Source organism: Coturnix japonica, unplaced genomic scaffold (assembly GCF_054131305.1).
Source record: "Coturnix japonica strain WE unplaced genomic scaffold, WE-NBRP24 Scf062, whole genome shotgun sequence".
Classification (NCBI taxonomy): Eukaryota; Metazoa; Chordata; class Aves; order Galliformes; family Phasianidae; genus Coturnix; species Coturnix japonica.
The window spans coordinates 1-139,134 of record NW_028188965.1 but is presented as its reverse complement, the minus strand read 5'-3'; the positions used below and the strand labels follow the sequence as shown (position 1 = coordinate 139,134).

At 53.0% G+C, this 139,134-nt stretch overlaps 6 protein-coding genes and 2 long non-coding RNA genes across 49 annotated transcripts; 4 read left to right on the top strand and 4 right to left on the bottom strand.

Moving 5' to 3' along the window:
- Positions 1–7,461: 7,461 nt before the first annotated feature.
- On the bottom strand, positions 7,462–55,448 carry MEF2D (myocyte enhancer factor 2D). 27 transcript variants are annotated; one of them, XM_085533716.1, is made up of 14 exons: positions 54,559–55,448; positions 46,162–46,235; positions 40,913–40,958; positions 32,391–32,651; positions 29,203–29,406; positions 24,672–24,809; positions 24,398–24,532; positions 21,574–21,784; positions 18,989–19,045; positions 16,591–16,781; positions 16,376–16,396; positions 13,827–13,956; positions 11,588–11,828; positions 7,462–11,096 (listed from the first exon to the last, which is right to left on the bottom strand). In XM_085533716.1, exons 4-14 carry the CDS (start codon positions 32,442–32,444, stop codon positions 10,766–10,768), a joined length of 1,713 nt encoding a protein of 570 aa, XP_085389842.1. In that variant the 5' UTR covers positions 32,445–32,651; positions 40,913–40,958; positions 46,162–46,235; positions 54,559–55,448; the 3' UTR covers positions 7,462–10,765. The 27 variants fall into 27 exon arrangements, with proteins under 27 accessions (XP_085389842.1, XP_015739877.2, XP_015739887.2 ...); XM_015884391.3 differs by lacking the exon at positions 24,398–24,532; XM_015884401.3 differs by lacking the exon at positions 24,398–24,532 and having other exon boundaries at positions 13,827–13,953.
- Positions 55,449–67,360: 11,912 nt separating this feature from the next.
- On the bottom strand, positions 67,361–70,869 carry LOC107324357 (uncharacterized). 3 transcript variants are annotated; one of them, XR_001559478.3, is made up of 3 exons: positions 70,772–70,869; positions 68,972–69,025; positions 67,361–68,604 (listed from the first exon to the last, which is right to left on the bottom strand). It is a non-coding gene; the product is annotated as an uncharacterized LOC107324357 (long non-coding RNA). The 3 variants fall into 3 exon arrangements; XR_014941249.1 differs by having other exon boundaries at positions 67,361–68,519; XR_014941248.1 differs by lacking the exon at positions 70,772–70,869 and adding an exon at positions 70,691–70,758.
- On the top strand, positions 70,798–98,904 carry OTUD7B (OTU deubiquitinase 7B). Of its 5 annotated transcripts, none has more exons than XM_015884314.3 (13): positions 70,798–70,955; positions 79,097–79,228; positions 82,042–82,186; positions 84,585–84,755; positions 85,597–85,812; positions 90,569–90,670; positions 91,480–91,607; positions 92,003–92,115; positions 92,488–92,615; positions 93,690–93,839; positions 94,097–94,211; positions 94,701–94,785; positions 95,666–98,904. In XM_015884314.3, the coding sequence occupies exons 3-13, from the start codon at positions 82,114–82,116 to the stop codon at positions 96,962–96,964; spliced, it is 2,580 nt and encodes an 859-aa protein (XP_015739800.2). In that variant the 5' UTR covers positions 70,798–70,955; positions 79,097–79,228; positions 82,042–82,113; the 3' UTR covers positions 96,965–98,904. The 5 variants fall into 5 exon arrangements, with proteins under 5 accessions (XP_015739800.2, XP_015739799.2, XP_015739801.2 ...); XM_015884315.3 differs by lacking the exon at positions 70,798–70,955 and adding an exon at positions 71,196–78,431; XM_015884313.3 differs by lacking the exon at positions 79,097–79,228.
- A 364-nt stretch (positions 98,905–99,268) lies between these two features.
- On the bottom strand, positions 99,269–107,587 carry LOC146751711 (uncharacterized). Of its 4 annotated transcripts, none has more exons than XR_014941242.1 (5): positions 107,448–107,587; positions 106,187–106,333; positions 104,645–104,717; positions 102,834–103,001; positions 99,269–99,769 (listed from the first exon to the last, which is right to left on the bottom strand). It is a non-coding gene; the product is annotated as an uncharacterized LOC146751711 (long non-coding RNA). The 4 variants fall into 4 exon arrangements; XR_014941241.1 differs by lacking the exon at positions 99,269–99,769 and adding an exon at positions 99,776–99,922; XR_014941240.1 differs by lacking the exon at positions 99,269–99,769 and adding an exon at positions 101,229–101,367.
- On the top strand, positions 101,072–109,390 carry MTMR11 (myotubularin related protein 11). Of its 6 annotated transcripts, none has more exons than XM_085533693.1 (15): positions 101,072–101,189; positions 101,295–101,407; positions 102,591–102,663; positions 102,785–102,927; positions 104,325–104,551; positions 104,632–104,719; positions 104,822–104,910; positions 105,008–105,129; positions 105,221–105,284; positions 105,544–105,614; positions 105,915–106,087; positions 106,194–106,364; positions 107,032–107,223; positions 107,437–107,697; positions 108,468–109,390. In XM_085533693.1, the coding sequence occupies exons 1-15, from the start codon at positions 101,144–101,146 to the stop codon at positions 108,597–108,599; spliced, it is 1,965 nt and encodes a 654-aa protein (XP_085389819.1). In that variant the 5' UTR covers positions 101,072–101,143; the 3' UTR covers positions 108,600–109,390. The 6 variants fall into 6 exon arrangements, with proteins under 6 accessions (XP_085389819.1, XP_085389818.1, XP_085389822.1 ...); XM_085533692.1 differs by having other exon boundaries at positions 107,029–107,223; XM_085533696.1 differs by having other exon boundaries at positions 101,163–101,189; positions 102,789–102,862; positions 107,029–107,223.
- A 219-nt stretch (positions 109,391–109,609) lies between these two features.
- Positions 109,610–114,277, top strand: SF3B4 (splicing factor 3b subunit 4). Of its 2 annotated transcripts, none has more exons than XM_085533699.1 (6): positions 109,610–109,668; positions 109,971–110,099; positions 110,833–111,375; positions 111,803–111,997; positions 112,950–113,120; positions 113,776–114,277. In XM_085533699.1, exons 1-6 carry the CDS (start codon positions 109,635–109,637, stop codon positions 113,958–113,960), a joined length of 1,257 nt encoding a protein of 418 aa, XP_085389825.1. In that variant the 5' UTR covers positions 109,610–109,634; the 3' UTR covers positions 113,961–114,277. The 2 variants fall into 2 exon arrangements, with proteins under 2 accessions (XP_085389825.1, XP_085389824.1); XM_085533698.1 differs by having other exon boundaries at positions 110,833–111,387.
- A 2,761-nt stretch (positions 114,278–117,038) lies between these two features.
- On the top strand, positions 117,039–136,382 carry SV2A (synaptic vesicle glycoprotein 2A). Its single transcript, XM_085533691.1, has 13 exons — positions 117,039–117,515; positions 121,209–121,941; positions 124,963–125,143; positions 125,248–125,399; positions 126,349–126,482; positions 126,934–127,023; positions 127,304–127,414; positions 127,820–127,908; positions 128,894–129,058; positions 130,691–130,824; positions 131,580–131,783; positions 132,833–132,992; positions 134,901–136,382. Exons 2-13 carry the CDS (start codon positions 121,362–121,364, stop codon positions 135,082–135,084), a joined length of 2,184 nt encoding a protein of 727 aa, XP_085389817.1. The 5' UTR covers positions 117,039–117,515; positions 121,209–121,361; the 3' UTR covers positions 135,085–136,382.
- A 946-nt stretch (positions 136,383–137,328) lies between these two features.
- Positions 137,329–139,098, bottom strand: BOLA1 (bolA family member 1; the record flags this gene model as incomplete). The annotated part of the gene is given in 4 exon segments (XM_085533750.1): positions 137,329–137,661; positions 137,664–137,819; positions 137,822–137,924; positions 138,940–139,098. Coding segments are annotated over 4 exon segments (603 nt in total), but the record flags the coding sequence as incomplete, so codon positions are not given.
- Positions 139,099–139,134: the final 36 nt, after the last annotated feature.

Here is a 139,134-nt window from a genome sequence, read left to right as displayed (position 1 = left end):
GGGGGGTCGGAGAGGGTGTGTGTTGGGGGGGGGGGGAGTGAAATCAACTCATGGCATTGCTCGGATTTCCCTTTGCCATCACGGGGTCCCCGCAGCCCGAAGAGTTTCGCACCCGTTTGGGTTCATAAATGGTTTTTAAGCGCCTTCCATCCGCTGTCCTCACACTTCAAGGGGGTGAACGGGCAGCGAGGAGGGGTAGGGGGGGCAGGAGTGGGGGTTATCTCAGATAATCGAAGAGGATTTCACCCCTGAAAGCAGCAATTTTTCCGTGTCCCGTAATGGGGAGAGCCCCATGCAATGCGGGTTCTATGGGCACCAACACCGGCAGAGCCCGCACTGCTCGGACACAGAGCAGAGCCCACAACGCATCTCTCTCTATTGGCTTCAAAGCACTTTTGGAGACCTCACAAAATAGAGATGCGTATTTTAACAAAGAAGGAAAGGAAGGAAGAGAGTAAAACACAAAGCGACGCCTCCATTCTGTCCCGAAGCTCACCCAGCGCCAGGCTCTATCGCGTTGTGGAGCCTATGGGTGTCATTATATTTGCTTTTCTATGGGGGTTTTGCAATGCACCGAGATCACCCTCGGGTCCTCATAGGGCAGAGTGATGCGATGAAGGGGCTGCGTGCTTCAGCAGGGGGTGAATGCATGGATGCATGCAAGGTGAGTGCACAGGGATCAGTTCTAATCCAGCTGAATGCGTGCAGGGCCATGGCATGGAGCAGCAAATGATTTTTAAGGCAAAATCCTGCATTTTTTTGCCTGCCAGCTCAAAGAGGCTCCATTTGGGAGACGTCTGAGCTCTGTAAGAAATGCCACAGATGCTTCTAATAGGATTTTTTTGGGGTTTTTTTAAGTGTTTGTACCGAGGCGTGCACAAACACATGTAACTCCGTGTGTGCTTCCTTTCCATGCACCCACTGCTGCCTCCAGCAGCTCCCATTGCTGATGCTGTGGCAGCAACACGCAGGTTTTGTTTGAAATCCCATCAGAATTCGGGGCACGGGGTGTGTGAGCAGCTCAGTGGGTTTGGGGGAGAGGGAGAAGGGTCTGGAGATGGGTGAGTTATAGAGCATTAAACACCCACCTCATGCATTGCCCTATTTTTGTAAGCAGGGGGGGATTCTGCAGGCGTTTTTGCTCCACCCGGGCCAAGCAGTGCCATCCTTTCAGCATCACAGCAGGTAAAAATACAACCCAATAAAGTGTTTTCAAGCAAGCACTGAAGGACAGAGCAGTGATGCTCCAAAGCCATCCCCAAGCTTGCAGGGCTGTGCTCTGCACAGCAGCCTCCATCACTGCATCCCACTGCTCCATCTCAGCCAAGAATGGAAGGGCACGGACACATCCTCACCCTTATGCTCCACTCCTGCTTGTCACCAGCAAGGCTTTCCCAGCTGCAATGGAGATTATAGTTCAACCAATAGGCCAAACTGCAGCTAAAATTCATTCCAAGCACCCGCATTGAGCTTCGCAGGGGAAGGGGCTGGAGCCTGGAAACCAATTCATTTCTACTACCCCAGCACAGCCCAGAATGCAGCGTTATCCTCATTCCCATTTCATCCCCCAAACGCAGAGTGACACAAATAAAATGAAGCTCCTTCTCTAGATTGAAAGGAGCTCTGATCTCATCAAACAGGGTCCACAGCACCTCCCAGCTCATCCCAGTGCTATCCGGAGGGAAGGTGCCTATTCTTCAGCCTTAAAAAGGGCGTTGAATGGGACCTGGAAACTGGACAGTCCTTTTGGAGAACACCATTTGTTTATAAGGGATGCCTGGCACGAATGTGGCTTGATTTCAGCCCCACTCGTTAAATTTAATGTTCCCTAGGTATTGGAGGGGATAACAAGGGTATTTAAACATCCCCAGCGTGCACCTTTAAGCAGCTGAAAATAAGGGAAATTGCCATCATTTCATTCAGCATCTCTCCTTTTGAACTCCCACCGGTTCCTCTGCAACTGTTTGCTTCTCCTGAGCCAGCACCTCCCTTACCAGCCATAGAGGCTGGCACAGAGGGGATACAGCCTAAAACCCTCCCCTTAGCTCTATAGTTATATATTATATATAGAGCTATATAGTTATATATTATAACTCTAAAAGTTCCCCTCCATAGCCCAAAGCAGGCATTGGTTTGGGGTCAGGGCCTCACTTTGGGGTCCCTCTTATATTTCATGCATGAAGGAGGGGGTTGAGCAGCACTCAATCTCTGCCCCCTGCATTGACAATGGGCATTGACATGGGACACCATGGGGCTCAGTGCCCCCCAGCATCTCTGCTCCAGCCCTTTGTGCATCCCTTCTAACACCCCCTTATTTTCTGCACTCTCACAGCCTGATCCAAATGAAAACACCCAAATCAACACCCAAATAGTGCAGCTTGGGCTGGTGGCACCCTATGAAGCAACAGCAAGGCAGTGTGAGCTGCATCTCCTGCCCTCACCCATCCTAAGGGGACAGTGGGGTCTCAGCTTATTGGCCTCTTATAAAGGCCTGCCCCGTTCCAGCACGTAACCTTTATGTTCAGGACCAGCAAAGTTTGCTTTCTCCCTCCAGGGTTGGGGCACAGCAGGAGTGAAAGAGAAAGCAGCCACTGGTAGGAGGTTCCCTCGGCATAATGACCTCAGAGGAGTTCAGGTCTAAAGACTAAAAGGCTCTATTTACTTTCACTGACAAGGAACAATCTAAGCAGATGTCCTTTGATGGGATTAGTTATTAATCCTTGAATCGTGGGTAAATGGGAAAATGATCCATTATTTTCCTCAAAATCCTTCACTGGCTTTCGATTTCGAAGGATGGAGTGGAGGGTTGTTAACAGAAAGGTCCCGACCTGAATGATTTTAGCAGTTTAAGATGGGTTTTTTTTTTCCCAGCTTGCACAAGATGAAATTGAAGGGAAAGAGGAAAAGAGAGAAGAAAAAAAAGAAGATGAAGAAAAAGGGGGGAAAAGTAGAAGGAAAAAGGGGGGAAAGAAGAGGAAAGTGAGGGGAAAAAAAGAGAAAAGTGAGGGGGGAAAAAGAGGAAAAGGGGAGGAAAAAGAGGGGAAAAAGTAAAAAAGGAAAAAGAGGAGAAAGAGAAAAACGAGGGGAAAATCAGAGGAAAAGAAAGGGGGGAAAATGAGAAAAATAAAGACCCAAAAGCCCTTGGAAATGGTTTGTGCTTCCACTGCAGAGTGAGAACAATGAGGATGGCACCCATTTATCAGCCCATAGGCCCCGAGTGCTGCTCAAATAATCACGCTGATGACAACAATAATAACACTCCTCCCCCCCCCCCCCTACAACCCACCCCCTCTTCCCAACCCACCCCCCTCCTGGAGCCGCTTTGCCAACTGTGCTGCAATGTTTGCAGCTGCTGCCGCCCCTGTGCCATATTAGCAGCAAAACAAGTGTGTGTTTGAGTGGGGGGGATGTTAATAGGGGAGGGGGATGCAGTGTTGGAAATGGGGTGGGGGGTGCACAACCAATGGGGGGGCAAAGAGCAGAGGGTCTTGATGAATGAAGTCTTTACTTATATGGATTTGATGGCTCCGGAATGATGCTACGATGAAAGATTTATATGGGAGGGGGTGGGCAGGGGAGGGTTTTTGGTCTGGGGTCTGGGGTAAGGTGGGTTGCAAAGGAAGCTGAGGAGCAGACCCTGTGTAAAGATGCATCATAACCAGGAATGCAAAACTTTGCATGGAACTGTTGGATGGAGCAAAGCACGCAGGTGGAAGTTCAGATGCTCTTTTATTAGGGTGCTGTTTGCTGTGTTATCTCCCCCCATATGCAAGGAATAGGGGGGATACAAGCACCTGGATCCAAGCAACCATCACCTTGCAATGAGAAACTACAACCTGGAGTTAGAGGATGCTTCACCCCATGGTCCCCAGTGTGCAGGGAGGGACCGACCCCCTCATTTACCAAAACTTAGGGGTACATTTGAGACCCCCCCCCCCACCCCCTCCATTCCTTTCCAGGCCACCAGATGAATGAATGAGGGCCAAAGGATTCTCCCTTTAACCCCCCCCCACCCCAAAAGCAGCAAGAAAAGGGCAGAGCCTTTCGGGGTCCCCTTGATTGACAGCTGTCAATCATCTCTGCCCCTCCGCTCGCTGCGCTTTGCTGCCACCCAGCGACCGCGCTGCGAAAAGAGTGGATTTAGGGGGAAAAAGAGCGGATTTAGGGGAAAAAAGAGCGGATTTAGGGGAAAAGGACCAAAAAAACCTCGAGTTGAGGACGGGTACTTTGCTTTCCCATTGGGATTTGGGGTTAAAATCAGCTCCAGCTCCGCGTAAGGAAAAGCATTGAGCCCCCTTGAGGCTCCCAGTTCAGGGTTGGGATTGATACTGGTCTCTGTGATCAGCAATAGGGAGCAAAGCATCTAATTGAGAACCAAGGTATCTACGTAGAGAAGGGGATTCGTGGTATTGAGGGTGGTTGAGTGCTAATTGACTTCCTAAATACACAGATAGGTAAAGGCTGTTGGAGGAGGTGGTCCCTGAAGGACTTGAATGGACCATTATGATGCTGGAAGGATGCTAGAAGACACCAAAGGCCAGCAAATAAGGTTATATCCATTGGGCAACCATTGGGAGTGGATCAGATGATGTTTTTGGGGACGTAATGAATATTTAGTGTGCTAATATCCCATTGGGAATGCTCAGTGGTACCAAGGATGGTTGAGTGGCCACCATCATTGAGATCTTTGCTCACATTCAGCCTCTATTCCCCCATTTGGAAGATGCTTCTCAAGCCACTTATCAAACAATTTATATGGAATTTAGGAAGATGCCTTTGAACCTCTTGGGTACAAAGCTATTCTATGACATCCCCAATACAAAGTGATTGAGGAAAGCCATTGAATTCACCCATTAAAGCTGAGATGGAGCGTTTTGGAAGCTTCCTTTTGCTAAGTGGATATATTGGTTCTCAAAGCATTATTCCCTATTGCCCAACACACAACCTTATATCTCAGTTTGCTGCCATACCTTCCATAGAACCCCAATGAATATCAGTGCCAAAGGGGATGCACTAAAGGGGACAGCAGCATCACCCACATCCCCCCAAGTTTAATCAACACGGAGGGGGGAAATGAAAGAGGAGGAGGGAGAAATAAAGAGGCAGAAGCACAGAAAGTTATATCAGAAACGTGTATTTTTAATATCTTCTCTTTTTTTTTTGGTTGTTTTCTCCTTTTTTTAATAGTAAACCTCTTTACAACAAATATAGCGAAAGAGTTTTCCAAACAAAATCCATAAGAATTCGTAACGCTCATTTATTATTATTCATTAGCATTTATTTTTTAATTATTATTATTATTATTATTTTTATTTTTTTTTCCTCGTGGTGGAATATATCGTAACGCCTCACCATACAGCACAAAAAAAAAGAAAAAAAAAGAAAAAAAAAAGAAAAAAAAAAGAAAAAAAAATAATTAATTAAAATAATAATAATTAATAAGAAAAAAAAAAAAAAAAAGGAATATTGAGAAAACAAAATGGGACGTTTCAACCACGTGCTGCAGTTCCTGGGAAGGAGCCACTGATTGTCAGGAGTGCAGGTTGAATTGGGGGGGGGGAGAGAGGGGAAGGTGATAAGGGGGGAAGGGGGAAGGTGGGAGGGGGCTTGGGGAAGGTGGGGGGGGGGGGCTTGGGGAAGGTGATGGGGGGGGTCCCCAGGGCTTGGGGTGTCCTCAGCCAGACCAAACTCTTGGATAAAGATGGAGGTTAGCAGAGATTCCAGCACATAAAGGGTCACCCCCCCCCCCCCCCCACCTTCCCTCCCCACCCCCCCTTCTCTTTTGCTGCACTCCCACCCCCACCTCCCCCCTTGTCACCCTCCCTTATAGCCACATGTAGGGGTGGGAGTGGGACATCCATTCCCTCTGTGTCCCCATCCTATGTCCCCCTCTGCCACCTGCAGTGCAGACCCCCCCCCTTCATCCCCCCCCCACTTAGGACTCACACATACACACACACATACACAGAGGTGGAGGAGCACTGGAAAAAGAGGGGGGGATAAGGAAAAAGGGGGGAAAAAAAACCCCAAAAAAGAGGTTAAAAATATAGATATATATATATATTTATAGATACACAGTTTATCTTTTTTTTTTCCTTTTCTTTCTTTTTTTTGTTGTTTTTTTTTTAAATTTTTTTTTTAATTGCTTCTCAGAACAATAAATAAAACTGCAAAGGGAGAAAAGGGGGAAAGGGGGGGGGGGGAAGCTTACGCCCTGCTCTGCTCCCACCATGCAGCACCCTGGGGAGGCAGCAGCAGGGATGGATGCCCCTCTGAGTGCTGCCTATCTCTGGGGTGGGGGGTAGGGGGTGGGAGGGAAAGGTGGGGAGGGGGTTGTTTTTATTCCTTAGTGCATCATATAAAGGGTTTGTTCTAGCTTACAAAGTTGTTGCAGGCACCCCCCCCCCCCCCCACAGTACAATACTGCCTACCTGCAATGGTGGGGATGTGGGTTGGGGGTGAGGGTTACGGGTTTGGGGTTAGGGTTATAGGGTTAGGGTAAAGGTAAGGGTTATAGGGTGAGGGTGGGGGTTAAGGTTATAGGGTTAGGGTAAAGGTAAGGGTTATAGGGTGAGGGTGGGGGTTAAGGTTATAGGGTTAGGGTAAGGGTTATAGGGTTAGGGTTATAGGCTCAGGGTAAAGGTAAGGGTTATAGGGTGAGGGCGGGGGTTAAGGTTATAGGGTTAGGGTAAGGGTTATAGGGTTAGGGTTATAGGGTCAGGGTAAAGGTAAGGGTTATAGGGTGAGGGCGGGGGTTAAGGTTATAGGGTTAGGGTAAAGGTAAGGGTTATAGGGTTAGGCTTAGGGTAAGGGTTATAAGGCGAAAGTTATAGGGTTAAGGTAAGGATAAGCATTATAGGGTTAGGGTTGTAGGGTTAGGGCTATAGGGTTAGGTAAAGGTGTTATAGAGTTAGGGTGAGGGTAAGGGTTATAGGGTAAGGGTTAGGCTAAGGATTACAGAGTAAGGATAAGGGTTATAGGGTCAGGGTGAGGGTCAAGGTTAGGCTTAGGGCAAGGTTTAGGGTTAGGGCTGGGATAAGAGCTATTGGGGGGAGCAAAGGGGATGGGGAAGAATGTGCACACGATGCTAAAAGCACCCAGGGGTGACTGCAGGGAAACTGCTGCGGCACAGCCGCTGTATCCCCCCCTCCCACCCTCCCCCTCAACCCCCCTCGCCCCTCTTATTTCAGGTCCTATTTGCCTGCAAACTGCCTGCAAGGAGCCAAACTGCCAGGTCCAGCTGGGGATGCTGTGAAATTTCACCCTCGATCCAAACCCAAAATCTCCTCTCTCCGCCGCCCCGCACGGATCTCAGAGAATGGGGCCAACAAGTTCCCATGGGTTTCTGCTCCCAATTGGCATCTCTGGACATTTCCCCCCCCCCCCCCCCAATAGCAGAACCCAAAACCTTTACGGGGTATGGGGAGAACTAGGGGTGGAACAAAGCAGCTGCACAGCTCGGCCATGCCCAAGGTCAGTATTATTACAATATACTCTGACAAAAATAGAATCTCATTTCATATCAATACAACAACAAAAACAAGAAACCCCCCCCCCCCCAAAATAAAACCCAGTTTTCTGTACTGTTAGCATTGCTGACATAGTGAAGCTCGCTATTTACAGTTACAGTAGCCAGGGATCAAATACTACAAGGGAGATCAGAGAGGGGAAGGGGAAAGGAAAGCACAGCAGGAGAGGGACCTCCTGATCCAGCATGGCTTTAGGTTGCGGGATGGGGACGGAGGTAGTGAGAACGCAATGCTTGTGTTTGGGTCTGTGTCATGAAGTGAAACAGGGAGGTGAAGAGAAGGGAGGAAAAGAGGGTGTGAAGGTAAGAAAAGGAGCCTGCAGAGCCCCAGTATGGAGAGGTGGATGGGGATGGGGGGTTGGAGAGCCCTGGGCCACATCCATGCTTGGCAGAGAGCTTTAAGAGAAGGAGAGGAGCAAAAAGGGGGAGAAAGCATTTCCCCTCCCCATTCCTCACCTCCATCCTCTTGCACTCTAGAGCTGGAGGTCCCAGGGGGGGGCACATGGACACACATCCCCTCCCCTCCAACCCCAGCAATATGGGGCTGAGAGCAGAGCAGCGCCGCTTCTCACTGCACACATTGCCCAACCAAGGGGGCAGCCCCCCACCCATATCCCACTGTGTCATGGGAGCACACAGGGGGAGTAGGGCGAGGGGTGGGGGGGGGTCAGTGGGGTGGGTAGGTGGGGGTATGGAGGGATATAGGGGGTACAGATCAGAACCAGGCTTTGGTGAAGCAACCAACGCTTTCAGTAAAGCAACGATAGCATTTCCCAAACATATCAGTGCGTACTTCTCATAGGAAAAAAAATATACACAACTGTATTTCATTCTCCCCCATCCCACCCCCCGAATAAAAAGAAACCATTAAAAACAAAAGCAAACTATAGCCCAAACACAATATATGAGCTGGATTGGGGGGCAAAGGGGGGGGGTCTCCAATTCATAACGTTACGGTTCGCTCCGGGTTCCACCTTTCCTCTCTTGTCTCTCTTGTTTTTAATGTAAAAGGTCGGGTTTTGGTTCTTTTTAGTCTTCATGCATTTTACAGCCTTTGGAGAATAAATAAGCTCCGTTTCGACTTCCACGTCTCTTAAAAACTGCAGCATTTTAAGTGTTGTCTTTTCAACCGTGCGATATTCGTTTGTATGTGTATGTGTGTGTGTGGTTTTCGTTTGGTTTTTTGCAACACCCCTTTAAAAAATAATAATAATGGGAAAAAAAATATATATATATATTCAAACTAAACCCCATACGCCAAAAAAAAATCCAAATAATAATAATAATAAAAAAAAAACCCCAACAATTATACACAATTGTAACCGTCAACAGTACAGATGAGCACGAGAAAGAAAACAGCAAAGATCCGATAGAAGCACGAAGGAGGGTGTTGGTTTCTTTAAGATTGTCGTTTCTCGTTGTGTCTTTTGAAAATTAGGAGGAGTTTCCTGGACTCTTTTAATAGGGAATTAATGACCTGGGCATCATGATGATACACACCCCGAGCTTGTAATGGGATGGAGGGGATCCCAATGTGCCAACCCGATGCGTCAATGTAGAGTCCCGACGTTGCGCTGCTTGCGGATGCGCTTGGGTTTGGCATGCGTTGGCGCACACCAAGCGGCCCAAACTCCGCGTGGCTGAAAAGCAGTGATGCTTTATGGGTTTTGTTCGTTCGTTTATTGTATTTTATTGTATTTTTTTTCCGGCTCTCTTGAGATGTGAAGTCAGGGCGTGAAGTCAATGAGCACAAATGTCCCGTCGCCCTCCAAGTGCCGCATTGCTGCCCCTTCCTGCTCCTTTGAAGGGCTGGAAAACGTTTGGTTGCGGCGTTTTTTTCTTGCAGGACGGTCAGGAAAAAAAGAAAAGGAAATGAGAGCGACGAGACATCGTCAATCCCACCTAATTTCCAAAGCGAGGCCGTGCAAAGAGCTGCCGTGTGGGTCCGATGCACGCAGGGCCGCCGGGTGCTGGCGGTGTGGATGCTTCTTGGATGGACACGATGGGGATAGAGCTGGGACAGAGGGATGGAGCTGGGACGTGGGGACAGATCCACGTCAACTCGGTGTGGATGAGAAGCCCGGATCACACCATGCAGGGTTTGAGGCGGAGAGAGAAGGATTGGGGTACACGGCACAGAATCTGCCCATATGGGAAAGGAACGCCAGCGTTTCGTATTCAGAACTAAACCAGCCTATGGAGAAATGGTGGCAAATGGGACTTTTCAAAGGTTTTCAAGCAGGAGATTGCTGCCTGCACATCTCTGCAGCACCGTGCAGGGATGTGGGGCTGCGTTGGCTCCGTGCTGCCTCTCTACAGCCATCACCATTCACTCCAACCCAAATTAGAGTCCTCCCCAGAGGACTTCCCCTGACTGCTCGCTTTAAGTTGCCTACCTTCATTTCATTACAGTCCAACCCACTGCAACAGGTTGGGCTGGAACCCCCCCCCACCCCAGCTCTACTGGGGTCTATGCAGAGATCCTGCACAGTTCAGCCCACAACTCCCAAGGCAAAATCCCTAAGGACGTTATTTCAGTGGCAATCCTTAAATAACAACGATTTACCCCTAACTTCTAACTTAAAGCTTTGACCCATACAGAACAGGGAATGCCTTTCAAACACACTTGCACATCTTGTTTGGTACAATCCAGCCTTGACACAGCCAAGCACCCTGCAGGGTTCAATGGGACCTCAGCAGAGGTGGCTGCAAGCTTTGGATGACCATGGCCAGAAGCAGCATTGCTCCCTTCTCTATAGGGAAGGATAATGATGTCCACAACCACCTCTCACCCAAACAGAGCCTTAAACCTGTCTCACATTCCCCCCACACCTCCAAGCGATGCTGCAGCACACAGCCTCATTCCATGGGGCTGAAACCATCCCCCCCCTGCCCAGGTTGTTGGGCAGCCCTTGGGGATGCTCAGCACCTTCATTGCTGCACCAACGCAACCCCACAGCCCCCAGCTCCAATCCGTCTCCCTTTGATTCCTGTGCCACCCACCCTGAAACTCGCAGCTCCCCAGCTGGACGAACTGCGTGCGTCGCCCATTGTGCTAGAATGAATGCCTACAAAAATCCTAAAGCTATTTTCTCAGGCAGTTTATGATAAATCTCCCCACCCCAACCCCTAAAACCCGTTTTGTCCCCCACAATTCCTCCCCTCCCACACCCCCCTTTTTTCTTTCCCCTCCCCGCTGCAAACCAGCGGCGCTCCAGGGGATGACGGGGGACCCCGTTATGTGACCCAAGTATCCAACCTCATGCGTTTCACCGAAGGGCTTTCCCCCTCGGGCTCACCACCAGGGCGCAGCAGCCCCAAGGAGGAGCTGAAGTCGGTGCGAGAGGGATCATCTCGTTCACTGCTGCCCTCGTAGGAGCTGGTGTTGCTGCTGAGGCTGTCGACGGGCGAGCGGCCGGTGGGCTCGTGGCGGGGTTGGTGGGGGAAGGTGCTGAGTGGGGTGGCAGTGTTTCGTTCCCTGTTGGGTGAGACGGGCTCCGACTTGATGCTGATGTTGGGGTTGGTGTTGACAGTCAAAGTGGTGGTGTGGGACAAGTGGCTCCCTTGTCTGAGCATCCACAGGAGGAGGGGAGGGAGGTGAGGAGGAGACAATGGGAAGCCTCTCATTACTCATCTTTCCAGCAGCCTTTTGCCCATCCATACAATTAACCACCCACACTTTACCATGACCACGACATCCCTGCCAGGTCAGGACATGATCCTGCCAACCTCCTCCCCATTGGTGCTGGGGTAACAGCTCAGGGAGGAGCCCAGAGCAGCACCCCAAAGGCAAAGAACATTCAGCAGTGCTCAGACTCACCAATGGTTGTACAGAACCATCAGAGCGTGGGGATACCTGGGCATAGCAAAGCTCCTGAGCTCCTTAGCACAGGCTGGAGCACACCCTGGAGCTCCTGCTGGGCAGTGCTCAGAAAGCAGCACCCAACCCTGACCTTACCTGGGGACTCCCAGTCACTGCTGGGACAACAGTTCCCTCTGCATTATTTCATTACCATTTCTAACATCAACTGAGTGGCCCCTGGGGCTCATTTCACTTACATTAAATTTCCTAGTGATACAGGAACCAGGTGCTGCTGCTGCTGCTGCTGCTGTTGCTGCTGCTGCTGTTGCTGTTGTTGTTGCTGCTGCTGCTGCTGTTGCTGTTGTTGCTGCTGCTGCTGCTGCTGTTGCTGCTGCTGTTGCTGCTGCTGCTGCCAGGCAGAGATGTTGCCAAGGGACAACCCACCAGGTGAGCTGAATGCTGGCAGCGAAGATAACTCAGCACTTGTCAGCTGATAATCTGCAAGGGAAGGAGCCCTTCAGTCATTTCAATGTCAAGGCTGCTCTAACCCAGCCCTGAGCACTGCAGGAAGACAGAGACCCATCCGAGAGGTACAACACAGTTGTGAGTTTCTATGGACAGGGATTCAATAGTTCTCAATAGTTTCAGAGTGGTGCTGGCCATGGGAGGTGACTCTTCCAGCTTCAAGGCTCTTTACCATCCAAACCATGAACACTGCAGTGCCCTCCAGTAGCACACAACCACTGACATACAAGTGTAAATGCACACACATAGAAGTGAAGGGGACAGATACAACGCCTTCCCATCTGCACATCCACCCTACAGCCAGTCTAAGCAGCTGGCAGAGAGGATGCAGTGCCAAATCCCCCCCTGTACCCCCACCCTGCCCATAGGGCCATAAGGAGCAGGAGGGCAGGAGAAGGACCCGCTCTATGCATCCCATTCCCATTTCTGCACAGCCACAACTGGCTTCTGAGCATCAGCAGATGGCGCTCCTTAACCATAGGAACCCAAGGGATGCAGGAGGCCAAGCAGCAAGGAGCCTGCTTCAAAGCAGGACCCATTGCAAGGAGCTGCACAGCCCAGCACGAGGACCCAGCCCAACACTCTACGAGTTGCCAAGGTGGCAATTCCTCAACCACGAAGCAACTGGGAAGGAAGCTGCTCTTCCAAGAGATGGCCAAAGCTTTGATCGGCCCTTTCCTCAAAGCCACGTCTGCATCTGATAGGGATGCAAGCAGATGCTCGATGCTGATCTGCCCTCACCCTGCTCCTCCCCATTGCCTCTGTCATTTTGGGCGCCTGTGGTTTCAGCTTCCCCACCCCTGCAGCAGCAGCAGCAGCAGCAGCAGCACATAAAGGAGGCTGCAAAGCAGTGAGCAATGCTGGAGGGCTGATGGCAGGCACTCCCTGCACAGCAGCAGCCCCATTCTCACCCCATACAGTGATTCCCACCAGCACTGGTCCTTCCTGCAAACACCCCCATAAGAAACACAAGAGAGGGCACAGAGCTCCTGTAACCTCAGCAGCCCCATGGGGTGATATCCCTAGGTTAGAAATAGGAGGAACAAGGGGCAGCACCCAGGGCTTGGCTTTGGTGCAGGCATCTGCACCCTGTAGCCATGCAAGCCCTGCCAGCCTTGTGGCATTCAGACATCCCAAGCCACAGGCGCCCGGGTGGGAATGGTTTTTGTGCCTGCGGCTAAAGCTGCAGGAGGAAAATAAATACCAAAAAGATAACATCCAGTTCTAACCCCCCCCCCACACACAACCTCCCAACAAGACTCAGGGCCCAATTAAAACCTATTTTAAGGGACTTCAGCAACACCCAGACTCGTTGGTGGCCCGCACCGACTTCCACACCAGGAGAGAGGAGTCAAACAAGCATCTCCTGGGCTACACCTACTAATTAAGTAGAGGGAGTTCCCAACACGCCTAAACTGGGTTCTTCCAGACGAGCAGCTTTCTGCATTTTTTTTCCCATTTTTGTTCTGAGCGAAACACCACAGTGAGTGATGCAGGAAAATATCCCCTCATTGCTCCTCCCCATTGCCCCCCCCTGGGGGGTTTGGGCAGGTTGCAGGTGGAACAGCCCCTTTTGCTGGTGTTGCCTTGGGCCAGCACACACCTCAGCAGCCCTACAAGCAGGACGGGCTGCATTCCTTCTAAACTTCTGGGTCCCCCAAAGCTCATTTTCATTAAGCTCCTATTACGACATTGCAGCTTTCGAGAGCCTTGAGATGGGCGTAGCTGCAATCAGCATCCACTTAAAAGCATCTTCACGCTGCCAACACCGTGTAATGGGCTACAGAATGAGAACCGTGCCCTCAAAGCCTTTATGGATACAACTGAATTCCCATTCTTAATATAATGAGTTCCCCTTTTGTTTCCATCTCATGAAACTCCACCACATCTGGTAGAGGTGAGCTGCAACCAGATGCCCCATAGCTATTCAGGAAGGGCACGTGAAGGAGGTGGCACCATCTCATTTCTCACCTGTGTTGTATGCGGTCGGCATGGCAGAGAAGGGCAGGCCCTGTGTCAGCAGGCTCGGGGTGGCCACAGAAACAACCGGCGTGGTTAGAGAGTGAGTCGCTTGGGAGACACCTAACCGCTGGGTGTTCTGCTGGGGAAGCAAATGGAGGCTGTTATAGGGTGGCAAGCTGTACCCCGAGCACCAAACCCCATTGGGTTACCATCACCCAGGACCTCTGTGAAGTTCATAGGGAGCCCTTGGATCAGTTTTGTGCTCAGGGATGTTTGCATGGAGGGCATCTCTATGCTGCAGCAGTGGGGTGCATGTCTGTAAGGCACAAACCCTTACAGCCCCCTGCTTGTCCTAAAACAAAAGCAACTACTATTTCCCTATGCTTGTGATGCCTCCTCCTGCAGCACTGGTGAGCCCCTGGCTTCCAATACAAGCTGCAGATGTGAGGCACAGCTCTGAGGGTTGTAAAGGAGCTGTGGCATATTGAAACCCGTTCTCAGCAGCCCCTGGGGTCGGTGCCCTCACGAGGTTGGGGTGACTCAAGCATTAGCAGGGTCCCTGGTGGAAATGCACTCATCTGGTTGCACGCCAGCCTCTCCCCGTGGCTCTTCAAGGCAGTTACGTGGGCAGATCTATGGGTCAGCCTCAGCCCTGTTTACAAGGCAGATAATCTGGGCTGCCTCTGCTGATCTGATTTAAATCAGACTCAAGAGGCTTGACTCTAATCTGCAGCACCCCGGCACACGTCACCCTGTGAAGCCTGGTGCAGTGCCCAGCTCCCATCATACCCAGCATGAAGTTGTTGCATCCCCATGGGGTAAGACCTGCACCAGTATGGGAGCACCCAGAGCACTGCCATGGGGTTTTAGGACAACACATGGGTGTCTGCACCGACACAGGACCTTCCTGGGGTGCACCCTACACCTCAATCCAACCCTAGAAGGGTCTGCAGCACCCACATGCTGCCCAGCACCCAGGGAAGGCGATTAGCTGGGTGCTAATTGCTAAAGAGATAAGGCTGTCAGAGGTTTTCCTGGCTTGAATCCTGCTGGCAGTCACCCTAAGGGGGTGCCCACTGCCCCATAGGGCAGGGATGCTGTAGGAAAATGGGGGTGTGTAGCCCTGCCATGCTGCAAGGCAGCACCGAGCTTTAATCCCAAACCATGCAGGCAAGAAGTGCTGACACGTGCAAGATGCTACAACACACGGGTTGCAAAATACCCCGAGTCACAAGCTGCCACTTGGGCTCGTTACAAAACCATGCAGGCATGCTCCCAGGTGAGATGGTCGTGCACTGGTGAAACACATTCTGCCCTGTGTTTCCAATGGGAAGCAACCCACGGCATGCAGAAACACATAGGGGGGGGGTCAGCTCCTTGGTCCCACTAGAAGCAGCACCACAGCTTCTATTATATGGGGTGTCTGGGAGCACCCTGGAGGGTGACAGCAGGTGGGTGAGAGACAGGATGAGAGCTGGAAGCAACATGCAGGGAGAGGAAATAGGGAGGTGGGCGACTGCAGCACTGAGCCTGCAGAGCTGTGCCAAGCTCCCTATCCCCCCCCATGGATTTTATCACCTCGCTGCCAGCTGGGGTTGGGCGAGGACCATGTTTTGCTGCCGGCAGAGTCAGCCTGGCAGCTCCAATTAAAACTATTCATGCTAACCTGGCTGTTTCTTTTGCCTAAAGCGAGCTGATTCCTTCAGGCAATGCCCTGCAGCAGAGGGGAGGGTAAAGCGGAGGTGTTGGTTGTTTTGGAGGCTGTAGGTGGGGAAACCGAGGCACAACACTACCAGGGATTCAAAGTAGGGAAGGGAGGTTTGTAGGGCATGGAGAGGAGCAGAATTCAAGTCTCAGCCAGCCCTGGCCCTGGCCAAGTGTCTCCTTGTAGGCTGTGCGAGGTCCTGCTTCTCTCTTGTGCTTTTGGAAAGCTTTTTTCCCTGGCTGTGTTTGCTGAATCCTACAGCGGCTCTCGTCCTTTCCTCACTGTGCTGACCTGTCGCCCATATGCCCTGCACCAGAATAGCAACAGCACAGAGGGTGAATCATTGCCACAAACAAGGTGGTGCTCACTTTGCTGGCAGAAAGAAAGAAAAGGGAAAAAAAAAAAGAAAAAAAGCCATAAAAATAACACAGAAAATTGCACAAACAAGGGCTGGTGAATGCGTGAGCCAGGCAATGGATTCACACAGGCTGTAAATAATATCCTCATAAGAGAATAGGAAAGAGCTTGTGCTACTCCCCATCCCTGCTGGGGGCCAGGTTTCCCTATGCCCCCCTCTATGGGGATTGTGGTGCCCAGGTTGGTTGTATGGCACACAGGCACAGCCTTAGGGAGGATGAAACACCTGACAGCTCATATGACATCCTACAGCTCAACTCTTCCTTTTAATTTGTCTAAAAACAAGAGCTTTGGGGGTTTTTTAGCTCCTAGGATGAGGGCAGTGATGCTGCGCTCCCAGCACAGGGGCTGGGATGGGATGGGTCCGACCAAGGATGGGATACAGGGACAAACAGGACAAGCAACCCCACTACAATGCACACTCAATGTCACTCACCAGAGCCAAGTGATCCTCCGTCTGCCCACATAGAACAGGGAAGAAAACCAAGAAGCACCATTAACCCACTGCCCTCACCCACCGCAGCACTCGATGCTCATAGGGACATTGCACATTGGGGACAGGCTTGGTGCAAAGGGGAAATGCAAAGGGAAATCCTCCCAGCTCCCATTGGCACAGCATGGAAGCGATGCCTGAACTAAACCCAAGCTCACCAGGTGGTGCATTAAGCCTTTGCCGCTCTGAGAGGTGATAACACGCAGGTCCGGCTTGCGGCTGTTGGAGGCGAGTTGGGTGCTGTGGGGTGGAGGTGGAGGGGATTTGGCTGGGATGATCTTGCCCAAAGTGCTGCCATTAGAGACGGGAAGGAGACCAGGGGAGGCACGAGCACTCACGTAGCCGTTACCTGCAAGAGAATGGCCACAAGGTGAAGGTTTAGTGGTGAACAAAGCAAAGATGCTCTGGGTGTGCAGGGATGCAAGCAGCACTGAGCACAATGCAACACAGCATGACCACTGCATGCTGCTTATAGCAGGGTACCAGGGCCCTGTCAAGGCAGCTAATTACCCTCACGTTCACTTTGGAAGCTGCTTTTTGGCTGCAGAAAGGGTTGTGGGCAGAGCGGTGGTGCACTGATCCCACTGTCCCTTTGAAGATCTGAGAGTCCCTCCCTCCTCCTGCTGCCCCACTTAAGGATTTTATGTGCAAAGAAGAGAAGGCATTAAAAAAAAAGGAAGAAAAAAAAAACTGTAAAAAGGAAAAGATTTGATGAACATCAGGAAAGGAATAAATTGGATCAGATTACGGTTCTGATGAGGGTTTTTTGTTGTGTTTTTTTTTGCCTTCTCATTTTTATGAATAGGCCCCAAAGATAGAAAGGCGTTTAGCAATCAACCAGGATTCAGCCCTCATATTCACTGCACGTTAGACCGGGAAAAATAGGTCGCTGATTGCATTATTAATCACATCTACCATTGCTCTACATCTGCATTTCAGCTGGCGGCTGCGATGCTGCAGCCATGGCAGGTGCCCACATTGGGCCAGGCATGTTGTTAGGGATGATGCTGGTGAAGGAACAGCCTCGTCCCCAGCTCTGAGATAGGGACAGAGCCCAAAGGAAAGTGTGAACTCGATGCTCTCGTTGCTAAGGTGGCATTAACACCAATGTGGAAGCACGCAGCTCCTATGGTAACCATTAATTTCAAGGTATGCTATTTGGGTGGGATGGGGGGGGAAGGCACTGGTGCTATGGGGTTGGCATGGATGTGTTTAATGAAGGAAAACACCAGCCCCATTCCTTCCAGAACAACTCAAAGCTGCTCCACGTGGGATAAAACCCACAACTGCAAAAGCTTAAGAGCATAAAGATGCTCAAATGCATGGAGGTCAATGGCTGCAGAGAGCAGAGGGGTGGGCAACGTGCCTCCCCTGGCTGCAAGGTGTTGCATGTCACACTGTGCAAGCAGCAGCCAGGCACGTTGTCTGCATCACTGCAGAATCCAGGCCACAATGATGACTCAGTAGCTGCAGGTGACCTTGATGCTGCAGAGCAGACGAGGAAGAGGAGGAAAGGAGGATGAAATGCTCTACAAGCCCCTTAGGCTCCAAGTGCTGGGGGCAGGGAGCCCCATGGTTGGGGGGCAGGATGGGTTGGCTGTCCCCACTCCTCACACCCGTTTCCTGGAGCAGCTGCAGGAACGTGGGGAATGCTGCGGTGCTGCGGTGACGTCAATGCTGACATTCAGCAGCTCTGCCAAGCTCTGAGCTGCCACGGCTGCTCACAACAGCTGACGTGGGGGCGGCGGGTGGCTTTGGGGGGCAGCAGGGTGGGGAGGTGAAGCACCCACCAACCCCCCCCCACCCTCCCTCCTTTAGGAGCCACCCACAACCCCACACATGGGCTGGCAGTGGGGCTGAAGAATTGCTTAAGGACCTGTTTGGGTTTTATTGGGGGTAATACTAAATGCTATGCTCCTCTAGAGTGAGGCTATGTCAAAGCCATCACCAATAGGGACAAATAGAGCACAGGGCTCTGCTGGCTTGGGACAGCAGGTGCCAAGGGCTGCATGTTGGCTGACCAAAGCTGCAGGCTGGAGGCATTATTAGTTCATTTTATAGCCAGGGAGCTAAGCCACACGGTCTGAGTTGAGTTAGCGCTGGGGCTCTCGCAGTGGAAAGGGGCCTTAATGAGCTTTTTTCCTTGCTGTAAAGTTCCTTTATAGGGCCCGAGTGCATGGGAGGAACCAGGTGTTAAGTGACTCAGCCGAGGTCAGAGGAGAAGTGGGTTTTCAGCTCGAGGTGCTGCCCAAATCAGGTCCTCTTTTGCCTGCCAAAAGCCAAAGCTCCTTGGTCTGTATGTCTCCCAAAGAGCAATAATGGACCTCAGCCCCCCAAAACACATCACCTCCCTGTATGGAACATTACAGAGACTGGCCTGGAGCATCTCCGACAAAGCTTCTCACTGCCAAACCCTCTTTAGCACTTCTCCATCCACCAAATGTGTTGGGTTGAAAGGAAAACACACATTCCTGTGTGATTTATGGGAAATGGAGGCATAGAAGAGAGAAAAGAGCCCAGCCTTTGAGTGCCAGCCCCACACCACCCCTCACTTACCCACAGGGCTTGGGCAGGCTCCGTTGGTGTTGTTCAGGTCACCCCCAAGCATCGCCCCTATAAAGCAACCAGAAACATGGGATCAGGGCCACGTTGAGCATCACTGCTGGGAGATGGGAGGAAAGCAAAGGAAAATCAGCAGCGTTGCATTCCCAGTGAGAAAATCCTGGGCAAAATGAGCAGCATTCCTAGTGATCAGGTTTGGAAACAATATCCAGGCAGATCCGTTTCCTTTGGGTAGCAGCCAGGCGGCACAAGGGGCCTGATCCAAAGCACACGGGGCTTGGAAAACACTGTGGTTATTTTGTTCCAAAGCCTTCTGGAGGTACACAGGGACCGTGCTGCAGGGAAATGAGCCCCAACAGCGCAGTGTGAAACACTATCTGCCCTGTAACGTTTGCATCGAATGGAAACCAAGCCTCTTCATGCTGCCAGAGCTGCTGCAACGCTGCCTCCCTCCCAGGGCTCTATTGCACAAAGGTGAATGCTTGGATAGCATAGGGAAAAGCACAACAGGGGCCTCAGGCTGCACAATAACAGACCCAACTCCATCACCTCTGTCTAAGTGGGGCTCAGGGTGGCAGCAAGCCCTTGAAAGCAGAAGTGCTGCTATGCAAGAAAGGCATTTGTTCCCCACGTGAAAAGCATAATCGTGGGTGCTGAGGTCCCAAAAATACTTTAGAGCTTGGCAAAAGGGTCCAGAGTCCCTAGAGGATGGGATGGGGATGCAAAGCAAGGTCCTGGTTGCATTGAAGCCCTTAAGCAGACAGTACCAGTGAGCTCTGAGCAAGCTCTGTGCCAGCACTGCCTTTGCTTTGGAAACAATAACGCAGCTCTTTGCTCTCCTCTTGACTGCATTGTTAAAAAAGTATATGTATATATATATATAAAAATATATAAAAGAAATAGCTTGTCTCACATGCAAGGGGCCTGGCTCCTATAAACAGGATTTCTTCCGTGTCCCAGGCAGTGAGTGAATGAAACGCAGATGGTTGGACTTGGAACACACCTCAGCACTCGAAACCACAAAATTATTCCCCCCCCCCCCCTTGAAACAAATGTTTCATGAGCTGGATGGAAATGGCAAGCGCCGAGCGGGCTCTGATTTACAGCAAAACCTCTTTTCTTTTTGCAGAGGCCAGCAAGAGGGCAGGGGTGATGCCTACAAACAGAGCCACGGTGCAAGAGGGAGATGCTGCTCTTTGGCACCAGCATAAAGAACCTTTTTTCCTCTGAATTTTGGGGCTCTGCTCCTCCTTTCAGAGAACCTGTGCAGCCACACCACCATCTCCTCTGCCATTTGCAGCCCAAATGACTTTTACAGACCATCTGCAAAGACCAAAATAGCAGGCAGGGGCTTTCTGAGTGCTATTATTACTTATGATGGCACCGCAGGAGAGAGCCGGGCTGCGGTCACATGTGTCCCCCCCCCCCTCCTCCTTCACTGCAGGGAATGAGGGTGACGAGAGCCCAACCTGCTCTTACCACCCCACTCCAGTCCTTGCTGGAAAGGACCACTCCTCGGATCTGTCAGCAGATCTGGGTGAGTAATCACTCAGCGACCAACTGCAGCCACCAACAGGCTGAGGCCAATAAAAATATAAGCCCTTTTTAGGCAGCTGTCCCACGTCCCTCCTGGCTGTGTTGGGACACAAGAAGCCAGCCCTGGGATGGGAACAGCAGCGGGTGACTCAGCCCTTTGCATTGCTTGATGTGAAATAACATGATATGGAAAAGCAAGGGTGCAACCTGAGCAGGGAGAGGTCACTGGCTTTATTGCATAGGGGGATGTAGGAGCTGAAGATGGGATGTAGGAGCTGAAGATGGGATGTAGGAGCTGAAGATGGGATGTAGGAGCTGAAGATGGGATGTAGGAGCTGAAGATGGGATGTAGGAGCTGAAGATGGGATGTAGGACCTGAAGATGGGATGTAGGAGCTGAAGATGGGATGTGGGAGCTGAAGATGGGATGTGGGAGCTGAAGATGGGATGTAGGAGCTGAAGATGGGATGTAGGAGCTGAAGATGGGATGTAGGGCCTGAAGATGGGATGTAGGAGCTGAAGATGGGATGTAGGGCCTGAAGATGGGATGTAGGAGCTGAAGATGGGATGTAGGGCCTGAAGATGGGACGTAGGAGCTGAAGATGGGACGTGGGAGCTGAAGATGGGACGTGGGAGCTGAAGATGGGACGTGGGAGCTGAAGATGGGACGTAGGAGCTGAAGATGGGACGTAGGAGCTGAAGATGGGACGTGGGAGCTGAAGATGGGACGTGGGAGCTGAAGATGGGACGTGGGAGCTGAAGATGGGATGTAGGAGCTGAAGATGGGATGTAGGAGCTGAAGATGGGATGTAGGAGCTGAAGATGGGATGTAGGAGCTGAAGATGGGATGTAGGGCCTGAAGATGGGATGTAGGGCCTGAAGATGGGATGTAGGGCCTGAAGATGGGACGTAGGAGCTGAAGATGGGACGTAGGAGCTGAAGATGGGACGTAGGAGCTGAAGATGGGATGTAGGAGCTGAAGATGGGATGTAGGAGCTGAAGATGGGATGTAGGGCCTGAAGATGGGATATAGGACCAACTCACCTGCACTGGCTGGTCGTTGTGGCAGCCCTGGGGATACGGTGTTCCTCTGCAGTGTTGGCTGCTGTGGTGAGAGGAGCCGGGGGTCTGTGAGCGATGAAGTCACCAGGGATTGGGTCACCAAAGAGCTGCCTGGGCTGCTGAACTGCAGCGTGTTCTGGTTGGTCACAGGAACCGTCACTGGCATGGCAAAGTTTGGCGTGGGCACTGCAGACTGAAGAGAGAGAGAACAGGAGGTGAAGGGGAGAGAGCAAATGGAGATGCCTTCCTTTGTAGGTTCCTAGCAAGGGGATTGGCAGCACCGTCCTGTGGCTGCAGTGGAGTCAGTGTGGTCACCCCAAGTCCCCACATTGCTGTGCTCCCATCTGTATGGGGTATGATGTATTCATCCATCTGAGCATCTTGGGGCAGCACTGGCACAGAAACCCAGACAGACCCCCTATCTGGAGCAGGGCAGATTCTGCCTGGATACATCACAGCTGCTTTTTTCTTCCTTTTAGGCCTTATTTATTTACCCGTCATCTTTTAAGAGCTCAAAGCATCAAAGAAGGGAGAAGTGCTGCACGGTGCCTCTCAATGCACTGCCCTCTGCCCCTCTGCAAAGCAGCACTGAGCCCTAGGGACAGGCTCTCACCACCCCATGCCCTCCAGGTGACACTGAGGTCTGTCCTTCCACCACCAGGAGTTATGGGGCAGGAGGAGGAGGTGACCTGGTGTGAGCAGGACGAAGGCTCAAGCCCTATCCTTGCCTGCAGGTCGAGGACCAGCTTCACCTACCAACGTCCCCACAGGAACCAGACTCACCGTGATTATCCCATCAGCCTTTCTTATGTCACTGATTTGCTCTTCATTAACAGGAACAGGCACCTGCTTAGAGGCTTTAGCAGGGGCTTTGTTCAAATCCCACTCTAATTTGCCAAGGGCTGGGAAAGCAGAGCACCCAGTGCACCAAGCAACACCCAGTGTCCCCACCAAACACACCAGCAGGGGTGGAGGGAGCCAAGTACCCAACACTATGGTGTTATTAGGGTGCTGCTCAGTGGCTGAATTCCTTTAAGGGGAGAGGAATGAAGAAGGGATGGTGCTGGAAACCCTCCCATCTGCTCAAGGGCATCCTGTCCTTCAGAGATCCCATGGCCCCAAGCTGGTGTTGCAGCTTCAAGGGCTCAGGGGACTGGCATGTCCCCTCCCAGGGTTGTACAAGCCTTAACACAGCCCTGGGTCCTGCTCAACTGCAAACGACAGGTAAAAAATAAAAGGTGGGGGGGCCATGGGGAGCCTGGCAGGTTTTGTCAGGTGTGTGAATGGTGTGGCAGGGTTGTGCAATACATCACTGTAAGCACACGTGTGTGTGTGTGTGTGTGTGTGTGCATTGAGGGAATGAAGAGCAAACCTGGTGCATCCTCAATGAGGATGACCAGAGAGCAGCATCCAGCCCCTGCATCTCCATGCTGCTGCCAGGCCAGCATGCAACTGGAACCCAGCACCAATGCATGGGGGCAGCTGGGGCATAGGGGGCTCATAACTCAGTCCAAAATCTGGATAGAAGATGCACACATCAGCCAAGCCCTAATGAGGTCTGATTTTGTCTTAAGCCATTGCAAACACGCTCTGAGCACAGAGGACTCTCCATAGCGAACGCGGCTGCTGTTAGCTAACGAGCCCAGTTAGTTCTCATCACACACACACATATAAAAACACTCCAGCTGGTTAAAAATGAGAAGCAACACTATCAACAGCACACGCTCAGCTGGAACTGCTCCATCCTCACTGCATAAGGGGTTTAGTAAGGGAGCCAGATGCTCTGCCTTTAAACCCCCAGCACCCAAATGCCCCCTGCCCCAAAAACCACAGGGCTTGTATAGGGGCTGCGAGTGGGTAGAGCTGTGCCTTCAAACCCTGGTAGGGCCAAAACCTCTTCCCTAAGTGCCACAGCTGAGTCAGCAAAACCAAAGGGGGATGGATTTCAAGACCCAATTTTCTTGAAAAGCCTGAATTTTTTTAACCTGTGTGGGCTCGCAAAGCACAGAAGGGCAGATAACTTATATTTTCCTTTAAGGGGTTGGAGGGAGGGGGCTGTGTAATTTCCTATCGCCGCGTCCAGCCCTTGAATATTAGCCTCTCTGCTCCCAGTTAATGATGGCCGCGGTGACACAGGGCTAATCCCACTGAAGGAGGTTTGCTTGCACCAACAGCCCTGGCTCCCATTGCTAACAAACTAATTTGACACACGTCCCCCCCCTTCCATTCCCTCCTGTCTTCTGACACAAATCCCTTCCAGCATTGTCCTGATGCCACCCCACTGACGGACAGGCTCGGGATCACGGGCTAAAACCTCACTGGATCTCTGCCATGGCCACCAGCTGCCCTAAGGGCTTGATGGATTTGGGTGGAATTAAGGCAGAATGGCCCAAAGCGGGTTGACCCAGTGCTCCTCCCTGCTGGCTCATAGGGGCCTGGGGTTCCTAACCAAAGGAAAACCCCCTTTTGGGGGTAAAAGGGTGGCCAAGGAGGCTCAATCTATTACTTATGGCCAAGGGGCAGAGGCAGAAATGATTTGGAGCCCAGGGATGCTGGAGCTGGCTGAGTCATGAAGGGCAGCTCCCACTTGTCCAAGTGGGAAACCAGAGGGTTCCCAACAGCTCCTTGTACTGCTGACCCCACAGCCACCTTCCCCTCTTATCTCCCCTAGTTTCCTGCCCCCACTTGGGTGCATTCGGGGCCCTGGTTCCCATGGCACATCACGGCTCCAAAGCAAAGCCATGCAAGACCCCCGTCACCCAGAGGCAGCCGGGGTGGGATGGGTTGCAGGTCACCAGCTACTCACTGCGAGCCGGTAACTCTGCATCATTTTATCAAACTCCTCATCAATCTTTTTATATTTCTCTTCCGTCTGCGGGGTCAATGCAAACACTTCATCCCCTTCTGGGCTTTCGCACTCCCTGTGCTTCTTGTTCAGCGCCTGTGTGATGTGTTGGGGGGGGGGGGTTGGGGATGGGGCAAGGGGGGTCAGGAATGGGGACGAGGTTGGGGGGGGAAATCGAACAGAAGAAAAACAGAACAAATAATGAAGGTTTACTGGCCATAGAGCAGCTACTTACACCGTATCGCTTGAACAGGATATCCAGATCCTCGCTGCCTTTACGGTATTTATCCTCCATCAAGGGGCTCTGGTCTATCGAGTCATCTCCGTCTGGCTCCGGGCTGTCACAGCCATTAAAACCTTTCTTTCTTAAGGTCTGAAAACACAATCAGGACAGTTTAAGAGCCTGGGATTGGTGGGGTTCCATTGGAATGCCCCTATGGCACAGCAGCAGGGCTGGCCCTAACACACTGTGCACCAAGGGTGGCATTAAATGATAAGGATGGATGGATAGATGGGTGGATGGAGGGAGAAACTCCCTAGATCTCAAAAGATCTACATATGCTGGTGCTGATTTTGGACCCATACGAGCCCAGATGTGGGTTTTGTCAACTCCAATCAGCGCAGCAACATGGAGAGGAAATAAAACTCAAGGATGGGATGCGCTCTCCAGCTAGAAATAATAGATAAGATGTTATTACAGATAGGAAACGAAGCCAAAAAGCAGGCACAGGTCCTGCTCACTTTGGGCAGTCAGCAAGAAAAACCCAAGCAGGATTTGGGCAAGAAATCCCCTCTTTTCACATGCAGTAGCCAATGTGCAGATTGCATTACGCATGCACATTTAATCATTGTATTTTGCAAATACCAAAAGCAATTAGGCCGTGATTATGGAACCATCACTTGCCAATTTTTCTTTGATTTTATTTTTAAGTCAAAAGCTATTTCCTGGAATTCTTGATCCCTTTTCATGCCAAATTCAGATTCTCCTCTTCTCTTCCTAAATAGCTATAAACATCTCTGCTTCCAGGCCAAAACATCCTGGAGCTGCTCTGCTTTACCTGGAGCCATTTGGGCAGCGTTATTTCCCCTGGAGCTCTATTTCTTCCTATTGCAACCCCAGCAATCTCCCCCCATTCCAAGTGAAACCCCTCAGTATCTTCACACCCATGAGCCACTTCCAACATCATCCAGGCTTGTAGAAACCAACACCGTCTCCTGTCATTTCTTCCCCCTTTACACATTACCTTTTAGTTTGCAAAACTCCTTCCTCAAATCTTTTCTATCACCCATGTGGCTGGAAAGTTGAGTCTCCCTCCTTGCTTAAAGAAGAAGAGATTTTCCTCCCCCCCTCTCTCTTTCAGAAGCAAAGTGGAAAACGTTGTTCCATGAGCCATGGAAGCAATGAAGCTGTGTTTCCTACATGCAACAGGAGCTGTGCTGGGGAGATTCTCTGGTGTCTAATAAGGGGCTGTGCCCATGCTGCTGTGTTTCTCCTTGCAGGAGATGTCCCATCCATCTCCATTCTAAGACTTGAAGGAAATCCCTCCTTCCTATAACTTACAGCACTGAAATGCAACAACAAACGGGCCCTTTTCATTTTAAGTCAATTTCAACCGAATTTCTTCAACTCAGAAAAATAAAAGGCCCTTTCCTGGTCCAGTGCTAGTTTGGTGGTTGCTCCCACCTCATTCAAAAGTGGGTTTTAACCCAAGGAGGGTGGGAGAGCAGCAGGAAACCCGGAACATGTGAGAGGAAGCGATGCCCGGTCAGGATGCAGCCGACTTCCCTTAAAGGAGACTGGCTGCAATCTAAACAACTCCTGACTTTGGGGAAGGATGGAAAGGAACGGGACGCTGTGTGCCCCCACATCTACTGCAGTGACAGAAGGGGAAGCAAAGCAAGAGCCGACCCCATTGCCATACAGCCAGGGAAAGCAGAGGATGTGCTGCCTGACCTGGAGCATCCCCACAGCCCTGCCCCGTCCTCATCCCTCAAACAGGACCTGGCACATCAGCTGGGCTTCGGGAAACGAGAAGCGACAGCGAGGAGCAAAGCCGGCGTGATCCGCAGCCAGGCGCGCACGTGGCACTCAGCGTGCATGTCTGAGGTCTCAGCTGGGCCCTGTGATTAAGGACCCCCCCCTTCATCCACCCCTTCCTCCCCCCCTGGCTGCAGTCAGAGAGATTTGCTCAGACTTAAAAGCTTGCAGCAGTCAGGACTGGGTTTGGCAGGGAGCAGAGGGGCACAAACTTTATCCCAAGAGCTCGGATTTACTGCTGCCAGGCTTGGGTCCTTGTGCCATGCAAGGCTCCATTGCTGCAGCTGATCCCTGTGCCATGCAAGGCTCCATTGCTGCCAGCTGATCCCTGTGCCATGCAAGGCTCCATTGCTGCCAGCTGATCCCTGTGCCATGCAAAGCCCCATTGCTGCCAGCTGATCCCTGTGCCATGCAAGGCTCCACTGCTGCCAGGCTTGATCCCTGTGCCATGCAAGGCTCCATTGCTGCCAGCTGATCCCTGTGCCATGCAAGGCTCCATTGCTGCCAGCTGATCCCTGTGCCATGCAAGGCTCCATTGCTGCCAGCTGATCCCTGTGCCATGCAAGGCTCCATTGCTGCAGCTGATCCCTGTGCCATGCAAGGCTCCACTGCTGCCAGGCTTGATCCCTGTGCCATGCAAGGCTCCATTGCTGCCAGCTGATCCCTGTGCCATGCAAGGCTCCATTGCTGCCAGCTGATCCCTGTGCCATGCAAGGCTCCATTGCTGCCAACTGATCCCTGTGCCATGCAAGGCTCCATTGCTGCCAGCTGATCCCTGTGCCATGCAAGGCTCCATTGCTGCAGCTGATCCCTGTGCCATGCAAGGCTCCATTGATGCCAGCTGAACCCTGTGCCATGCAAAGCTCCATTGCTGCCAGCTGATCCCTGTGCCATGCAAGGCTCCATTGCTGCCAGCTGATCCCTGTGCCACGCAAAGCTCCATTGCTGTAGCTGATCCCTGTGCCATGCAAGGCCCTATTGCCACCAGGACTGAGACCCCACTGGTCAGGCCTATATCACCTTGTCCTCATAGCCCTAAGATGCTTCTGGACGCACACAGGGCTGCGTCTCTCCTATAGGAATGGGACATGGGTGTCACAAAGAGGCAGTGACCCCTTCAGCCACTCAAACATCTCCAAACAAATGCAGACAATGAGCTTTGTCCTTTGCCTGTAAAGCAGAACAGGACCCTGGTCCCACTGCTTGCCAAGCCCCCCCACTATGACCTGAACCTCCAAGTCGAAGTCATACTGTGAAGATCTGATAGGTGAGACATCAGGAACCTACATAGAACTGGGGCTCTACTGAGATCTAGTCTGAATCCAGCCAGCTCCACAGTCAGGAAAGGTCCTGGCAGGGAAACATCTAGGAGCATTCCAAGCCCTGTTTGCATGCAAGGAAAAGGGATGAGGACGAGGATGGATGTCTGACTGGCTTTGAACAGGATCTTGGAGCAGATGACAGCAGCTCTGCTGGCGAGACACACTGAGCTCCTCTCCCCATCATCCGCCAGTGTCCTTCCGCTTCCCATGTTCTTCTCTTTGGATGCAGATCCATCTTTTTCATGTGGTGCAAACACAGCATTTCTTTGGGTGCCAAGGACTGCGTGTAACTTGTCGGCTTGGGAGTGTCTGTATCTTGGACCATAAGGGAATAGAAAATGCTGCCCAAAATGTTTATGGTATTTTTAGGCTAAGACAAATCTGTTCGATGCCACACAAGCTTCAGTATGAGCATCCTGGGGGAGGCTGGGCAAGGTTGTATCAATGAACAAAGCAGGGAATCATGGCTGTGAAATGCAGCAATTGATGTGCATGGAGATAAGGCTACGACCAGTGCTTGAAATAACATCCAGAAAGGGAGTTCTGAACAACTTAGGAAGGTCTGCAAAGGCCCATGGAGCAACCAGGTGTTTGTTGGTTGCTTGGTGCTGAGCAGAGGACAGAAGATGCTGCTCCAAAGAGATGCTTCAGGGAGGTAACAAAAACAACAAACCAAAACCCAAAACAAAAGCCAGTTTTTTGGGGTTTTTTTTGAGCTAGGTTGTGGGATTGCCTGCTTTTTCCTTTATGAAATCAATGCCTGAGGTTGCTGAATTGCACCAAAGGGTTTCAAAGAAGGAAGAATATGCAGGTCCAAGTGGCAGGAGATGAAGGCCTGCATCCTCCTCACCATACAAACCCCAAGTGACTAACGGTTCCAGCAGTGCTAATTGATGCCCGCCCATAATGTCAATAATTACCCAGGCAGCCCTCGAATCTGTCTGCATTTGCCCATGTACAAAGGGAGCTGCCCACACACAGCTTGAAGCTGATGAGTGACACACGCGTGTGGTTCCATCACCACGATGTGGATGGGGAGCCCAGTGAGCATCCTGAGCTCCAGAATGGGACATGGGAATGAGGAGGATCTAATGGGGGTGTGAGCAGAGTGGGATTGACCAAGAGCAGCCTGCAAGGGTTTGGAGGATGCAGGGGGAGCAATGGGTGTCACCAGCCTCAGCTTCAGCAAGGGTTAAATGCTGTGCCCTTGTCATTCCTGCCACAGAGCTGGGTCAGATAGGATTCACTCCATTTCACAGCATTAAACTGCCATGTAACCCCAGATGGCTTCCAAAACTACCAAAATTTGACCTAAAAAGATGCCAAATCAACCTGGTGGTCTGCTCACTCCCTCTCCCATCCTGCACACAGCCCTAAGCCCTTACTACAGTGGGATGTGGTCTCACCTCAATGATGTCTGCATTGGTCCGGCTCTCATGGGGCTCATTGTATTCAGTGTATTTAAGCAGCACCTTGTCCATATCGGTGCTGGCATATTGGAACAGCTTGTTGGAGTGGTTGAAGATGATCAGGGCGATCTCGCAGTCGCACAACACGCTCAGCTCGTAGGCTTTCTTCATCAAACCGAACTTACGCTTGGTGAAGGTCACCTGGATGCAAGCAGAAATTGATTTGGGATGAACACCAAAGGAGAAGCCAAAGGAAAGTAATACAGAAGGAAGACACCTCTTGTATTCAGCTTCCCCAAGTGGACAACGATCCCAAGCTCTCCTCTCCTACCCCCTTCCCACCCCCAATCCCTTTTTGCACAGCCCAACAGATTTGTGCTGCTTCCTATTTTGGGCTGGCGAGGCAGACACTTCACAAAGAGCGGAGCTTGATTATCAGCATTGGAAATTGCATATTGCCAAATCAAGAGGAAAAATAAATTTCAGCAAAATCCCCAGCAGAGAAACCATCTGTCCGGGGGCTGCGGGTTGCTGGGGGGGGGGGGGGGGGGAGAAGAAGGGGGTTAAGTTGAATATTCTCATAGCACAGAGCTCTTCCTTGCTCAATGCAACAGCTTGGATGTCACCAAGCCCCAGCATGGAAAGCACAGGTGTGAAATGCAGTTTTGTGCCCCAAAGATCAGAGAGCTGCACTTTCCACATGCCTGTGCTGCTTTCTGCTCTCCTGGTACCTTGCATGAGCACTGAGCATCTCATGGAGAGCTGAGCATCAGGAGGTGGCCATTGCTCAGGCTCCAAACCCAAGCAATTCCCAGCCTGCAATGACCCCCCCAAGAGGATGCAGTTGGTTGGAGGGGCTGGTTTGGGGCTCCTCATCCCAGTCACTGCACCCATGGATGCTCTAAGCAGCTGAACCCCCAGGTGGAATAAGGTACAACTGAGTGCTCTGTTAATAAAAAGCAAAAGGGAAGGAAGAAAAAAGCACGGAGGGGAGGATCTCACACTGCTTCAAGCTGGGGCAACAGGCAGCGACCAGCTGTGACACCCTGCAGTGTTGGAAGCTCAATCCCACTTAGGACCACGGTCACAGCATTGATCTTGAAGCTGAGCAGCTCCAGCTTGAGGTGTGGAAGGAGGAGCACAATGAGACTCAGCAGTGCCATAGGAGCTGAGCCTGAGCTTCCCAAGGCATCATCAACACAGCCTAGCGTGCACCCAGTGACCTGTAAGAGCACACAGCCTCCCCATCCCCGCTGCTGGAGCTGGAGAGCATCTCATCCCTCCCAGCCATCTCCTGGAGATGATTAAGCAGTAATGAGATTGGGCTCTAATCACCTCGCCTCGTGCATCACTTGTCCCAGCTCCAAATACAAGCTCACGTGGCCAGCGGGCACCATCCCTGTATCACCCAGGGATCCCAAACCAACGACTGATGGGGGCTGCTCTGAATTCCTGGATCCCTTCAGCTCTGAGATCACCTGCTCAGAATGAAACAAGCTGAGCAGATCGAAGATCCAAAGGATCCCCATCCCTTTGAGAACAAGGGGATGTTTCCTCCTTGGTGCCCACAGCAATCCTTGCACTGAAAAAACCATAGGTCTGCCCTTTAAACCAGCCCTGCCACAAAAGCATCAGCTACCTGCTCCCTATACATCCACCAGCTATAGGGCAGAGAAACACCAAACCTTGCTGAGCCCTGCAAAGGGGCTGGGATGCACGTGGGCACGCGCCCCATCTCAAAGAATTAACCTTATAAGTCTAAGAGGGTAATCAAATCTCATGCTTCAAGGCATAAGCCGATCACCAAAGGGGTCAGGAAGGAATTACTGCCCCACACAGCCCTACACTACCAAGGGATTTTTGCCTTTCCCCTGATGCAAACCATATTGGTCATTGCCAGAGTCAGCAGCCTGGCCCTGAAGGACTGATGGTCTGATCTGTTCTGGCAAATCCTCTCCAATAATTCCCCTAATGACATTAGAGACTCTTACTTGCTTTCCTCCCCTGGGTTTGGCTTCTGCTGTAATCCCAGTCCCCTCTATGCAGACTTGCACTCCCCACGCCGTAAGGGATGACTGTTGCTGGACCAGAAGAGCACAGCCACAGCAGGGAGGCTCTGAATGTGACCCCCCCCCCTATTTCTAGCATCCCACACCCACAATATTCCCATTTCCAGATGGGAAATATCAGCAGGAGAGCAATGAACTGGAGCAAGACAACCACCCCAAGGACCTGAGGCTCACTTACACTATGGGAAAGGGCTGCAGACCCCCACACCACGGCCCCAAAAGCCTCCCCCGCTGCTTTGGCTGCTGGTGCTGGCAGTGAGATGCTGCTTTCCCATCCCGAAGGCTTTATACAACAGTGCTGGGCTGTGCCACCAGCTCCAGCATGACCAAAGATTTTCCATTTGCTGCAGCTCCAAACAGGGTTGGCTGCGTGCGTGCAGCACCGCTCTCTCATGCACAACCCCAGCAAGCAAACCCCAGCTTCTTTAACAACCCCAAAGCCTCGCTTGCTGCTTGCTATGGAAATAAGCAGTGCCAGGAGCAATCAGAGCCATTAGCAAAACCACTTTAAGCCCATCCTACCCCCCTAACCACCAAATAACGAAGACAATCTGCCATTTTCCATTGTTTGGCTTGAGGAGCAATAGGATGGTTGAGAGCATTCTGCTATCTGCAACTTCTCAAGCATCAGGGATAGACAGCACGGTTTGATTTTCCTGGAGGACAACACAAAAAGCAGCAGAAGTTGTAGGGAAATGCAATGGTGGAGCAACCACAGAGCAAAGCTGCTCCAGCAAAGCTCTGCCACGCTGCAGCTTGGGCTCAGCAAGGTGAGAATTAAGGGGAAATGATGTTTTTCTTCCCTATGAGATGCACGGATGCATCAGTGCAGGTATGAGGAGGAAAAAGCCCCAGACACACGTTAGATCTCCATTGAAAAGAACTATGATTCCTTTGGGTTGCTCCTTGTGGCAGCTCTATTCTTGGCATAGGAAAATGGGGTGGTCTGCAGGGCCTGGGGCATCTTCTGCAAGCAGCCTGAGCCCAGAATATGAGGCTTAGTATTATGGGATGAGAAAAGCAGAGCTTGGCCCTGAGGGGTTTAAGTGGGGAGTTAATGGGACCCTCAATACAGGTGTAAATGGGAATATAGGGGCACAAAAAGGGGGGACCCACCTGTCGGTTCCTCTCATCTGTGATCCGCTGGATCTGGATCTTTTTCCTCCCCATCTTCTTGTCAGGAGATCCTCAGCACAGCGTCGCTTGAGGGGGGGAGGGGGGGGACGTGTGAGAGGAACCCCCTTTTAAAATGTTCTCATGAAAAATGAATGGGAGAAAGGGAACGATGAAGAACCGAAGGGAACCAAATGGAAAGGAGCCGGGCACTCAGTTCATGGCACCCTCCGGCGAATCCAATGGGGCTGAGCCATCAGAAACCTGCAGGGATAGAGGATAGAGGCAGAGGTGAGACCCGAGCCCATAGATTTGGGGTAGCATCCCATCCCTATCTATTTCAGTGAACCCCCCCCACCCACAACATGCCATCATTATCATCCTCCTGGGACACAATGACTTCTTTCCCCCCCCCCCCCCCTTTATAGAGCCACGAGCGGCTGGTGATTAACACAGGCAATTTAAATCCATCTCCAGTTCCTGCACGTTGAATTTTAAAACGTCTTTATTTGATTACTCAAAGTAAAGAAATATGTCTATATAACCAGGCACAGAAACCTAATTCTTAGGGGCAGGGGGAGGACATGGAAGGAAGCCAGGTACCCCACGCACCCCCAGCCCCATTTATGAGTGCAATGGGTGGGATAGGGCAGCAGAGGCACTTAGTGCCTTTACCCCTCTGCTTTTCTCCGGGTTCTTTCTTTGAGTGCCTGAATAAGGGCAGAGATAACGTTGCACTTAACACAAGGGTGCCCCGTGCCAAAGGCTTGGGCTGAGGGAAACGCCAGTCCCAGAATAGCTCCCTATCTGCCTCCACTTGGCAGCATGGAATGCTCAGGCTGCTCACAAGCAATGTGACCACAGAGAACCTCCTCCCTCTCCCACCACCCAAAACCTGAGCTCCCATCTTATCCCACAACCCCCCCCCCCCCTCCAGGGACCCTCACCCCATCCTTCACCAGCCCAACCCTATTGATCCCCCCCCCCCTCTCTCCCCTCCCTCCCACTTTCAGGGTTCAGAGCTCTGTGAGTCACTCGCCCTACTTATTTTTTTGGCACCATTATTCATTGTGCTGGGCTGTCTCAGAGCTGATTTGAGCACTTGATGAGAGAGAGGGGATCATCCTCTTCCCCATCACCCAACGTTTGCACCCTGGAGCAGCCAAGCATTCAGAAGCCCAGAGAAATAAAGGACAACACAAACCCTTCTCTTTCCCCTTATAAATCCAAATAGGAAAGAACCATGCAAGGACAAGCACGCTGAGATTGCATTTGTTCATCCAAATTACTGTGTGCATCCCATCCCAGCCAAGCAGGGGTGCAATAGGGATGCAGCCAGGATCTGCTCCATATCCCCACCTGCAACAGCCTTTGCAGGAGCAGGCTGGGAGCTGAGAGGGCTTTGCAATCACATAGAAAAGTGGGAGGAAGAAGAACTTTCTGCAAGGTTTCCTTTGCAGCTTTTCCCCTTGGAGGTGGCATTTCTGCAATGCGGCTGCCAACCCATCCAACCCTGAGAGGAACTCTTCAGCAACAGCAAGAAGCACTAAAGGGAGAACAGGCTGTAAATCCAAGTGAAAGGAACCCTTAAATTCTTCCCAGGATGTAGAAGATCTTCCCTACAAAGGGTTTGCAGATGAGCAAAGCCCAGTTCAGCCTTTGCTTGGGCACCAAACCATGTTTCCTTCCCAAAGCTGCAAGCAAAGCCCAGGTGTACAAACACAGACACCCCTTCCCTTGTTCCTTTTTGCTCCTGGTGCTTTACTTGAGACTTTGGGGGTGTTGGAGCATCCCCCACCCTTTCCCCTTCCTGGCCAGGTGGTTGTTTCACAAAGCCCACCCTTATAAAGGCTTCATTTTCTGCTTAACACCTGCAATAAAGGCACCCAACATCTCCATCCCAGGACAAGCAGCCAACACCCCCAGGCTGATATAACACCCCCAGGCTGATATAACACCCCCAGGTTCATATAACACCCCCAGGCTCATATAACACCCCAGCATGTCACACTAGCAATAGGGCAAAGCCCAACCCTTAAAAGACAATGGAGAATCTCTGCAGCCCCAGCAATAGGAATCATCCCCCTTCACTTCACCCCCCCCCAAACTCCAGCACCCCTCATGTGCTCTCACAAGGCTGACTCTTTCGCAGAGCAATTAACACACATGCCAATTAACTCCAAGCAGGTGCTGGTTAACTCTGTGCTGAGTAATTCAACTCTGGCTCCCAGCAAATTGCTTTAAATTGGGTAGACGAGGGAGGGAGCGGAGTTAGCAGTTTGCAAATAGGGGAAGGGATGAGAAGGAAAAAGGAGGCTCTCAGCTGGGAGATGTTTGCACAAAACAAGGGATTTGGGGGTGCTGAGTCCAAATGCTGGTAGGCAAAGAGCTGCTCTCCCCCCCAAGCCCTTATTTCTGGGTTCCTAGCTATATATACATATATATATATATATTCCCAATCTGTTTTACCTGTTGCTATATGATTTTGCTGGGGCCCTTTGCACCGTTCTAATACTGCTCCCCTTCCCATTGCACAAGCCCATGTTTCCCTATGAGCAAACAGAGCAGCACTGGGAGCTTCACGTCCACTTTCTGAGCCCGTTTGCAGTTTTTAATGCCCTTTTATAGCATCTCCTTTTTGCTGCCTCCTCACCAAAGCCAGCCCCATGTAAACCCCCCCCCCTATAAGCTGACTGTCCTCTCCTACAGCCCCACCTGATGCACAGCATCAGCTCCAATAAACCCAACGCTGATTGGGATGATATAAAGGAAAGATCAAACCCTGTGCATCCCAAAGACTGAGGGAGAGAAAGGCAAAATAAAGGCAGGAAACACATCCTTTCCAAACAGCAACAGCAAAGTGTTTTCATTTCATGGCTCTGAACTTCCTAGTGTGTTTGTGGGCATGGGTGCAGAGCCTATGGAGGCATGAAAAGGGATGATGGAAAACAGAAGTAAAGTGATGCTTGTTTGGGAGTCCAGACCTTAATTTTGATGCAGCTGGTGTTTAGTAAAGTCTTCCCTGAGCTGGTGATGGGAAGAGGGTACGAGGGTGGGAAGGTGGAAAAGCAGAGGGGTTGGGAAGGATGGAGAGGGGGAAGGGGGAGCAGAAGGGAAGGGGAAGAGGGGGAAAAGATGGGAAGGGGAAGAGGGGGAAAAGATGGGAAAAGGAAAAGGGGGAAAAAATGGGAAGAGGAAAAGGGGGAAAGATGGGAAAGGGAAAAGGGGGGAAGGATGGAGAGGGGAAAAGGGGAGCAGAAGGGAAGGGGGAAGGGGGGGGAAAGGAAGGAAAGGGGAAAAGGGGGGGGAAGAAGGGAAAGGGAAGAGGGGGGAAAGATGGAAAGGGGAAAAGGGGAGAAAGATGGGAAAGGGAAAAGGGGGGAAAGATGGGAAGGGGAGAAGAAGGGAAGGAAAGGAAGGGAAGGAAAAGAAAAGCCCTCCCCTGTGAAGGTGCCAACGGACCTGTGCTGCTCATCATGCGGAGGAGGTGGATGGGAGAACAGCTGAGAGTGGTGCAGAAAATCCTAAATTAAAGGGAGAGAGGCTGTGGCGTTTCCCACCTGCTGCAGTGCATGAGAAATGGAGGATCTGCTGCAAAGAGGCCGTGCAGAGCTGCTCATCCCAAGCTCAAACCCCCTGGGTGGGTGCACTGGGATGCTCCAACCAGCACCAACCTGGGTGTCGTGGTTTTATGGGCTTCCATCAGGATAAAGGATCCCAAACCCAGGATCTACAACACCAGCAGCACCTGCATGTTCTCAAGCTCTCTCCCATGGCCCAAATCCACTACACAACCAAGGTTCCCAACCCTACGGTGCCACACATCTTGTCTCACCACAAGGGCTGGATTTCCTCTGCTCAAGGATACGGAGCCAGCTCCGGTCACCTCTTGAACCTGACTGTTTAGCTCTAGTTCTTGCCTTCCTGTTTCCTTTCTCGCTGACGGCCAGGGGCTGCCTGTTGTGATTTAATTGTTGTTTTTGACATATCCTCTCTGCACCGACACCAAGGACTCTTCGTTTCCTCCTTGTTGCTTTCAGGACCAGCTTCCTCTTGCTACGAGGAGGGTGGAAAACAGCCCCTTGATACACACAGACACAGCACCCAACGCTGCTGGGCACCGTCCTTCCTCTTCCTCCTGCATTGGCTCTGCTCTATGCCCACTGTCACCACCCCATGCCAACCACTTCCATCACCCCTCCATTGCTGTGCCATTGTCCCCCAATGAGCCATTACAGCTCCATACCATCCCATTAAGCCACCATATCCCACCCAGGATGGTACTTGGGGGACAGTGACTGCATAGACATGCAGTGTTATAGGGCAGGATAACAGCCACAGCTTTGGTACTGCATGTGCCCAGTGAATGGCTATAGCTCAGCCACTCAGCATTGTTTAGCACCTCTTTATCTCCAAACCGAGATCAAAACCACACAAACACGCTCGAGTCCCCTCCAGAGCTTCTATTCTGGTTTCAGGATGATGCTATCTGGGTTCCTGTGCACAGCCTCCAGATGTATGTACACAGGGGGGGGGGAGGAGAGAGGAAAGAGGCCGAAGAACGCTGCTCTGGTGTGAACCTGGCTGGGATACAGAGCTGCACATTGAGTCCCAACCCTTATGGGGACAGATCCTGCTCATGGAGCAGGTGTAGCAGCACAGGTCCTTAGAGCTGGTGCAGTCTTTGCATAGCAAAGCACTGGGCAATGCAGTTCAATGGGTACCTGGCTCCCACCAGGTGCATCCCACAGCCACAGGTATCACCACGGGAGGCTCCAGAGAGCAAAATCTGGGCTGGATTCAGCTGAACCTCAGAGGAATTTGAAGGTAGAAATATTCCTGACCCAGATTCAAGCGTTCTCTGGAGGAAAGCAGATGCCAAACTGCGCTGCCAGCTTTGCTGAGCTGTAACAAAACCATGGGTTGTGCCAAGATTGGCCGAGACTGGGGAGAAAAGAGCAGCCTTGCAGTGATGCTGGAGCACCAATACTCGCATGTTACACTGGGGGGGTGTTGAAAGGCTTTGGAGCAACCAGAGGGCTGCAAAGTGGAGGTGCCAGGCAGTACTTTGCTAAAGTGACCTGCAAAGCTGCCCATATTGGGCAACACAGCAACCCTGGTGACAGCAGCATCCTCAATCAGGACAGGATGGCACATAGGGAGAGGGTGGACATCCCATACCCACCCTATATACCCACCCACCCACCACAGTGCTGCCCATCTCCTGCATGGGAGCATCCCAATATAACGAGGTCACTTCATCTCCCCCCCCCTTCCTCTCCCAACCCATAACCAGCCCAAGAGCTGGGATGAGTCTTTATTTTTTCTCCCCTTGCACTAAGTACAGTTTTCTAAATGAAGGGGAAGCAAGAGCCCATTATCCAGCTCTGTCGCCCACCCCCACGGCTCCCTGCAGGGCATGAAATAACCACCTGCCAGCTCCCCGGAGCCGTGAGCTGCTGCAATGATATCGCAGCTTCCCCTGTCACTATTGTCAGAGCAAAATTTAGATACCTGGTAATGAGGAGGTTTAATATGACAGATGAGAGGTTGACTCATTAAAAACGGGAGAGAAGGAGGGAGCTGAATTCGGGGATGGATTCTGTGCTCCCAGCCCAGATGGAAACGGGGAGGATTGTCAGATTTGAACCCGTTGACAGCAAAGAGCAAAAGCAAAAAGCAAAACCTGATGGTAAAACTCAGTGTGGGGCTACTGGGGAGGGAAAGGGGATGGATGGGGGGTGGAAAGGGAGGATGGATGGGGGTGGAAAGGGAGTGTGGATAGGGAGGAAAGCACTGTGGTTATGGTAAGAATCAGGCATCACCCCATAGGAGAGTATCAGCCCCTTGCTAAGGAGAAGGCAGGGACCCACAGCTTGAAAAACCCCTAAATGCATTGAGCCCCAAAGGGACAAACCCCATCCCATGCTGCTCATCTATCCCTTCACATCCTGGACTGCTTCTACCCCAACAAATTAGCTGGAAGCTTTCCACCATACAACGCTGTTTTGTTTTGCTTTTAATAAAGGCAACGAGACCCACGTGCAGCACTTTCCATAGGGAGGCACCGACACTGCAGCCTGCAAACCAGCCAGCACAGCCAACAGTGGAAAAGCCCAAATCAAACCAAGGTGCGAGCGGCCACATCGATGCCACTGCAGCGTGTTTCCCATTAACACAGCCACGCTGCCAGCTTTAACCCCATCCATGCCCTCCTCTGAGGGCATTACACTTGTACAGCATATGGCAAGGGAAGGAAGGAATGGATTCCTACAAAGACACTCCTCCCTGCAGGCTTTGCACCTAAGCTTTTACAGGGGTGGATATTAAAGGGATTACCAGCACTATTACCAGCTCTAACCCCAAGACCATCCAGGATCACAGCAGCTCCAGCTTCAGAGCACTGAAAACCCTGCAGGAACTCAGGCACTCCTGCACTTTAGCATCCCTGCATCTGCACACCCTTGCACATGAGCATCCCCGCACCACACATCCATCCCCTGTATCTGCATGGAGGAAACAAAGAGCCCTGCTCTGAAACGAGCAGGAGGGTGTTAAAACCCCAACACTGACCTCAGAGGAACCACAGTAAACAAGCCAGTCAATAAGGTGGGCTGCTCCCTGCTCTGTTTCCTGTTTGCTTTTGCAGATCCTGCTGCAGGGCCGCAATGGGACGGTCACTGTTTGACACTGGTCACCAGCTACGTGGAAATAGGGTGGGGGGACCAAAGGAGCAATGGCCCTATAGAATACAGAGCATCCATGATGCTACGACACACACTTGGTGCCTGGGTTTTATCCTTGTTTGATGTTTGGGATCTGGGCATGTTTGCTGCCTCCTCCTGTGTTTGTTTGATATCAAGAGGAGGAAATCCCAGCTCTCCGACCCTGCAGTTGAACCACGTCCCTGCTGTGCCTCAGTTTCCCCCTTCCTGTGCATCTGACCCCCTCTGCAACCCAACCACGGACACAAAGGGAGGCACAATCACAGCATAAATGTGTATTGAAGCAATGGGGGCTCAATGGAACCCCCCCTCCAAACACCAGGGCTAAAGTAGATAGGAGGGCTGCAATAGATAAGGGCTTTAAATCAGGTCCTATGCTCAAGGATCCAGGGTGTTGTTTGGTTTCCAACCCTGCTTTTAATGGATAAAGGGAAAATACTAATTAAAAATAAATAAATAAGAAATAATAATAAGGGAGGGGGGGGGGGGTGAGGAAAGCATCCAACGTGTTCAACAACCACAAAACACATAGGGGGGAAAAAGAAGAGAGAGGGGGGCAATGAAAAGGGGAACCCAGTTGGGCTGGCAGGGTTTGAAGTGACTCCTCTGGTGAAACAAAGAGAGGGGAAAAGGGAAAAAAAAAAAAGCAAAAAAAAAGCAAAAAAAGCAGCATCTAATTTTATCTCTCCAGTGGAAAGAGTGAGTTGGGGCTTCAAGGAGACAGGCTGGCTGCAACCCGGCTGTGTCTGCGGGTGTGTGTAACACGGTGGGATCCCGGCGTGCCCAGGTTTTGTGTCGGAATGCAAACTCGGATGATTATAAAAAGAATGTGATGCAATGCATGAGACGGCCAAGGAGCAGACAGAGTGACCTCAGGTCTTTTCCTTGTTGGAGAGAAAGCAGATTTCTGCTGCAAAATCCCAGTGAGAAAAGCAGGCTGGCATAGACCCTGCAGCTTTATGCACGTGGTAATGGGCACGTGATTAACCAGCAAGGCTGTAGGAGATGACACTGGCTGTCTCCAGGACATGAAGGAGTTGATTCAATTAAGGTCACAGCCCTTAGAAGAGCTCCTAGACCAGATGTGCTTGGGTAGAAAGAGGTTGGGAAAGCAAACTGCCCATTGAGCTGATCAAGATGCAACGCTGGTGCAATACAGTGGAGCCATGATCCAATGCAGCCTATGGAGCTTGCTCCAGATTCAGGGCAGCAGAACAGCTCTCCAAAAGTCCTTGCTCCTGACCTTGCAGGGAAACGACCATCACTTCCCATCTCCATATCCTCAAATAGATCACCCGGTGCCCTGCCCTCATCCAGCACTAAAAAGCCATCAGAAGGCAGCAAAGTGCTTGGCAGGGAAGGGAGAAGAGCCCCCTCCTCCATCCAGGAGCTTGGGGCAGATTATTTTTAAGATCCTTCTGTATCTGCTATCGAAATCAATAGGAGGAATATCCATTACACGAAACCAAAGATCCCGCATAAAACAGGGGACGCGGCTCTGCCCCTACCACAAGTGCATTACACAGACAGCAGAGATGAAAACATTTACTGTAACAGCAATAAACAGGCAGAGAAGGTCAGGAAAGGGGAGAACGCACCGAGACCTCGTTGAACCACAATGTCCTTATTCCAGGGGACAAAATAACAGCGTTATGGCCACAGGTCTCATGCACTCAGGGACAAGCTGTCCTCGGCTGCCCTGCTTTCCCTGCTTTGCCATTGCTCTGTGCCTATTTATTTGCTTTGGGATGTTGGGGATGGCCATGCTGGTGCATGGGGATGGTTTGGGAGTGGTCCTACCTGCAATGCAGACACCTGCAGCTTCAGCCACCGAGCATCGACCAGGCTGCAAAAGAAAAGGGGATGGCCGTGAGCTGCAAGGAAGCAGGCAGCAAATGGAGAAGCCTATGGGTAAGCAGAGACCCAAGGGTTGGGGTCTGTGCATTTTGCAGCCTCAAACCCCAGCTTGGAAACTGCAGGTGGGATGAAGCTCCAAGTGCAAACGTGCAGAGGCTCCTGCACAACCCCAGCACAGCTTGAAGCTGAGCCATGCAGGACTCTCATTTATCAGCCCTATCCTAGCAATGAAAAGCCACTAAGAGGAAAATAAGGCACAAAAAGGGACCCCAAAGATGCTGTGTGCCAGCTCCAAGCTGAGCTGCAGCCTCACCCAAGGGAGGAATTGTGCTCAGCTTTCCGGCATCCTCCATTCCAACCACAAAGCAGCCTCTGCTCCCACTGCCTCCCCTCCCACAGCCAGCTCACTTCCTGACATTACAAAACTCAGCCTGAATGAAGCTGGACCAGGGAGAACATGGCTGGGCTGGGGGCAAAAGGAACCTGATGAGGCCTCTATCTGTGTGCATCTATCCCATGCTTTCTATCAGCCTCATGCTCATCCCAGCTCTGCATTAAGGATGGGGAGCTCCAGCTTTACTCTCCCTTTTGCACCTGCTTTAGTGGCCAGAGCTGGTTAAACATAAGCTCCATAAAGGACAACCCTTGATTTCCTTGCATGAAAAAAGAGATGTGACCTGCAAAGTGAGGGAGCAGAGCAGGTAAGCTGCAGGGGCTTCACCTTGTGCATGCAGAGCACGCAGCAGTGCAACCCCTTGTGCATCCAGGGCATGCAGCAGTGCAACCCCTTGCGCATCCAGAGCATGCAGCAGTGCAACCCCTTGTGCATCCAGGGCATGCAGCAGTGCAGCCCCTTGTGCATCCAGGGCATGCAGCAGTGCAACCCCTTGTGCATCCAGGGCATGCAGCAGTGCAACCCCTTGTGCATGCAGCACTGCAACCCCTTGTGCATCCAGGGCATGCAGCAGTGCAACCCCTTGTGCATCCAGGGCATGCAGCAGTGCAACCTCTTATGCACCCAGGGCATGCAGCAATGCGGCCCCTTGCGCATCCAGGGCATGCAGCAGTGCAGCCCCTTGTGCATCCAGGGCGTGCAGCAGCACAACCCCTTGTGCATGCAGCAGCGCAACCCCTTGTGCATCCAGGGCATGCAGCAGTGCAACCTCTTATGCATCCAGGGCATGCAGCAGTGCAGCCCCTTGTGCATCCAGGGCATGCAGCAGTGCAGCCCCTTGTGCATCCAGGGCATGCAGCAGTGCAACCCCTTGTGCATCCAGGGCATGCAGCAGTGCAACCCCTTGTGCATCCAGGGCATGCAGCAATGCAACCCATGCTCCTGCTTTCAAGGCTTACAAGCTGCATGGTCACAACATAATGCAGGGCATCATCAAGCTGTGTCACTGCTCACATGGGAGCAGGGTGGAGGATGTGTGAATGCATGGGCAGGGCTCACACCCTAAGCATGCAGCAGCAGCCAAGCATTCAGCCATGCACTGCCCAGCTAAGCCTGGACCGGTGCAGAAAAGCCATAAGCAGAGATAACACCGGCGGCTGCTTATTTAAAGCAGCTGACATCACCTTCTCGTGGAGCAAATCAAAGTGGGGAGAAAGAAAAGGAACACAACAAAACAAGGGGAAGGAAAAGGAGGAGAGAGAAAGCAAGCAAGGGTTTTTTTGTCCAGCATTCACCCCCCAAAAAGAAACGCTGAGCAGACAAAAGAAATCTGTTCCTGTTCGGAAGCTGGAGATGTGGTTTCGCTCTGTGTGGGCAGCACAACCCCATGGCACAAAGTTCATGTCCCCTCCTTTAGCCTATGGAGTTGGGTGGCTGGGACAGCTTCATGGCAGGCTGTGAGATGCTCAGCCACCTCATTAGAGCCAATTAGTGGCAGATGTGAGCTTAGCTCCGCAGCAAAGCCCGGCTGCAGGGAGATCTGTGCATGGCACTGTGCCCCCCTGGGCCACCATCAGCCCATGCCAATGTGGGGGCATTATTAGGGGGGGGTGGGGGCACAGTCAGTGCCAGGGACCAAGACAGAGACTCAGATTGCAGAGGGGAAGAGCTGCCCAACCACAATCCCTCCTTCCCCTTTCCATGTTTCCTCTAGCAACGGGTCCGGGGCCACAAAGCATTTGGGCTCTAAACCCAAACTTCCCCCTGTGCTGAGCCCCGCTTCACCATCCATCACCACGGCTAACAGAGCCGGCCCCAAACCATCCACCCATAAAACAGAGGCTCCTAAGGTGGATCTTTAGCTCAAACCACCATTGGAAACTTCATTCTGCTCATTGAGCTTGTTATTAATTGGCCTTTGCATACTGAGTATGGGAAGGGAGAAGCCAAAAGGGCACAGGGGGCAGTGGGAGCTGTGGGTCCCCCCGAGGCCCCAGGGCACATGGAGGGCTGACGGGGGCTGCGTGAGGGTGCAACCGTTGCAGCCGCTGAGTTTCGCTCTCGTTGGCCAAGTTCCCCCTTTGGTGTTGGAGATGAAGAAGCGAAACCTGCAGCTGGGTGGACGTGGGGGTGGGTTGAGGGCATAGGGCTGGTATCAAAGCATCACGTCTCAATGGGATCAAGGGGCAAGCGTGGGATGAGGGATGGGCAATGGTGGGTCACAGCACTCCTGTCCCTGGGCATGGCTTCTATGTGCATAGTACTCAGCACAGCCATAGGCATAGCTCAGCACAGCCCCATGCTGCTGAGCCAGATTGAAATGAACCCCAAACCCATTTGGGTGTGATTGATGGAGAAACCAAATGGGCTCCTGCCCATGTGCTAAAACAGGGATGCCTGCAGCACCCAGTGTTTGCCCTATGATGCCTCTGGTCACATTGCCACCTGCTGGCACCCATCTCAGCACCCAGCTCCCTTGGCTCTGGATGCCAAGCAGAGCATCGGGTGCCCCCATTGCATTGCAGCACTGAAGCTTCATTTCCCAAACTCATTTGGAACTCACATCATGGCAGCATTGCAAGGCTGAGGAACCCCCAGGGCAGCAATGGGTGCTGTGCAGCACCATATCTACACACATGGTGCATGAATTGCCAAGCAGATGCCTGGTGCAGGTGAAGAAAAGCATCAACTCCATGCTCTCCCATTTGGGAACAACCCCCTTTCTGGTTGACTGAGCAAACCTTGAGGTTCTGTATGGATTTGCCTGGCTCAGGGCAAGCACTCAGCCCTTCCCAGCACACAACTGGCCACGTGCATCTTGACCGAGCACCCATTGACCCTGCACCCGCCAGCACCCAGTCCAAACTCCACGGCCACTGGGCACAGAGGTCCAGCAGGACAGGAGACAACAGTGATAACGAGGAGCAATGCATGGGTCCCTCACTGTGCTCTGCCTGAGTCAGCAGCTCTCAGCACCCCCCATGTCTGCCCATAGCCCCCACCCGACCCCCATAGTGGCTCTATGGAGACCAAAGAAACACGGTCAGCCTGATAAATAGGGCAGGATGCATTGGGAGGGGCTGCTTTGTGCCCACCTCCCCCAGTACTTTACAAACCTGAATGGCTGCAGGGGGGGTGTGCAATCAGAACGCTGGTGGTGCTGCAAAATCTGTGCTTCCCCCAAGCAAAGCAACTGGGAGCAAGGGGGGGTAACTGGGGACCAAGGTACCAGCTGGCCCCACTATGAGATGAACATCAGCCCTGAGGTGCCCAGAGGCAGAAATGCAGATCCCAGCCCCAAAAATTCCAGGCCTGAGCTCTAAAACCATCCTGGATGCATCATTACAGTTCCCAACCCCAAGCCCCAGGATACAGCAGGGATGCAAGGACCCCCATTGACTCCACAGGACACAGATGGATCCCACCCCAAAGCTTTGTCACCTCCATCTCTTCCCATTCCACAACCATGGTTCCCACATCCCCCCCACCCCCCAACCCCCAACCCCACTCCTTCCTCCTGCAGGGATCTGAGCTCTGCCGTCACTGCGCCCACGCAGAGATTTTGGAGGAGGAGGGGGATTTTGTGGGCAGAAAGCAGAAGGTCTCAGTCATTTGGGCTCAATGGGGCCACAGCTTTCCCCCCCCCCCCCCCCCAAAACATGAATTTCCAGGTCCTGGCTGCTTAAAAGCAAAAATAATAACGACCACGTTTGGATTTAAGATAGTGGGGGAACGTCTTTTCGGAGGGGATTTTGCTCCACGGTCGTCTCTTTGGGTCAATAAAAGGGATTTTTGGTCTCTTAATAATAACTCTTTTCGCTTTGAGTTCTCTGTGCTTGGCCCCTTCCTTCTGCTCCTGCTCACGTCGCATTCTTTTCTATCTGGTGGGGGATGCAATCCTGTTGTTCCCCTGCATGGAAACTGCAGCTCCATGAGAACAGAACTCCACCGAAGCAGAAGGTTTCCCAGCTCCCATCTCCATGCATTACAGCACACAGAAGGGCTGCAACATGCTGCGTATCCACCTGGAAATGGCATTGCTTTCCCAGCCCCATCTCCTTCAGCAAAGCCACCCACCTCCTTCCAGGGCTGCATCAGGTCAAACTGCTGCAGCACAGCACAAAGGCACCCTCAGGTTGAGGCTTTTTTGCATTCTTAGGCTCATTTTTTATCAGCTGAGAGTCAGAAGGGGCCAAGGACACACAGCCCAGCACCTCCCATAGCAGAGGGCAGGAAGAAAGCAGCAACATCCAGCCCCCAAATCCACATTCCACAGCAAAAAAGAGAATCAAGAGGGCAAAAAAAAACCCCACCAAACATTTATTTAGAGGGGGGGGAAGACAGGAACCCCTTCCCTCTCACTGGCCACAATGGTTTTTATATGCAACCAGATAAAGCTGAGCTTATTTCCAAGCTCTGGCTCATCCCTTCCTGGTTTGCACACACACACACATGGGTGTGCAAGGCTTCGCTTTGCTTCTTGCAACCACCCCGCAACAAGACCTGGGGCACCGACGACGCAGAGCTGGGCCAAATGCCTGCAACAACCCTAAGCCCTAACAGGATAACGAGCTCACAATGAGAACCTAATGAAGGATTAGCAAAATGCACTTTCAAAGAGATGAAGGCTGTGGGCGCAGCAGCCGCCTTTACCCCTCCATCTGCATCCCAGCTGCAGAGCGATGCTCTGCTCCCGAGTGCTGCTCTTACACCAAAGTTCCTCAGCTCCCATTTAGGGGCCAAGTAATTGAATAAGATTAACCTGGGCCTTAATGCAAACACGGAGTCAGCCCCTCACCTCGCAGAGCTCGGCGCAGCGCGTGCAGAAAGGTCGGGATGCTGCTCCATCCAAAAAAGCAAAACGGCTCCGTTCTAAAACAGAAAGCAACACGGTTGGGGCTGCTCTTTCCTTTTGCTAGCTGCAGGGTTTTTAACCCCCCTCCCCCTATATCCATATGCTATAAGACCATTCTGCTGCTCAATGTTCAGCCCAGCGTGGTGTTGAACCCCAAGTACCCCAAAAACCCACCCCAAACTACAGCCAAAGCAATACATCCATAAGGGGATGTGACCAAGATCCACATTGGAGCCCATAGAACGGAGCAGATGAAGATGTCTGGAGTGAATCCAGATGTTTACCAGTGACGCAGGCGGAGGTATAAATAAATGATCTGCGAGGAATTCTCTTTGCAGGCATCTCACCCTTATCAGATCTTACAGAGACACGGCCCCGTCCCCTCCCTGCCCCAAAAGTCTTGAGAAAACCAGCTATAAAATGAGAAAGAAAAATACATCCCTTGGTCCTGCCCATGAGATCCCATCCATCATTGGGATGCTGTATCCATCCCAGCTTTGAGATCTCATGGTGGTGATTTGGAGCTCGGCATCACTTGAGCTGAACCCCCCCTTGGTCTCAATGGGGGTCAATGCAGCCCCCCCCCCCAACCTATTGCCCCCCCCCTTCCAGCACAGCCCTAAAAATGGAGGAACTTACAGAAGAAATCTCCACCTGCACGTCCCCACTGGTGAGAAAGCCTAGAAGTCTTTAATACATAATATATATGTATGTATATAGGATACATCCCCTCCCATTTTATTCCCCCCCCACCCCTTCCCCAAGATTGCGAAAGCAAGAGGGCAGCCAGGGCTTGGAGCTGCAGCATTTCTGAGTTCCTACGGAGTCTGGGCTTCCTGCCACCAGCAACAGCGGCTCTGGGGGTGTGGAAAAAGAGGGAAAAAAAAGAAAAGAACCCACCCCACCACACTCCTGTTTATTTTGGGGGATGAGAGAGAAAACTCTAAATGCACAAAGAGCCGGAGGGGGGGGAAATGGGGGTGGATGGGGAGAGCAGCTTTGGAAGGCAATGAGTGCTTTGCAATGGGGCTTGAGATGGAAAAGTGGATGGGGTTAGGGGGGGCTGCAGCCATATTGACCCCCAGCTGCTCTGCTACTGCATGGATGGGGGCAGCTGAACTCATGCCTATAGATCACAGCACCCTAAGGTGCTGACTGGGGGCACCCATGGGTGGCTGTGCCCTGCTATGGCCATAGAAATGACAGGGGATGGGAAGAGCAGCCTGACCCAGATTCCCCTCCAGCCTGATCCCTCAGTGAAGTCATAATCCTCACAAGGCTCCTGGGCCTTTCTTTATATATATATATATATTTTTTTTCCTCCCCTTCTTTTTTAAATACATCCCTGCAAGTTGCCAGGGAAACACACGGCGATGCCATAATTTCAGCATTACAGACTTGAGTGTGAGAATGGTTGGGAGAAGGGGGCTGAAAACACAGACGAGCTGCATTGGGGACTTATGGAAGGGATAAGTAAGACACAAGCAGCACCCAAAGCAGCACCCAGGCTCCATCAGGGTGATGAGGTCCTCCCAACCCATGGGGTTTGCTGTGCTCACATTGCTCTGCCAATATTGGGGTTGCAGGTGGGATCCCATCCCAATGGGATTTAAGGTGGGATTCATGGCCTGCTGCTCCCTGGGATGCCCATGGGTGCTCCCAGCTCTGGTCCCAAGGACCCCCAGGGTTGGTGGGGGTGAATTGGAGGGTGTTGGGTTGATGCTGGAGCTCCAATTGCTGCTGTTGCATAGGAATGAAGCAAATCCCACCGTCGTGCATGACAAACCAGCTCCCTTCCTGCACCCCTTCCCAACCCACAGTGATATGAGATAGCCAAAAAAGTCACACCAATCAAAATAAGATGGGCTGTGACCTGTAAGCAAGTCCCAAGGGGAGCCAGAAAGCCCTAAAGACCCCAAAGACCAAAGTCTACCCCTATTGATCCTTATTGCTCCTATTGCCCCACTCTACCCCTATTGATCCTTATTGCTCCTATTGCCCCACTCTACCCCTATTGATCCTTATTGCTCCTATTGCCCCACTCTGCCCCTATTGATCCTTATTGCTCCTATTGCCCCACTCTGCCCCTATTGATCCTTATTGCTCCTATTGCCCCACTCTACCCCTATTGATCCTTATTGCTCCTATTGCCCCACTCTACCCCTATTGATCCTTATTGCTCCTACTGCCCCACTCTACCCCTATTGATCCTTATTGCTCCTATTGCCCCACTCTGCCCCTATTGATCCTTACTGCTCCTATTGCCCCACTCTACCCCTATTGATCCTTATTGCTCCTATTACCCCACTCTGCCCCTATTGATCCTTATTGCCCCACTCTGCCCCTATTGATCCTTATTGCTCCTACTGCCCCACTCTGCCCCTATTGATCCTTATTGCCCCACTCTGCCCCTATTGATCCTTATTGCTCCTATTGCCCCACTCTGCCCCTATTGATCCTTATTGCTCCTATTACCCCACTCTACCCCTATTGATCCTTATTGCTCCTATTGCCCCACTCTGCCCCTATTGATCCTTATTGCTCCTATTGCCCCACTCTGCCCCTATTGATCCTTATTGCCCCACTCTACCCCTATTGATCCTTATTGCTCCTATTACCCCACTCTACCCCTATTGATCCTTATTGCTTCTATTGCCCCACTCTGCCCCTATTGATCCTTATTGCTCCTATTGCCCCACTCTGCCCCTATTGATCCTTATTGCTCCTATTGCCCCACTCTGCCCCTATTGATCCTTATTGCTCCTACTGCCCCACTCTACCCCTATTGATCCTTATTGCTCCTATTGCCCCACTCTACCCCTATTGATCCTTATTGCCCCACTCTGCCCCTATTGATCCTTATTGCTCCTATTGCCCCACTCTGCCCCTATTGATCCTTATTGCTCCTATTGCCCCACTCTGCCCCTATTGATCCTTTTTGCTCCTACTGCCCCACTCTGCCCCTATTGATCCTTATTGCTCCTATTGCCCCACTCTGCCCCTATTGATCCTTATTGCTCCTACTGCCCCACTCTACCCCTATTGATCCTTATTGCTCCTATTGCCCCACTCTGCCCCTATTGATCCTTATTGCTCCTACTGCCCCACTCTGCCCCTATTGATCCTTATTGCTCCTATTGCCCCACTCTACCCCTATTGATCCTTATTGCTTCTATTGCCCCACTCTGCCCCTATTGATCCTTATTGCTCCTATTGCCCCACTCTACCCCTATTGATCCTTATTGCTCCTATTGCCCCACTCTACCCCTATTGATCCTTACTGCTCCTACTGCCCCACTCTACCCCTATTGATTCTTATTGCTCCTACTGCCCCACTCTGCCCCTACTGATCCTTACTGCCCCCTACTGATCCTAACTACCCCTATTGCTCCTTATTGCCCCCATTGATCCACCCTGCTCAACCGATTCTCAACCAATGCCGAGAAAACCCAACATAATGACTGGGGATGGGGATGGGAAGGTGGGGGGGGAGCATCGGGGTGACCTCAGCATCCCCACCATACAAAGCCTGGTGTGCAGCAAGCATGGAGTGCATGCCAAGCACCAACACCACCCTAAAGACAGATGCTTCTCTCCCCCCTCCTTGCAGTAAAATGCCAGCTCTATCAAGCAGCTTTGCTGAAGGGAGCAAGACGCAGCATACCAGCCACCAGCTGCTGCAGGAAAAGCCTTGGCTGCCTTCACAACCAGGATCTCGCTCCGACCATTTGTTCTGCTTCTATTTTAGCAAAAAGAAAAGGCTCGGAGAGCAGCTCCCGGCTGCGTTCTGTATATTGGTATATTGGGGTATATTGGAATGAGTGAGTAAGAAGAGAGGTGCAGTGCATGGGGAGGGAGCAAGCTCAGTCCCTGCAGCCCCATGCATTCATTGCATTGTCCAAAGGCAAAACCTGGAGCAGGTGAGGCCAAATTTCGATCCACTGCTGCACATCAGCAAAGCAGAGCAAGATATTAAAGCACCCAGCATGGGCCAGTCCCTTGTTATCCGAATCAACTCTCTTCCAACACAGTTTTCTCAAGGGCAGGAATCCCTCCCTATGAATCTCTGCTGTATCCCAGGGCAGGATAAGGCCAACCTGAATCTGGAGGTTCCAACCACAACCCCAAATCATCCCCATTATTTGTGAGACCAATGGGAACAGATAACTGCACCTACTGCCCCTGATCACCCCACTCTGCCCCATTGATTCTTATTGTCCCTATTGATCCCTATTGCCCCACTGACCCACTCTGCCCCTATTGCTCCTCTCTGTCCCCACTGCTCTTATTGCTCCTATTGCCCCACTCTACCCCTATTGATCCTTATTGCTCCTATTGCCCCACTCTGCCCCTATTGATCCTTATTGCTCCTATTGCCCCACTCTGCCTCTATTGATCCTTATTGCTCCTACTGCCCCACTCTACCCCTATTGATCCTTATTGCTCCTATTGCCCCACTCTGCCCCTATTGATCCTTATTGCTCCTATTGCCCCCCTCTACCCTTATTGATCCTTATTGCTTCTATTGCCCCACTCTGCCCCTATTGATCCTTATTGCTTCTATTGCCCCACTCTGCCCCTATTGATCCTTATTGCTCCTATTGCCCCACTCTACCCCTATTGATCCTTATTGCTTCTATTGCCCCACTCTGCCCCTATTGATCCTTATTGCTCCTATTGCCCCACTCTGCCCCTATTGATCCTTATTGCTCCTACTGCCCCACTCTGCCCCTATTGATCCTTATTGTTCCTATTGCCCCACTCTGCCCCTACTGATCCTTATTGCTCCTATTGCCCCACTCTACCCCTATTGATCCTTATTGCTCCTATTGCCCCACTCTACCCCTATTGATCCTTATTGCTCCTATTGCCCCACTCTGCCCCTATTGATCCTTATTGCTCCTATTGCCCCACTCTGCCCCTATTGATCCTTATTGCTCCTATTGCCCCACTCTGCCCCTATTGATCCTTATTGCTCCTATTGCCCCACTCTACCCCTATTGATCCTTATTGCTCCTATTGCCCCACTCTGCCCCATCAATCCTTACTATCCCTACTACCCCACTCTGCTCCTATTGATCCTTACTATCCCTACTGTTCCACTCTGCCCCTATTGATCCTTATTGCCCCTTACAACACACCCAGCTCTATGCAGCTGAGCAGAACCCAACGCTGCCCTGCAACCCAAAGCGAACACTGCTCAATGATAGCAAAGAGAGCTGGGAACACGGCTGCTGTGCTCTACAACACCAAGGAGCTCGAGGAAAACCAGCACTTCATTGCATGTTGCAATGAGAACACGTGCACTGCTCAACACACAGCTGAGCTGTGCACGGGGGCACACAGACCCCCATAGATCCCTATGGAATAGGTGCAAAATGGGATGAGTTTTTTCCCCCATGCAAACCCCTCAATGTCCCCACATCTTTGCAAAGAGAAAGCAAAGCTGCGGAGCAAATCCCTGCTTTGCTATGAGCGTTGCAAACCTTCACCCCACTCTTTTCGGTGCCGAAGCGTTGCGTTGCTCCCATACCCCTTATTTAACGTGGTGGGGAGCAAAAGCAGGAGCAAGGAGAGAAAAAGCACGAGCAAACAGAAGCAATGCAGGAGATGAAAAGTGACAGCTCTGAGAAGGCAGCGGTTGCAGGCAGGCAGGAGGCTTGATCCATCTTGAAAGCAAAAGCAAACTGCTGCTCAACCGAGGTGCAGGGAGAACCTCGAGGTCCTTCCGGAGCTGCCTGAGTTCTGATCAAACCCAATGATTAAATGTTTTGCTAATGAGAAAGTGTTGGAATTGGGGGGGATAAGAGGGAAGGAAACATGAGGAGCAGCAAAAGAGAGTGTAAAAGTGGGGGGTATGAGGGGTTGAACCCCATTATGAAGCAGGGAAATAAAGGGGTATAGGGTGCCCACCCCTATGGCACCCAGTCATCACCATTGCCCTGCAGTGACTCATTGCAGCCATGCACTGCAATGTAGGGTCATCACCTGCCACCCCATCACCAGCTCAGCCCCATAGGGACTATAAAACAGCCACAGAGCCCCATAGGCTGGAGAACCCACTGATGGGACAGTGCTGGGGTGAGACATGGGGGTATTTTTAGCTTTAGGGAAGTCCAGCACAGCTTGTGCACTCAGGGCACCCACGTCAGCTCAATGCATTTTATATGGTGGGGGTTTAAGGGTTTAAGGGACGCCTTGATGTGCTGCATGGCATCGTTATGTGCCTTGCATTGCCCCTTCCATGCAAGGCAGCATAAATCACAGCTAAACTATGGGACATGGGTGGCGTCGTGCATCAGGTCCAATGCCACCCATAACAAGGAGCAAACTTCCCATTGCTGAATGCTTGCAGGTTTAAATACATTGCAAAGGGCCATAGGGGTGGCACAGCTGTCCCCATATCATCCTACAGCCCCCAGGAGTGTTGTTATCCCCATGTGCCATATATATACCCTGTGCATTGAGCTGGCTGTGGATGCCAGGTCACACTCTTGCTCCCCATCCACACTTCAGGGCTTTGTTCTCCTTTGCACAAAGATGCTTTTCCACGGCCCCAGCAACACAGAGGGACCTCGGTGTGGTTGTGCTTTATGACCATATTTAGGCTCCTTTACATCGTCGGAGTTGCAAGATAAAATGGGTTGGGGAGTAAATGAGAATCAGACCCCAATTAGCAAAGCCCACATTAGGCCACATCACAGCACCACCATAACTGGCATTGGGACACCAAGGTCACACAGTGACAAAGCCCAGCTCAATAAGAACCCAAGTCTGACCGAGATCCATAGGGCAGAAGCCATGAGAGCTGTGCCCCATATATCTCACCCCATATATCTCACCCCATATATCTCACCCCATATATCTCACCCCCATATACTCAATCACTGCGTCCCTCTGCCCTGTGCCGACGGTGCCATCGAAATCGGAGCCCCTGTGTTCCCTAAAGCAAAGCCACCCTGGGGACATACAGCACCTGCTTGAAGCCCAGCACAAGTGTGGGATGCCTCAACCCCAAAGACAGCACGACAACTGCAAAGAGCTGAAGGGCAAAGGGAGGGGAGGGAGAAAAGCCAGGAGCTTCCAAAGGTCTGTGACCTTCATAAGCCCCCCAATGGAGGGAGGAAGGGAAGGGGTTGCTCCCCAGGGTAACCCTATGGGTAGCAGGGAAGGGAATATTGAGCTTACCTGCACCCGAAGTGCTGCTCATCGTTTGGAGGAGGGGGAGAAGGGAGGGTGGCAACGTGCTGGGGGTGGGACAGCCCCGTCCCTTGGGTGGCAGAGAATGGGCAGCATGAAAAAGCCACGAGGGTTGATTGGGGGGAAAAGAGGGGGGGGGAAGCTATAGGGCTGGCCAAGAGGGAGGGGGCTGCGGGGATTGGCAGCAACCGGGAGGAAAAGGGAGGAAGGGAGGAAGAAGAAGAAGGGAGGAAGGGCCCCCCTCGGAGCAGTGGGGAAAGGATGAGGAGGGAAGCGCTGGCTGCGCGAGGTGAAAATGTAAAACGCAATAATAAAACGAAACACGAAATAAAACGCAAGAACGGAGCCGATGAACGAGATGGGGAAGGGAAGAAGAAGATCGGACAGCGGCCACCTCGGGCCGTCCCCGAACCACGCAGCGCTCAAAGCCGGGGGCACCGACCGGACACCAACGGCGGAGGAGATGTGGGACCCCCCCTCACCACCCCCAACCCCCCCAGGAGGGGCCGAGGGAACAAACAATCGCAGCTGTCAGCCCCATAGAGGCAGCCGGCCAAGGCACCGCTCGCTTCACCCTAAAGCTGCTCTTGCCAATCAACCCCCCCCCCCCTCCAACACGCAGCGCCCATAGGGGATACCCCCCCCCTCCCCATCGACCCCCTTCTCACCTGTCCCTATAACGCCGGGCACTTCTTCCCCTTCTTCTTCCCCTTCCTCCCTCTCTCCCTCCGTCACCTCTGCACCATTTTGGTGACGGGTTTGTTTTGAAGCGGCGGGGGGGGGGGGATGGTTTGTTAGTTGGGGGGGGGGGGGAGGATGTGCTCTCCGCCCCCACCGCGGTGAGGTTCGACTATGGGGGGTGGGGAAAGGGGTGGGGGGATGGATATAGGGGGGGGGTGTTGGGTTGAGTTGGGGTTGGGGGGTTGGTAGGGGTGGGGGGGTTGATATGGGGGGGGGGGGCATTGCTAAAAGCAAAGCGGCCTTTCTCGGAAGTAAACACGGCGGAGAAAAAAAAATATCATAGGGATGGATGGATATGGGTGGGATATGGATGGGAAGGGAAAGCTAAAAAGCAGCTTGGGAGAAGGGGGGGGAAAAAAAGGGGGGGGGAACCCAAATAAATATAAAGCTGGGACCCACCTGGGGAGGAGAGGAACGAGGTGGGGGGGGGTCTTCACGGAGCCTCCTACGGGGGATGCGGCGCTGCCGGTAGAGAGCGACCATCTCCGGGGCCGGCCCAGCCCCAACCCCAGCCCCAGCGTCAGGACGCGGCGCCGACAGGAACCAATGGCCGCTGCGACGTGGAGGAAACGAAGAGAAAAAAAAAGGGGGGGAAGGAGGTTTTGGGTACGGCCCGAATGAGAACGGATGGCCCCGAGCTCCTCCTAACGCCGATATGGGACGGGGAGATCGGAGGGAGGTGGTTGGTGGGAGATGGGATGAGAGGAGGAGGTGCGACCACCCCCCTTTTAATATCGACCCCCCTCCCCTTCCCCACTAGGTGTTATGTGATGCTATGGGTTCGGCTTGGCCCCACTGTGTGGGTATGGAAGGTGTGTGCCCCACTGTGTGGGTCTGGAAGGTGCCCAGATCTGGGGGTCCATGTTGTGATTGGGATGTTGTACCCCAGACTGTAATAGGGGCCAGAAGGAATCGATGCTGTTGGGTATTGGGGTGTAAATGGGGTCAGCAGGTGCATCCAAAGCGTGGGATGGAAGTGCTGTGTGTGATGGGTTGGGGTTCAGTGTGGGTAATGTGGGCTGGGGGCTTCGCTGTCCTAAGGATGCTCGTATGGTGGTGGGTGTCTATTCAACATCACCCACAGACCCCCCCCCATCTGCCCCATTCAACATCACCTACAGACCCCCACCCATAGACCCCCCCCAGCTGCCCCATTCACCATCACCCACAGACCCCCCCCCCATCTGCCCCATTCACCCTCACACACAGACCCCCCCCCCCAGCTGCCCCATTCACCCTCACCCACAGACCCCCCCCCAGCTGCCCCATTCACCATCACCCACAGACCGCCCCCATCTCCCCCACTACCCCCTGGGTGTCACAGCCATGGGATGCCAGCAGTGCTGGTGATGCTGTGGGGTCCCAACACTTCACCCCACACCCACCCAGCCAAGGGGAACGAGTGGCATTGAATTGGGGGGGGGGGATGGATGGATGGATGGGAGGTTTTGCAATGCACTGGGTGTGGGAGGGGGAAAGGCAGCAGTGAGTTATGTAACACGGGGCCGTGCTGCAGGGGGGTGAAGCTGAGAAATGCAGCTCAGGGTGGGGATGGCCCCATCTTTGCTATGGACTGAGAGTCCCAATGGGGGGGGGGGGAGAGCTAATATGGCCATAGCAAAGTGATGCTATACAGCAATGCATGGCCTTGCAGCTTTACTTGCATGCTCCAAACCCAGCTGTGAAGCAGTGAGGTTGCTCACATGCAAGCTGTGATCCATTGCATCTCATGCTGCCCCTAAATTGGAACAAAACAAGTGCAGATATGGACACCGTGTTGCACCCTCACCCTTCCCACCCCTCTGCCTTCCTGCTGCCTCCTTCCCACCCCCCCCTATTTCCAATGGACCCCTCCATGCTCTCACTTGGCTTTTTTGGGGCTGTTTGTTGTCATCGAGCGACTTTCTGCTATTTATTGTTAGAAATGAAGCTATTTTTAGGGCCCCCCCCTTTGGATTCGGCAACGATTGGGATTAGTCATCCCAAACCCGGAGCTGTTTGCAGCCTTTCCTCAAGGATTCTCCAGAGTTTGTTTTCCAATCCAAGAAATCAAAACATCCAAACACTTGGGATCCAGCCCAGCTCTAAAGCTGATCCACAAATAGGAAAGCAAGAAGGATATTGACGGAGACCGAGAAGAAGAGGACATTGCAACCAACCCCAAAGCCTTATGGAAAGTCATATTCGAGCTGCTTTTGTATATGTGTGTGTGTGTGTGTGTGTGTTTTTCTCTTGGGAACCAAGTGCTGAGTAACTCCCTTCCCACCCTGCACTGATGGCTCCGTGCAGCTGCTGCAGTGGAAACTGCTTTCCCTTGCTCTGTGCCAGCGGGTAGGAGGGGAGGGCTCCTGGGTCTGCAATACACACACACGGCCAACCTACACCCTGTGTAAGGGGCTGGAAAAGGATTAGAATAGCCCCAAAAATCTGGAAGCCGATTGTTTGCTCCTTTCCTGCTCAGCTCTGGTGGCTGCAGCGTGGTGACTTGGGTGCATTTGGGTTTGCAGTGTCCATGCAGCTGCAGGATGGGGTGTTGCAGATGCATGGGATGCTGCAGAGCCTGAAGCAAGGAAGGGGGGACGTGGGTGTCCCCCAGGGTGCAGCAATGCATGGGTCCCCCCCAGGCTGCAGCAATGCATGGCTGCTCCCCAGGCTGCAGCAATGCATGGCAGTCCCCCAGGCTGCAGCAATGCATGGGTCCCCCCCCCCCAGGGTGCAGCAATGCATGGCTGTCCCCCCTAGGCTGTAGCAATGCATGGGTCCCCTCCCAGGCTGCAGCAATGCATGGCTGCCCCCCAGCTGCAGCAATGCATGCCCCCCCCCCCCCCCCCCCCCCCCCCCCCCGGGTGCAGCGATGCATGGGTGTCCCCTAGGCTGCAGCAATGCATGGGTCCCCCCCCAGGCTGCATTAATGCATGGGTCCCCCCCAGGCTGCAGCCTCAGGGTGTCACAGCACACTGAGGATGGGGATGAGCAGCACGGATGCAGCCTGGGGTCACATTCAGCTCCGTAAGGGTGGCACACGTGCGGTGACAGCTTGGATTGGGGGTTTTGCAGGAGGGGAGGGGGGGGGGTTGGGAAGGAAGCATTGCCTTCACGTGGCTCAATCTGGAGCGGATTATTTGCCCTCACAGCTGGCAGGAGGGCAGCAGGGCTGGCTGGGTGCTGGGGATGCTCGGTGGGCCCCCATTGGAGTCAGGGGCCACCAACCCACCCTTCTCCTCCCTCCCTGCTTTCCCTCCCTCCCCCCCTTTCCCTTCCTCTCCCAGGCTAAATTCTCCCACAGCCTCCATTGACGTCCTGCCTGCGTCACCGTCTCCAGCACAACCAGACAGCACATGGGAGAGGCAGCTTTAAAGCGGCAGGGCCCTGCTGGGGATCCAGCTGTGCACACCCCAGCAGCAGGGAGACCCATAGGGGAGAAGCAGCCCCCAAACATCCCCCCCATCCTCCCCATAACACTTGCTGGGATGGGGGTCCCCCTAAATGCAATAGGGGGGTGATGGGATGGGGGGAAAATGAGGCTTTTCCTGCCCCATATTGGGGCTGCATCCTTTCCAAACCAACCCCCAAATGTAACTTAGAAGTGCTGGAGGCAAAGGGGAGGCTGTTTTGTGTTTGAAGTGTGAGATCCAGCTGTGCACACCCCAGCAGCAGGGAAACCCATAGGGGGAAGCAGCCCCCAAACATCCCCCCCATCCCCATAACACTTGCTGGGATGGGGGTCCCCCTAAATGCAATAGGGGGTGATGGGATGGGGGGAAAATGAGGCTTTTCCTGCCCCATATCAGGGCTGCATCCTCTCCAAACCAACCCCCAAATGCAACTCAGAAGCGCTGGAGGCAAAGGGGAGGCTGTTTTGTGTTTGAAGTGTGAGTTGTGCAGCTCTAAAAGCTGGAGCCAGGCTCATGGTGTTCTTCCCTCCCTGCTGGGCCCTGGGCCAGTCCTTCAGCCTTTTACATCTGTGCTTTGCATGCATTGAGTCGAAGGTGCAGCTCTGCTGGGTCCTAAAGGGCACGGTGGGGAAACAAAGGCAAGAGGAGCTTTGCAAAAAGGGGGGGTTGGGGTGTGAGATGCAATGAGCTCTGTTAGGGCTCAGACACAGGTTGCAATGAGCTCAACCCCAAAGGTTTCCAAGCAAGAAGCTGTTCCCACTTCATTGGGTTTCATTAGCAAGAGCATCTCTTAGCACCCCGAGGGTTAAGCCCGGCGTGCAGCTTATCAGCTATACCCAGGCTGTGAAAACAGCTCTGTCAGAGCTAAATCCATGCAGCATCTTGCAGTTCTGCATTAAGTGCTTCTCTCCTTTTGCTTCTGAAGCACGAGATTGCAGCCCTGCTCTCCCTTCCCTGCTGCATGGAGCTCCCAAAAGTTGCATGCATTAGTTGCATGCATTAATGCTGTGCTGAATCAGACTTGGAGATCCAGAGCAACTTTGAAGGCTGGAAGAAGCAAAGATATGGGGTCAGGACTCTGTTTTAATGCACCCAATCCCTCATTGCTCACACAAATCTCCATTCCCACACGCTGCAAGATTCAGACCCTCCTCAAAGCCTGCAATTCCTGCCTGCATGCCCAGCCCTGATATAAAACCAGGTTGTTTCCCATTGCTCAGCCAGTTCAACCTGCACCGACCCAGCATGGGCTGAGCAGAGCTGTGCTGGGCGAGGTTCTTATCTCCTGACCTGGGATGCTCTGTGCTGCTTCAGACATGCATGGCATGGCTCCAGAGAGGGGTAGGGGGGGTGAGGACAGACACAACCCCCCCCTATACATACATACCCCCCTCCCCACGCCTCCGCTCATCCTGCTGCTCACTTGATCCCGTCGTTCCCGTGTAATCCACGTTTGCCTCCCGGTGCCCTTAGCTCTAATGCTGAGCTCTGGCCTGTAGCCATGCAGCTTGCGATGCCTTCCCCTGGTTATATCGCATGGATGAGCCAAGCTGCAGCACCAGGATGCAGCGCTGGGTGCCCCAGGGATGAGCTCTGGTCCCCCACATCCCCTAAGGCAGCACCATTATTAGGTGTACAATCACACTTCACCTTAAACCTATAAACCTTAACCTAACCCTATAAACCTAACCCTATAGCCCTATAACTCTTAACCTAACCCTATAACCCTAACCCTATAAATCTAACCCTATAAATCTAACCTTATAACCCTAACCCTATAACCCTATAGCCCTTAACCTAGCCCTACAACCCTAAACCTATAACCCTTAACCTAGCCCTATAACCCTAACCCTGTAAATCTAACCCTATAACCCTAACCTTATAAGCCTAATCCTATAACCCTTAATCTAACCCTACAACCCTTAACCTAACCCTACAACCCTAACCCTATAAATCTAACCCTATAACCCTAACCTTATAACCCTAACCCTATAACCCTATAACCCTTAACCTAGCCCTACAACCCTAACCCTATAACCCTATAACCCTTAACCTAACCCTATAACCCTAACCCTATAAATCTAACCCTATAACCCTATAACCCTAACCCTATAGCCCTAACCCTATAAATCTAACCTTATAACCCTAACCCTACAACCCTAACCCTATAACCCTATAACCCTTAGCCTAACCCTATAACCCTAACCCTATAACCCTTAACCTAACCCTACAACCCTAACCCTATAACCCCAACCCTATAACTCTTAGCTTAACCCTATAACCCTAACCCTATAACCCCAACCCTATAACCCTTAGCCTAACCCTACAACCCTAACCCTATAACCCTAACCCTATAACCCTAACCCTATAACCCTATAACCCTTAACCTAACCCTATAAATCTAACCCTATAACCTCAACCCTGTGACTCTTACCCTAACCCTGTAAGCCATGGTATGGCAAGGCATGGCAAGGGAAGGGAGGGGAAGGGAAGGGAAGGGAAGGGAAGGGAAGGGAAGGGAAGGGAAGGGAAGGGAAGGGAAGGGAAGGGAAGGGAAGGGAAGGGAAGGGAAGGGAAGGGAAGGGAAGGGAAGGGAAGGGAAGGGAAGGGAAGGGAAGGGAAGGGAAGGGAAGGGAAGGGAAGGGAAGGGAAGGGAAGGGAAGGGAAGGGAAGGGAAGGGAAGGGAAGGGAAGGGAAGGGAAGGGAAGGGAAGGGAAGGGAAGGGAAGACATGGCAAAGCATGGCAAGGGAAGGGAAGGGATGGGAAGGGAAGGCATGACAAGGCCTGTAAAGGCATGGCAAGGCATGGGAAGACATGGCAAGGCATTGGAAGGCATGGAAAAGCATGGGAAGGGATGGGAAGGGATGACAAGGCAAAGCCTGTAAAGGCATGGCAAGGCATTAGAAGACATGGTAAGGCATGGAAAGACATGGCAAGGTATGGGAAGGCATGGGAAGACGTGGCAAGGCATGGCAAGGCATGGAAAGACATAGCAAGGTATGGCAAGGTATGGCATGGCATGGCATGGAAAGACATGGCAAAGCATGGAAAGACATGGCAAGGCATGGGAAGGCATGGAAAAGCATGGCAAGGCATGGCATGGCATGGCATAGGAAGGCATGGCAAGGCATGGAAAAGCATGGCAAGGTATGGCAAGACATGGCAAGGCATGGAAAAGCATGGCAAGGCATGGCAAGGCATTGCAAGACATGGCAAGGCATAGGAAGGGAAGGCATGGCAAGGGAAGTAATGAAGGCAGAGTGACCTCAATGCCCCTTGGGCTGTGCACCAAACCCAGCATCCCCATAGAGATCACAGGGATGCAGCAGCGCTGGGATGCCCCAGAATCACGAGGCTCAGCAGCTCCGGTGGGCGCTGAGTTGTCAGTCCCTGCTCCTTCTAACACCCTGACAAGCTTCTAACTATTTCATTTGTTCCACTGTGAACCTTTGGAAATTAATGAACATAAGGTTGTCATGGTTGCTGTAGAGACGACACGTTTCCAGGGTGACAGCAGCAATACAGAGCCTGCAGAGTGTAATCAAGGGGTCAGGCTAACGAGGGGAGCCAGGATGTGCGTGGGGGGGGGGCTGCAGGAAAGGGGCAGTGAACCCCAGTGCTCCCAGCATCCCAATACCAGCAAAGGGGTTGAATATGACACTGTGACATTGCAGCAACCCCAAGGAGCAAAACCCCATTTATTGCCTGCATAAAGTTGGGATGCATGTGATGCACGTGAGCCTGACCCTGCGAGCAAGGAGAAGGAGCTTGGTTTAAGCAGCTTGGTGCATTGAATGCTGCTCTGGTCCCTAAGAGTTTGCTGGGGCTTCAGCAAGAGAATAAGGTGGGGGGGTTGGCTTTAAAATTGCAGCTCATTTTGCAGGCTTGATAATGGCCCATGTGCATCACTCTTGCTGTCATATGGGGGCTTAGGGGGTGGCTATGACACTCTTGGGGTGCCTCCCCTTGTCCTATATGTCCCAGAGCTTCAGGGACAGGTCAGGAGTGGGATGGGGGGGGGTCAATTAACACCTCCAAAAAGAGAAGAATCAATATTAGGATCAAGAAAGCCTTTGCAAGATCTCAAAGCTAAAGAGCTTTGAGCTTCTCTTACCAAGCCCAAGGATAAAGGGTCCAAGTGATGCCAGCTCATCCCCACAGACAGCAATGGGGTCAGGGTCTGGTGCATGAATAGAGCACAATGTGGGGGCCCAGGACAAGGGGAGGGGGGTGCAGAACAGGAGCGTCCCCCATTGCCCCCTCCCTGATGATAGAGAGCAAAACTGAGGGTGTAAGTGGAAGCTGAGGGTGGGGAGGGTGAGTTTCAGGGCTGGGGGTGGCTCTGGGAGGTGTAGGATCAACCCAGGGCAGGATTGAAGCTGGTGGCCCTATAATGAATATGGGGCTGCATGTGGGTTTCATTGCACTGTCCTTTCAAGCTGCACCTCTACAAGTGCCCAGGCATCACTGCAAAAGGGATGAGGGGTGGAGAAAGGGAGCTCCATGCACCCACACTCCCTTTGCAACCCCAAAATACACCCACATTGCAAAGCAACCCCTCCTAAAGCAGCATGAAACCAACAGAGACCCCAATGCCCACAGCACACAGCAAAGCCCACCCTGTGGTTCTCAGGGTGGGGGGGGGGGGAAGAGAAGAGCTGGGAATAGATAGATAACGCTGTCGCCCCATAGAAAGCAGGCTGAGCCCTGCAATCTCAAGCACTAAGGCCAAAGGGTGAGGAGATAGAAGCAGGAGATGCCCCCCTGCTGCTCAAAGCAGCACCCAGTGGGAAAAGAGAGGCCACCAGCAGAGCTCTGTTCCCCATCACTCACTGGGATATCAAGGCAGAGCATCACCAGCACAAAGCAGAGGGAAAAGACATACAAATAAAAGCCTGGCCGTGATGGTAGGGGGGAGCTGGGGGCTGTTTTCTTTAGGGGGTGGGATGCTGTGCATGGTCAGCAGGCTTTGAGTTGCTGCTCTGGGTGCAGGATCCAACCCAGCATCCAAACAGCAGCTTCCCATTGCAGCAGCACCGCAGTCAGCATCATGTGCTGGGTTGATGCTGTGCCCCCCCCTTTCCTCCTCTGCCTTTTTTTTTCCTCCTTTGCTTTGTAGGAACAGCTGAAAGGTGAGGAAAGAGAACAAGAAACGTGACCTAAGAGAAGCTCAGCTTTGCACATTCAAACCCAGACCAGCTTTGGAGGCATCTCTGCACCCCAACCCTGGGGTCTATGGGGCCTTTATGGTTGCCCCCCCCCCCCAACCTGGGGCCATTGGATGTGTTATCTCCCAACCCTGATATCTTCCAGCCTCTATTTTCTTCCTGCCCAGCACTGATTTCCCTCCCCTAATTGCCCGGAAAGCTCCTTTCCTTTCCTCTAATCAGTCTGGAGCAGATTTTCTTTAGATAATTGTGCCAAGACCCTGATCAACCTCCTCATCTCCATCTCTCCAACGCTCCCATTTCTTCACTATAAACTCACCTGCCAGAGCTGTGCTCCTTGATCTAATTATTTCAAGGCTCTGCTGAGTTCTTTAATTGCTCGCTCTTCCAGCACCCGGATCTGAAAAGATCTGGGATGGGACCTGGGGCTGAGCTGAGTGAGACAAACCCACCTTGGGAACCCAGCACTGACTCTAAAGGGGCATCTGAAATGAAATCCCATCCCATCCCCATCCCATCCCATCCCATCCCATCCCATCCCATCCCATCCCATCCATCCCATCCCATCCCATAATATCCCATCCTATCCCATCCAATCCATCCCATCCCATCCCATCCCATCCCATCCCATCCCATCCCATCCCATCCCATCCCATAATATCCCATTCCATCCCATTCCATCCCATCCCATCCCATCCCATCCCATCCCATCCCATCCCATCCCATCCCATCCCATCCCATCCCATCACATCACATCCATCCCATCCCATTCCATCCCATCCCATCCCATCCCATTTCATCCATCCCATAATATCCCATCCCTTCCATGCACCCCATCCCATGCATCCCATCCCATCCCATCCCATCCCATAATATCCCATTCCATCCCATAATATCCCATCCCATCCCATCCCATCCCATCCCATCCCATCCCATCCCATCCCATCCCATCCCCATCCCATCCCATCCCATCCCATCCCATCCCATCCCATCCCCATCCCATCCCATCCCATCCCATCCCATCCCAACCCATAATATCCCACCCCATCCCATCCCATCCCATCCCATCCCATCCCATCCCAACCCATAATATCCCATCCCATCCCATCCCATCCCATCCCATCCCATCCCCATCCCAACCCATAATATCCCATCCCATCCCATCCCTTCCATGCACCCCATCCCATTCCATCCCATCCCATCCCCATCCCCATTCCTATCCCCATCCCCATCCCATCCCATTCCATCCCATCCCATCCCATCGCATCCCATCCCCATCCCCATCCCATCCCCATCCCCATCCCATCCCATCCCATCCCAACCCATAATATCCCATCCCATCCCATCCATCCCATCCCATCCCATCCCATCCCCATCCCCATCCCCATCCCATTCCATCCCATCCCATCCCATCCCATCCATCCCATCCCTTCCATGCACCCCATCCCATTCCATCCCATCCATCCCATCCCCATCCCCATCCCATCCCCATCCCATCCATCCCATCCCTTCCATGCACCCCATCCCATTCCATCCCATCCATCCCATCCCCATCCCCATCCCCATCCCCATCCCATCCCATCCCATCCCATCCCATTACATCAGAGCAACACATTGCACTGAGCTCTGCCCAGACCCAGCTCATCTCTGTGCCCATTGCTCCATCCCCACAGCTCCTCCTTCTCCCCCTACCCAAAACTCCTTCCCAAACCTTCCACCATCTCCCCCACACCGTTACTTTGAATGGATCTCCAGGCTTTGCAGCTCAGGGGCTGCTCCCACCTTCTATGCTGCAGCCCCCAAAGGTTTAATGCACATCTTTAGAGCCATTCCTGGCCTCCAAAGGGCAAAGATTTCACCCACCCCCAAGTGCAGGGGGGCAGACTGAGCTGAAAGAACTTGGGGGGCAGACTGAGAGTGGGGTGTCTATGGGGATCTATGGGGCTCAATGGGGTGTCTATGGGGCTCTATGGGGTCTCTATGGGGCTGTATGGGTCATTATGGGGTTCTATGGGGTGTCTATGGGGCTCTGTGGGGTCTCTATGGGGCTGTATGGGTCATTATGGGGTTCTATGGGGCTCTATGGGGTGTCTATGGGGCTGTATGGGTCATTATGGGGTTCTATGGGGTGTCTATGGGGCTCTATGGGGTCTCTATGGGGCTGTATGGGTCATTATGGGGTTCTATGGGCTGTCTATGGGTTACTATGTGGTTCCATGGGTCACTATGGGGTCTCTATGGGGCTGTATGGGTCATTATGGGGTTCTATGGGGTGTCTATGGGTTACTATGTGGTTCCATGGGTCACTATGGGGTCTCTATGGGGCTGTATGGGGTTTAATGGGCTGGACTTGGGGGGCAGGATGTAATGAATGGACTTGGGGGGCACAATGAGGGGACTGGACTTGGACTTAAGGGCAATTAAAGCAGTAATTAACTAAGAGGGGGGTTGGAGGGCTGGAGGACCCCGGGCTGGTGCTGCTCAGGGGCCACTTGTTGCATTTAAAGCCTTCTATATCGCCCCCCCCCCCCCCCCTATCGTTATCTATAGGGTTGATAAGGAGCACAGGCCGCACTCGGTCTCTATCGCCTCCACGTGGCCATAGGGCGGAACTGCCTACTGGCTCGTCTCTATGGTAGTCGGTCCTCCAGGAGGCACCACGCATGCGTACGCAAACGCGGAAGTGAACGTCTGCTCGCGCTGACCGCTCTGCGCAGGCAGTCCTCCAAGCTCTATGGTGGGTTAGGGTTAGGGTTGGGGTTAGGGTTAGGTTTAGGGTTAGGGTTGGGGTTGGGGTTGGGGTTAGGTTTAGGTTTAGGTTTAGGGTTGGGGTTGGGGTTGGGGTTGGGGTTGGGGTTAGGGTTAGGGTTGGGGTTGGGGTTAGGGTTAGGGTTGGGGTTGGGGTTGGGTTAGGGTTGGGGTTGGGGTTGAGGTTAGGGTTATTGTTAGGGTTAGGGTTAGGGTTGGGGTTGGGGTTAGGGTTAGGGTTAGGGTTGGGGTTGGGGTTAGGGTTAGGGTTGAGGTTAGGGTTGGGGTTGGGGTTGGGGTTGGGGTTAGGGTTAGGGTTAGGGTTGAGGTTAGGGTTAGGGTTGGGGTTAGGTTTAGGTTTAGGGTTGGGGTTGGGGTTGGGGTTGGGGTTAGGTTTAGGGTTAGGGTTAGGGTTAGGGTTAGGGTTGGGGTTAGGTTTAGGGTTAGGGTTGGGGTTAGGGTTATTGTTAGGGTTGGGGTTATTGTTAGGGTTAGGGTTGGGGTTAGGTTTAGGGTTAGGGTTAGGGTTAGGGTTGGGGTTGTGTTTGGGGTTAGGGTTAGGGTTATTGTTAGGGTTGGGGTTGGGGTTAGGGTTAGGGTTAGGCTCAGGCTTAGGTTTAGGTTCATCCTGCTGCTCACACTCTTTGTAATGCTCCCAGTTATACCATATCCTTGTTGGCCATGAGGACACACTGCTCCCTTATGGGCAACCTGAGCCCACCAGGACCCCCAGGTCCTTCCCCTTATTGCTCCAGTTCAGAGCTCAGCCCTCAATCTGAGCTCTGAATCTCTCATTCAACCCCATTAATTTCCTCTTTACCCAACTCTCTGCTCTGTCAAGTCTTGTTGAATGGCAGCACAGCCTTTCAGGTATGTCAGATGGAGCCTTTCCCCCCTTATATCCCCATTATACAAACCCCATAACCCTCCTTTCACTACCTCCCCTGCAACGCTTTGCTCCAGGATCACCATCCCCAAAGCAGCCTTTGCTCCCATTAATCACAGTAAGAACCGCAGTTGGGATTAGCTTCTATTTCCAGCCACGGAGCTAAAAAGGGGCTGAGCAAACAGAGGGTCGTGCTGCCAAGTTCCTATTTATATGGGGATGGATCAGTGCGTAAATCCTGCCTTTCACCTCCAATTAAGCAGCTCCCCTTTTCTCCATCAGGTTTTAGTCCTGCTATTCAAACTGATGCCTTGCTTAGGAGCTAATGGGGGTGTGCATGGCAAACTGCATTGCTTGGCCTGCAGAAATTGCAACTAAATAAGCCTTAAGTGTATCTTCTCTTTGGCCCTAAAGGAATGCAAATGTCTTGTTCTTTGTCCACCTTAAGGCATCAGCTGCTGAGCTGGATCCCAATGTAAGGGATGTGGGCACAAACCTTGTGCTTCCAATGCATTCAGCCATAGGAAAAGGCACCTTGGGTTGGTTCTGCTGCTGGAACCTGGCCCTGGTTTCACATTCCTATAGAATAATTGGTATCTTCACTAAAATCCTCCTTATCTCAGTGATAACGACTCCATCCCTGTTGCTGTTCAGTGCAGGAACAGCTTCGAGGCCGATCTGGGTACCTAAGTTTAGACAGGATTGTCCTGGGATTACAGCACTGTCTATTAGAAGAGCTCAATCAGTTTTTATCTTCATTAGTTCAAGGCTGCAAGCATGGACACCACACATAACCCCATAGCAGAGCATTCCTTCCCTCTGCAACCTTTGGTATCTCACGTCTTTAAAGTTCTGCTTCATTCTTAATAGAGGAAAATAGGAATCTATTTGCATCACAATCCCTGTCCTGTAAATACAAGCATCTCTTTTGACTTGGGAATCATTGCTGTATCTATTCAGCTCTGGCCTGTGGTTTTTTATTGCCCTTGGAAAATGAGTGTAATTCATTATGATGGTTTATTTCACCTCGTTATTTGTTCATAATCTTGTTGTGCTTCTGCTTTTAATAGTGATACGGGGGGTGGGAACAGAACAAAATGACCATAGGTGCTTTTGGGTCCAAAAGCAAATCCAAATCCTGTTGGAAAGGCCACATATACATCAATTATATGGAGTTAATTGGCTGCTCCATGCAATATGTGAAAAGCTCCAGTGAGTTTTAAGGCAAGAAAAGCTCTTCCAAGTGAGTTTTAAAGCTCTTTTCATCACCTTGAAGATGTCTCAAGTCAATCCAAAGCCAAACTGGTCAAGGCCAAGTGAAGCTGAAAGGACTTTGTGTCCCAAATCCTTGTGCTCTGTTGTCATATGTTTCTGTTTGCTGCTGAAATGAATGCTATCCCATGTCTTGAGCTCACTTCTCCAGTCTTGGCAATGCTCACCATCTGTTCCTCCGCCTTTATCCTCGCCGACTCCAATCCTTTATCCTCTTTATGGCACTCTACTGCTTTATCCTAACGTCCCCCAGCAAATCCAGGCGAGTCATTGCACTCAGTCAGGGCCTGGCTTTAATCCCCCTTTATATCTGTGATGCAAAGCGTTGTAGAGGTGCTTGTCATTTAGCTTTGCTTTGGGACCCCGTGCTGTTCTGGACACACTGGTTATTTCTTCTGCTGATGATCAATGTCTGAAGCTCCAGAAGAAGCAGAAAACCTCCTTGTTTTGCTCATTGAGAGATGATGCTCCTTGTTACCAAAGGAATAAGGATCATTATTGCAGAGCTGGGAGAGTTTGGAAGCTCAGAACCTTGGAAGCTCAGAACCTTGGAAGCTTAGAAGCATAGGAGTCTTAGAGGCTGCTCCCAATGCATTGAGGGACAAGGAAGGGTGTTAGCTGGTAAATTATGGGGGCTCAATGGGCTCAGACAAGCTGGTACAGTGTCACTCTACAATCCCATACAACATATGGGCCTCTCCTTCAGGCCAGCTCCTGCTCAGCTCTTGGGCTGTCCAGCAGGGGCTGTAGTTGGGTCAGAAGTCCAGTGGGCTGCTGTCTCTATGGCTGTACCCCTGCTTGGTTTTGGCTATGGAAGCCTCATTCCTTTCCATCTGTAGCACTTTCAGAGGCAAATTCATTGATAAAATCAGTTATCCCAGGTGTGGAAACTGAAAGATTTGAATTAAAACTGTCAGAAAAGAGGTAAGATTTCATTCCCATGCCTTGCTGACCCGTCACCATCACTGCAAGCAGCTGAAAAGAGAAGGAGGATATGACACAAAGCCTGCACAAGCAGCAGGACTTGAAGCCACACCATTGCTATTGATTGCAGGGAAATGAGGGGCACTCAGATCTCTGCTATGAACAAACACTGCAATAGGGATAAAGGGGGGGGGGATGGGGAAGGATCCTGGGGGTCCGGGACTCCATAGCACAGTGTGTTCTTTCTTTTCTGTGCCCGACATACACGATAAACAATCCTTTTGTGAGAGACATAAACAACGTTGGGTTGCTGGTGGAGAACAAAGGCTGCGATTCAGCCCTGGGATCAGCTGAATTGCTGCACATGATGAGCCCTGTGTGTGTGTGGGGGGGTTCTCCAGCCCCCATCCTCACTCACCTCCTCCATTATGCTGCACCAGGAATAGATGTATGGAAAGACACCAAACCAAAGCTGCAAAACCAAATGGAAGATCATGAATCAAGGCAGAAATGGAGCGTGCAAATGGCCACCAAACCCTTTAATTCAGCTCTATGAAGACACAACCACCCGGCTCAGAACAGCAGCCGCCAAGGGCACATTGTCAACGTGCTTCTCCCTTTGGGCTGCCAGCACCCACAGCACAGGGAATGTGAAGCACTTGGCAATAGGGTTGTGTGTGCTGCCTGCCCAGCACCAGGCCCCGACCCACTCAGTGCTGTGCTGTCCCCATAGCACACCCAAGAGTGGGGTTGGGGCCTTCAGTGCTGTTGGATGCCTGGCAGTCATAGGAACCTCCTGGAGAAGCAGAATGGGGAGGAGTGGGATCTTCATGCAAGCATTGTGGGTTCTAATGGGGCTACAGGCCCCACACAGGCTCTATATAGGGCTACACTCCCCACACAGGCTCTATATAGGGGTACAGGTCCCACACAGGCTTGATAAAGGGGTATAGTCCCACACAGGCCCTATATATAGGTACAGATCCTACACAGGCTCTATATAGGGATACAGGCCCCTCATAGGCTCTATATAGGGTTACAGTCCCCACACAGGCTCTATATAGGGGTACAGGCCCCTCATAGGCCCTATACAGGGGTACAAGCCCCATACAGGCTCTATATAGGGTTATAGTCCCCACACAGGCTCTATATTGGGGTCATAGGTCCCTCACAGGCTCTATATAGGGGTACAAGCCCCATACAGGCTCTATATAGGGGTTCAGGCCCCAAACAGGCTCTATATAGGGCTACAGGTCCCACACAGGCTCTATATAGGGCTACAGGCCCCACACAGGCTCTATATAGGGGTACAAGCCCCTCATAGGCTCTATATAGGGGTACAAGCCCCTCATAGGCTCTATATAGGGGTACAGGTCCCTCACAGGCTTGATAAAGGGGTATAGTCCCACACAGGCCCTATATAGGGGTACAGGCCCCATACAGGCTCTATATAGGGCTACAGGCCCCTCATAGGCTCTATATAGGGTTACAATCCCCACACAGGCTCTATATAGGGGTACAAGCCCCATACAGGCTCTATATAGGGGTTCAGGCCCCATACAGGCTCTATATAGGGGTACAGGCCCCTCATAGGCCCTATACAGGGGTACAAGCCCCATACAGGCTCTATATAGGGTTATAGTCCCCACACAGGCTCTATATTGGGGTCATAGGTCCCTCACAGGCTCTATATAGGGGTACAAGCCCCATACAGGCTCTATGTAGGGGTTCAGGCCCCATACAGGCTCTATATAGGGTTACAGACCCCTCATAGGCTCTATATAGGGCTACAGGTCCCACACAGGCTCTATATAGGGCTACAGGTCCCATACAGGCTCTATATAGGGCTACAGGCCCCATACAGGCTCTATATAGGGCTACAGGTCCCACACAGGCTCTATATAGGGGTTCAGGCCCCAAACAGGCTCTATATATGGTTACAGACCCCTCATAGGCTCTATATAGGGCTACAGGTCCCATACAGGGGATATGTGCCCCATGATGAGCACACTGAGCCCACTCGGGCCTTGTATGGCCCCCACGGGTCCTACCCACTCACACAGCCCCCATAGAACAGACACAGACCCTATAATGAACACAGACCCCACACAACCACCCCAAATCCCCTTCCCCTCACGCATGCGCAGTGCGGCCGAGGCGGGGCCATATCGAGCCGCCATTGGCCCAGCGCTGCCCGGCGGGGCGGCTGTGTGCTCACCTAAAAACGTTCCGGGTGGAAACGTGGGCGGCCCAGAGTTCCGGGCGGGTGGAGACGGCAGCGACACCACCGAGCTCCGTTCCCCCTCCCCTTTTTCCTCCCCCCCTTTCCCCGTCCCCTTTTGCCCCACCGGGATCGTGGCCTCGGGTTCGGCGGTCATACAGCACCATGGAGCCGTTAGCAGGTAACATAATCTACATAACCCCGCTGGGGACGCGTTGAGATCGGGAAAGTTTTCTTTGCGACCGGGCCGGGCTTATGGGGGGGGCGGTGAGGGGGTCTCTGGGTTATAGGGACCCCCCATAGATCCCCACCCCATCACAGGACATGGGGGGGGTCAACCCGGGGCCGTTAGGAACCGACTCCCCCCCCCCCCCCCCCCCATGGGGGGGCATGGCGGTGGGGGCGGCCCCATAGAACCGGGATGGGTGCGGGCGGTGCCGTGTCCCGTCCCATAGAGCGGGGATCTGGTGCTTTACTTCGATCCCGACATGGGAAGATCCCGATATGGGAAGATCCTGACATAGGAAGATAGATCCCGACATGGGAAGGAAGATCCCGACATGGAAAGATCCCAAGATGGAGAGATAAGATCCCGACATGGGAAGATCCTGACATGGGAAGATAGATCCCGACATGGGAAGATCCTGACATAGGAAGATAAGATCCCGACATGGGAAGATAGATCCTGACATAGAAAGATCCCGACATAGGAAGATAGATCCTGACATGGAAGGATCCCGACATGGGAAGGTCCCGGCATGGGATGGGAAGATCCCGACATGGGAAGATAAGATCCCAACATGGGAAGGAAGATCCCAACAGGAGAAGGAAGATCCTGACATGGGAAGATAGATCCCGACATGAGAAGGAAGATCCTGACATGGGAAGATAGATCCCGACATGAGAAGGAAGATCCTGACATGGGAAGATAGATCCCGACATGAGAAGGAAGATCCTGACATGGGAAGATAGATCCCGACAAGGGAAGATCCCGACATGGAAAGCCGCTCAGCTCTGCCATCGCCAAACCCTCTGGGCCTAAAGGGTGGACCCTATAGTGGGGTGATGGCCATGGAGCTTTTAGCTGTGGAGCTTTCAGCCCCAGAGCTCAGGAGGAGAACTGCCTTCATTGTGCCCCGGTACCCATAGGGATCCCAAATGGGACCGCTGTGATGGGACCTTAACCCCAAAGGGTGCTATTTGTATGGGTATGGATGGCACTGAGTGTCTGCCTGCACACTGGGTGTGATGTTCAGCCTCGTATCATAGGGCAGGTTATAATAATAATGGTGATATTTCCAGCTGGAAAAGTCCAAACAGTGGCTGGAGTTGTTTGCATCGCGTTGCTGACAGTGCTGGATTTCTTCTATCTGAGCCCAGTGTGTGTTCACAGCTCTCAGTATGGCTGGGTGTGCTTTCTGTTGTCTATTTGAGCTCAGGATGCCAGGCTTTGGGGCTCCTGAAGTTGTGCTTTAAGTTCCATACACCAGGCTTTGAGCTCCTTGAAGCCAGGCTTTGGGGCTCCTGAAGCTGTGCTTTAAGTTCCTTTGTGCTTTAAGTTCCATACATAAGGCTTTGAGATCCTTAAAGCCAGGCTTTGGGGCTCCTGAAGTTGTGCTTTAAGTTCCATACACCAGGCTTTGGGGCTCCTGAAGCCAGGCTTTAAGTTCCTTTGTGCTTTAAGTTCCATACATAAGGCTTTGAGATCCTTGAAGTCAGGCTTTGGGGCTCCTGAAGTTGTGCTTTAAGTTCCATACACCAGGCTTTGGGGCTCCTGAAGCTGTGCTTTAAGTTCCTTTGAGCTCCTTGAAGCCAGGCTTTGGGCTCCTGAAGTTGTGCTTTAAGTTCCTTTGTGCTTTAAGTTCCATACACCAGGCTTTGGGGCTCCTGAAAATGTGCTTTAAGTTCCTTTTAAGCTCCTTGAAGCCAGGCTTTGGGGCTCCTGAAGTTGTGCTTTAAGTTCCTTTGAGCTTTAAGTTCCATACACCAGGCTTTGAGATCCTTAAAGCCAGGCTTTGGGCTCCTGAAGTTGTGCTTTAAGTTCCATACATAAAGCTTTGAGCTCCTTGAAGCCAGGCTTTGGGCTCCTGAAGTTGTGCTTTAAGTTCCTTTGTGCTTTAAGTTCCATACATAAAGCTTTGAGATCCTTGAAGCCAGGCTTTGGGGCTCCTGAAGCTGTGCTTTAAGTTCCTTTGAGCTTTAAGTTCCATACACCAGGCTTTGAGCTCCTTGAAGCCAGGCTTTGGGGCTCCTAAAGCTGTGCATTAAGTTCCTTTGTGCTTTAAGTTCCATACATAAGGCTTTGAGCTCCTTGAAGCCAGGCTTTGGGGCTCCTGAAGTTGTGCTTTAAGTTCCTTTTAAGCTCATTGAAGCCAAACTTTGGGTTCCCAGCACTTGGTTTGTGTTGTCTCATGTCTCATGCTGACCTCAGGATAACATCATGCCATAGTGTGAAATGCTGATAGCAAAGCTCGGTGGGATTTCACGCTTCTTAAGGAGAAGCTGTTTAAAACCCAGCACTAATTGTAGGGCCAGGATCATAGAATTGTAAGGCCTGGGTTAAAAAAGGGACCTCAAAGATCATCTGGTTTCAACCAAGAGCCTGGTTCTGGGCTGGAAATAGTTATGGCCTGATTTTAGCAGGTGCATTTGTCTCAGGCTGAGTTTCCATGTGTTTATTTTAGGTATGTGTTTGGTTAACATGGGAAGGGAGTTAGGATGGGTCAGCTCTGTGTTAAGGCACCTGGGGTGTGAGCCCTTGCTTTGCTTCAAGAGCTGTTTGGAAATAGAATTGGGATTTAACCTGGTAAGTACAAACCCTCTTGAAAGTAGAAAGTCTTTGGTTTAGGATTTAACCTGGTAAGTACAAGCCCCCTTTAAAGAGGAATGGATGCAGATTAACGCTGTGCAGGTAACGGATCCGCTCTGTCTGTGTTTGAAGCTGACATCCACGTGGCTTTGAGGCTCCGTCCCGCTGCTTGCAGGCATGTTCTGCAGCTTTAGAATCATCTGAATGTTGAAATGAGTCCGGCTGGATTTAGAGCAAAGGAACCCACGAAAACAGGGTCAAGCTCTCTCCGAAGAGAAGCTAACTGTATAAAAACAGTTGCAATGAAGGTTTGTCGAGTGCGACTCTTGCTTCACCGCTGCTGCTTTCCTCGTGCTCTGAATTCCTTGAGCAACAGCATATAGTGGTTCTTTAAGGCAGCTTTTTCCTTGTGTGATGTCCCAGAGCAGCACAAATTGGGCCGGAGATCTGCAGTCCTACAGGGGCTTCCAAGTCTCCATCTTTATAATGCAAGAAATCTGGGTTCAGACGTGGCTGTGCCCAGCAGACAGTGCAGTGCTGCACCCACCCCAACCCCAGCCTGCCCTTCACATCTCAAAACCAAACATCTGTGTTAGTTTTGCTTTGCTTTCCATCTCTCTTGCTTGGAGCACAACCATGCCAGTAGCTTATTTTGCTGGTAGCTGTTCTGATAAGTCTTAGCAGGTAAAAAAGAAGGGGTTGGTCAGCACAAGTGTGGGCTCCTTGAGACACCAAAGTCCTGCCCTGCTTGCCTTGGGTTGCATCATGAGCCAGTCCTGCAGAGGGGAAAGCAACAGGCTGCATTGTGTTCTATGTTAAAGCTGAGTGCTGCTCCATGCAGCTTGGGGCTGGTTTTGGCTTTAAGATCTCAGAGTTCAGACATCTTCCCTGTGCATGTACAATTGGAGGCTCTGCAGGCTTTCACCCCTCGCACAGACCATCATCTCCCTTATTTCCCTTGCTGCCTATCGTGATCTTGCTTTGGAAAGGTTCAAGTAGAAGCAAACACGGTCACGTTTTTGCACGTGGTTGTTTCCCTGCCTGGAAGAACAAAGGTCTGATCCAGCTGTAGGTGCAGCCTGTCCTGGCTGTGGTTTGGGATTGCATGGCTTTCACTCTCTGTTTTTTTTCTTATGGGTGTGGTGACTGAGTGAGAAATGCTGTTTGGAGCTTATTATAGTTCCATGCTGCTTGTGACTCACGGTGTAATCACACCATCACATCACTGCCCTGGAAGCAGGGCTATGTTCAGACCCTGCATGTATTGGGCAGAGCAAAGCACTGCCAGCCTGTGCAGGAGAAGCAGAGGAACCTATAGGTGAAGTGCTAATGGAGTGCTATGTGCAAGGATTTAATGCTGCATTCAAACAACAGGCCCTATATCCCTATCCCATACATTGGCTGCTGCTTCCCAAAGGTCCTGCCCTGCTCAGCCCACCCTTGCTCTCTCTGTTACTCATTTCCCTCCTCATTAAGGAGCACAAATGACCTTAAAGTCTTCCTGCTGCTCATGCACCCCAACCTTAAGAAAGCAGAGTTCAGAAACAAGGCTGGGGAGCAGCCACCCAACCTAAATTCAGCTTAAAACCCAAATAGGTGCACTGCAAAGAGAGCATTCAAATGCATTCGATGCTGATATTCATCTTCGGTCTCTGCTGTCTTTTATGATGTTGATTTAAAAGCGAATGGCAGAGTGAAGTAGATTTGCTTTTGACGCAAAAGGAAACGTTTTTCCTTGGGCTGGAACTGTAAGGTTTCCTAATATAGTTTTGGTTACTGTGTCCTGCCCTGAGCGAGCAGGAAATACTCAAAGTCCCAATGGAAGACACCTGTTTCTTGCTTTGCTTTGAGGTTTGGACCCACATATAGAGCATCTCGGTGTGCCCAGAGCTTTGGGTGGTGCCTGGCTGTGGTTTGGTTGCTGTGTGGGCCCATCTGTGGGCACTGCTGCATTTCATTTCTTGTTCTATTCATTCTTTTGCACTGGAAGTGAAGATTTCATGCCATGTCTGGATAGGGTTGGCCTTTGGAGAGCTTATAGCGTAGGGGTTCAGGTCCCACGTAGGCTCTATATAGGGGTACAGGTCCCACACAGGCTCTGTATAGGGGTACAGGCTCTATATAGGGTTACAGCTCCCACACAGGCTCTATATAGGGGAACAGGCCCCTCACAGGCTCTATATAGGGGTACAGGCTCTATATAGGGGTACAGGTCCCATGTAGGCTCTACATAGGGGTTCAGGCCCCACACAGGCTCTGTATAGGGGTACAGGCTCTATATAGGGTTACAGGTCCCACGTAGGCTCTACATAGGGGTTCAGGCCCCACACAGTCTCTGTATAGGGGTACAGGCTCTATATAGGGGTACAGGACCCTCACAGGCTCTATATAGGGTTACAGGTCCCACGTAGGCTCTACATAGGGGTTCAGGCCCCACACAGCCTCTATATAGGGGTACAGGCTCTATATAGGGGTACAGGTCCCACGTAGGCTCTACATAGGTCCCACACAGGCTCTATATAGGGTACAGGCTCTATATAGGGGTACAGGTCCCACGTAGGCTCTACATAGGTCCCACACAGGCTCTATATAGGGTACAGGCTCTATATAGGGGTACAGGCTCTATATAGGGTTCCAGGTCCCACGTAGGCTCTATATAGGGGTACAGGCCCCTCACAGGCTCCATATAGGGCTACAGGTCCTATGCAGGGTATAAGGCCCCACTCAGGCCTTGTATTCAAGCTGATTTAGGAAGGCTCTGGTTCAGAAGGTTTGAGCAGCACACAGTTGTGCCCCGTGCTTTCCTCTGGTGTTTGCACGTAGCTGATAAAGCAGCTGGCACGAGATGACCGAAGTGATTCGGTGCCAAGCAGTGACGGCGAGGTGACGAGGGGAATTAATCAGTGTTCAGGCTGTGGGTGTGAAGTCCGAGTTTGTCTGCAGGAGGAAATAGGGGTTTTCTCATATAGGAGTCATCTCTGACGTGAGCCCAACGCCGAGGGCTCAATGCCTTCCTAACAGAGAACCACACTTGTGAAGTGTGATGGTGTGACAGCAAAGCAGGGGGAGATGCTTCCAGCAGCATTGAATTCAGCCATCCTTTCTGAATGGGACAACAGAGAGCAGTGAATCAGGCTTAAAACCATTCCATGCAGCACCTCTGTGTTGGATGCTCTGGCCCCAAATGCCCATTGACCCTTCCTATTATTGCTGTAATTGATTGAAGCATCCTCATGTTGGATGGGGGGGGTGGGTTGACCTTTCAGGAGCCTTTTAGCATCGTTTGGAGCCCACATTACTGAAGGAAAGCTTGAGAAGAACTCCATTACACCCTGAAGAACTGCATTACACCCTGAAGAACTGCATTACACCCTGAAGAACTGCATTACACCTCGAGTTGTTTGCTGATGTAAATCTTCAATACGGGGTGGGAAGCCCCAAATAGTTGAAATTGGGTTAATGCACTCCTAAAATAGGATCTTAAAGGGATGCTTTTGACTAATCCTGTTGTGTTTAAGCCCAGGTTCATACAGGAATCTGCCTTCATGGAGGAGCTTGGTGCTGGTGCTGCTCACCCTGCATGTGTTGCTTGCAGCTCTGGACACCAATATCAGAGGTTCCTATTTCTACACATCTTCCTAGAAAGCAGCTGGTGTGAGCAATCCTTCCCTGCTTCAGGCAAGGTCAATGGTGGCTGTTTAACTGGGGTTAAACCCGAGCTCTGATCCCTGTGGTTTGAATGGGGGTTGCAGAGGACGGTGATGGTGACACACCTGGGGTTATATTGCCTCATAAACCTTATTTCAAGGAGAAATGACTGCAGGCACTGCTAAATGCACACGTTTCAACCCGAGGTGATCCAGCTGCGAATGGCTTTAGCATCACAGCATCGTTAGGCTGTTATTAGATGGAAGCAGAGTGAAATCCCAATGGGATCCTTTCCTTTGAGCTGGGTGCACCATGGCTGTGCTTTGGGTTTCTCCCTATTGAGGTGCTGTGGGTTATGGAGCCATCCATAGCTGAGCTATGAATTGCTGCTGTAACACAGGCTGTGTGTACCCCAGCCCTGCAGGCATTCAAGGCCAGGCTTAATATGGCTCTGTGCTGCTGGTTAATGACCCTACACACAGCAAGAGGTTGAAACCAGGTGATGATTATGGTCCTTTTTCAACCCAGGCCATTCTGTGATTCTATGATTCTTCCATAGCAGGAGTTTGGTGTTTCTGGTTCCACCTTTGGGTGTTGCTGTGCTGCAAGTGGGAGCAGCAAACCTGAGCAAGTTGACTGAAGTCCTGCTTGAATTCCTTTAGCAAACGTGTTGTTCCTATAGAAAAAAAGGAGGATGGGAAGCAATAGGAACGTGTGCCACGTGTGAGCTGCCCAGAGCTGTTAACTGAGTCCTTTATCTTTATGGCCTTTGGAGGGAGACCTGGGAAGTATGAATGGAGCGCGAGGGCTACAAGCATTTGGGATGGGGGAGAGGTTTGGCTGCGTGAAGCACTGATTCCAGTTTTATCTGGCATATCTGAGGTCTGAGAGATGCCAGCAAACACCTCGAATGTAGGGGGGGGTTGTAATTAGGAAGCACGAGGAGTGAACAGCCCGATGCCTGCTCTGGTTTCACATAGCTCAGGGCTTGCATCACAGTACAAGAGGAATTTGGAACAGACCAGGACATTGTGGTCTCTAAAGTGAGGAGTCACACACAGCTCAAAGAGGATCTTGACCCCATGGTGGTACAGGGCTCTGTCTGCTTGTGTCTCATGGTGTTGAGCTGATGTTGGGCTGAGGTTTGCTTTCCTTTGGAGCTTTATGGGCCATTCTGGTGCTTTCTGCTTGTTTTTAAAGGTGAGCTTTGGTGTGCAACGCTTTGCTTTGGTCCTATGGGTGCTGCACTGGGGCTGGGGAGTCAATTGTAATCAGCAAAGGCAGGGGGCCATCCCAGCTGAGTACTTTGGGCTTGTTGTGCTGTGGAATATCAATGGAAAAGCCATATAATTATAATGGGAGCCTGTGATTAGGGGTGGCTGAGTTGAAAGCTCCCAGTGGATTTAATGCTCCATGGTCTCTGGTGGAGGGCAGCTTCTTAGCAGGCTGTTGTAAGGTGAATAATCCTCATGTCAGGTGTTGGATCCGAGTGCTCCCACCGGCTCAGAGGTTTGAGATGTGATTTGCAGAGGTGGAAGCATGGAAGATAAAATATAAAGGCAATTAAATGCGAAGGGAAAGTTGAAGGTATCTTCCCAGCCTGCTGGATAGGAGCCTGTTTGCGTGGCTTTGAGGGTGGCGTTAGAATGCAGTAAAATAATGCTATTCTAATTAATTAATGCTGTTGTAATTAAGAGAACACCACAGATTTCAGGAGGAAATGAATAACTCTTGTCGTGTTTGGACACAGGCACTGCAGGGTCCTGGGGGCAGCTGGGGTCTGTGTCAGCACAGACGTAAGAGCAGCAATGTGACAGTGACCTCTTGTCTCTGGTGCTTTAATACCCATGATCTTATCATTAAAGGATAAGGAGATGACAACATCACACGAAGCAAGCTGGAAAGCAGCAGCAGAACCACTCAGCTGTGATAGCAGCTAGGAACCCGAGACAGAGAGCAGAAGAGTTCTGAATTCAACTGGGTTAAATCCCATCCAAGTGAGTGTTTCCATAGTTCAAGGCAGAGCGAGGTTTGACTGCCTGGATGCAATAACAATGTGCAATTGTAAGCCTCACAGCAGTGCTCTTATTCAAATCTCAATCTTTGCACACATTTCATTGTGAATGAGGCACTCTTCTTTCCCAGTCATCTCTTCTGGTCCTTTATGTCAATGTTCCGGGTAGGATATGAAACCTCATTGGTGTGAAGCCAAGCCTGGATATGAGTCCTCTATGGCAGAGGCTTTGCATCCCTATCTATGGGGGTGATGCTGCCAATGGCTGCATTGCAAAGAAATGGAGCTGCCTGGATTTAAGAGAAGCTTTTTGAGGTGAGGGTGATGCTTAACTGCTGAGCCAGGTGCTGGTTTGTTCTTGGAGCTGTTATAAATGTGAATGTCTGCCACTATCCCAGCACGCTGCCAACATACTACAGGTACGTAGCCCATGGGCTGTGTGTAATAGGCCACAGCTTTGCTCCCCGAAAGCTGTTTACAAAGCACTCACCCTAAGGTGCCTGCGTGAGTGGCAGCTGTGATTGCTTTATCTCAGCTCTGATCCTGCCCTGTTTGGGCTGCAATGTGATGTCAGTGCTAAAAGCAATGAGAAAGTCTCCTGCTTGTAGCCCAAAAAGTGAAGCTGTGGGGTATAGCCAGGATGGGGCTGTGTGCTGGGATAGGGGTGCATTCATCCACCTTTGGGGGGTCTGCCCATGTCCAGATGGGGAAATGAGGGGTTTCCAAAAGGTTTGTGCTGTTCTGGTTGTGTGCTAGAGGGAAAGTGGTGTCTGTGGGGCTGGGGTGGTGGGTGTCTGTGGGGCTGGGGTGGTGGGTCTCTATGGGGCTGGGTTGGTGGGTGTCTGTGCATTGGACCATAGGAAAGCTGGGATTCCAAGGAGAGATTAAAACATGAATTCTCAGGCTTTAATTTGTTTAATTCCCACCTGTGCGTCCTGCAAAGGTCTGTCAGCATCATAGAGATCAGTACTGGAAGCTGTTGGTTTTAACAGGGTGGTAAATGCATCTGTGTGTATTCCTGGGGGGGTTTTGGTGTGCTGATACCTGGAACACTTTGGGTTTTTTTGCAGGGCAACACTCTGTGATCCTCTAACACTTGTGGTTGCAAATGTCTTTGGGCTTCGTTTCCTACCTGGTGCAGCAGGAGGGATGGGCACAGTGTGGTTCCTATTCTTATAGCAGGCTCTGAGGCTGAAGGAGGAGGAAGAGGAGGAGGACAGGGCTGCACACTGTGCTCCCTATGCAGCCACATCTCAGCATCCTGCCCAGTGCCCAGAGTGATGCCAAAAGCAGAAGGGAGGCAGCTCACTATGAGCAAAGTAATCAATAACAGCACAAGGGGGGGAGAGGGTGGATGAACCCTATTGATAAATCTCCGGCAGTTCATCACTGTGTCGTTGGACCTGGAGTTTTTCCATCTGTGTTTTGCCTTGCAGTGTGGAGATGCTGACATATTTGTGCACGAGGGAGTTTGCTAAAGGAGCTGCAAACGCTGCCAGTCAGCAGGCGTGGGCTGCGCTGCTGCGCTGCTGCTCTTTTTTCCTTCTGCTTTCCAAAAGTCCTCTTTGCTTTTTAAGTCTTGAACCCACCACAAGGGAGTTGTTACCTTTTGCTCTGCTGATATTGAGTCTTCACTGAGGGGCAACCCCACTCATTGCTCCCATAGATCTCCCCATTGGTTGGGGGATGTGGCTGGTGGGGTGGGGGGATCCTCTCCATCATCAGAATGAACTTGGTTTTAAGATGTTTCCCCTCCTCTCCATGCATTGATGGCTCTGTCTACCCACCTTACATGCTTTATTCCCCCTCTTAGTACCAAATCTCAGCTTAGGAGGAGTTTTCCAGCAGGTTGTATTAGCAGACAGGCTTTTTCTTTGCTTCTTTTATAACCCTTTAACAACAAAAGACTACAAGAGCCTTTGCCCGGTCCAGGCTGCTCCGGAGCTGCTTTCTGTTTCTACCCCTGAGGAATGCAGTAAATCAGGATCTGAATGCACAACAAGAGCACACACCTACATGTGGCTTTGTGAATCTTCGGACCTGTTGGAACAGAAGGGTTTGCACAATGCATCTTTGCACTGGTCAGTTTAGTTCCTTTATGGGGAGATGAGCTGTTGGAGGGCTCTGTGTTGGCTTTGGAGGTGTTTTGGTGATGACTTGGGGCAGGAAGAGCTCTCATGGGATACAGCTGGAGCTGCTGAGCTGCTTTGCATTTCCCTCTAACTGAATCACACCGGTGCAAGGTGGAGCTGAAGGGCCCTTCAAGCAAGCAAAGCTTTAGCAAAGGGTGCTAGCTGAAATGAAGAGCACTGAGCTCCCTCTTCCTGCAGTGGTGCAGTTCTGTTGCCTATGGTAAACTCCATTCAAAGGAACATCTCATTACAGCCTTTAGCCCTGGGAAGGGCTGCAGCTCTCAATGCAGGTGGGCAAGGGAAAGGAGCTTTGTGTTTTCTGCTACCAAACAAACTCTTTTCTTCTCCCAACTCTTTGCCTGCGATACTTTGCAACGAGGAGCTGCCCTGAGTTGCTTTGAGATGAGAGATATTCACCTTAAAGCTGCTCAGCCTTTAGCACAGCTGGACACAGAGCATTGCTCCAACTGGGCATGGGGCAGCAGAGCTTCACTCCAAGTTATTGATCCATTATCAGCATTCCTAGAGCAATATTAGCTGTATATAGAAGGCTTGGGGGGCAGCTGCCATCGGATAGTTCTCAGCCAGCCCCGAGCTGCCTCTCCAGGCTAATTATTTTATAGTCTGTAATGCGATCTGAGCACTTTGTTGGTCTCATTTCTAGATTGAGGTGTTGATCCGGGAGCTGCAGACCCCAGCTGCTGGGAGGAATCCATGAGCACACACAACCTTGGATATGGACATCGTCCTGTCGGATTTTGTTCGCTCGACAGGGGCAGAGCCAGGACTGGCCAGAGATCTGCTGGAAGGTACGTACAGCTGGGGATGGGAGCAGGGAGGGGGTTTGATGTGGGTTGAGTGCTTGCAAGAAAGCTGGGGAGGAGCTGTAAGGATGGGGATTGACATCTTACCGGTGCCATCAGCAGAGGTGGAAGTGAAATTCTGCCCTGGTTTCTTGTTACTCAGCCATCAGGTAATGAATTTCAAATGCTTAGAAGGAGAATGAATCGAACAGGAGCTGAGCAATGCTTCATTCAGCTTCTGTTCCTGCTGCTGCCAGCAGTGCTAGTAAAAACTTGGGGGGTTTTGCTTGTCAGCAGCACTATCACTGCTAGCGAGGCTGTTTTCAGAGCAGCAAGGAGGTAATTATATAGGCAAAGCTGTACTTTTACTGGTCTATCTCGTTCTGCTTGTGAAGGTGGTGTGATTATACCAGTATAAGTTGCTGTTTTGCTGCTATCTGGCCACTGACCTCTCCTGTGGTGGGTATCATGGGGCTCTGGCTATCAGCAGGGTCAGTCTGTTGAGGTGTCAGAAAGCAGCTTGCTCCTTAATGACCATGTTCAGTTTCCAGGCTGTAGATAATTGGTTTTTCACCTTGTAGCTATAGGCAAAAGCAAGGAGAGGCCGCCAGGTCTGGATTGTTTTGGGGCTGTAAGCTTTCTTGCAAGCATTGCCTTTGGGTTTGTGTTGACGAAAGGATGGTGAGTAAATGTTGGCCCATGCTATAATGCTGGAGGACAGAAACATTGCATTAGAAGCAGAGGGAACTATAGTTGGCAGTTTGTCTGTACTAAATGCAATTCTATGATTCAAGACCATGCTCGAGCTTTACCATCACCCTCCCATCCTTGGAATAAAGGTGATGGTGCAAGTTTGGCTTTGATTCAGAAGGAAACTTGGTTCTTCCTTCTGCCAGGGGCTCAATTTCATCACACAGCGACATCTCCACAAGTGGAAACAAGGGAAAGCAGGGATTTTTCTATCGTTTCTTATAGGATTTCCATTTCTGGAAGCAGCTGCTGGTAAATACAGCTGTGCTGGGTCAGTATTAGGGCATCCTCTTGTTGCTCTTGGGTTGAAGCAGGTAATGATGTGCCAACAGCTTAATCTGGTGGGTCACTCTCATTCCTCCATACCAAACTGTTGGTTCATTTGTAGAGTGAAACAAGGGGTAAAAAAAAGGCCTCGAAAGGTAAACCTTAAAATAACTTGGAGTCGGTCATTAAACACTTCAAATTACATCTCTCAGAAGAATTTGAATGCTTAAAAAGCATATTTCCGTTTGGGAAATAGACATAATGCTTCTCATATTATCCGTGAGCTATCATATGAACCAATTGGCAGCTTATGTAGCTTTCCTGTAGTGGAGTTACTATATATAAAGTTGGCTTTCTTTCTACAGTGTCTGCTAAGTTGCTAATTTAAGAGCTTAGGCTAACAGTGTTCATAAAAATCACCATTTTCTCTAATGTAAGCCATATGGTAGACTCTTTTTTTGCTATATATTCTCGCCTGTGGAAGACAGTGGCTTCTAAAAGGTCAATTTATTGCATGCTGGAGGACTTTGGTGTATTAACACGTGCTCTTTCAGCTGGCTGGGTAGTGTTAGAAGGAAGGGGAAATGCTTTAAGGGTTCCCTCAACTCTATGTTCAATCTGTTTTGATGAATAATTTATGTGGCTGGTAATGGCTGCAGCCTGTTGGAAGGTGATGGAGCTGCTGCCTTGCTTTTATCTTTTGGGTGTCAGCTGAGCCTGTTAAAAACCCACTTTCAGAGCATGGAAAAGGTTGTGTTTAAAAACCATCAGCTTGTAAAGTCCGGCTTCACTGTGCTTTGTTACTCCAGTGTTATCCTACAGTAACGGGAGGGATGAGAGCTGTTCAACTCGGTCAGCAAAGAAGTGGTGTCTGCATCACAATGGATTATCTTCACTGCATTGGGGAGGCTTAGAAAACAAAGCTCTGGCTCTGACCTGAAGCAATTGGCTTGCCTACATGCTGCTGGACATAACACAGCCTGACCTTCCATTTCCTTTTCCTAAGGGCAAAATGCTGTTTGTTTGTCTTCAGTCCCGTGCTCTGTGTGCTGTTATGGTGACCCTGCCCTTCGTTTTACAGCCAGAAATGTAGATCTGGCATAACTCACTGCCTTGGGAGGTTCTGGCTCCAGCAACAGGAGCAGCAGCTCCCTCTAAGCCCTGTATCTGCCTATTGCACACTCAGTGTTCCACCTATGTGACTATGGGCAGTAAGCCTGATGTGCTGGGCACTTCATTTAATGCTTACATTGCTTCCAATCCAAATCCCAGGCAGGAATATAGCAGCAGATGGAGTGGACAGCCTATTAGTTTCCAGGTGGGTGCTATAGGAGCTGACTTGTTTCTTTCATATGATGGTGATTGCTTTCAATACCTTCCAATCCAGGTAAAAACTGGGACCTGAGTGCAGCACTGAGTGATTTCGAGCAGCTCCGGCAGGTGCACGCAGGGAATTTGCCTCATTCCTTTAACGAGGGACGCAGCTTCAAACCCCAAGAGAAGGAGACAGCCCGACCTGGGAGACCACCACTGCAGCGGCAGGATGATATTGTGCAGGGTAAGAGCCATCAGAAGGACATGTAGAGCAATCATAGGGTTATTCAGGTTGGAAAAGGCCTTAAAGATCATCAGAAAGCCACACGGAGCAATCATAGGGTTACTTAGGTTGGAAAAGGCCTTAAAGATCATCAGAAAGCCACACGGAGCAATCATAGGGTTACTTAGGTTGGAAAAGGCCTTAAAGATCATCCAGTCAGACCCATACTGGCCTAACTGTAACAGCCCTCCTCTAATTCATGGCCCTGAGCACCACATCTAAATGGTTTTTAAAGGCATTCAGGTGATGGTGACTCAACCACCTCCCATTCTAGTGCTTAACAACCCTTTCTGTACCGAGCTTCTTCCTGATATCCAACCCAAACCTCACCTGGCACAACTTGAAGCCATTTACCCTCATCATGTCACCAGTGTGAAGAGACCAGCCCTGCTCTGCTGGGATTGCAGGGATTGGAAGCCAGCAATGAGATCGTCCCTTAACCTTCTCCAAACCAAACAGCCCCAAGTTCCTTCAATTCCCTCCTCATAGGGGCACATTGTCCAAGTCTTATTGCCCTTCTCTGTATGGATACACCCCCAAACCCCATGTCCTTTCTGTATGGATACACCCCCAAACCCCATGTCCTTTCTGTATGGATACACCCCCAAACCAAGCACTGTACTCAAGGTAAGACCTGACCAGTGTTGAGTACAGGAGCAAGAGGACTCCCCTATTCCTGCCTTGGAGATGTTTTTTGGTTGCTGGAAGCTGGAATTGCTATACAATACAAGCTGAATGCTTGTTGAGCTTTGCTGCTTCTGCACCATTCAGGCAGTGTTTTATTTTCCTTCCCCCCCTCCAGAAAAACGCCTGTCTCGAGGCATTTCTCACGCCAGCTCCACCATCGTCTCCTTGGCTCGTTCCCACGTCTCCAGCAACGGCAGCAGCGAGCACCTCTTGGAGATGCCCATCTCCACCTTCCAGCTGCCCGACCTCACTGTGTACGCAGAGGAATTCCGCAGCTTCATCGAGCGAGACCTCATTGAGCAGTCAATGCTGGTGGCGCTGGAACAGGCCGGTAAGGATTTACATCACCCAAATGATTTATTTCCCATGCCAATGCAACACAGTGGTGGCAGTTTGCAGCAGCACCGACTGGAATAGGCTGCAAGGAAGCGAGCGAGGATGTGTATCTGTGCTAGATCCTTGTTGCATCCCTTTTTATATGGCGTGGTGCAAGAGTTGAGCAAGAGTCTGCTTTGCTTTGCTTTGCCTGCGGACACAGAATGTCAATGGTGTGTGTTGTCATCGCTCCTGCAGCTGAATGGGAGCACTAAGGGAAAAGAACTAAGTGGTTTTATCTCACCTCATAAGCTCCCCTATGCTCTGTGCCATCAAATCAGCCCTAATATGAGAAGGACAGGGGGGGAAAGAGCAGCAAATGATCATGGATAGATATTAGAAGTGATTACGGATGTCTTTAGGTGGATGATGCAGTTTATATGCTTGCTAATTCAATGCAAGGCAACTTGTCTGCTGGCTTTTTGCGTGCCTGGAGAGGAACCACCTTGTGAGCACAGACGGGTTTGTTTTCCAACATGCTGTTTTCCTCCTGAATAGTTGCTAAGTGATCTGTAAATAAGATCAGGCTGCTGAATGAATGGGGGACATCCATGCATGCAGGGAGGAGCTTAATATCAGCTGCTGTGTTACCAGGATGGTTATGGCTGGGGAAGGGTGGGAGCACCAGACAGGAGCCTTTATATCTCCTTTTACTTCTATCATAGCTCACGTAGCTATAAAACCATTATTCCTTCAGATTCTTAATGTCTAATTGTAGCCCTGTCCTGCTCAGGTGTTGCTGTAATAAATATTCTCATGTTTTGGCAATGAACACTTGATCCAAGTGATCTCGTTACGGCAGCCTCGCTGTTTGTGCGTGGTGAAGCAGATGCAAATTGAAGCTGGTTTATCTGCATCTCAGCTGAGTTCAGGCTGGGTATTGGATTGCTGCATTTCTCTGGTGTGTCTACATGGTCAGGATCTGGTTTTCAGCTTAATTCCCTCCAATTGTAGCTCATGTGAATCTCATTTTTGTACATAGAACGTATCCAGCAGGTCCCTGTGTGACATCTGTTGGCAGAGCAGGTCAACATGGAGCTGGATCAGCCCCTTGGCTGCTCTCCTCCATGGGGTAATTGACTTGTGCAAAGCAGCCTTTTAATGCAGGTTCACTTTGCCTTCTATATGTGGGTTTGTTATAAATGGGTGTTTATCTTTAATAAAGGGCTGAGCCGCGTATATGAGATGCTCCAAGCTTAATTGAAGCAGGTTGTTGAGCACGGTGCTGTGATCCACACTGATATCCCTCCTTAATTTAGTGCGTGCTGTCCTTAGAGAATTAAGCAAGTATTTTATGGAGCAATAAACATGGAGATACTCTCCTCATTCTATCCAGGGATCCCTTTACACCACTGTGGGTAGAGTAAACCTGCTTAAAGTGGCTGTAAATCGTCATGACATCCTCCTGGAAAGCTTTTAACATGCTCCAAGCTCTGTGAAAAGGCCTTGATGGAGCTGCAAGTTTGGCCTTAGTGCAACCTTAGTGTTTTTAGTTGCAAACCTGAATGGTTTAGGCCTTGCCCTGTGTTCTGTATATACAGTTCTTGTTCAGCACACAGAGCAGCAGCGGGCAGTGCTTTGCCTGAGGCCATTTCAAAAGGAGGAATGGAAAGAAACCCCAGGCTCATTGCTGTGCCTTTGCTCCAAGGTCAGTGAATTGATGCCAAACCCTCCTCCTAAAGTCCCCCCAGCACATTGGCAGGGAAACTTCTGCTTTGCTCTCCACGCTGCAATAAACATCTATAGGTGGACTGGTTAAAACCTGCTGAGTTAAAGGGTTCAGCCTCTCAACGCTTGATTCACTGTTGGATTGGTGAACAAGTTCCTTGTTCCTGGAGCTCAAAGCAGGCCATCAAAGACATCAGCACGCTTCCATCCCTGCCTCAGCAATGCATCATCGTGAAGCTTTTCAGCTGGGTTCAGCTCATGCGTGATCATAGGCACGTGTGTGTGCGTGTACCCCCAGCTCTTACACATCTGAATTGCGAAGCTTCTGCAGATGTTTCAGCTTGGAAGTCATTGGCTGCAATGGTTTTCCTCAAGAGGAAAGGGTTGAGCTCACATCTGGACCCGCAGAACACAGGTGAGGGTCCTGTTGAGCATCTCATGGCTGGGATTCCTTTGGTCCCTTTGCTGTCACCATCAACATCAACATCCCAAGAGTGGGAATGTGAGCATGGGCTCAGGCCTGAGAGCCAGCATTGGAGCAGGCAGCAGCATGGTTAGCAGTGACACAATATAAGCCTCTGGTTCTTGGCATGAGCCTCTGGTTCTTGGCCTTGCTGATGATAGAAGATACACTCTGCTTAGGGAGAAAGTAGCTGCAGGTGTGTGAGTGCATCAGGGTGAGCTCTTGTTGTTATCAGATCCTGAACTGAGTGTGTTCTGCAAGCATTGCTTTCGTCAAAGAAGATGGGATCCGAGCTGAATGAAGGAGCCTGCCTGTCTAATTTTAGCTAGGATAAATGAGCTCGCCACGTCTGCTTGCTGCTTTCTCCTTTTTTGGGCTCTTTGATAACCCAGATCCAGGAGGTGATCCCACTCCTTTCTCCACCCGGTGATTCAGCAAAGGAAGGAGGGGAATAAAATGTGCTCTGCAGCAACTGCACAAGGGTGGAGGTGGGTGTTAGTGCTGGATCCATCACGTCAGCCCCAGGATCACTGCCTGCCATGGGAGGGCAGCCCTCATTCCACACAGTAGCCTCAGGGAAGCCATTTGATTTCTATGAGTCACTGCTGGGCTTTGGACTTAAGAGCAGAGCTGTCTTCATTCCTTCCTATTTGCGTGACCTATTTAGAGGTTCCTGCGAGAGGAAAGCTGCATTTCACAATGTATGTGTGTGTGTTTGGGTGCAGGTTCCTGATCTTTTATGGAACAAAATTGCTCTTGCTGTGCATTAATGCATCCTGGAAGCAAAACTGGGCTGGTGTCCCCATGCAAAGGGGAAGACCCTGGTGCTGTGGATGCTTCAGCTGTGCAAGAAGGGCTGTCACTCACTGACCTCTTAGGTTCTGGAGCAGCATCAGATCTTAATGGAGCTTTTGCTGCCAGCCAGGAGGGAGAGAAACGAGCTGAAAAGCACAAGGAGAGGTCGCCAGGAGCCCAAACTGCTGCAATAGCAAAGCAATAGCAAAGCAATAGCAAAGCAATAGCAAAGCAATAGCAGAGCAATAGCAAAGCAATAGCAGAGCAATAGCAAAGCAATAGCAAAGCAATAGCAAAGCTTTGGGTGCACGTGTCAGTTTGTCCTGCCAGTCACACACATTCATTTCTCTCACTGTTACTGAAGTGCTGATGGCAGGAAGATCCATTGTGCTCCTGAATGCAATTATTTTTCCCTTCTGCTGCCATGCACAGCTTCCAGGACTGGCTGTTAATAACAACAAGAGGAGAAATATGTTGTTTTAAATACAACTGTATTGCTGAGCAGGGGTGCAGCAAACAGACCCAAGGAGGAATCGAGCGGCTGCTTCCAGACAAGAGCTGGGAACACACGAAGGCAATAAAGAGCTCAGGGCTGACTCCAGTAGCATTCAGATTCCGTTCAGCTTTTGTTAGATGCTGTTTTGCTTCTCGCTCTGCTGGCCCTGCTCCATTTGGCTGAAGGTTTGCACCGTCACCGTGCCAGAAATGATATTGAGTTCAATGATATTGAGTTCAATGATATTGAGTTCAATGATATTGAGTCCAAACCAACCCTGTTTTCCCAAGCTAGAGCTATTGTCTCAAGGCTGAACACTCTGCAGCTCCATCAGGTTCTTTTCTTGCTGCTGAGTAAAGCAACCCCCAGCATTGCACCCCAACGAGCTCTTCTGCTTTTCCTGCCTTGCTGAACTTGGCTCTCGTACATCTGGAAGAGCAATTCAAGTGGCTGCAATGTGTTTTTTTCCCCCTTGAACAGAACGTGCTCTTCCCAAATGCCTGTTGTAAGTTCAGGATCTGCTGCCACAAGTCCCAGCCAGGGGACACAGTGCATTGCTGAGGTTGTTGTGGGTTGGAGTTGTGACGCAGCTTCCTTCCCTTGATCAATGTTGAACTGAAGCCGGGTGTTAATTTTTTCCTATCTTCTATGTTTAGTTGATCTGCAAACGTCCCCTTTTGACTCGTAGTAACTCACGTGCCTTTTATCTTACCCAAAAGCTGCTATTTTTAAGCGCTGTCAAGTTGCGTTTTCATTTGCTGAGCCAAGCAGCTTCACCGAGGTTCTAAGAGTTTCCTATACATTAAATAGGACCACTCTCCCTTAGAGCAACTGAGAGCACTACGGTTATTAAATGGGGTTGTACAAAAGGGTTGTTGGCACCTTTTGCTTTTGGCCTGATGATGGTTGGGGTTGTGAAATGAGCAGAGAGAAAAACAAGCAGGAGGACAACACTGGTCCGGGTTAAATCCGAGCTGGGCTGACTCCTGCTTTCAGCTTTGATTTATGTGACCTGAAGTCATTATTTCCCATGTCCTGCCTGTTCTTGCAGCCTGCCCTTCTCCCCAGGTCACCATAATGATATTATAACTCCAGCCTGTCCTTTCATTGCATCTTCTTTCCTCCTTTCCTCTTCCAGCTGCAGGATGGATGCGCAGCTCATTTCATGGGTGCTCCCATTGCAAATTAAGCAAGCTGCAGCCCTCATCTCCCTTATTTCTTTTGCTTCCATCTCCTGCTGTGTGTGTGTGCACAGTTCTCACCCTCTCCAATATTCCCCCCCCTCCCCAGGTCGTCTGAACTGGTGGGCGAACGTGGATCCCAGCTGCCAGAGGTTGCTTCCATTGGCCACAACGGGTGATGGGAACTGCCTGCTCCACGCTGCATCCCTGGGTAAGAGCTTCACCAAGCTGGGGAAAGCAGCTCAATGATCCCTTCCATCAGCCTCCAATCTCCACCAAACTGCTTTTGGTTTTAAGCTCAGGCTGCTATGGAAGGAGAGCCCAGGCTCCCTGCCTGCCTTTGTCCCCATCTGTCCCTATAGGATATAGGGAACAGATCCTATATATCCTTCCTATAGGAAGCTGTGGTCTGGCTGCTGGCCCTGGGAAGGCAGCAGTGGGGATGTGCTGGGCTGAGATGGAGCTGAGAGAAACGAGCTGCCAAGTGCTTGTGTATTTCTAAAGCTGTTCTCATTGGGCTGGGCCTCTTCCCTTTGGCAAGATTCCCCTTGTTTCTGAAGGAAATGTGAAATAACAGCCGCCCAATTCTCCGGAGGTGGCTGAGCAGAGCAGCTCCAAGAGCTCAATTTTGCTCCTATACCTTCATGACAAATCTTAAAGGTTTCCAGGCTTCTAAACGAATGGGGCTCGTGTATTTCCTCTGTTCAAACACAGCTCAAACCACAGTCTCACTTCACCTGGTCTGTATTTCCCCTTAAGCATCAATGCAAAGCACCACCATATGGGGCAGGATCCTTTGGTGGCAGCTTCTGTTTGTAGCTATGGGGTGGGATGCTTGGAGCAAAGGGTTTGGGCTTATGGAATCTGTTTGGGTTGGCCCTGCTCTACTTGCATCTCTCTGCCTCCATTTCCCATCTTAGCACTTGCTTTATGGCACCTAAATGATGCCATGACATTACATAGGGTGGAGAATTGGCAGCTCTTGTTAATCCTCGGGTGTTTTTCCTTCCCTCCGTGCAGGTATGTGGGGTTTCCACGATAGAGATCTGGTGCTTCGTAAATCCCTTTATACCTTAATGGATAAAGGTGTGGAAAGGGAAGCCCTGAAGCGACGCTGGCGTTGGCAGCAGACGCAGCAAAACAAGGAGGTAGGAAAAAGACTGAAAAAGATAAACTGAATTCTGCAGGCTTTTGGGGTTGGGATGGATGTAGGAAGGGCAGCATGTCTTCAATGTAGGCCTATGAGGAAAGGGCTGTGCCATACATGGGCTGTATATGCAGTGTTTTAATGCAGGAAGGATCAGAGCGAGAGCAAAGCTTCCCTGTCATTCTGTGGGTCAATACACCGAGTCTTTGAGGCTGATTATTTCCCCATTGAGAAACCATTGCTTTGGGAAATGAATGCATTTAGGGGGGGGTATAACCATCAATGCAAAGGGAGGCATTGTGGTTGTACATACAAAACTGCTGCAGAAACCAATGGAGGGAAGGGGGGAAATAAAGAAACCAGCCTGAAGGTTTTTGTCCTCTTTGCCCTTTTCAGTCTGGCCTCGTTTACACGGAGGAGGAATGGCAGAAGGAGTGGAACGAGCTGATCAAATTGGCTTCAAGTGAACCTCGTGTGCACTACGGCACCAATGGAGGCGGCTGCGGTGGGTACGTGGAGCAAAGCAAAGCTGGGGATGCTCATCTTCCCCTTCTTTATTTCCTTGGGTCCATAATGAGAGCAATAAGCAAAACATGAATGAGGGGTTTCAGCATCGTTCTGTCACCCTCTTGTGTTTCAATGGCTGCAGCCATCCCAAACAAGCAGCTCTTTAGATAAGAGGCTCCAAGAATTGCTGGTGTTTCCTAGAAACAACCCCTTGTAATAGGAATAATAGAACTGGGTTTCATCTACATCTGAAATATGAAATCAGAAAACAAAGCCTGACGGGCAACAGCAGAGAAACAGCGTCGGAATCTCTTGCTGGTATTAAAAGCAACGAGGAGGGGCACAGAAATTGATGGGTTTCTTGTTTCTGAAAGTGTGGAGAGCTCTGAGGAACCCGTCTATGAGAGCCTGGAGGAGTTCCATGTTTTTGTCCTTGCCCATGTCTTGAAGAGGCCCATAGTGGTGGTGGCTGATACGATGCTGAGAGACTCAGGGGGAGAAGGTAGGACCTGTGTCTTTGTGTCTTTATTAACTCTCCCTGCTCACTTTGTGCCTCTTAACCTTGGTTCCAAGTGTACCTGGACGTGTTTTGCCCCTATGGAGCTGGATCTCTAATCTGATAGCAGAGCAATGGGGGATGCTGAGCTTCTATAGCTGGATCTCCAATCTGATAACAGAGCAATGGGGGGATGCTGAGCTTCTATAGCTGGATCTCCAATCTGATAACAGAGCAATGGGGGGATGCTGAGCTTCTGAAGGTGGATCTCCAATCTGATAACAGAGCATTGGGGGGATGCTGAGCTTCTATAGCTGGATCTCCAATCTGATAACAGAGCAATGGGGGGATGCTGAGCTTCTATAGCTGGATCTCTAATCTGATAACAGAGCACTGGGGGGATGCTGAGCTTCTATAGCTGGATCTCCAATCTGATAACAGAGCATTGGGGGGATGCTGAGCTTCTATAGCTGGATCTCCAATCTGATAACAGAGCAATGGGGGGATGCTGAGCTTCTGAAGGTGGATCTCCAATCTGATAACAGAGCACTGGGGGGATGCTGAGCTTCTGAAGGTGGATCTCCAATCTGATAACAGAGCATTGGGGGGATGCTGAGCTCCTATATCTGCTATGGGTGATTCCATTGGAGGTTACAGACATCACAGCCCTCCCTGTTGCCTTTTCATGATGTTTTTCTCCCCTTTCTGCCCCTGTAGATGTGGGTGTATAGAAAGGAAATTCCATTCCCTGCATTGTAGTATTTTCCACTCGCAGGCTTTAATTTCCTGCCACAGAAGATTAATGAATTACCATCGTTCTGGGTGCGAACTTGACTTGTTTCTTTTGCGGAGGAGGGAAGAAGGGTTTTCATAGAAAACACAGATTCATTTGGTGACTGTTTTGCTCCTGGTGTTAAATGAACGTCTGCTCTGGGGGCTGGTTTTGTCCCTTGAGTTAATAGAGAATCACAGGTTAAACCTCAAAGTGAAACCAACAACATGTTCTGGAGCAGCTTTAGTATAAACAACCCTTCCCTCTTGAACCTGCCATGAAAACTAATCAGCCTGATTTCATTCCAGCCTTTGCCCCTATTCCCTTTGGAGGTATCTACCTGCCCTTGGAAGTCCCAGCCAACAAATGTCACCGTTCTCCATTGGTGCTGGCATACGACCAAGCCCATTTCTCTGCCTTGGTATCCATGGAGCAAAAAGAGCCCACGAAAGATCAAGGTTTGTGATTAAACCAGATTTGGATTCAGTTTTGCTGTGACACAGGTTGCTATTGAGCTGAGGTTGTTATTGGGGAGCACTCAGGATAAAGGGAGGGCTGGGTTTATATGGGTGCTGGAGGTGGACGTCAGGCTCCGTGTCAGCTGCAATTCTAGGGGCTGATATGAGATGCAGCACTGAAGTGGCAGGTTCTGTCTATTGTGCTAAATCCCATCCTGCCAGGCATTCAAGGCCTTTCTATTCTCTTCCTCATTCAGCTGTGATCCCACTGACAGACTCAGAGCATAAGCTGCTCCCCGTGCACTTTGCAGTGGATCCTGGCAAGGATTGGCAGTGGGGGAAGGATGACGGCGACAACGTCAAGCTGGCCAGGTTGGTGATGGGGCACAGGGCAGACACAGGGCAGCACCTACTTCATTATATGGGGAACTTCCCTTGTTATATGGGGAACTCCCCTTGTTATATGGAGAACTCCCCTTGTTATATGGAGAACTTCCCTTGTTATATGGGGAACACCCCTTGTTATATGGGAATCTTGCCTTGTTATATGGGGAATCTTCCCTTGTTATATGGGAATCTTCCCTTGTTATATGGGGACTTAGTGATAGAATATTCATCCTTTATTCTGCTCTCAAACATGGGGAGTTCATAATAGAATATTCATAGGGTAATGATGTCTTACCAGCTCCCCATGGTAAGAGCTGATGGCTCTAAATGTTATATAGAGGTTCCCATTAGATTTAGCTCATATATGAGAGGCAAAAGAGGATGTATTCAAGCTCAGGGCAGGCTTAAGAGATACAGGGATCTCATTGGAACCAATGGATGGGGAACCTTCTAATGCTTGTCATTCAATTCCAGCGTGACTCTCTCACTGGAGGCAAAGCTGCACTTGCTGCACAGCTACATGAATGTGAAATGGATCACGTTGCCTTGCGACACGCAGGTAAAGAGACCAGGAGGGTTTTTCTTTACCATTGAATTATTGACACCACCTTCACATCGTGCTGCGTTGCTGGCTTCAATCAGCTCCTGCGTTGCATTACTGATGTTGCTCAGATAAACAACCTGGTTTTTGCTACACGTACCTTTTTTGTAGAGCTTTTCAAGCCTGTTTTTGACCCTTTTCACCCCAATTTGAGGCACAGCCCTATATACCCCACTGTGTGCCCATACACCCCACTGTGTGCCTGTACACCCCACTGTGTACCTATATACCCCACTGTGTACCTATATACCCCCCTGTGTGCCCATACCACCCCTCTGTGTGCCCATACACCCCTCTGTGTGCCCCTACATCCCCACTGTGTGCCCCTACATCCCCACTGTGTGCCCATACATCCCCATACACCCCACTGTGTGCCCCTACACCCCTCTGTGTGCCCCTACATCCCCATACACCCCACTGTGTGCCCATACACCCCACTGTGTGCCCATACACCCCACTGTGTGCCCATACATCCCCATACATCCCACTGTGTGCCCATACATCCCCATACACCCCTCTGTGTGCCCATATATCCCACTATGTGCCCATACATCCCACTGTGTGCCCATACATCCCCACTCTGTGCCCATACACCCCACTCTGTGCCCATACACCCCACTCTGTGCCCATACACCCCACTGTGTGCCCATACACCCCTCTGTGTGCCCATATATCCCACTCTGTGCCCATACATCCCCACTCTGTGCCCATACATCCCCACTCTGTGCCCATACATCCCCACTCTGTGCCCATACACCCCACTCTGTGCCCATACATCCCCACTCTGTGCCCATACACCCCTCTGTGTGCCCATAATAATATGATTTCTGTCCTCCAGGCGCCTTTGGCCCAGCCTGAATCCCCCACAGCCTCAGCAGGGGACGATGCCCGTTCGGCTGCAGAGTCTGGAGAGTCAGACAAGGAGTCGGTCTGCAGCAGCTCAGCGAGTAACGGGGGCAGCAAAGGCTGCAAAGATAAAGAGAAACCAAAGAAAGAACGAGAAAAGGACAAGGAAAAAGATAAGAAACGGGCCGACTCGGTGGCCAATAAGCTGGGCAGCTTCGGCAAGACTTTGGGAAGTAAGTTAAAAAAGAACATGGGTGGGTTGATGCACAGCAAAACCATCAAGGGAGGGGTGAGCAACGGGCAGGGGGACACCCTGGAGAAGAAGAAGAAGGGATCGTTGAAGACGAGGAAAGGCAGCAAAGAGGAAACAGCCCAGGGGGACCTTTGTGCTCATGGGGAGAAAAGCTGCACCACGGGTAAAGCAGCCTCTGAAAAACCTTCGGACCCCTATAAATACAGCAACGATGTGAGGCTCAGCCTCAGCATCCTACGTGCTGCCATGCAGGGAGAGCGCAAGTTCATCTTTGCTGGACACCTGAAAACGGGCCATCGGCACCAGTACCAGGAGGAGATGATCCAGCAATACCTCCTGGATGCCGAGGAGAGATTCCTGGCCGAGCAGAAGCAAAAAGAGGCTGAAAAAAAGGCATTAGGAAACACAGCCCCTGCTAAGAAGCTGGAGGTGGAAGTGAGGGCTGAGGAAACGCTACACGGCCCCGTGTACCCCCAGCCCCCCCCAACCTACACCATCCACCCCCCGGATTTGGCCATCGGGGCTAAAATAGCCTCATTCCCCTCCAGTTATTCGGGGGTCTTCACCTTCCCCAGACCCTCAGTGATCAGCAGCAGCACGGAAGGGTCTCACCCCCCCGGTTACCACGAGGGTCGGCGGCAGGTAGCGGGGGGGTCCTGCAGCAGCCTCCCCCCTTACGCCACCCTGCCCAGGCATTGCAGCCAGGCACGGCCACAACCTCCCCACGTAGGAAGGTTTTCCCCTACGGACATGGATGTTCATCCAGGTTTTAATACAGATTGTGAAGCCTTCACTCGCGTTCCCCCCCAGCACAACAACAGCAACGGTTACAGGGAGTACATAGAACAGGACGGCGCTCAGAAAGGAACGGCGATAGATAAAACAAGAGGGAGGGTTGTTTGTAATATCCAACAACCCAAATGCAAACAGCCAAATTGCAGCTTTTACGGCCATCCGGAGACTGGGAATTTCTGCTCCTGTTGTTATAAAGAGGAGATGAAACGGAAAGAGCGCGAGGCGTTGGTGCACAGGTTCTGACCCGCGACACGCGGGGAGAGCGATAACGTGGGTTATCCATATACCCCCCTCCTTGGCTGGAAGGAGATGGGGGGGATGATGATGGAGGGGATTCAGCCCCTTCAAACCTTGAGGGCTCATTGGGGTCAATGTGGGAGCTGGGGGTGGAAGGGGCTTCCAAGCCATTTGTATCCCAAACCAAAGCTTTCGGCTGGACCTCAAGACCACCTGGTTGCCCACCATCCCAATAAGGAAAAGTCACAGACCTTTTAAAACACAGAAATGTTTTATTTTATTTTTCCTTTTTTTTTGGTTTTTTAACACTTTCCTACGACGACGGTTTATTTTTTTCCCAGTACTGAAGCAACACGTTCGGAATGGGACGTTACCATTCGGTTTCGGAGCCCATGGGGTGGCTCAGCGCCTTCAGGCTCTGCCCTGCCTCCATATACAAGCTGGGCTCCGGGTTTTTAATGCTGGTTCTTATTAAGCTCTTAATGAGGGTGGGGAGGGGGACGGAGGGGGGTCTCAGCACCAAATGGGGTTGAGTGCCCCCCAATTGAGTTCCATTGGCGGTACGGAGATGGACTGAAAGCAGGTGGGTGCCTCAGCAGCAATAGCTCCAATTTATGGGGCAGGATTGAATAGCTTCAACGTATGGGGCAGGATTGAATAGCCCCAACTTATGGGGCAGGATCGAATAGCTCCATCTTATGGGGCAGGATTGAATAGCTCCAACGTATGGGGCAGGATTGAATAGCCCCAACGTAAGGCCAGGATTGAATAGCTCCAGCTTATGGGGTAGGATTGAATAGCTCCAACGTATGGGGCAGGATTGAATAGCTCCAACTAATAGGGCAGGATCTAATAGCTCCAACGTAAGACCAGGATCGAACAGCCCCAACTTATGGGGCAGGATCGAATAGCCCCAACTTATGGGGCAGGATTGAATAGCCCCAACTAATAGGGCAGGATTGAATAGCTCCAACTTATGGGGCAGGATTGAATAGCCCCAACTTATGGGGCAGGATTGAATAGCCCCAACTTACAGGGCAGGATTGAATAGCTCCAGCTTATGGGGCAAGATTGAATAGCCCCAACGTATGGGGCAGGATCGAATAGCCCCAACTTACGGGGCAGGATTGAATAGCCCCAACTTATGGGGCAGGATTGAATAGCCCCAACTAATAGGGCAGGATTGAATAGCCCCAACGTATGGGGCAGGATTGAATAGCCCCAACGTATGGGGCAGGATTGAATAGCCCCAACGTATGGGGCAGGATCAAATAGCCCCAACGTAAGGCCAGGATTGAATAGCTCCAACTTATGGGGCAGGATTGAATAGCCCCAACTAATGGGGCAGGATTGAATAGCCCCAACTTATGGGGCAGGATCTAATAGCCCCAACTTATGGGGCAGGATCGAACAGCCCCAACTTATGGGGCAGGTCTGAGGCCGGAGCCCTGCAGCATTGGGGAGGTAACGCTGCTTCCAGCCCCGCGGCGGATCCACGCGATAATAACTTTCTACTTGAGCGAAGCTACTTCCATACTACCTCTGTTCTGCTGAATAGAATTAACTCTGGCTCCATTTTGCCGAGCCGCGTAACTGACCTTTAGGCTGAGTGATATTAAATGATATATTTTGGGTTTTTTTGGGTTTTTTTTTGATAACAGGGCTAAAATATAAGGGGTGAACCTAAAGGAAAGCGAACCCGTCAGCTCTTAAATGCGATATAAGGGGGCCCAGCCTTCCCCCATCCCCCCCAGTTTATAAAGGGGGTTTATAGGGGGGGGCTGTGATTTAACACTGCGATGTTTGCACAGATTCCTTTTTGTATTTGAAGCCCCCAAACTGGGGCTCGAATCCTCAGCCCAGTTTTGTTTGTATAAGAGAGAACGAGGTTCAGAGTTTGAACGTATGGAAATAAATGAGTTGGGCCGGTAACTCCGAGCTTTAAACACGTCCCATCCTTGTTGTTTATTATAAGGATATAATAAGGATATAATAAGGATATAATAAACACCCACCCCCCCCCATAGAACTTCAGCCCCTCTTCCCCCCCCCCATAGCACTTCAGCCCCTCTTCCCACCCCCCCCATAGAACTTCAGCCCCTCTTCCCACCCCCATAGAACTTCAGCCCCTCTTCCCCCCCCCCCATAGAACTTCAGCCCCTCTTCCCACCCCCCCCATAGAACTTCAGCCCCTCTTCCCCCCCCCCCCCCATAGAACATCAGCCCCTCTTCCCATCCCCCCCATAGAACTTCAGCCCCTCTTCCCCCCCCCCCCATAGAACATCAGCCCCTCTTCCCCCCCCCCCCCCAATTATCCAACTCCATTCCCCTTTATGGGGAGGACTTACCCCTTATAGACCTTATATAAGGGGGTATATATATATATAAGGGGTATATATATATATATAAGGGGTATATATATATATAAGGGGTATATATAACCTTATAGGCTTGGTTCTGATGGCTTGGTTCTGATGGCTGGTTCTGCCCCATTTCATGGCTGAGATCCCACAGGACTTTGGATTTTCCCATTATTAGGGCAGCGTTTGGGCTCAGCTGGTTGGAAATAGGGATTTCTTTCCACTCACTGCAGTTCTTTTGGGGTTTTGCTATTGGGGTTTTGGGGTTTTCCTATTGGGGTTTTGCTGCTCAGCCCAATGGGGGGCGGATGGGGGCCATGGGAAGTAATGGCTGTGCTAATGGGGTCTCTTCCCTTATAGACCCCCCCCCCATCCCATAGAATCCAACCTGGGAGCTGGACCACGTTGTATCCTGAGCTGACCCAGCTTTGGCTCTTGGCCCTGGCTCACCCTGCAGGAAATAAGTCTGGTCTGTTGCAGCCACGGCCCCATAAGGGCCCCATAAGTGCCCCATATGTGCCCTGATCCTACAGGTGCAGCATTAGGGTCTGTATGGGATGAGCAGCTGAGGACCCTGAGGTTCATGGTGGGGGTCTTCAAAAGCCTGTGGGGGATAAAAGGGGGGGGGGGGGCAGCATCTGTTCCTTATGGGATGTGGGAGCTGTATGTCCCCCATGCAGCACTGTATTGGGGTCAGGGAGATGCATGTCCCCCCCCCCCCCAGCACCATTCAAACCTATTGGGGTGCTGGGAACTCACACATCCCTTATGGGATTCAGGAACCTGCAGACCCCTTGTCCAACACCCTTATGGGGTGGGGGGGATGCATCACCCCCCTCCAGCACCACACATCCCTTATGGGATTCAGAGATACTTATCCCCCCCCCCAGCACCATAACAGCTGCAGGACCCCCCCCCCCCCACTAACCAGCACCATACAACCTTATGGGGTGGGGGTGATCCAGCCCCCCCCCAACCTCATATAGGACTCACAGAGCTTTGTAACCCCCCCAGCACCTTATAACGTTTTAGGGTGGGGGAAACTGCACCCCCCCCCCCCATAGAACATCAGCCCCTCTTCCCCCCCCCATAGAACTTCAGCCCCTCTTCCCACCCCCCCATAGAACTTCAGCCCCTCTTCCCCCCCCCATAGAACATCAGCCCCTCTTCCCCCCCCCCCATAGAACTTCAGCCCCTCTTCCCCCCCCCCCCCATAGAACTTCAGCCCCTCTTCCCCCCCCCCATAGAACTTCAGCCCCTCTTCCCACCCCCCCATAGAACTTCAGCCCCTCTTCCCCCCCCCCATAGAACTTCAGCCCCTCTTCCCAGCCCCCCCATAGAACATCAGCCCCTCTTCCCCCCCCCCCCCATAGAACATCAGCCCCTCTTCCCCCCCCCCCCCATAGAACTTCAGCCCCTCTTCCCCCCCCCATAGAACTTCAGCCCCTCTTCCCCCCCCCCCATAGAACTTCAGCCCCTCTTCCCCCCCCCATAGAACTTCAGCCCCTCTTCCCCCCCCCATAGAACTTCAGCCCCTCTTCCCACCCCCCCATAGAACATCAGCCCCTCTTCCCCCCCTATAGAACATCAGCCCCCCCCTCCCCATATAACACCATATAACCCTTATGGCATACAGTGACTTGCAGCCCCCCCCAACACCACTCACCCCTATGGGACCTGCAGCCCCGCTCCCCCTTTATGGGGTGGGGGGGGTTCTGACCCCACACCGTGTTGAACAGCCGCCCCTCCCCACGCCACGCCCCCCCCCCCCCGTTTAGCTCCTCGGGGGGGTCCGGGCGGGGCTGTGCGGGCAAAGTCCTCCGCCATGAGCGCAGAGACCGGCGGCCTCTCGGTCCTCCCTGTGCTGCCAGGTAATGGGGGGGGGGGGCTTTGCTATGGAGGGGGGGGCACCGAACCGACCCGACCCGGTTCGTGTTGGGGGTCCCGGTGCCATCCGGTCCCGTCCCGTCCCATAGGGGAGGTGGTTCTGGAGGCGGCGCTGGGAGTTCGGTACCGTGGGTCGGGCGGTTCCGTGCGGGGAACTTTGTTCTGCACCAACGTCAGGGTGGTGTTTGTACCCGGAGATCAGGTGGGGACAGCGGGACCCCCACCCCAAAACACCCCCACCCCAAAACACCCCCACCCTAAAACCCCCCCATCACCCCCACCCCAAAACACCCCCACCCTAAAACACCCCCACCCCAAAATCCCCCACCCCAAAACCCCCCCATCACCACCCCAACCCCCCCCAACACCACCCTAAAACCCCCCCATCACCACCCCAAAACACCCCCACCCCAAAACACCCCCCATCACCACCCCCCCATCACCCCCACCCCAAAACCCCCCCAACACCACCCTAAAACCCCCCCATCACCATCCCAAAACCCCCCCACCCCAAAACCCCCCCATCACCACCCCAAAATCCCTCCACCACCACCCCAAAACCCCCCCAACACCACCCCAACCCCCCCCCATCACCACCCCAAAACCTCCCCATCACCATCCCCAAACCCCCCCACCCCAAAACCCCCCCATCACCACCCCGATCCCATCCCGGTTCTATCCCGGTTCTGTCCCGGTTCTATCCTGGTTCCGTCCCATCTTCATCCTGACCCCATTCTGCCCCCCCCACCCCGACCCCAAAAGCTGCACCTGACCCTGTCCCATTCCCGTCCCCATCCACTTGTGTCCTAATGTCACCCCAAACCCATTAATGTTCTCTATCCCGCTGTATCCCGGCTGCATTCTGACCCCATTCACCCATGTCCTCGTCCCACCCCGGATCCATCCCATTCCCATCCATCCTCCATCCCATTGACTGCACCTGACCCCACTGTGATCCCATTGACATCACCCCAAACCCAGTGTGACCCCATTGAGTGTACACTGATCCCAGTGTGATCCCATTGACTGCACCCCAGTGTGATCCCATTACACCCCAACCCCAGTGTGATCCCATTGACTACAACCCAACCCCAGTGTGATCCCATTGACTGCACCCCAGTGTGATCCCATTACACCCCAACCCCATTGTGATCCCATTGATGGCACCCAACCCCATTGTGATCCCATTGATGGCACCCAACCCCATTGCGATCCCATTGACTGCACCCTGCCCCCTCCTGCCCCACAACCCTCTCCATATATGCCTCCCATTGCCCCCTTCACCCTGGGATATGGGGTGGGTTTGGGGCTGCCTCACTGCCCCTGGTGGGGGGGGGGTTCCAGGCCACCTCCCATCACCCCCCCCCCCCTAATTTCCTTTGCAGCCCCCCAGCTTCAGCCCCTTCCTGCAGAGCGACTACAGCGTGGCGCTGCGCTGCATCCGCACCCTGGTAGCAGGTAGGGGACAAAGTTATGGGGTCAGGGTTGGGGTCTGGGGGTTTTAATGACCCAGGAGGTGTTTGTGGGGGGGGTTTAATGGCCACAACCCCCCCCCATAATTAACCCTGCCCTTCCTCAGGCAGCAGCTTCAATAAACCCACGGTGCTGACGGCCGCCTCCGCGCTCACCTTCGTCCCCGAGGAGCTGGCGTTGTTCTGTAGGGATTTCCGTCTGCTCAGCTTCCAGTTCCCCGATAACGGGTTGGGGCTGCAGGCCTTTAGGGTGAGGGGTGGGTGGGTGGTGGGTGATGGATGGAGTTTGGGGTGGGGGCTCGTTGATGGTGTCGGCTCCGGGCTCTGTGGACAAAGTCATGGCATAAAGTGAGGGGACTGGGATTGGGATTGGGATGGGGATGGGATTCAATTTAGGATTGGGATGGGATGGGGCTGGGATGCAGCTTGGTTATGATGGGGATGGGATGGGATGGGATGGGATGGGATGGGATGGGATGGGATGGGATGGGATGGGATGGGGTGGGATGGGATGGGATGGGATGGGGCTGGGATGCAGCTTGGTTATGATTGGGATGGGGATGGGAATGGGAATGGGATGGGGATGGAATTCAACTTAGGATTGGGGTGGGGATGGGATTCAATTTAGGATTGGGATGGGATGGGATGGGGCTGGGATGTAGCTTGGTTATGATTGGGATGGGGATGGGGATGGGATGGAGATGGGATTCAGTTTAGGATTGGTATGGGGATGGGATCGGATGGGGATGGGATTCAATTTAGGATTGGGGTGGGGATGGGATGGGGATGGGATGCAGTTTGGTTAGGACTGGGATGGGGATGGAATGGGGATGGGATTCAATTTAGGATGGGGATAGGGATGGGATGGGGCTGGGATGAAATTGGGATGCAGTTTAGGATTGGGATGAGGATGGGATTCAATTTAGGATTGGGATGGGGATGGGATGCATCTTGGTTAGGATTGGGATGGGGATGGGATTCAACTTAGGACTGGGATGGGGATGGGGATGGAATGGGGCTGGGATGCAGCTTGGTTCAGATTAGGATGGGCATGGGATGGGGATGGGATTCAATTTAGGATGAAGATAGGGATGGGATGGGATGGGATGGGATGGGATGGGATGGGATGGGATGGGATGGGATGGGATGGGATGGGGCTGGGATGCAGCTTAGGATTGGGATGGGGATGGGATGCATCTTAGGACTGGGATGGGATTGGGATGGAATTGGGATACAGCTTAGGACTGGGATGGGGAAGGGATGCAGCTTGGTTAGGAATAGGATGGGATTGGGATGCAGTTTAGGATTGGGATGGGGATGGGATTCAATTTAGGATTGGGATGGGACTGGGATGGGGATAGGATAGGGATGGGATTCAATTCAGGATTGGGATGGGGATGGGATGGGGCTGGGATGCAGCTTATTTAGGATTGGGATGGGAATAGGGATGGGATGGACTGGGATGGGGCTGGATCGGGCTGGAATGGGGCTGATGGGACTGGGATGGGGCTGGATTGGATTGGGATGGATGCCACAATGGGACTGGATGAGGTTGAGGATGGGGGCAGGGGGGGCACGCAGCAATATATGGGGTAGGGCCCACCCATATATGGGGTCGCAGCACCCAACCCTCACTCCTTAACACAGGTGGCCAACGCCATTGCCCAAGCAAGGGAGACGGCCGCGTGGCCGGGGGACAAGGGGAACCACGTGGATGCCACGATGGGAGATGAGGATGAGGAGGATGAGGAGGAAGGTTCCCCCCCAACGCTGTTATTTGAGACCCTCCAGGATTGGGAACGGGAGCTGCAGCGCCTGGGGGCAGCGGGATGGAGGGTGAGCGCCGTCAATGAGCGCTTCGATATGGCCCCAAGGTGGGTATGGTTTATATGGGGGGGGTCTATGGGATGTGCCCCTACCCCATATGGGACCCCCACCCACTCCTGCTTTGCAGCCTTCCCCGTTACCTGTGGGTGCCCAACGCGCTGCTGGATCACGACCTCAAAAGGACGTTCGCTCACTTCCAGGAGCGTCGCGTGGCTGTGAGTGATGGGATGAGGGGTGAGGAATTGGGGTGGGGGGTGATGAGGCTGGGGGGGGGTAAAAAGGGGGTGACGTGGGGTGGGGGTCCCATCTGCACACAGCGGCTGTGCTGGCACCACCCAAATGGCAGCGACCTGCTGAGAGCCGCCAGCTTCCACGCAGCCTCGGAGCCGGGCAGTGAGGACATCAGGTAAACCCCATTATAGGGGGGTTGTTTGGGTTGGTGGTAGGGGGGGGTCACTGTGTTTGGCCCTATGCAGGGTGCTGTTATGCCCCCCCTTTTTTAGGTGCCTGGAGGTGCTGCTGGGTGCTGGGTGCAGGCCTTGTGTGCTGGCGGACACGGCTGAGCTGCCCACCCCCCAGGACATTCAGCTGGCACATCTGAGGCTGCGGGCGCTGTGTCTGCCTGGTGAGATTTGGGGGGGGGTCTTGGGAAGGGGGGGGGTCTGTTCTCACTGTCTCATCCCCCCCCCATCCTCCATCGGCTCCATCCAAACCAGGAGCAGCAGCTGATGAGAAGTGGCTGTCAGCGCTGGAAGGGACGCGGTGGTTGGAGCACGTACGGTGAGGTTTTAGGGGGGGGGGTGACCCTAAACCCCCCCCCTCACTATGGGGGCTCCCAAACTAATCCCAATATATTGGGGCACTGCTTTGGTTGGGGGACACCCCCCTTTCCCCCTAAACCCAATCTCAGCATTCTAAGCTGCTGCATTGGGTTGGGGTCTGCATTGTGCTGGTGATGGACCCCCCCCCTAAAATAAAAGGAGGCAGTGGGGTCTTTTTGGGGGGTGCTGACCCCCCCTTTGCCCCCCTCTGCCCCCAGGTCCTGCTTGAGGAAAGCTGTGGAGGTGGCATCGCTGCTGGCGGGGAGACGATGCTCTGTTGTCCTGCAGGGTAAGGGATGGGGGGATTTGGGGTGGGGGGATTTGGGGTGGGGGGATTTGGGGTGGGGGGCATTGGGGTGGGGACAGTGGGATAAGAGAAACAATGGGGTGAGGGGACACTGGGGGGGTGGGGGGTGTTAGTGGGTGGGGGGTTGTAATGGGAATGGAATTGGGGTGGGGGGACAGCGAGGTGGGAGGCGCTGTGGTGGGGGGACACCAGGGTGAGGGGTCCTGGGATGGAGGGCATTGGGGTGGGGGTCACAATGGGGGTCCCTCATCCTCTCTGCTTGCCCCCCCCCCTCCATCCCAGAGCCATCAGACCGGGACCTGGGCTGTTTATTGGCCTCACTGGTGCAGCTGCTGCTGGACCCCCACTCACGCAGCCTGCACGGCTTCCAGAGCCTGGTACAACGTGAATGGGTGGCAATGGGGCACCCCTTCCCACAGCGCCTCGGGCTGCACCGGGACAGCCCCCGTGAGGAGGTGACGACCCTAAACCCCCCCTGTGCCACCCCCCCTTATAGGTACCATCCCCATATCACCACCCTGGGGGTGTCACCCATATAAACCCCCCCTACACACCTTGCAGTCTCCTGTTTTCCTGCTGTTCCTGGACTGTACCTGGCAGCTTTTGCAGCAGTTCCCTGCAGCCTTTGGTTTCACCGAGGCGTATCTGCTGGCCCTGCACGACAGCACCTTCCTGCCCTACTGCAGCACCTTCCTCTTCAGCTGCCAAAGGCAACGGGGACGTGGTGGGGTGGTGAGCCTCAATTTCCCCCCCCCAGTGCCTCAATTTCCCCCTCATTGCCTCAATTTCCCCCCCCCAGTGCCTCAATTTCCCCCCCCAGTGCCTCAGTTTCCCCCCTCAGTGCCTCAGTTTCCCCCCTCAGTGCCTCAGTTTCCCCCTCATTGCCTCAATTTCCCCCTCATTGCCTCAATTCCCCCCTCATTGCCTCAGTTTCCCCCCCAGTGCCTCAGTTTCCCCCCCATTGCCTCAATTTCCCCCTCATTGCCTCAGTTTCCCCCCCAGTGCCTCAGTTTCCCCCTTATTGCCTCAGTTTCCCCCCCCAGTGCCTCAATTTCCCCCCCATTGCCTCAATTTCCCCCTCATTGCCTCAGTTTCCCCCCCAGTGCCTCAGTTTCCCCCCCCAGTGCCTGTTTCCCCCCCCCATTGCCTCAATTTCCCCCTCATTTCCTCAGTTTCCCCCTATTGCCTCAATTTCCCCCATACATCCCTCAGTTTCCCCTTCTCCCACCTCAGTTTCCCCTCTCCCACCCCATTCCCCCCCTCCCACCCCATTCCTCCCCACTTCCAGCCCCACTTTCCCCAACCCCACACCTCAAATCACCCCACACACACACCTCAGTCTCCCCCTGCCCTACACAGCCCCACTATGGGGCTGACCCCCCTTGTCCCCCCACAGCAGCAGCCTCGCACCCAGACCTACACCCCAGTGAGCGGCCGCTGGGACCCCCCCCCGGGCAGCTCTGTTTGCCGTTTGCCCCCCATCTGGGCCTGGGGGCTGCGCTACAGCCGGCAGCAGAGGGCACGATTCAGGAACCCAGCGTGGGACCCCGGCCCTTTGGGGACCCCCGATGATGTGGACCCCCAGAACACGGTGAGTGGGGCTGGGGGGGGCTGCCTTTAAGCACCCCTTTTTTACCCCAATTGCTGTTTTCTCCCCATTTCCCCTTCCCTCCCCTTTTAACCTCATTCCCTCCCCATTGCCCCCTAACCTCTGCTTTTCCCCTATTCCCCCATTTCCCCTTACCACCCCAAATGCTGTGTTCCCCCCCCAGCAGCCCCTAACCCATTTTATCCTATTTCCCAGCCCCCCAGTACCTGGTTAGGGTCGAGCTCTGGGGCTGTGCTGGCTCTGTCCAAGGGCTCGTTGACTCCACAGCCCTTCCCATGGCGGAGCGGCCGGCCCCCCCCTCGCCTGCTGCGTTGGGCCCCCTCCCTGGAGACCCTCATTGATCGGGGGGGTGACCCCATCCCTGTCCCCCCCCGGGGGCTGCTGCTGCCCTGTGCTGCGGGACCATCCGTGCGGCTCTGGAGACGGTGCTACCTGAGGGGGCTGCCCGAGGCACAGGTAATAGGGCTGGGGGACCCTCGACCCCTTGTGTCCATCCTAATCCCATGTACATCCAGCCCAACCCCATATATCCATCCAACCCAATGTGCGACCAACCCAGCCCCACATTCATCCATCTCAATCCTATATGTGTCCATCCCAACCCCATATGTGCCCATCCAACCCCATATGTGTCCATCTCACCCCCATATATGTCCATCCCAACCCCACATTCATCCATCCCAATCCCATATGTGTCCATCCCAACCCCAAGTGTGTCCATCCCAATCCTATATGTGCCCATCCAACCCCACATTCATCCATCCCAATCCTATATGCGCCCATCCCAACCCCATATGTGTCTATCCCAACCCCACATTCATCCATCCCAACCCCATATGTGCCCATCCAACCCCACATTCATCCATCCCAATCCCATCTGTGACCATCCCAACCCTATATGTGCTTATCCAACCCCACATGAATCCATCCCAACCCCATATGTGTCCATTCCAACCCCACATTAATCCATCCCAACCCCATATGTGCCTATGTAATCCCACATTAATCCATCCCAACCCCACATGTGTCCATCCCAACCCCACATACCTCCATCCCCGCCCCATATGTGTCCATCCCAGCTCCATATGTGTCCATCCAACCCCACATTCCTCCATCCCAACCCTTCAGGGCTCCACCTTGACCCCATACACCCCCCCCCTGACCCCATATACCCCCCCTTGTCCCCATATACCCCCCCCTGACCCCATATACCCCCCCACACACAGCATGGCCGCCTGGCCCCATGCCCGGCCCTACTGGCAGAGGAGCTGGCACTGCTGCAGGACCGGCTCCATGCATGGCAGCAGGACGGGACCCACCCTGAGCCCACCAGCAGCCCCCTGGCACCCTCACGATGAGGGTCCTGGGGGGGGGGGGGGTCCTGGGGATGGGAGCCCCCTGAGGGGCCACAATGCAGGGATGGCCCCATCCCTTGGGGTCCCTCCCGTCTTGGGGTTGTGATGTGCCCCCCCAAGGAGCTGGCAATGCTTCCCCATATGGCCCCACTGCTGCCCTGTGCTCCATGCTGGGGCCTGGAGCTCTTTAGGGCCTGGTTTTTTTCTGGGGGGGGACCACCATTTTTGGGGCCCTGGGGGCTTTTTGGGGCCTGTGGCCCTTTAATGCTTGGGACTATTGGGGGGACCCCAACTCTATGAGGGACCCCAACTCTATGGGGGGACCCAGCTCTAAGGGGGGATCCCAACTCTATGGGGGACCCCAACTCTATGGGGGGGACCCAGATCTATGGGGGGACCTCAACTCTATGGGGGACCTCAATTCTATGGGGGGACCCCAACTCTATGGGGTACCCCAGCTCTATGGAGGACTCCAACTCTATGGGGGACCCCAACTCTATGGGGGACCCCAACTCTATGGGGGGGACCCAGATCTATGGGGGACCCCAACGCTATGGGGGGACCTCAACTCTATGGGGGGACCCAGCTCTATGGGGGGACCCCAACTCTTCGGGCCCTGTGTCTTTATGGGCCCCACAGCCCTATGGGGCCCTATTACTCTCTATAGGCCCCATAGCAGCGTTGGGGTCCCTCCCTGTCCCGGCTTATGGGGCCTGTGGGGTTCAGAGCCCGGCTAGGCCTTGTGTCAGTGCTGTTTGTATTTACCTATTAAAGCACAGCGTTCTGCAGGCAAAGACGTGTGGCTGCCACTGGCGGGGGGGCACGACAGATGGGGGATATCGCGGTTTATCGAGGTTTGGGGGGGGGGGATATCGCGATAGAAGGGGAGGGGGGCGGGGTAGGCCGCGCTGTTCCTAAACCAACATGGCGGCCGCCATCATCACTTCCGGTTGGCGGCCGTGGTGACGTTACGTCGCGTTACGTCGCTTTACGTCGCGTTACGTCGCGTCGGCGCCGCGTGGGAGGGAGCGGGCCAAGATGGCGGCGGGGCCCATCTCGGAGCGGAACCAGGGTGAGCGTTATGGGGCTGCCCTAAAGGAGAACAGGGGGGATCGGTACCGGGAGGGCGAATCGTTTTGGGGGACGTTTGGGGTGCTGGGGCCTCGCTGAGAGCGACAGGGTGGTTGTTTGTGTGGAGTTCTATGGGGCACCGGCGGGTGGGGGGGGGCTGTGCGGCCTACCTGGCTTAGGCCGTTATGGTTATGTGTAGGCCCTCTTAAAGGGCCAGGCACCCTTTATAACCTCATTAACTATAGGCCCCATAACTACACTTAAGGCTTTGGTTTCCAGCTCGGTCTCTGTTCTCTGTTTCAGATGCCACCGTGTACGTGGGGGGGTTGGATGAGAAGGTCAGCGAGCCGCTGCTGTGGGAGCTGTTCCTGCAGGCAGGACCCGTGGTCAATACACATATGCCCAAAGATCGAGTCACAGGGCAGCACCAGGGTGAGTCTGTGGCCATAAAAGCACAAAATGGGATGGAATGATGGATTTGGGGCCTATGGAAGGTGCAGACAGCGAGGGGTTGGTGCAGGTAGGGAGGGGAGAGTGGGTGGTTTGTAGGGCCTTTATAATGGGAGAGCACTGGGTCAAGTCATAGGGCAGCACCAGGGTGAGTCTGTGGCCATAAAAGCACAAAATGGGATGGAATGATGGATTTGGGGCCTATGGGAGGTGCAGACAGCGAGGGGTTGGTGCAGGTAGGGAGGGGAGAGTGAGTGGTTTGTAGGGCCTTTATAATGGGAGAGCACTGGGTTGAGTCATGGGGCAGCACCAGGGTGAGTCTGAACCCCTAAAAGCACAACATGGAATTGAATGGTGTATTTGGGGCCTATGGGAGGTGCAGACAGCGAGGGGTTGGTGTAGGAAGGGAGGGGAGGGTGGGAGGTTTGTAGGGTCTTCATCATAGGAGAGCATTGGGTTGAATCATGGGGCAGCACCAGGGTGAGTCTGTGCCCCTAAAAGCACAAAATGGGATGGAATGGTGGATTTGTGGCCTATGGGAGGTACAACCAGCAAGGGATTGTTGCAGGTAAGGAGGGGAGGGTGGGTGGTTTGTAGGGCCTTTATAATGGGAGAGCACTGGGTTCATTGAGTGATGGGGGTTGGTGCCTTCAGGCTGCAGTGTAAGGCCATAGTTCTGCCCTGACTTAAAGCTTTATATGGGGCCACGTTGCAGGTTATGGGTTCGTGGAGTTCCTGAGCGAGGAGGACGCGGATTACGCCATTAAGATCATGAACATGATCAAACTGTACGGGAAGCCGATCAGAGTGAACAAAGCTTCAGCTCACAACAAGAACCTGGACGTGGGGGCCAACATCTTCATAGGGAACCTGGACCCTGAGATCGATGAGAAGTTGTTGTATGACACCTTCAGCGCCTTCGGGGTCATCCTACAGACACCCAAGATCATGCGGGACCCAGACACGGGCAATTCAAAGGGCTACGCCTTCATTAACTTCGCCAGCTTTGATGCTTCTGATGCTGCCATCGAGGCCATGAATGGACAATATCTCTGCAATAGGCCCATCACTGTCTCCTATGCCTTCAAGAAGGATTCCAAAGGCGAGCGGCACGGCTCGGCTGCCGAGAGGCTCCTGGCAGCCCAGAATCCACTGTCTCAAGCAGATCGGCCCCACCAGCTGTTTGCTGATGCTCCCCCTCCTCCGACTGTCCCCACCCCTGTGGTCACAGCTCTGGGACCTGGTGTCACCCCTCCAGGTGGGTATGGAGGTGGGTATGGCCATATCGGGTGCTCAATGTGTGTTTATTATTGCTTTTGGGGCTGTGGAAGCAGCCTGCTTTCACCTTGCATCACCTGTTTGCTGTTCCTGGAGCTGGAAGGAGCTGCTCAGCTTTACACGTGGGTGCTCAGTGCAGCAGCACTGTGCTATAGGGACAGCCTTGCTGGCAGCACAAAGCCCTGCAGGGTTGCAAGGCTGCGATCCCAAGGAGTTGTTCTCATCCTGCAGCAGCCTGTGCTTTCCCAATATAGAGTGGATGGATCTTAGAGCTTCAGTCTGTTGGTTTTTCCATTTGCTGCGGCTTATTGTGTTTTCACCTCCTTCCCATTCATCCGGGACTCTTTGTGCTTGTCTTTCCTTCTGCTCTATATCAAATCCTCACTGCTTTCTCATTCTCTTTCCAGGCCTCCCACCTCCAGGATCATTCCCTCCCCCAGTTCCCCCTCCCGGAGCGATGCCCCCTGGAATGCCTCCTGCTATGCCACCCCCACCAATGCCACCTGGAGCCGGTGCCCCCGGCCCCCCAACAGGGGCTGCACCCACCGGAGGGCACCCACCTCACCCACACGCCTTCCCACCGGGCGGCATGCATCACCCAGGTACGTGTCTGAGCTCAAGAGATACAGAATATCATCAGCTATTGAATGGCCTTGGGTAAATCAGGTTTATTCCATGAGGTTTCCCTTGTGTAAAACAAGGAGGGAATTAACTGCTGTCACATGGAAGGCACTGAGTGCATTACAGCCACGGTGGAGCAGGCAGACAGGGCAGGGGGGTACCCTGCTTATCTGCTGAGACGCTGGTGTTGCTCAGTGCTAAAGAGAAGCAGCAATCTGAATGCCCTGGGTTGCATTTATGTGCTGGCTGTATCTTTCCACAAGATCTTGCTCTGGTGGCTGCTCTCCTCCCCAAGAAAAACAGAGGAGAGTCTGCGTGGGTGCAAGGACGTCACGTCAGCTGTGCTGCTTTTGGGTTTCTCTTCTGCATGTTCTAAACTGGGCCACAAATAGCTTGGAGCGGGCTTTATAAAAGGCTTTTTGGTGCTGTAGGAAATAGTTTCTGCACGAGAAGCATCCAGTTGGGTCAAGACAAGTGAAGGTGTGGGGTATAGGAAGGCACAGGCCATTGCAGCACGGGGTTTACAGGTTCCTGCTGCTGTTCTGGATTGAAGGATGTCGATGAGGTTTCGATCCATCCTCGTTTTTCCCTGGTGTAAATTAATAGGAGAAGTGTGAACCTTCTCAGCACAGTCTGCAGCTCTGCCAGGCGGGAGCTAATTCAAGGCACAAGAACAAGATGTTTCTTTGATTCCCTTCCATTTTTAGCCCCGTAGTACTGATGGAACGAGCAGCGTATACAGTCCTGACTCCATGGTTTTCAAGGCAGAAATTAAAACCATTTTACATCAGCTTTAAAAAGGGGGAAAAAGTTCTGATTTCAGTGTTTCTAACCCGGTCTGTTGTCAGCCCTATTTTCTATACCTGATATTTCAACCCATGGGCTGCAGCACAGAGATCCTGCCCTCACTGTGAGCTCCCTTTGTCCCTATAGGAATGCCTCCCATGCAAGTACATCACGGCCCACCCGGGATGGGGCAGCACCACCCAGGACCACCAGGCTCTGCAGGCCAACCCCCTCCACGACCCCCACCCGGCATGCCGCACCCCGGCCCCCCACCCATGGGTATGCCACCGAGAGGACCCCATTTTGGGTCACCTATGGGTAAGTTGGTGTCTATGAGAGGAAGCACATGTGGTTTTGTGTTGGTCAGACCCTTGCCCTCCATCACCCCTCCCTTAATGGGGGTGGGAAGGGTGGTCTCCTCACATTGAGGTGTCTCAGAGCAGGACCTGGGGGCTTTGTGCTGCTTGATGCGGTTTCTTGTGTCTATGGGGTTGCAGAGCTTTGACACTCTCCATTTCCTAAGGGGAGATGTCAGGTGGGCTTTGCCAAAAGGGGGGGGGGATTCCTGAGACCTGTGTGTCCATCAGTGATGCTGGGGGTTATAGGAGGGACCCTTGGGAGGGGAGTGAGGGGCAGCGTTGGCCTCGTTGCCCCCTTAGAGCCTGGAATTGAGTGGCTGGGCTGCTGTCACCACTCAGAGGGGGCCCAGAATGATGCCACCCAGCACTGAGAGCTGAGTTATGGGGTCACCCCTGTGATGGGGGGACACAGTGCCATGGGGTGAAGGTGAATGAGTGGGGCAGTCCCACATGTATAGCCCTGGGAGGAGCCCCAAGCTGATGCTCAGGGCTTCCATCATCCTTTCAGTCTCCAGGTGAGTTCCCCCAACCTGTGGGCACCAACTGAATGCATGGGGTGGGTATAGGGGGGGCTGCCTTTTTAGTGGGTTCTAACAGCTCTGCTCTCCCCACAGGTCACCCCGGCCCCATGCCGCACCACGGGATGCGCGGCCCTCCTCCATTGATGCCACCCCATGGATACAACGGCCCCCCTCGCCCCCCACCTTATGGCTATCAGAGGGTCCCCCTCCCCCCAAGGCCGGCTCAGAGACCCCCGGGGGTGCCCCCACGTGGTCCTTTAAGAGGCCCATTGCCCTAAAGGCTGTTGGGGCCACACTGTGCTGTTGGGGGACCTTCCTTAGGCTGCCATTCACCCTTGGGTTTGAGTTACCAAAGGGAAGAGGCATAGTTGGGTCCATCCCCCTCCCATCCCCCCCCACCCTTTTTAATCCTTTTTCCTCCTTTCTTTTGATAGCCTTCATTTTATTGTTTCCTTTTTCCTCCCCCTCCTCTGTTAGAAGGTTTTTAAGGCAGCTCGAATAGGTTTTTTTCTTTTTTAATTAGCCACATAAAGCAACAATTGCCCATTTACAAATAAAACTTGTTAAGAACAGGAGGGTGTCCCTCCATAGTGGAGGTGAGGCTCTGCCTATTGGTTCTGCTTTGGCCAGGTACGTTGATGCTGATGCTGTGTATCCCATTGAGCTGCTGTATTTGGGGTTGTGCACCCAGACTCTTAATGGCTGATGGGCTCCATATGACCCTGCATTGAAGATCACAGACAACGGAGCCTTCAGGTCTGTTGCATCCTCATCCCAAAGAGCCCAGCCAATGGGGCCAGGCCATTCGGAGGAGAATTGAGGAGCAAAACCTGCTCTTTTAATTCTTTGCTTTGTGAGATCTCAGTCTGACGTTGCTCCCTATAGGAAGCCCTTCAAGTTGTGGGTCTGGGAGTAATATCCAATGGGAAGAAATGGGGCTTAAGCCTTGAGGTAGAGCTGGTTTGGTCTCTGTGTGCTCTATGAGGAGCCCTTTTGGGGTCCTGGAGTTATTGTGGCTCTATGGAAGCACCAAGGGGTTCAGATGGGGTTTGCTGTATACAAGCAGGCTTTGTTAGAGGGAGAGGCTTGAGAAATGGCCTTGCCTCTCTATTGCTTTCAATGGAGGAGGAAGGATTTTGTTCTCAGCCCCGCTTTTACTCGTGGCTGTTTTATTTTTATTGCAACTTCCCAAGGCTAAAATTGACCTTTAGCTTCAATCCCTGCTCACCCTTTTTTGGGCCAGAGAGACAGAACGGTGCCTGGCTTTGCTTTAATCATCACGGGCTGCTTTGATAAGTGCCATAAGAGGGATGGAGAAACCCAAAGCCTGGCTGGGGAAATAGCAAAGCCCAGCTACAAGCTCTATTTCCCCCCTGTGCTGATGTGAGTAAGCACTGAAGGGTCTGTGAGGCGAAGCAGAAGGGCTGTGCATTAACTCTGTTGTGCTGTAGTTTATAGCAGGGGATGGCATAGAAGTAACATTATATTGAGCTCAGCGCTGTGTGTTCTCACTCTGCTCCTGGCATAGATGGGTTTAAATGCAGCTTGTCCAGCTCAAAACTGGATCTGGTTGAAACCAGCAGCCAATTGTGGCTGGTTAAAAGGGCAGGAGAAGCTGCGAGGGGCTGGAGTTGGTTGTTACTTCATATATTGCTGAGGATTGCAATTGACATGGGAAGGTTTGCATTCATCTTCCCATACACGTGGCTCTAAGTTTGCTGCAGGGCTTATGGATGCTGCAGGGGAAGCAGCTCTGAAGTGAGTGGATCTTGGAGCTGGGGGTTTGAATTCACTGTGCTGCTCCAAATGGATGCATGGAGTATGGGGAAGGTCTCAGTGTTAGGCTGCAGATCTGATGGCAAAGAACTTGGATACAAAGCTCTGAATGGATGGAACCAAGAGAAACAACCCCACAGCAGCTCCAGCAATGGGTATTAAAGCATTCCTGGATGGAAACGATGGCACTAAGGAAAGGCAAAGTGCCACCCATGCATTGGATCTCAATGCATGTGATGCTGAGCTGGGTCACCTTGCCTGCATCCTCCTATTTGGTGCCATTTGCGGCTCAGCCTCAGGTTTAATTTCACAGCCAGCTCAGCCTCTGTGCTGGTGAAGCTGATGTGATGCGTGTGTGTGTGTGCAGGGACTTCTATTTTAATGCTGTTCCTGGCAAGAGAGAAATCCTATAAGGATAGAAGGATGCTTTCTCCATCCAGGATTGGGAACAGCAGTGGGATGGGATTGGGATGGGATGGGATGGATGATGGATGGGATGGATGATGGATGGGATGTGATGGAATGGGATGGAGATGGGATGGAGATGGAGATGGGGATTGGGATGGGATGGATGATGGATGATGGGATGGGATGGATGGGATGGGATGGAGATGGGATATGGGATGGGATGGAGATGGGATGGAGATGGGGATGTGATGGATGGGATGGGATATGGGATGGATTGGATATGGGATGGGATGGGATGGAGATGGGATATGGGATGGAGATGGGATATGGGATGGGATGGGATATGGGATGGATGGGATGGGATGGATGAGGGATGGGATGGGATGGGATGGGATGGGATGGGATGGGATGGGATGGGATGGGATGGGATGGGATGGGATGGGATGGGATGGGATGGGATGGATGGGACCAGAGCCCCCTCCCCACTGTCTGCATGGAGGGGATATGAGGGACCCCTGACTGGGATAAGGAAGGTGTGGAGCATTGCAGCTCACCTTGGTTGTGCTTCAGCTCTTTGGGTTGGGTTAACTCAGCCACAAAGCATCGGTTGGGGCTTATTTCCAATGGGAGCTCAGTCCTTTCCCATCTCAATCCTTCCCCATGCTGGTCCTGCTGTGTGTCAGCCCCACTTCTGTCCCTCCAACCCCTGTCTGTGTGGTCTGAGGGTCTCTGCTGCCCCATTGCCAGGCTGGGGACCCCCCAACCACATCTATATATATAACCACATCTATATATATAACCATATCTATATATACCCATATCATTCCTCACCCTCTGCTTGAAGGAGGTCGGGGTCCTGCAGGGCTCTGGGGTTGGGGGAAAGCATCGCTCTGCGTGCCCCCCCCCCACAGCCCCCAATGAGCCATAGGAGGGTTCTGTGCCGTATCCTGATGGGGGGCAGAGCTTCAAACCGATCCAGGCGGAGTAAAATCCGATCCGAAAAGCGATGGAAATTCAGCCCTGAGGACGATGTGACTCAGATCTGCCTGGCTGTGCTTCCATCTGCCCGCGGCCGTGGTGGGGAGCGAGTGGGAGAAGCTGCCAGAGCGGTTCTAAACGCCTTGAAACCCCTTTTATTCCTCATCAAAACCCCCCCCAAAAAACAACACGAGGGGCCGGGACCCTCAGCTCACACCCCACACATCCAACACCCCCCTAAAGCATCTCCAGCATTGAAGCTCAGGGGGGGGCTCCCATCACCCTATGAAGCGCTGCATCCCTTCGGCTCTGCTTTAACCAAATAGAGGCCCCCCCCCCCAACACCGGTACCCCCCCCCCCCGCTATAGCACAGCCCTCCCCATCGCCTCCCTTCTCAGCCTGTCGCAATGGACTCTCCCAGCTCTGGGTGCGTGTGGCTGAGGCTGCAGCGCTGACGCCGGGCTGGTACCCGAGGGTTGATCTGCTGCTGGATCCCTACGAGCATCCTTCATCCCTACGAGCATCATTCATCCCTACGAGCATCCTTCATCCTCAGAGCATCCTTCATCCCTACGAGCATCCTTCATCCTCAGAGCATCCTTCATCCCTACGAGCATCCTTCATCCTCCTCAAAGCATCCAACATTGGAGCAGACCACGCACTGACACAGGTAAGGATGCCACTATAAAGCATCCCCCCCCCCCCCCTATTTCCTCCCTTCCCATCCTCATCTCCCATCTGCTTTTAATTAGCATCCTCGGGGTTTGCTGGCTGACGGATGGGGAGTTTTACCTTCTCCTTCTCATCTCTGTGGCCATTTTGTCCTGAAAATCCTTTGCTTCTCCCTCTCATTGCCTTTCTCTGTGTGGTTGGAAGCCCCTCGTTAGCTCTGTGCACTGCAGGGATCGTATTATGGGGATGGATAAGGAACCTGGGGGGGTTTGGGGGGGGTGGGGGGTGACCTTGGGCACTGGGGAGGGCCAAGTCTTCCCTATGTCGCCATGTTCATGGTGCTCTAAGGAAAGGAAGGGGGGGGACCCTAATATAGGAACCCCCCGGGGGTTTGGGGCCGCATCAATCGGGTGCTCAGAGGGAATAAAGGGGCCCAGAGCCCCCATAACCTTGTATAGGGTCGGGGTTGATATCACATATGGGGTTGGCTGAGCCTTTGTGCAGCCAGGAGAGCATTTAGGGGGACCCCCATTTCCATTCCCCATCTTGCCAACCTGCAATCTGTGCCATTTCAGCCTTGTTGGGAAAGCAGGACCCTCATCCTAAAGGGATCCACCATCATTATTTGGGTGGCCCTGGCTTTAACCTTGCCATCCCCCCACTATATCTGCTTGTCCCCCCCTCCTCTTTGCTGCCCCCCACTCCCTTTTTGCTGGCTCCCTATTGCCAAAATGCGTCACAGCCCCGTGGAATCAGCCCCGCACCAGATGACCTTGGTGCTGGCCAAGGCCGCACACCGGCTCCTTCCAACCCCTTTGGGATCCCACCCGAGTTGGGCAGGGGGTCCATGAGGGTTTAATGCCCTGGGATGGAAGGTTGGGAGGGGGGGGGGAGGAGGAAGGAAGGTGGGTTTTGGGGTGGGGGGGGGATGAGGGGGGGTGTTGTGCCGCAGCGCCAGCACTGCACTGTCCCTGGGTGTCTGCGCAGAGCCAGCCGACAGCCCTGGATGTATAGGATGTATAGGATATATAGGATATATAGGGTATATAGATATATAGGATATATAGGGTATGTAGGATGTATAGGATATATAGGGTGTATATAGGATATATGGGGTATATAGGGTATATAGGATATATAGGGTATATAGGATATATAGGGTGTATATAGGATATATGGGATATATAGGGTATATAGGGTATATGGGATATATAGGGTATATGGGATATATAGGGTATATAGGATATATAGGGTATATAGGATATATAGGATATATAGGATATATAGGATATATAGGGTATATAGGGTATATAGGATATATAGAATATATGGGATGTATAGGATATATGGGTATATAGGATATATAGGGTATATAGGATATATAGAATATATGGGGTATATAGGATATATAGGGTATATAGGATATATAGGGTATATAGGATATGTAGGATGTATAGGGTATATAGGATGTATAGGGTATATAGGATGTATAGGGTATATAGGATGTATAGGGTATATAGGATATATAGGATATATAGGGTATATAGGATATATAGAGTATATAGGATATATAGGGTATACAGGATATACAGGATATACAGGGTATACAGGGTATATAGGGTATATAGGGTATATAGGGTATATAGGATATATAGGGTATATAGGATACATAGGATGTATAGGATGTATAGGATATATGGGATATATAGGATATATAGGATATAAGGCCAAATTTAGCTCTATGTTGAAGCCCCAGCCCTGCTGTTATAAAGGGGGGGGGGGGTCGGGGGGAGACACGCTGTGACGGCTGCGTCCCTCCCTGCGGCACAACTCGGAGTCTGCCAGGAGTAAAAATAGCCCTTTATTTCAATGGGGGGGGGATGGAGGAAGGAGGGGGGGGGTTCATGCTGGGTCAGCATTGCTCAGCCCCGCTGGGGGCTGGGGGTCTGTCATAGGTTGTGTTGGGTTCTGCAGGGGGCAATGCTGGGTGCTGCCCATGGGGATGGGGGATTGGGTGGCCCCATATGGGGGATTGGGTGGCCCCATATGGGGGATTGGGTGGCCCCAAATGGGGGATTGGGTGGCCCCAAATGGGGGATTGGGTGGCCCCATATGGGGGATTGGGTGGCCCCAAATGGGGGATTGGGTGGCCCCTAATGGGGGATTGGGTGGCCCCATATGGGGGATTGAGTGGCCCCATATGGGGGATTGGGTGGCTCCATATGGGGGATTGGGTGGCCCTAATGGGGGATTGGGTGGCCCTAATGGGGGATTGGGTGGCCCCATATGGGGGTCCTTGGGGTGTATCCGGACCCCCTCCTTCTGGAAGCCTCCCTGGGGGGTCATATATGGTCTCTGTGCCCACTCAGCACCCACAGGCACCTCTGGGCAGTTGGGTTGGAGCTGAATGAGCCTAGAGACCCCCCTGAGTGCCCCCAACCCAAAGCTCAATTCACTCCCTGCCTATGAATGGCCACCAATGCAGAGCTATGTGCTACCCCAGGACCCCCCCCATGTCCCCCGGGACCCTCCCGACCCCGACCCATAGGTCCCTGCCCCCCTGGGGGCTGCTTTGTGCCCTGCTGGGATCACCCCCCCCCCCATCCCCATCAATGGGGTCCAGCTCTGCGACCCCCCCCCCCAACCCAGCCCGCAGGTGGTGGGAATAGTGGGCGGGCTCCTGAGTGGCCACGCCCCCTCTCTCGAAGCTCATTGGCTGAACGGCGGGGCCGTGCCCCTCCAGCCCCATTGATGCAGGTGGGGGTGGCCACGCCCCCCGGAGCTGATTGGTTCGTGGCTCAGCATCGTTTTCCCAGCCCCATTGAGAGGGCGGTGGGGTCTTATTTTATCAATGGGCTGGGCAGCCCATTGGGGGGCTGCGGTGGGAACAGGGGCGTCCCTGCAACCTGGGGACCTTGGTTTGTCGGTGGGGGGCTGTGGGTCCGTGTTGGGGGTCTCCCATCCCCATGAGACTCTGGGGGCACCAATAGGGCTGGAGATGTGACCCCCCCAGAGTGGGGGTGGTTGCCCCCTGTGATAACTCCTTTGAATGGAGGCAATGGGGGGCTGAGCCCCGTGCTGGACTGTAGGGGTATGGGGGGATATGTGGGGTATGGGGGGGCACGTAGGGTATGGGGGGATGTGTGGGGTATGGGGGGACATGTAGGGTATGTGGGGATGTGTGGGGTATGGGGAGATGGGGTATAGGGGGACGTGTGGGGTATAGGGGGACATGTGGGGTATAGGGGGACACATAGGGTATGTGGGGATGTGTGGGGTATGGAGGACACATGGGGTATGGGGGGACATGAGGGGCATGTTGGCTATAGGGGGACATATAGGGTATAGGGTGACATGTGGGGTATAGGGGGTCATATAGGGTATGGAGAGACATGTGGGGTATGGAGGATACATGAGGTATAGGGCAATACATGAGGTATAGGGGGACACGTAGGGTATGGGGGGCCATGTGGGGTATGGGGGGACATGAGGGGCATGTTGGCTATAGGGGGACATATAGGGTATGGAGAGATGTGGGGTATGGAGGATACATGAGGTATAGGGCGATACATGAGGTATAGGGGGACATGTGGGGTATGGGGGGATATGTGGGGTATGGGGGGACATGTGGGGTATGGGGGGACACGAGGACCCCCCCTTAACACAGTCCCTATTATGTCTGTGCCCCCAGCTGTGTGCCAGGCGGATGGGTAGCGCTGCTGCCCGACCCCCCGCATCCAACCGCAGCCCCCAACTGTGAGGGCTGGGATCCAACACCGAGACCCCCCACCCCAAATCCCTCCTCCAACCCAAATACACCTGAAGGTCCCACCCCAACATCACCATGGACGAGAGCTTCCGAGACAGGACGGCTTTCATCCGCGGTGCCAAAGATATCGCCAAGGAGGTGAAGAAACACGCGGCCAAGAAGGTGAGCAAAGGGATGGAGAGGATGCAGGATGAATACACCAAGAGATCCTACAGCCGCTTCGAGGAGGAGGAGGATGATGAAGATTACGCACCTCAGGATGGATATTACCGAGGTGGAGAAGGGGCTGCTGAAGAGGAGGGGGCTTCGAGCGACGCCACCGAAGGGCACGATGAGGAGGATGAGATTTACGAGGGGGAATATCAAGGGATCCCACGGCAGGACTCGATGAAGGGGGGAGAGAGGCTGGTTGGGGACGTGACCCCCGGGGCCTTCGATGACAGCGAGGGGCAGAGGAGGAAGGATAAGGAGGAGCTGGCGCAGCAATACGAGCTGATCCTGCAGGAGTGCGGCCATGGCAGGTTCCAATGGAGCCTGTATTTTGTGCTGGGGTTGGCGTTGATGGCTGATGGAGTGGAAGTGTTTGTGGTGGGATTCGTGCTGCCCAGCGCCGAGAAGGATATGTGCCTGTCTGACTCCAATAAGGGAATGTTGGGTGAGTGCGGAGGGGGAGTGGGGTATGGGGGGGAGAGGGGGAAAGGGGGTGGGATATAGGGGATGTGAGTGGGGAGAGGGGTGGGGTGGGGTATGGGGGAGAGGGGTTAGGGTTGGTCTATAGGGGATGTGGGGAGGGGGGGGTGGGTTATGGGGGATGTGAGTGGGGAGAGGGGTGGAGTGGTCTATAGGGGATGTGGGGGTTGTGAGTGGGAAGAGGGAGTGGGGTGGGGTATGGGGGGGAGAGGGGGTGGGTTATAGGGGATGTGGGGAGAGGGGATGGGGGGGGTTATAGGGGATATGGGGGTTGTGAGTGGGAAGAGGGGTGGGGTGGGTTATGGGGGGGAGAGGGGGAAAGGGGGTGGGATATAGGGGATGTGAGTGGGGAGAGGGGATGGGGTATGGGGGTTGTGAGTGGGGAGAGGGGGTGGGTTGGGGTATGGGGGGGAGAGGGGGTGGTCTATAGGGGATGTGGGGAGAGGGGATGGGGTATGGGGGTTGTGAGTGGGGAGAAGGGGTGGGTTATAGGGGATGTGAGTGGGGGGAGTGGGGTGGGGTATGGGGGAGAGGGGTTAGGGTTGGTCTATAGGGGATGTGGGGAGGGGGGGGTGGGTTATGGGGGTTGTGAGTGGGGAGAGGGGTGGGTTATGGGGGTGGAGAGGGGGTGGGGTGGTCTATAGGGGATGTGGGGAGAGGGGATGGGGTATGGGGGTTGTGAGTGGGGAGAGAGGTGGGGTGGGTTATGGGGGGGAGAGGGGGTGGGTTATGAGGGATGTGGGGGTTGTGAGTGGGGAGGGGGGGGTATGGGGGATGTGGGGGGTATGGAGGGACAGGGGGGATATTGGGGGGGGAGGAGCTACAGTGTAGAGGATGTGGGAAGGTGGAGTATGGAGGGATATGGGGGATATGGGCTGATGTGGGATGGGGAGACATGGGCAAGTGGGGTATGGGGGGACATGGGGTATGGGGAGATATGTGGGGTATGGGGGTCCCCCATGGGGGGATATGTGGGGTATGAGGGGATACGTGGGATATGGGGAGACACATGGGGTATGGGGGGTATCAACACCAATATGATACTGGGGGACCCCTCATTGCCCCCCCATCTTACATGGCACCACCAATGTGGTCTGGGGGACCCCTCCATCCCCCCATAGCATCACTGATATGGTCTGGGGGACCCCTCAGCCCCCCATCAACACCAATATAGTATTGGGGGACCCCTCCCCCCCATAGCATCACCAATGTGGTACTGGGGGACCCCTCAGCCCCCCATCAACATCTATATGGCACTAGGGGTCCCCTCAGCCCCCCACCCCCCATAGCAACACCAACATAGTACAGGGGGACCCCCCCAACCCCATAGCATCACTGATGTGGTACTGGGGGACCCCTCAGCCCCCCATCAACACCAATATGGTACTGGGGGACCCCCCCAACCCCATAGCATCACTGATGTGGTACAGGGGGACCCCCCCAACCCCATAGCATCATTGATGTGATACTGGGGGGCCCCTCAGCTCCCCATCAACACCAATATGGCACTGGGGGACCCCTCAACCCCCCACCCCCCATAGCATCACTGATGTGATACTGGGGGACCCCTCAGCCCCCCATCAACACCAATGTGGTCTGGGGGACCCCTCCCCCCCATAGCATCACCAATGTGGCACTAGGGGTCCCCTCAGCCCCCCACCTCCCATAGCAACACCAACATAGTACAGGGGGACCCCCCCAACCCCATAGCATCACTGATGTGGTACTGGGAGACCCCCCCAACCCCATAGCATCACTGATGTGGTACAGGGGGACCCCCCCAACCCCATAGCATCACTGATGTGGTACAGGGGGACCCCTCCAACCCCATAGCATCACTGATGTGGTCTGGGAGACCCCTCAGCCCCCCATCAACACCAATATGGCACTGGGGGACCCCCCCAACCCCATAGCATCATTGATGTGGTACTGGGGGACCCCTCAACCCCCCATCAACATCTATGTCGTACTTGGGGACCCCTCATTCCCCCTCATCCCCCATAGCAACACCAGTATGGTACAGGGGGACCCCCCCCAACCCCATAGCATCACTGATGTGATACTGGGGGACCCCTCAGCCCCCCACCCCCCATAGCATCATTGATGTGGTACAGGGGGACCCCCCCAACCCCATAGCATCATTGATGTGGTACAGGGGGACCCCCCCAACCCCATAGCATCATTGATGTGGTACAGGGGGACCCCCCCAACCCCATAGCATCATTGATGTGATACTGGGGGACCCCTCAGTCCCCCATCAACACCAATATGGCACTGGGGGACCCCTCAACCCCCCACCCCCCATAGCATCACTGATGTGGTACTGGGGGACCCCTCAACCCCCCATCAACATCTATATTGTACTTGGGGACCCCTCATTCCCCCTCATCCCCCATAGCAACACCAGTATGGTACAGGGGGACCCCCCCCAACCCCATAGCATCACTGATGTGATACTGGGGGACCCCTCATTGCCCCCACCCCCCATAGCATCACCAATATGGAACTGGGGGACCCCTTATTCCCCCCCCCCATCCCCCATAGCAACACCAGTATGGTACAGGGGGACCCCCCCAACCCCATAGCATCACTGATGTGGTACAGGGGGACCCCCCCCCAACCCCATAGCATCATTGATGTGATACTGGGGGACCCCTCAGCCCCCATAGCATCAACACCAATATGGCACTGGGGGACCCCTCAACCCCCCACCCCCCATAGCATCACTGATGTGGTACTGGGGGACCCCTCAGCCCCCCATCAACACCAATGTGGTCTGGGGGACCCCTCCCCCCCATAGCATCACTGATGTGATACTGGGGGTCCCTCAGCCCCCCATCAACACCAATATGGCACTGGGGGACCCCTCAGCCCCCCACCCCCCATACCACCACCAATACAGCCCCTCCCACCCCCCATATCATCCTCTCCACGTGTCCCTGGTACCCAGGGGCTGACCCTGCTGTGTCCCCCTCCCCTTATTTAGGGCTCATCGTTTACCTGGGCATGATGGTGGGCGCGTTCCTGTGGGGCGGGCTGGCCGACCGCCTGGGCCGAAGGCAGTGCCTCCTCATCTCCCTGTCCGTCAACAGCGTCTTCGCCTTCTTCTCCTCCTTCGTGCAGGGTTACGGCACCTTCCTCTTCTGCAGGCTGCTCTCAGGCATGGGGTAAGGACACCCCATAGGGTGACCCATAAGACCCCCCACCCTATATCCTGCCCCACTATATCCCACCCCACTGATCCCTTTCTCTTTGTGCCCCCCCTCCCCAGCATTGGGGGCTCCATCCCCATTGTTTTCTCCTACTTCTCGGAGTTCCTGGCGCAGGAGAAACGTGGGGAGCATCTGAGCTGGCTCTGCATGTTCTGGATGATCGGGGGCATCTACGCCTCCGCCATGGCCTGGGCCATCATCCCACACTACGGTAATAAGGGGGTGGGGGTGAGATGAGCTGTGTGGGGTCTCAGAACCCATAGCCGTGTGGGTACTGAGTTCTATGGGGTCTCAGACCCCATAGCCATGTGGGCACTGAGTTCTATGGGGTCTCAGACCCCATAGCCATGTGGGCAATGAGTTCTATAGGGTCTCAGCCCCATAAGCACTTGTGCACTGAGCTCTGTGGGGTCTCAGACCCCATAGCCATGTGGGTACTGAGTTCTATAGGGCCTCAGACCCCATAGCCATGTGGGCACTGAGTTCTATAGGGTCTCAGCCCCATAGCCATGTGGGCAATGAGTTCTATAGGGCCTCAGACCCCATAGCCATGTGGGCACTGAGTTCTATGGGGTCTCAGACCCCATAGCCATGTGGGTACTGAGTTCTATAGGGTCTCAGACCCCATAGCCATGTGGGCACTGAGTTCTATAGGGTCTCAGACCCCATAGCTACGTGGGCACTGAGTTCTATAGGGCCTCATCCCCATAAGCACTTGTGCACTGAGCTCTGTGGGGTCTCAGCCACCATAGCCGTGTGGGCACTGAGTTCTATAGGGTCTCAGCCCTATAAGCGTGTATGCACTGATCTCTGTGGGGTCTCAGACCCCATAGCCATGTGGGCAATGAGTTCTATAGGGTCTCAGCCCCAGCACTGAGCTCTGTGGGCTCTCAGCCCTATAACCACACATGCACTGAGTTCTATAGGCTCTCAGCCCCATAACCACGTATGCACTGAGTTCTATAGGCTCTCAGCCCCATAACCACATATGCCCTGAGTTCTATAGGCTCTCAGCCCCATAACCACATATGCACCGAGTTCTATAGGGTCTCAGCCCCTATAACCACATATGCACTGAGTTCTATAGGCTCTCAGCCCCATAACCATATATGCACTGAGTTCTATAGGGTCTCAGCCCCTTCCATCCCCCCTCCCCACAGGCTGGAGCTTCCAGATGGGCTCAGCTTATCAGTTCCACAGCTGGAGGGTCTTTGTCCTGGTGTGCGCCTTCCCCTCTGTCTTTGCCATCGGGGCTCTGACCACGATGCCCGAGAGCCCCCGCTTCTACCTGGAGGTCAGCAGGGCTGGGGGGGGGGCATGGATACATCCTAATAGGGGCTGGGGGCTTTGGGGTGGGGGGGAGACCCCCTAAATGGGGGCTGGGAATGGAGCGGAGACCCACAAGTGGATGCTGAGAGTGGAAAAGGGAGCCCAAAATGATGGAGTGGGGGTAAGGACCCCAGGGTGGGTAATGGGATCGGGGTTGGGACCCCCAGGAGGGTAATGGGATTGGGGTCCCAACCCCATGTGGGTGCTGGGATTGGGGCTGGGACCCCATGTGGATAATGGGATTGGGGTAAAGACCCCCAGGGGGCTGCTAGGGATGGAGCAGGGACCCCCATAAAGGGGCTGGCTTTGGGATAGGGGCACCCACACGGACATGGGGATGGGGCAGGGACCCCATGGGGGTGCTGGGGTTGGGGGGTGGTGGTGGTCCCAGGGTGACCCCAGGCTCTGCCCTATAGAATGGTAAACATGATGAGGCCTGGATGGTGCTGAAGCAGGTCCACGACACCAACATGAGGGCAAAGGGGCACCCCGAGAGGGTCTTCTCGGTAAGGGCCAGCCCCCCACCCATATTAATACCCCCATCCCAATGCCACCAGTCCCATATTAATACCCCCATCCCAGTGCCACCAGTCCCATATTAATACCCCCATCCCAATGCCACCAGTCCCATATTAATACCCCTATCCCAGTGCCACCATTCCCCCCCCTCCCAGTGCCCTAAGCCCCAACCATATCCCCCCCCCTGCCAACTCCCACCCCAGGGAGCAGCGTGGCCCTATGGGGTTGGCATCAAGTGGGGAAACTGAGGCAGGGGGCACCCTATAGGTCACCCACATCAAGACCATCAAGAGGGAGGACGAGCTGATCGAGATCCAGGCGGACACGGGAGCGTGGCATCGCCGCTGGTGGGTGCGCTGCCTCAGCCTCTCACAGCAGGTAGGTATGGGGCCAGGTCCTGCCCATGTATGGGGCCAGGTCCTGTCCATTTATGGGGCCAGGTCCTGTCCAGGTATGGGGCCAGGTCCTGTCCAGGTATGGGGTCAGGTCCTGTCCATTTATGGGGCCAGGTCCTGTCCAGGTATGGGGCCAGGTCCTGTCCAGGTATGGGGCCAGGTCCTGTCCAGGTATGGGGTCAGGTCCTGTCCATGTATGGGGTCAGGTCCTGTCCATGTATGGGGCCAGATCCTGTCCAGGTATGGGGTCGGATCCTGCCCAGCTATGGGGCCAGGTCCTGCCTTTGTATGGGGCCAGATCCTGTCCATTTATGGGGCCAGATCCTGCCCCACAGCCGTGGGTCCCTGTGGGGTCTCCTGTTGTCCCAGCTCTCATCCCTCCCTGTAGGTTTGGAGTAATTTCCAGCAGTGCTTTGCTCCCGAGTATCGCCGCATCACGCTGATGATGATGGCTGTGTGGTTCACCATGAGCTTCAGGTGGGGGCTGGCAATGGGGCTGGGGGCAATGGGGTGGGTGCAGGAGAGATAGAATGGGGCTGGGGGCATTGGGTTGGATACAGGAGAGATGGGGATGGGGCTGGGATCTACCAGTATGGGGATGGGTGACAACATTATGATGCCAATGGGGTTGGGATGGGGCTGGTGGCAATGGGTTGGGGTTGATAGCACTGATATGGGATTGGTGGCATTAGGATGGGGCTGATAGCACTGGGATGGGGCTGGTGGTGCCAGTATGGGGTTGGGTGACACCATTATGATGCCAGTGGGGTTGGGATGGGGCTGGTGGCATTGGGATGGGGCTGATGATAGCACTGGGATGGGACTGGTGGCAATGGGATGGGGTTGATAGCACTGATATGGGATTGGTGGCACTGATATGGGATTGGTGGCATTAGGATGAGGCTGATGGCACTGGGATGGGACTGGTGGCAATGGGATGGGGCTGGTGGTGCCAGTATGGGGTTGGGTGACAACATTATGATGCCAGTGGGGTTGGGATGGGATTGGTGGCACTGGGATGGGGCTGGTGGCACTGGGATGGGGTTGATAGCACTGATATGGGATTGGTGGCATTAGGATGGGGCTGATAGCACTGGGATGGGGCTGGTGGTGCCAGTATGGGGTTGGGTGACAACATTATGATGCCAATGGGGTTGGGATGAAGCTGGTGGCACTGGGATGGGGTTGATAGCACTGATATGGGATTGGTGGCATTAGGATGAGGCTGATAGCACTGGGATGGGGCTGATAGCAGCAATAGGGCTGATAGCAATGGTATGGGGCTGGTGGCAATGGGATGGGGCTGATAGCACTGATATGGGATTGGTGGCAATGGGATGGAGCTGGTGTCAATGGGATGGGGCTGATAGCAACAATGGGGCTGATAGCACTGGGATGGGGCTGGTGTCAGTGGGGCACAGCTGGGTGCCCGGCTCTGGGCTCAGCTCCTCTCACCCCACAGTTACTACGGACTGACCGTGTGGTTCCCAGACATGATCAAACACCTTCAGAACATCGAATACGCGTCTCGTACCAAACTCTTCACCCGCGAGAAGGTCCGACACTTCACCTTCAACTTCACCCTGGAGAATCAGATCCACCAGGGAGGGGAGTACTTCAATGACAAGTGGGTGCTGGGGGATGTGGGGTGGGGATGGGGGGGAAATAGGGGCACTGAGATGGGGCTGGGGGCGTTGGGATTAGACTGTGGGGACATTGGGATGGGGTTGGGGGTATTGGGATGGGGCTGGGGGCGTTGGGATGGGGCTAAGGGTGATGGGATGGGGCTGGGGGTGTTGGGATGGGGCTGGGGGTGTTGAGATGGGGTTGAGGGTGTTGGGATGGGACTGGGGGCATTGGGATGGGGCTGGGGGAGTTAGAATGGGCTTGGGGGCTCTGGGATGGGGCTGGGGGCGTTGGGATGGGGCTGAGGGTGTTGAGATGGGATTGGGGGCATTGGGATGAGTCTGGGAGAGTTGGGATGGGGCTGGAGGTATTGGAATGGGACTGAGGATATTGGAATGGGGTTGGGGGCATTGGGATGGGGCTGTGGGGGCATTGGGATGGGGCTGGGGGCTTAGGGTTGGGGTTGAGGGTGTTGGGATGGGCTTGGGGGCTCTGGGATGGGGTTGGGGGTGTTGGAATGGGGTTGGGGCATTGGGATGGGGCCTCTGGGATAGGGGCATTGGATTGGGGGCGTTGGGACAGGATTGGGGGCATTGGGATGGGGCTGGGAGTGTTGGGATGGGGTTGGGGCATTGGGATGGAGTTGGGGGCATTGGAATAGGACTGGGGGCATTGGGGTGGGGCTGTGGGGGCATTGGGATGGGGCTGAGGGAGTTGGAATAGGACTGGGGGCATTGGGATGGGGCTGAAAGTGTTGGAATGGGGTTGGGGCATTGGGATGGAGTTGGGGGCATTGGGATGGGGCTGGGGGCATTGGGATGGGGCTGGGGGAGTTAGAATGGGCTTGGGGGCTCTGGGATGGGGCTGGGGGCATTGGGATGGGGCTGAGGGTGTTGAGATGGGATTGGGGGCATTGGGATGAGGCTGGGGGTGTTGGGATGGGGCTGGGAGTGTTGGAATGGGGCTGGGGGTGTTGGAATGGGACTGAGGGTATTGGAATGGGGTTGGGGGCATTGGGATGGTGCTGGGGGTGTCGGGATGGGGCTGAAGGTGTTGGAATGGGGTTGGGGGCTCTGGGATGGGGTTGGGGGCATTGGGATGGTGCTGGGGGTGTTGGGATGGGGCTGTGGGGACATTGGGATGGGGCTGAGGGCACTGGGTTTGTGGGTTCTGGGATGGGGTTGATGGTACCGATATGGGGTGGGTGGCACTGGGTCGGGGCTGGGAGCACTGGGATGGAAACAAAAGCAATGGGGTGATACTGGGGGTGCTGGGATGGGGTTGATGGTACCGGTATGGGGTGGGGGCATTGGGATGGGGCTGGGGGTGTCGGGATGGGGCTGAGGGTGTTGGAATGGGGTTTAGGGCTCTGGGATGGGGCTGGGGGTGTTGATTTGGGGTTGGGGGTGTTGGAATGGGCTGTGGGGGCATTGGGATGGTGCTGGGGGCATTGGGATGGGGATGAGGGCATTGGGATAGGGTTGGGGGCATTGGGATGGTGCTGGGGGTGTTGGGATGGGGCTGAGGGCACCGGGTTTGTGGGTTCTGGGATGGGGTTGATGGTACCGATATGGGGTGGGGGCATTGGGATGGGGCTGGCAGTACCCACATGGAGCTCCCCCCCCCCCTCCAGGTTCATTGGGTTGAAGATGAAGTCGGTGACGTTCGAGGACTCGCTGTTTGAGGATTGTTACTTCGAGGACATCACGTCCAGCAACACCTTCTTCAAGAACTGCACCTTCATCTCCACCATCTTCTACAACACAGGTTTGGGGTCAGGAGGGATGTAGGTGCAAGGTTTGGGGTTTTAGGAGCAAGGTTTGGGGTTTTAGGAGCAAGGTTTGGGGTTTTAGTGCAAGGTTTGGGTCCCAGGTACAAAGGACTGGGTGTAGGGTGCAAGGTTTGGGGTTTTAGTGCAAGGTTTGGGGTTTAGATGCAAGGTTTGGGGTTTTAGGTGCAAAGTTTGGGGTTGTAGGTGCAAAGTTTGGGGTTTTAGGTGCAAGATTTGGGATTGTAAGTGCAAGGTTTGGGGGTTTAGTGCAAGGTTTGGGGTTATAGGTGCAAGGTTTGGGGTTGTAAGTGCAAGGTTTGGGGTTCTTAGTGCAAGGTTTGGGGTTTTACGAGCAAGGTTTGGGGTTTTAGGTGCAAGGTTTGGGGTTGTAGATGGAAGGTTTGGGTTCTAGGTGCAAGGTTTGGGGTTATAGGTGCAATTGGTGCAAGGTTTGGGGTTCTTAGTGCAAGGTTTGGGGGTTTAGATGCAAGATTTAGGGTTTCAGGTGCAAGATTTGGGGTTTAGATGCAAGGTTTGGGGTTTTAGGTGCAAAGTTTGGGGTTTCAAATGCAAGGTTTGGGTTCTAGGTGCAAGGTTTTGGGGTTCTTAGTGCAAGGTTTGGGGGTTTACATGCAAGATTTGGGGTTTCAGGTTCAAGCTTTGGGGTTGTAGCTGCAAAGTGAAGCAAGGTGGAAGAATAGGGGGGATAAACCCCAACCCCCCCCCCATCCACCCCCTGTTCCCCCCCCAGACCTCTTCGAGTACAAGTTCATCAACAGCCGCGTGTTGAACAGCACCTTCCTGCACAACAAGGAGGGCTGCCAGCTGGATTTCAGCGACGACAACAACGCCTACATGATTTACTTCGTCAGTTTCCTGGGTACCCTGGCTGTGCTGCCTGGGAACATCGTCTCAGCGCTGCTCATGGACAAGATCGGCCGCCTCCGGATGCTGGGTGGGCATTGCTGCATCAGCAGCCCCCTCCTCTGCATCAGAATCCCCCTCTGCTGCAGCCATTTCCCCCCTTTCCTCCCCCATTTCCCCTCTTCTGCCCCATTCCCCCCCTCTCCTCTCCCAGCCTCCCCCTCTGGTGCCTCTATTTCCCCCTTTCCTCCCCTATTTCCCCCTTTTCTACCCTATTTCCCCCTCTCCTGCCTCAGCATCCCCCTCTCCCGCAGCCATTTCCCCCCTTTCCTCCCCCATTTCCCCTCTTCTGCCCCATCTCCCCCCATCTCCCATCCCAGCATCCCTTCTAGTGCCTCAGTTTCCCCCTTTCCTCCCCTATTTCCCCCCTTTCCTCCCCCATTTTCCCCCTCTTCTTCTTCATTTCCCCCCCCCAACCATCCCAGTGTCCCCCTATGGTGCCTTCATTTCCCCCTTTCCTCCCCCATTTCCCCCTTTTCTGCCCCATTTCCCCCCGTCTCCCATCCCAATGTCCCCCATATCCCCCCTCCTCCCCCATATCTCCTCCCCCATTATCCCCTCTTCTCCCCATCTCCCCTCCCCATATCCCCTCATATCCCCCATATCCCCTCTTATCCCCCATATCCCCCATATCCCCCATATCCCCCATATCCCCCATATCCCCCCTCCTCCCCTATATCCCCCATATCCCCCATATCTCCTCCCCCATATCCCCTCATATCCCCCATCTCCCCTCTCCTCCCCCATATCCCCCATATCCCCTCCCCTCCCCCTTATCTCCTCCCCCATCTCCCCCCTCCTCCCCATGTCCCCTCATATCCCCTATATCCCCTCTATTCCCCCATTATCCCCCTTTTCTCCCCCATATCCCCCCTCCTCCCTCATATCCCCCATATCCCCCATATCCCCCATATCCCCCATATCCCCCCATATCCCCCCATATCCCCCATATCCCCCATATCCCCCATATCCCCCCATATCCCCCATATCCCCCATATCCCCTATATCCCCCATATCCCCCATACCCCCCATCTCCCCCCTCCTCCCTCACCCCCCCCCGCTGCTCTGTCCCCCCTGCAGCCGGTTCCAGCGTCATGTCGTGCGTGAGCTGCTTCTTCCTCTCCTTTGGGAACAGCGAGTCAGCCATGATCGCGCTGCTCTGCCTCTTCGGGGGGGTCAGCATCGCATCCTGGAACGCCCTGGATGTGCTCACAGTGGAGCTGTACCCATCTGATAAGAGGTGAGTGGGGTGGGGTGGGTGGCATGGGATGGGATGGGGGCAGGGGGGAGGGTTGGGGTTATAGGTGCAAGATTTGGGGTTTCAGATGCAGGGTTTGGGGTCTTGGTGCAAGGTTTGGGACCCAAGTGCAAAGGACTGGGTGTAGGGTGCAAGGTTTGGGTTCTTAGTGCAAGGGTTGGGGTTGTAGGTGCAAGGTTTGGGACCCAAGTGCAAGGGACTGGGTGTAGGGTGCAAGGTTTGGGGTCTTAGGTGCAAGGTTTGGGGTTCCAGGTGCAACATGTGGGGTCTTGGTGCAAGGTTTGGGGTTTTAGATGCAAGGTTTGGGGTTCTTGATGTAAGGTTTGGGGTTATAGGTGCAAGGTTTGGGGTCTTAGGTGCAAGGTTTGAGTCCCAGATGCAAAGGACTGGGTGTAGGGTGCAAGGTTTGGGGTCCCAGATGCAAGGTTTGGGTTCTTGGTGCAAGGTTTGGGGTTGTAGGTTCAAGGTTTGGGGTTTTAGTTGCAGGGTTTGGGGTCTTAGGTGCAAGGTTTGGGGTTCCAGGTGCAACATGTGGGGTCTTAGGTGCAAGATTTGGGGTCTTGGTGCAAGGTTTGGGGTTTTAGATGCAAGGTTTGGGGTTCTTGATGTAAGGTTTGGGGTTATAGGTGCAAGGTTTGGGTCCCAGGTGCAAAGGACTGGGTGTAGGGTGCAAGGTTTGGGGTCTTAGGTGCAATTAGATGCAAGGTTTGGGGTTTTATGTGCAAGGTTTGGGGTTTTAGATGCAAGATTTGGGGCTTTAGGTGCAAGGTTTGGGGGTGTAGGGTGTGAGGTTTGGGGTCCCAGATGCAAGGTTTGGGGTTCCAGGTGCAACATGTGGGGTCTTAGGTGCAAGATTTGGGGTCTTAGGTGCAAGGTTTGGGTCCCAGGTGCAAAGGACTGGGTGTAGGGTGTGAGGTTTGGGTTCTTAGTGCAAGGTTTGGGGTCTTGGTGCAAGGTTTGGGGTTATAGGTGCCAGGTTTGGGGTCCCAGGTGCAAAGGACTGGGTGTAGGGTGCAAGGTTTAGGCTTTTAGGTGCAAGGTTTGGGGTTCTTGGTGCAATTAGATGCAAGGTTTGGGGTTGTAGGTGCAAGGTTTGGGGTTGTAGGTGCAAGGTTTGGGGTCCCAGATGCAGGATTTGGGGTTTTAAATGCAAGGTTTGGGGTTTTAGATGCAAGATTTGGGGTTTCAGGTGCAAGATTTGGGGTCTTGGTGCAAGGTTTGGGGTTATAGGTGCAAGGTTTGGGTCCCAGGTGCAAAGAACTTGGTGTAGGGTGCAAGGTTTTGGGGTCTTAGGTGCAATTAGATGCAAGGTTTGGGGTTATAGGTGCAAGATTTGGGGTCTTGGTGCAAGGTTTGGGGTTGTAGATGCAGGATTTGGGGTTTTAAATGCAAGGTTTGGGGTTTTAGATGCAAGGTTTGAGGTTATAGGTGCAGGGTTTGGGGTTCTTGGTGCAATGGATTGGGTGTAGGGTGCAAGATTTGGGGTTTTAGATGCAACATTTGAGGTTATAGGTGCCAGGTTTGGGGTCTTAGGTGCAAGGTTTGGGGTTCTTGGTGCAATTAGATGCAAGGTTTGGGGTTGTAGGTGCAAAGTTTTGGGCTTTAGATGCAAGGTTTGGGGTTTCAAGTGCAAGATTTGGGGTTTCAAGTGCAAGATTTGGGGTTTCAAGTGCAAGATTTGGGGTTTCAGGTGCAAGGTTTGGGTTCTTGGTGGCCCAGTGCCACCCTTTCTAACCCCCCCACCCTTATCTCCACCCCCCCCCTCCCCTTATCTCCACCCCCTCCCCTCTTATCTCCCCCCCTCCCCCCTTACCTCCACCCCCACCCCTCTTATCTCCCCCCCCTCCCCCTTTATCTCCATCTCCCCCCCCCTATCTCCCCCCTTTGTAGGACAACAGCCTTTGGGTTCCTGAACGCCCTTTGTAAGCTGGCGGCCGTGTTGGGTATCAGCATCTTCACCTCGTTCGTGGGCATCACCAAAGCTGTTCCCATCCTATTGGCATCCGCTGCCCTGGCTCTGGGCAGTTCCTTGGCCCTAAAACTGCCCGAAACCCGCGGGCAAGTCCTTCAGTGACCCCATATACCCCCAAAACCACCCCAAAAATACCCTAAAAGCCCCTTTTTTGTCCTCGTTAGACACTGTGAAACGTCTTCTCGGAAGCATTTGGTTTTCTTTTATTCTTTACGTTCATTTGCACAGTCCCATCCCTGGACCTCAAATCGAAGCCCCCTCCCATATTCCTTACCTACCCCCCCCCCTTTTGCCCCCCCCCCCATTTTATCTCCTCTGTGCATCGCTGCTCGCTGGGGGGAGCAGGGGGGTCCCCAAGTGGGATGGGATGGGGGGGGGGGGGAGGAAGAGGAGGAGGAGGAGGAAGGCTCAGCCCTCACAATATGGGGCTCTGTGCCTCAGTTTCCCCATCTATGGGGCTGGGGGGGGGGGGCACAGAATAGAATGGGGGGGGGTCCTTGCACCCCCCCCACCCCCAGGTGCACAGCCCCCAAGGGGTGCATTGAAGGGCATGGAAAATGGGGGGGGGCACACAGTGGGGTGTTGGGGGGGGCAGGGGGTGAATGTAGCCCCCAGACCCCCATTCCTTTCACTGCTTTGGGGGGGGGGGGCTGTGAATGGGGCTGCCCCCCCTCCCCATAGCAACAGAGAGATGAGGGTGGGGGGATACAATGTGGTCCCCCCCCTTCCCAACAGTTCCTTTCTTTTTTCCTATTCTGCTTTTCCTTCTGCTGCAGAGGGGTCGGGGGGGGGGGGGCACCTGAACCCCAACCCCCCCACCCCATATCAAGTGACCCCCCCCATATCAAGTGACCCCCCCCCCATATCAAGTGACCCCCCCCATATCAAGTGACCCCCCCCCATATTGTGACCCCCCCCCCCATATCAAGTGACCCCCCCCCCAAACCCTCAAAACCAGCATTGGTTTGCAAAGCACAAATACAGCGCTGGGACAACCCCCCCCCCCCTTATTTCCTCCACCCCCCCCCCCAATAGACCCCATACTCCCCCCTATAACCCACCATGGGGGGGGGGGTCCCAGCGCTGTGCCCCCCCCCCATTTTAAACCCCCCCCCCATAGGGAGGCTCAGTCCCAGCGCAGGACGGGAGCTGAGCTCTATGCAACTTTGCAGCCCCCTCCCCATATAAAAAGCGAGCAGCCCCCCCCCAATCCCCGTCCGTCTGTCTGTCCCCCCCCCCCCCCATTTTAGCCCCCCCCCCCATTTACGCCTCGGTGTCGCTGGTCCGTGAGGAGCGCGTCCGTAGTTCTGTCCGTGCGCCGTCGTGCCGTGCTGTAGTTTGTAGATGTTTGTAAAGAAATTCAAACTGACACAACACACAAATAAAAGGGAAAAATAAAACAGCCCCGGGTCCATGAGAACCCAAATCTGACCCATAGACATTGATCTGCCCCATAGACATCGATCTGCCCCATAGACATCCATCTGACCCCATAGACATTGATATGCCCCATAGACATCCATCTGCCCCATAGACATCCATCTGCCCCCATATATCAGCCCATATCTGCCCCATAGCCATCTATCTGCCCCATAGCCTTCAATCTGCCCCATATCCATCTATCTGCCCCCATATCCATCCATCTGCCCCCATATATTAGTCCATATCTGCCCCCATATCCATCTATCTGCCCCCATATATCAGCCCATATCTACCCCCATATCCATCTATCTGCCCCATATCCATCTATCTGCCCCCATATCCATCCATCTGCCCCCATATATTAGTCCATATCTGCCCCCATATCCATCTATCTGCCCCCATATATCAGCCCTTATCTACCCCCATATCCATCTATCTGCCCCCATATATCAGACCAAATCCACCCCATATACATTCTGCCCCTATATCCATCTATCTGCCCCCATATATCAGCCCATACCCGCCCCCATATCCACCCGCCCCACCCATCACCCCACATCTGCCCACCCCCCCCACATCACGATGCATCAGCCACCAATGAGCCAGCATTTATTGCAATGACACGGCATCTATCGCGACAGTGCAGCTCCTACTGCAACGCTGCAGCTCCTATTGCAACAGTGCAGCTCCTACTGCAACGCTGCAGCTCCTATTGCAATAGAGCAGCTCCTATTGCAATGCTGCAGCTCCTATCGCAATAGAGCAGCTCCTATTGCAATGCTGCAGCTCCTATCGCAATAGAGCAGCTCCTATCGCAACAGTGCAGCTCTATTGCAATGCTGCAGCTTCTATTGCAACAGAGCAGCTCATATTGCAATGCTGCAGCTCCTGTTGCGACAGAGCAGCTCCTATCACAATGCTGCAGCTCCTATTGCAACGCTGCAGCTCCTATTGCAACAGAGCAGCTCTTATTGCAACAGTGCAGCTCCTATTGCAATAGGAGCAGTTCCTATTGCGACAGAGCAGCTCCTATCACAATGCTGCAGCTCCTATTGCAATAGAGCAGCTCCTATCACAATGCTGCAGCTCCTATTGCAATGCTGCAGCTCATGTCAGATGCTGCAGCTCCTATCACAATGCTGCAGCTCCTATTGCGACGCCTCCACATCCCCTGCGCCTCCCTCTTCTCCCTCTTGGACCCCCCCATACAGGGGGGTGGTCGCGGCACTTGTGGGTCCATCTCCCACTGTTGGGGGTTCGGGCGACGATGGTGAGAGCGTGGAGAGACCCCCGGAGCTCGGCGTCCAACACGGAGTGAATCAGCCGGTGCCTCTGGATGGGGCTGAGACCCTCGAAGCTCCCACTGACCACCAAGAGGCCAAAGTGGGTCTCGGAACCGGGGGGGCGGCCGTGGAGGGGGAGTGGTCTTCTAAATGGAGGTGGGTGGGCTGCAGGGCCGCGGTCAGCTTGGAGAGGATGGAGCGGGCAATGGGCCCGAGGGGAGGGAGGGGGGCGGCATCGGGGCTGGGGGGGGAAAATGGGGAGGGGGTTAGTGGGGGGGGGCACTTTAAAGGTGGGGGGTACCACCCCATAACGCCCCATCCACCACCCCATAACCATCCAACCCCATAACCCCTCCTCCATCACCCCATAACCCCCCATACATCACCCCATAATCCCCCCATACAACACCCCATAACCCCCCATACACCACCTCATAAGCCCCCCTCTATCACTCCATAATCCCCACCCCCACCCCATAACCCCGCTCCATCACCCCATAACCCTCCCATACACCACCCCATAACTCTCCCCTTCTACCACCACATAATCCCCCCCCTCCCCATATAGGACCCCCCCCTTATATAGGACCCGCTCCCCCCATATAAGACCACCTCCCCCATATAGGACCCCCCACACATATAGGACCCCCACCCCATATAGGATCCCCTCCCATATAGAAGCCCCCCCCCCCTCATATAGGACCCCTCACCCCATATAGGACCCCACACACACCCCATACAGGACCACCCCCCTCATATAGGACCCCCTCCCCCCCATATAGGACCCCCCCCTTATATAGGACCCCCCCCACCCCATATAAGACCCCCACCTCATATAGGACCCCCCCCCCATATAGGACCCGCTCCCCCCCATATAGGACCCCCCCCCCCCTCATATAGGACCCTCCCCCATATAAGACCCCCCACTCAAATAAGACCCCCCCCCATATAGGAACCCCCCCCCCATACAGGACCACCCCCCCATATAAGACCCCCTACTCAAATAAGACCCCCCCCATATAGGACCCCCTCCCCCCCATATAAGACCCTCCCCCCATATAGGACCCCCCACCATATAGGACCACCCCCCATATAAGACCCCCCCACACCCCATACAAGACCCCCCCCCATATAGGACCACCCCCTCCCATATAGGACCCCCCCCATATAGGACACCCCCACCCCATATAGGACCCCCTACCCCCCATATAAGACCCCCCCCCCCCATATAGGACCCCCCCCCCCATAGGACCCACCGCTGCAGCGTTGACCTCCAGCCCCGCCGCCCTCCGCTGCAGTCCGCTGCGCCGCAAGGCACGATGGGAAATGGAGTCCCCCCGCCCACTTCCTCTCCGTCACGTGGCGCAGGCGGAACTACAACTCCCAGCACCCCCCGCGGCACCGGAATCCATCATGGCCCCCATTCCCAAGCCACGCCACTTCCCAT

Coding starts and splice junctions, on each gene's coding strand:
- MEF2D (XM_085533716.1), bottom strand. CDS start 32,444: ATGGGGAGGAAAAAGATCCAGATCCAGCGGATCACAGATGAGAGGAAC. Junction 16,397..16,590: donor AAGGCTTAATGCACCACCTG/GTGAGCTTGGGT, acceptor CTATGTGGGCAG/ACGGAGGATCACTTGGCTCT. Junction 11,097..11,587: donor GTATCACTAGGAAATTTAAT/GTAAGTGAAATG, acceptor GTGGATGCTCAG/ACAAGGGAGCCACTTGTCCC.
- OTUD7B (XM_015884313.3), top strand. CDS start 82,114: ATGGACATCGTCCTGTCGGATTTTGTTCGCTCGACAGGGGCAGAGCCA. Junction 85,813..90,568: donor GGTGGCGCTGGAACAGGCCG/GTAAGGATTTAC, acceptor CCCCCTCCCCAG/GTCGTCTGAACTGGTGGGCG. Junction 94,212..94,700: donor GACAACGTCAAGCTGGCCAG/GTTGGTGATGGG, acceptor ATTCAATTCCAG/CGTGACTCTCTCACTGGAGG.
- MTMR11 (XM_085533692.1), top strand. CDS start 101,144: ATGAGCGCAGAGACCGGCGGCCTCTCGGTCCTCCCTGTGCTGCCAG. Junction 104,720..104,821: donor TCCAGGAGCGTCGCGTGGCT/GTGAGTGATGGG, acceptor ATCTGCACACAG/CGGCTGTGCTGGCACCACCC. Junction 106,365..107,028: donor AACGGGGACGTGGTGGGGTG/GTGAGCCTCAAT, acceptor GTCCCCCCACAG/CAGCAGCCTCGCACCCAGAC.
- SF3B4 (XM_085533698.1), top strand. CDS start 109,635: ATGGCGGCGGGGCCCATCTCGGAGCGGAACCAGG. Junction 110,100..110,832: donor AGTCACAGGGCAGCACCAGG/GTGAGTCTGTGG, acceptor GCCACGTTGCAG/GTTATGGGTTCGTGGAGTTC. Junction 111,388..111,802: donor CCCTCCAGGTGGGTATGGAG/GTGGGTATGGCC, acceptor TTCTCTTTCCAG/GCCTCCCACCTCCAGGATCA.
- SV2A (XM_085533691.1), top strand. CDS start 121,362: ATGGACGAGAGCTTCCGAGACAGGACGGCTTTCATCCGCGGTGCCAAA. Junction 127,024..127,303: donor ACCCCGAGAGGGTCTTCTCG/GTAAGGGCCAGC, acceptor GGCACCCTATAG/GTCACCCACATCAAGACCAT. Junction 131,784..132,832: donor CGGCCGCCTCCGGATGCTGG/GTGGGCATTGCT, acceptor TCCCCCCTGCAG/CCGGTTCCAGCGTCATGTCG.